This window comes from Oryza sativa, chromosome 2, assembly GCF_034140825.1.
Source record: "Oryza sativa Japonica Group chromosome 2, ASM3414082v1".
Taxonomy (NCBI): Eukaryota; Viridiplantae; Streptophyta; class Magnoliopsida; order Poales; family Poaceae; genus Oryza; species Oryza sativa.
In genome coordinates this window covers 5,226,597-5,349,525 of record NC_089036.1, presented here as the reverse complement: position 1 = coordinate 5,349,525, position 122,929 = coordinate 5,226,597, and the positions used below count along the sequence as shown (strand labels likewise).

General features: G+C 40.9%; 13 protein-coding genes and 3 non-coding genes across 29 annotated transcripts; 9 read left to right on the top strand and 7 right to left on the bottom strand.

Annotated features, from left to right (window-relative positions):
• The first annotated feature begins 1,942 nt into the window (after positions 1 to 1,942).
• On the top strand, positions 1,943 to 7,026 carry LOC4328607 (dnaJ protein P58IPK homolog A-like). Of its 5 annotated transcripts, none has more exons than XM_066306995.1 (10): positions 1,943 to 2,260; positions 2,618 to 2,721; positions 2,823 to 3,310; positions 3,614 to 3,815; positions 3,909 to 4,069; positions 4,199 to 4,292; positions 4,370 to 4,582; positions 5,068 to 5,148; positions 6,036 to 6,254; positions 6,578 to 7,013. In XM_066306995.1, the coding sequence occupies exons 3-10, from the start codon at positions 3,084 to 3,086 to the stop codon at positions 6,782 to 6,784; spliced, it is 1,404 nt and encodes a 467-aa protein (XP_066163092.1). In that variant the 5' UTR covers positions 1,943 to 2,260; positions 2,618 to 2,721; positions 2,823 to 3,083; the 3' UTR covers positions 6,785 to 7,013. The 5 variants fall into 5 exon arrangements, 4 of the variants coding, with proteins under 4 accessions (XP_066163092.1, XP_066163091.1, NP_001396312.1 ...); XM_066306994.1 differs by having other exon boundaries at positions 2,615 to 2,721; NR_176833.1 differs by having other exon boundaries at positions 1,944 to 2,260; positions 3,145 to 3,310; positions 3,609 to 3,815; positions 6,578 to 7,026.
• Positions 7,027 to 10,648: 3,622 nt separating this feature from the next.
• On the top strand, positions 10,649 to 14,344 carry LOC4328606 (uncharacterized). Of its 2 annotated transcripts, none has more exons than XM_015771451.3 (6): positions 10,649 to 10,967; positions 11,709 to 12,156; positions 12,500 to 12,584; positions 12,686 to 12,855; positions 13,289 to 13,602; positions 13,969 to 14,344. In XM_015771451.3, the coding sequence occupies exons 2-6, from the start codon at positions 11,781 to 11,783 to the stop codon at positions 14,122 to 14,124; spliced, it is 1,101 nt and encodes a 366-aa protein (XP_015626937.1). In that variant the 5' UTR covers positions 10,649 to 10,967; positions 11,709 to 11,780; the 3' UTR covers positions 14,125 to 14,344. The 2 variants fall into 2 exon arrangements, with proteins under 2 accessions (XP_015626937.1, XP_066163901.1); XM_066307804.1 differs by having other exon boundaries at positions 11,243 to 12,156.
• Positions 14,345 to 14,523: 179 nt separating this feature from the next.
• On the bottom strand, positions 14,524 to 25,114 carry LOC4328605 (transcription factor TGAL9-like). 3 transcript variants are annotated; one of them, XM_015771449.3, is made up of 9 exons: positions 24,603 to 25,114; positions 23,705 to 23,808; positions 22,596 to 22,831; positions 22,321 to 22,473; positions 21,808 to 21,888; positions 21,644 to 21,698; positions 20,891 to 21,189; positions 16,893 to 17,153; positions 14,524 to 15,046 (listed from the first exon to the last, which is right to left on the bottom strand). In XM_015771449.3, exons 1-9 carry the CDS (start codon positions 24,728 to 24,730, stop codon positions 14,849 to 14,851), a joined length of 1,515 nt encoding a protein of 504 aa, XP_015626935.1. In that variant the 5' UTR covers positions 24,731 to 25,114; the 3' UTR covers positions 14,524 to 14,848. The 3 variants fall into 3 exon arrangements, with proteins under 3 accessions (XP_015626935.1, XP_066163900.1, XP_015626936.1); XM_066307803.1 differs by having other exon boundaries at positions 16,897 to 17,153; XM_015771450.3 differs by having other exon boundaries at positions 23,705 to 23,805; positions 24,603 to 25,010.
• Positions 25,115 to 32,500: 7,386 nt separating this feature from the next.
• On the top strand, positions 32,501 to 41,233 carry LOC4328604 (uncharacterized). 2 transcript variants are annotated; one of them, XR_010739665.1, is made up of 9 exons: positions 32,501 to 33,116; positions 34,182 to 34,322; positions 35,021 to 35,410; positions 36,070 to 36,174; positions 36,723 to 36,894; positions 38,050 to 38,253; positions 38,596 to 38,688; positions 39,171 to 39,282; positions 40,850 to 41,233. XR_010739665.1 is itself a non-coding variant. In XM_026023262.2 (9 exons), exons 1-9 carry the CDS (start codon positions 32,607 to 32,609, stop codon positions 40,891 to 40,893), a joined length of 1,740 nt encoding a protein of 579 aa, XP_025879047.1. In that variant the 5' UTR covers positions 32,501 to 32,606; the 3' UTR covers positions 40,894 to 41,233. The 2 variants fall into 2 exon arrangements, 1 of the variants encoding a protein (XP_025879047.1); XM_026023262.2 differs by having other exon boundaries at positions 36,723 to 36,863.
• Positions 41,234 to 55,996: 14,763 nt separating this feature from the next.
• Positions 55,997 to 62,143, top strand: LOC4328603 (lipoxygenase 2.3, chloroplastic). The gene is made up of 6 exons (XM_015771289.3): positions 55,997 to 56,747; positions 56,843 to 57,108; positions 57,205 to 57,442; positions 57,884 to 58,261; positions 58,647 to 58,732; positions 60,499 to 62,143. Exons 1-6 carry the CDS (start codon positions 56,369 to 56,371, stop codon positions 61,930 to 61,932), a joined length of 2,781 nt encoding a protein of 926 aa, XP_015626775.1. The 5' UTR covers positions 55,997 to 56,368; the 3' UTR covers positions 61,933 to 62,143.
• Positions 61,361 to 69,041, bottom strand: LOC4328602 (protein STRUBBELIG-RECEPTOR FAMILY 8). Of its 2 annotated transcripts, XM_015771292.3 has the most exons (17): positions 68,569 to 69,041; positions 67,981 to 68,128; positions 67,806 to 67,877; positions 67,632 to 67,697; positions 67,461 to 67,532; positions 67,291 to 67,362; positions 66,698 to 66,769; positions 66,549 to 66,614; positions 66,404 to 66,469; positions 65,924 to 66,294; positions 65,439 to 65,692; positions 64,738 to 65,009; positions 64,421 to 64,562; positions 63,582 to 63,721; positions 63,358 to 63,514; positions 62,930 to 63,098; positions 61,361 to 62,847 (listed from the first exon to the last, which is right to left on the bottom strand). In XM_015771292.3, exons 1-17 carry the CDS (start codon positions 68,660 to 68,662, stop codon positions 62,807 to 62,809), a joined length of 2,274 nt encoding a protein of 757 aa, XP_015626778.1. In that variant the 5' UTR covers positions 68,663 to 69,041; the 3' UTR covers positions 61,361 to 62,806. The 2 variants fall into 2 exon arrangements, with proteins under 2 accessions (XP_015626778.1, XP_015626776.1); XM_015771290.3 differs by having other exon boundaries at positions 61,361 to 63,098.
• Positions 69,042 to 71,268: 2,227 nt separating this feature from the next.
• Positions 71,269 to 79,077, top strand: LOC4328601 (leucine-rich repeat receptor protein kinase MSL1-like). Its single transcript, NM_001409382.1, has 3 exons — positions 71,269 to 72,688; positions 74,212 to 74,318; positions 75,008 to 79,077. Exons 2-3 carry the CDS (start codon positions 74,307 to 74,309, stop codon positions 78,944 to 78,946), a joined length of 3,951 nt encoding a protein of 1,316 aa, NP_001396311.1. The 5' UTR covers positions 71,269 to 72,688; positions 74,212 to 74,306; the 3' UTR covers positions 78,947 to 79,077.
• Positions 79,078 to 81,301: 2,224 nt separating this feature from the next.
• LOC4328600 (non-structural maintenance of chromosomes element 4 homolog A) lies at positions 81,302 to 84,815 on the top strand. Of its 3 annotated transcripts, none has more exons than NM_001409380.1 (7): positions 81,302 to 81,617; positions 81,715 to 81,795; positions 82,480 to 82,720; positions 82,827 to 82,923; positions 83,394 to 83,610; positions 83,713 to 83,804; positions 84,189 to 84,815. In NM_001409380.1, exons 1-7 carry the CDS (start codon positions 81,512 to 81,514, stop codon positions 84,435 to 84,437), a joined length of 1,083 nt encoding a protein of 360 aa, NP_001396309.1. In that variant the 5' UTR covers positions 81,302 to 81,511; the 3' UTR covers positions 84,438 to 84,815. The 3 variants fall into 3 exon arrangements, with proteins under 3 accessions (NP_001396309.1, XP_066163090.1, NP_001396310.1); XM_066306993.1 differs by having other exon boundaries at positions 82,485 to 82,720; positions 84,189 to 84,697; NM_001409381.1 differs by lacking the exon at positions 81,715 to 81,795.
• A 342-nt stretch (positions 84,816 to 85,157) lies between these two features.
• Positions 85,158 to 88,868, bottom strand: LOC4328599 (zinc finger CCCH domain-containing protein 14-like). 2 transcript variants are annotated; one of them, NM_001409377.1, is given in 3 exon segments: positions 85,158 to 86,112; positions 86,977 to 87,037; positions 87,620 to 88,868. In NM_001409377.1, coding segments are annotated over 3 exon segments (903 nt in total). In that variant the 5' UTR covers positions 87,690 to 88,868; the 3' UTR covers positions 85,158 to 85,340.
• On the bottom strand, positions 88,672 to 88,868 carry LOC112938049 (U2 spliceosomal RNA). Its single transcript, XR_003241098.1, has one exon. It is a non-coding gene; the product is annotated as a U2 spliceosomal RNA (small nuclear RNA).
• Positions 88,869 to 89,569: 701 nt separating this feature from the next.
• On the top strand, positions 89,570 to 96,194 carry LOC4328598 (citrate synthase 4, mitochondrial). Of its 2 annotated transcripts, none has more exons than XM_066306991.1 (20): positions 89,570 to 89,707; positions 90,075 to 90,152; positions 90,244 to 90,306; positions 90,450 to 90,491; positions 91,118 to 91,183; positions 91,273 to 91,338; positions 91,830 to 91,943; positions 92,053 to 92,116; positions 92,788 to 92,870; positions 93,085 to 93,134; positions 93,220 to 93,297; positions 93,397 to 93,525; positions 93,613 to 93,655; positions 94,394 to 94,480; positions 94,664 to 94,765; positions 95,026 to 95,133; positions 95,213 to 95,263; positions 95,370 to 95,443; positions 95,565 to 95,616; positions 95,737 to 96,194. In XM_066306991.1, exons 2-20 carry the CDS (start codon positions 90,102 to 90,104, stop codon positions 95,830 to 95,832), a joined length of 1,419 nt encoding a protein of 472 aa, XP_066163088.1. In that variant the 5' UTR covers positions 89,570 to 89,707; positions 90,075 to 90,101; the 3' UTR covers positions 95,833 to 96,194. The 2 variants fall into 2 exon arrangements, with proteins under 2 accessions (XP_066163088.1, NP_001396304.1); NM_001409375.1 differs by having other exon boundaries at positions 89,573 to 89,707; positions 90,072 to 90,152; positions 95,737 to 96,159.
• Positions 96,195 to 96,791: 597 nt separating this feature from the next.
• On the bottom strand, positions 96,792 to 100,747 carry LOC4328597 (SWI/SNF complex subunit SWI3B). The gene is made up of 6 exons (XM_015769831.3): positions 100,435 to 100,747; positions 99,947 to 100,356; positions 98,103 to 98,483; positions 97,652 to 97,784; positions 97,274 to 97,401; positions 96,792 to 97,182 (listed from the first exon to the last, which is right to left on the bottom strand). Exons 1-6 carry the CDS (start codon positions 100,715 to 100,717, stop codon positions 96,982 to 96,984), a joined length of 1,536 nt encoding a protein of 511 aa, XP_015625317.1. The 5' UTR covers positions 100,718 to 100,747; the 3' UTR covers positions 96,792 to 96,981.
• Positions 100,748 to 106,530: 5,783 nt separating this feature from the next.
• Positions 106,531 to 106,727, top strand: LOC112938037 (U2 spliceosomal RNA). The gene has a single exon (XR_003241086.1). It is a non-coding gene; the product is annotated as a U2 spliceosomal RNA (small nuclear RNA).
• Positions 106,728 to 107,605: 878 nt separating this feature from the next.
• Positions 107,606 to 110,165, bottom strand: LOC4328596 (mediator of RNA polymerase II transcription subunit 18). The gene is made up of 6 exons (XM_015769833.2): positions 109,973 to 110,165; positions 109,826 to 109,891; positions 108,562 to 108,661; positions 108,433 to 108,490; positions 107,998 to 108,354; positions 107,606 to 107,905 (listed from the first exon to the last, which is right to left on the bottom strand). The coding sequence occupies exons 2-6, from the start codon at positions 109,859 to 109,861 to the stop codon at positions 107,794 to 107,796; spliced, it is 663 nt and encodes a 220-aa protein (XP_015625319.1). The 5' UTR covers positions 109,862 to 109,891; positions 109,973 to 110,165; the 3' UTR covers positions 107,606 to 107,793.
• A 153-nt stretch (positions 110,166 to 110,318) lies between these two features.
• On the top strand, positions 110,319 to 118,650 carry LOC4328595 (brefeldin A-inhibited guanine nucleotide-exchange protein 1). Its single transcript, XM_015769830.3, has 12 exons — positions 110,319 to 111,431; positions 112,307 to 112,624; positions 112,826 to 113,162; positions 113,266 to 113,688; positions 113,767 to 114,059; positions 114,137 to 114,410; positions 114,773 to 115,275; positions 115,386 to 115,707; positions 116,103 to 116,451; positions 116,553 to 117,202; positions 117,392 to 118,169; positions 118,257 to 118,650. Exons 1-11 carry the CDS (start codon positions 110,446 to 110,448, stop codon positions 117,998 to 118,000), a joined length of 5,064 nt encoding a protein of 1,687 aa, XP_015625316.1. The 5' UTR covers positions 110,319 to 110,445; the 3' UTR covers positions 118,001 to 118,169; positions 118,257 to 118,650.
• A 1,936-nt stretch (positions 118,651 to 120,586) lies between these two features.
• Positions 120,587 to 121,367, bottom strand: LOC112937857 (uncharacterized). Its single transcript, XR_010739058.1, has 2 exons — positions 121,275 to 121,367; positions 120,587 to 121,189 (listed from the first exon to the last, which is right to left on the bottom strand). It is a non-coding gene; the product is annotated as an uncharacterized protein (transcript).
• Between the last annotated feature and the right edge of the window lie 1,562 nt (positions 121,368 to 122,929).

Genomic DNA, 122,929 nt, shown 5'->3' with positions numbered 1-122,929 from the left:
TCCCCGTGACACTAGCAGTGAGCGCCGCTTGCTTGCACGCCGGAGCTACCGCTCGTCGTCGGATTACGACGCCGGCATTGTCCCTGTCAAAATCGCAGCAACGGAAGCTGGCCGCGGCGAGGGGCGTGTGCACTTCACACAGGCATTTTTCTCCAAATTTTTTCTTCGAACTTCCAACTTTTCCATCACATCAAAACTTTCCTACACACATAAACTTCCAACTTTTCTATTACATCGTTCCAATTTCAACAAAACTTCCAATTTTGACGTAAACTAAACACACCCTCAGTCGTCGCTGATCATTTTGGTTGTGTTTCCCAACAAACCTCCGTCCCATAAAAAATCAGCCTAATACTAGATGTGATATATTCTAATACTATGAATCTATATATTCATCTGATTCATTGTAGTGTTCTAGATTTCTTTTTTTATGGAGGGAGTACAATTTGTAGAGTACCATTAATTTACAATATAGATTTAAAAATATGTATTATAAAATAATAGATTTAACACCATTTAAGGTAGTTTTCATGTTTGAAATATATATTTCATTTTATAAAATTGAAGCTAAATTTATAGTTTTGTGATACACATATTTCAATATGTACGTAGTTTTACAATAATTTGATCAAATGTAGTTTTATAAAATTTACTCATTAGGAGTCATTAGGAGGTTGTCACAAATAATCCCAAATCATGCAAAAGCCACCGAAAACCTTAGTTTAAGGTAATCTTTTATCATGTATCCAAGCTAATATACATAATTGCTACCAGAATGAATATTTTCCATTTAATGAAATTCTCAGTTTTGACTTTTTTAAATCCCTAGTGAAGGATCAATTATGGCTTAGATATAGTGAAATTGGCGAATTTAAAACTTTAACTACTTGCTAAACAAATGTACTCTACCATGGATATAAATAAATATATAAATATACTTTTTATAAAATATGTTATTCATCATTTGCTATTGGAAATATTCAACTTTTGATTTTATACGTGGTTGTATGTTAGAATTCAATTATTTTAAATATTAAAAAGTTCTAAGGATGCTTTATAAAATCTACTGTTAGAGTAGGTGGGGCAGTAAATTTACTGACACTACCATTAGTTTTTTTAAGAAATATATAGAAATGAGGTTCACATCCGCTACTGTAATGACACTACAATTACATAGAAATGTGATAAGCGGAAGCAAGTCTCATGTTTGGACCAATATAGTACTTTGTAAAAAAACGGATTCGTCACAAGTGAGCCTACAATAACACAAGCAGCAACTAGTAATAAGAAGCTAACCACAAAATTGTAGAGAGAAGGGGACAGGGAGAAGGCTAGCAGCCAATAAGAAGCTTGGCAGTGGCGAGAGGCGGGGAGAAGGGTGCATGTGTCGAGGACGATGCGACCACAATGTGGTGCAAGTGGAGTTGACCTCGAAGACGATGCGGCGGAACCGCACGTGCGCCTCTACGGACGAGAGGCGGAGCTCGGGGACACCTGAACACATCGGCTTTTGAGCAGCTCGACAGGGGGTGACTATGAGCTTGGGGGATAGGAGCTTGGACAGCGTGATGAGGTAGAAGCCTCATCACTCACGCGTGCAGGTGAAGACGACATTGCAGTTGTGGTTGGGACCCGCGCCGCACCCCCCCTGCGTGCGCAAGTCCATGATGTGAGCGCTCCCGGCCGTCGAGCTTTTCCTCGCCGACCGACACCCTTCTCCCCACCCATTGGCGGATGCCCAGGAGGTTTGGGTTGAGATGGGAGGAGGGGAGTGAAGTGGAAGAAGATTGCCGGTTAACTTGTGGGGTCCACGTGGGACTCAGCCACCACATCAACAAAACCGAAAAGCAATACTACCTTGGGATCAAAAGTGATCCGATCCGGTTTTACAGGATTAGAGGTTTCATGGCCTTTTAAACTCAACAAGAAGTTAGGGAACCTTAGATGAACTTTTTTGGGAGATGAAAAATTCCAGCCTCATGGGCCTGTGCATATGACCCATAGGCAGGCGACGACCTCCGCCTCCCCAATCCGTCCCGGCCGTCTCCTCGCCCGCCGGCCGCCGCCGATCTCCATCCTGCCAGCTGAGGTGGCGCCGGCGTCCTCCTGCTCCCGCCGCATTCGCTCACCGGTGAGCATCCTAATCCATCCCATCCGGCCTCGGCCTCGGCCTCGGATTTCGCCTCCTCGCCCGCCGCTTCCGCCGCGAGCAGAGGTGGCGCCCGGCGTCCTCCTGCTTCCACCGCATCGTCGCTCGCCGGTGAGCATCCTTCCCTACCCACACCTCATCAGCTATTCTGCGTTAAGCGTTATCCCTGGTTCAACCGAAACAGGGTTAGATCTGCCTCTGCTCAGTTCCACCTACTTTCAACTTGTTAATTTTGATTTTTGTTTTTAGCGGATGTAATTTGGTTACTGAATATCATCCACAAACCCTTAGAATAGTTGCATTAGAAAGAAAAATGTAAGCTCATATAATTTGTACTTATCCAAACTCAGTAACTCACATAAAAATTTCTTAAGAAGAGTAGTCACACACAATATCTTTTTATCAAGGTATATTCTTATAAGAAGTTTTCAACAAGATTTGCTTGAAAATTTGAGTCTAATTTAGCAGGCAGAACTAAGAGAGCATGGTGGCGATGGCGCGGTGGCCGTGGAGGGTGCTGCTGCCGCTGCTTCTCCTTCACTCCTCCCCCGTCTTCTTCGTCTTCGCTCAAGGTACTGCGACCCCCGTCTTCTCTCTCTTGTGGGGCGGCGCTTCCTCTTCGCCCCACCACCCCCAAATGGCAAATATTGGAAGTGAATCATCCATCATACAGATAAGATGAACGCGAGACTCGTCATCTCATTCGACCACCTCAGTGCTCTGCATCCATCTGCGATACCATTGGATCGTTTCTAACACAAGATATTTGGATCTAGAGCCAGCCTTGGATCCTATTAACTGCTCCATCATGGGTTCATCTCATGAAATTTAACGGAACCACTCCATCCTAAATTTTCTATTCAGCATATTAATTTCATGGATCAGCAATGTCCTAAGTTTCTTTTCATTCCAATCAGCACTACGTCTACACAAAATGGATGTTTCCTTTATGCTTCCTGGTAGACTAAGTATCCTTTTTCCCCTCATTTTTTCAGAAGGCCAAGATAATGATCCCTCTACTTTGTTCAAACGAGCCTTAGAAATGATGAACCTAAGGAAATATGATGGATCACTTGGTCTGCTAAATGCTGTGCTGGAGGTTGAACCAAATCACTCAGAAGCTTACAGGCAGCGTGCATCTGTGCTTCGTCACAAGTGCAGGTAAAAAAAAGTTGTATCCGTTACTTTAGATTATAATCCATTCATGTTTGATTCACATCTGTTCCTCAGTTCAAAGTTACTGACCAGAAAAATAATTACTTGCCACCGCCAGATAGCTAAACTCCCATTTTCTCTTGTCCTAAAAATGTCTAAACTTTATTATTAAAAAAACATCCATATCTGAAAGACTCCATTAAAGAACCGTTAAGCATATGTGCCTACTTATAACATTGTCAGTTTTACACGTATGTGTCACCTTTCCGTATCCCTTACTCGTTTCAATGTGTTTTTTCTGAAGTCTAGGTACAAGGAAGCGGAGGGTGACTATAGCAAATACCTGGAGCTAAAACCTGGGAGTTCTTCAGTGGAAAAGGAATTATCTCAACTGCTTCAGGCTCAAAATGCATTAGAGTCTGCTTATGGCCAGTTTGAGTCTCATGACTTCTCAAAAGTCCTGGATTACATCAACAAAATTGTGCTTGTTTTTTCTCCAGACTGCTTAAAGGTATATTTCAGAGGATAGTAGGAACCATGGACAGATAAATATTTCATCTAATTTTGTCTCAGTAAGCTGCAGTACTAAAAATGGATTTTTCAGGCGAAGCTTCTCAAGGCTAAAGCATTGCTAGCACTTAAAGACTACTCAACTGTTATCTCAGAAACAGGATTTATTCTGAAGGAAGATGAAGATAACCTGGATGCCTTGTTGCTTCGTGGCCGAGCATATTACTACCTTGCTGATCATGATGTTGCATCCAGGTAAAGCGTGTCTGGTATTTTAGGTTTGGACAAGTGCATGCTTGTTTGTGCCTGCACACACAAATGCAGTACTAGATAAATGTGCTAGCTTTAAATATTTGTACAGTGATGACAATATTAATTGTTTAGGCACTACCAGAAAGGCCTTCGTCTAGACCCTGAACATTCAGAACTGAAGAAAGCATATTTTGGGTTGAAAAATCTTGTGAAGAAGACTAAGAGTGTGAGTATGATTTCTTTGTATCAACAAATTAGGGGCTTACTGCATCATAGTAATAGGATCAAATGGTGTGCATGCAGGCTGAAGATAATGCTGCCAAGGGTAAGCTACGTGTGTCTGCTGAGGACTACAAGGCATCCCTAGCAATGGATCCAGATCATACTTCTTACAATGTACATCTTTATCTTGGGCTATGTAAGGTTCTGGTTAAACTCGGAAGAGGCAAGGAGGCTATAAGTAGCTGTACAGAAGCACTCAACATAGATGGAGAACTTGTTGATGCATTAACACAGGTGACATTACTTGCTTGGCATGCACAGAAATACACATTTTTCTAATTTAGAGTGGAAACCAAAGTTCTTATTATTCAATGTTGAAACTTCCGTGAAAAAAAGAAGGGAATTTCAGTCTGATTGCCCTGCAATTAATGTTGAATCTTGGACTCCTTCCGCACTCTGATGCCACATTATTGAGCAAGCTGCGAGCATGCAGACATGCAGTCGCATTAGCCTGTCCTTCTAATTCTGTATTTTAAACCACAAGACTTGGGAAATCTGCAACTGCTATTCAGAAACCACAAAAAATGTAATTCAGTATGCACAAATAATGTGTTTTGACTTTATGAGTGAATAAGTGATGCAAAAAAAAATAGTAATGTATATTTGTTTGGTAAACTAAGTTATGCACCAGACAATGCAATTGAATTAGTTGTTATAGCCAGATCTCGCTAGTCTCTTACTTCATCTGCTTGTTGTATGTTACCTTCTACTGGTTGCAGAGAGGTGAAGCTAAGCTTCTTACAGAAGACTGGGAAGGAGCGGTTCAGGATCTAAAAGAGGCTGCCCAGAAATCTCCCCAGGCAAGTTTTATGTGGACCTATCTCCTTTTTCCCCTACCCTCCTAGGCAAATGTTAGGGATAAGTGTGCTCATATATCAGCATATCTTCTTTTTTTGTCCTTTGAAAACACACATATTGCTATTTGAGTTCCCATCAAATAATCTGCTTATGTGGCTACGCAGTGTGCTGATCTCATTTCCTTTTAGATTTGGGAACACAATATTTTTAGTGTAATTGTGCTGCAATCAAATTATCGTGAAACATAGTTCCAAATGGATGAAACATCTAGTTTTAGTCAATTGGATAGACAATATGCAGAAACAATTATTTGTTTTTTACGGTAGTCATCTGATGATACTTTTACTTCCCCATGATGTATTTCTATTTGGTGCCCTTCTGCCAGCAATCTTTGTTATCCGCTTTTTGCAGCGTGGGTTCGTAGGTTGCATATGTTTCTCTAGCACCTATGCATGCAGTGGATGAGTTGATAAAACTAGATTTGCACATTACTATTGTTAGTACTACTAATAATAAAGTGGGCCACCGAAGAGGAACTTTATGCCAATGTATTTATGAATAAGCAACAGGATCTCAGGATTTTAAACTAGTGGAAAAGGTGAGGGCGGTCAGAATTTCGAACATGGGTGAGCCCCGCTTGACGGCTGCCCCTTACAGCACAGTTCTCAAATAATATTGATAGTTACATAAATTGCTTCTCAGCTATATTACAAATAGGAAGTTAACTTGTTGCTTCCCTGTTTCTTTAACCTCAGGAATTGAATCCAAAGGTCATGTGCTTTTAATGGAATGCTTTATTAGATTTATCTATCAAACAGACTTGGTCTCTGCCCTTTTTCTGTATTTTTTTGGTACAAATGTAACAGTGGTTTGCACTGTTCATGCTCAGGACATGGGAATCCGAGAAGCACTAATGAGAGCTGAAAAGCAGCTTAAGTTAAGCAAAAGAAAAGATTGGTATAAGATCCTTGGCATTTCAAAGACGGCATCAGCTGCAGAGATTAAGCGTGCCTACAAGAAGTTGGCACTGCAGTGGCATCCAGATAAAAATGTAGATAAGCGAGAAGAAGCAGAAAACATGTTTCGAGAAATTGCTGCAGCTTATGAGGTATAAATAAACAAAATTGAACTGTACTAAGTATTTAATGTTCTATGAGATGACATTTTCTATTAATATGGTTAATTTAAAATACTCTCATGCATTCCAAGTTTCTAGCCCTGGTGTTGTACTATGAATAAGAACTAGCTGAAGTGCATTTCATCCACAAAATATATCATGCTAGACACTGCATGTGTCCGAGACAAAAAGTGTCCCAATAACATAAATTCTGGTCACCCATATTTAGCTATAGGCATGCTTGTTTCGAATCAGATCGACATGCTGCAGATGCCACGCGTGTCTTTTAACAATGCGCAATCGGCAATTTGCAGGTTCTTGGGGACGAAGATAAACGTGTAAGATACGACCGAGGAGAGGATCTTGATGAGATGAATATGGGAGGAGGAGGAGGTGGTGGTTTCAATCCTTTTGGGGGAGGTGGCCAGCAATACACATTCCATTACGATGGTGGATTCCATGGAGGAGGAGGATTCCCCGGGGGCGGCTTTCCTGGAGGCTTTCAGTTCAACTTTGGATAGAAAGTTTACTGCCTGTGGAGTTGGTGTTTGTATGTTTGTTTGTTTGTTTTAGGAACGCTGATAAGCTTAACAACAGGTATTGATTGTAGGCAGTCAAGCCGATCGATCGAGATGAGCATCGTATACAAGTGTTGTTTTAAGCACCATCAAATTTTCCTCAAGTTGTATCCTTCCTTGGGATTTTCTGACGCATATGATCCAATTGAAATAAACTTAGCCTTACAGTGGAGCTAGCTGTTTCACTTTCACTAGCCAAGGATTTGCGCCGAAACCATAAAAACCGAAGGTCCATTCCATGTATTGTGATCGGAGTCGGCACGTAACAGAAAAACTAACCAAAAAAAATAACTTAAATCCTCTGAAGAAACATTTGAACCACTCGCTGGATCGTCTAGCCATCAGTCAACCATGAGCGTGATGTCCAACAATCTCCATGTTAACTGTAACATCTGACTATCTATATATCTACATGTTGTACTGTAACATGTGACTATCTATCTACACCGATCAATCTGATGATCGCTTACTTTCTCTATTTTATATTGTACTAGCAAAATACCCGTGCTTCGCTACGGTGTATTAAAACTAAAAATATTTGATTTTAACCGAAGTTATTTTCACACTGCTTTGGTACTTTTGCTCGCTAGAAAAAGTCTCAAATGATAGAAAGAAATATAGTTCCGAGGAAAGGGAGATAAAAAAACAAAGCCGGTTTGATTTCCACCTTTATACGGTGCGAGTCAACATGGACTCTGAAGATATGGGTAGATCTACGGGGTGGCTCAGCAGCACGGTCGACCAGCGAATAAGCGAGCAAACTCAGACCAATCGACGGCCGATCGATGACCGTAGCACGGTAGGTAGCAGCCGCATCTGGCCGTCCGCTTCCCTTCCGCGACAACAATGACCGTGACTCTACGCTATTATTATTTCAATATTTCTTATTTTTAATTCTAGCCTTCGTCAAATTTCTACTTCACAAAATTAAACTTCTTTTCTTCGGCTGAGGGACCTAGAACAGACTTTTTCCCAGCCTAGCTGGTACTTTTCTTCGGCCGAGGGACCTAGAATAGACTTTTTCCCGGCCTGCCGGTCAGCCCACGGCATATTATGCGCACGTGCGGGCACTCCCTCCTCCCCAAGCCGCAACCTGGACCTGGGCTGGGGAAGCTGCCCAGCACGCGCCTCTACTTGGGCCGGTTTCGATCCAGCCAGTGCCGGCCGTTCGATCTTAGGGTTTCTATCGAATAGCCGGCCGCCGACGTCGGAGGGACAAAAGCCCATCCCTCCCAGCCGTCGGCGAAAACCCAAGCCTCTCGCCAGAACTGGAGCGGACGGCGAAAAGCAGCGGCGCCGGTGCATGCCTCCTCGCCGGTGCGCACACTCGCCCAAGGGTGAGGGCGCCACCTTTGAGCAGCCCTGCCCCGGCGCCGTCCCCGTCGTCTCTCTCTCATCTTCCGCGCGGCGTCATCGACGGCCGGAGGCGGTGGACTTCCCTTGCGCGTCGGCAACGACCGGCGGCGGGTGGGCTACCCGCGCACGTGGGTGACGACCGGCGGTGGCGAAGGACTTCCCGCGTGGCGTCGGCGACGGCTGGCGTTGAGGTTTTCCGTTCGTCATTTTTTAATTTTTGGAGCTTTTCTTCAGGGATCCAAGACCCCCTTTTTCCTACAGACAAAAAATCACCGGATGGATGAAACAGATTGTGATGAAAGGAAAATTATGAATATTTTAATTAGTTAAGATAAGATTACAGCCGGTGTTTTTTTTTGTTTTTTTCCAGATTTTTTTTTGTGTCGTACGAATCGGACTTTTTGAGCCTGTTTTTTTTTCCGCCGTTCTCTTCTTTTTACGGTGCGTTTTCTTTTTTTTTTTCTGCCTGGTTTTTTTCGCTCTTTATAAATTACGGACGATGGAAACATTTTAGATTTTTTAAGTAGTATAAGTAGAAGTAGATTAGCAAATATACCCATGCGTTGCAACGGGTTAACTAAAATTTAAAGATTTGCATTGGTTTTAGGAGTTTGAGGGGACAAATAAAGGGAGCTAAAGCGAACTTATTCCGTGTGGAGCGTACACGCGGCCTATGTGGTGGCCCAATAGTGTGGTCGGCCTGGGAACAATTTGGGGACAACTTGAGGGATCTAAAGTGAAATTTTTTCACGCGGAGCGTACATGCGGCCCAATAGTGTGGGCGGCCTGGGAGTGGCACCCGACCCGACGTGGGAGAAGCAGTAGCCGTCCGATCTGATGGACGGTCCTGATTGATCCCAATCTATATAAAAACTCATAAGTCTAAACCCTAATCCTAAAATCATTTCCATTCTCCCCCTCTCTCTCAGCCGCTACTCCCCTCCCCTCCCGTCCCCCACCAGCGCCGCCGCTCCCTCTCCCCCTCACCGGTGGCGCCGCTCCATCTCCCCCTCTTCCTCCTGTCTCGCCGGCGCGGCGACAGGGAAGGCACCCTGCCGGTTCCCCTCGGCCACTCCATCCCCCTTCCTCCACAACGACGGGGAGAGGATCCACCGCTCCTGCCGGTTCCCCTCGGTCACTCTCTCCCCCTTCCTCCACGGCGATGGGAAGGGGATCCACCGCTCCTATCGGTTCCTCTCGGTCACCCCCTCTCCCTTCCTCCACGACGACGGGGATCAGCGACGGGGAGGGGAACCACCGCCTCGGCCACTCCCTCCCCCCTTCCTCCACCTGCTCCACTGGCGGCGCTCTCCCTACTGGCGTGGAGCCAGCGGCCCTCCGCCCCTTCTCGCCTCCCTCTCGCGCCAGATCCAGCGGTGGCGGCGTCGGTGGCTCCCTCCGCCCCCTCTCGCCTCCCTCCCACGGCAGATCTAGCGGCGGTGGCAATCTGCTCGACCACATCGCCGTCGTGGCACTCATCAGCACCTCCGCGGTGGCCATGTCCGAGGCGCGCCTCACGTCCACGCTCAACTCGCTGGCATCGGTGGTTGGCATCGCCATCATCGCCTTCGTGCTGGCCGCGGGGTTTTCCACTTCGACACCAGCAACCTCGCGTCGCCCTTCTTCCCCTCGGTGCTGCGGGCGTGTTCTGTGCGGCCTAATCCGTACTCCCGTCGCCGTCAAGGTCGCCGAGGGGAGGGGAGGGGAGGTTGCCATTGTTGTCCATGAGGTCGAGGTCACCGTTGTCGCCGAGGAGAAATATAGGAAAAAGTGAAGAAAGTGCTACGAAATAGAAGAATTCGCAGTCACGATGGTATATTGTAGAAGGCGTGCGGATTAGGTGGTAAAACATATAAGGCATGCGTATTGGATGGTATATTATCTAAATTCTCCATTATATATATATATATATATATATATATATATATATATATATATAGTGGAATGACAAATGGCCCTACACATATTTATTTTAATTCTAATGCCACATAAGCGCCACATCACAGCCACGTGGAACAAAGACCGGGTCAATATAGCCATGTAGGCGCCACGTCAGCGGAACTGTCTTCCAAAACCACCGAAGAAGTCAAATTGCACTAGTTTCAACAGTTGAGGGTCGAGATATCCGGTATTATGGTTTGGGGATACGAATTAGATTCAGCCTCCAGTTAAGGAAGCCAAAGTGAACTTATTCCTTGGGAAAATGAAAAAAAAAAGAACTCAGCCCAAGTTGGTTTGCAGCCCGGCCCAAAGCAAAACCAAACCAGACCTTCCTCCTTTCCGTGGGCCGCAGGTGGGCCCCACCTTATCCCCTCGCGCCTCGTGCCTCGTGCCCCGCTCCGCTCTACTCACTGAAGAGCGGGCCCCACCTGCCCCGCCTCAGAGCAGCATCCGGATCCGGATCTGGAAACCCGCTTCCCAAATCCGGCGCCCGTACGCCCGCCCGCCACTACCGCCGCGGTGCCCACCGCTTCGCTTCTCTCCCCTCCTCTCCAATGGCGGAACCCCCAATCACAGCCCACTCCTCCTCCTCCTCCCGCCGCGTCCCCACCGCAGGCGACTCCCCCACCCTCTGACCCCACCTCCCGCCTCCCCGCCGCCCCGCGACCGCCGCGGATCGATCGAGGGGATTCTTGCCACCTGGGATCTCTCCTCCCCTCCCCTCCCCCGATTCTTGGTCTCGCGCGTCTGTCTGCCCCCCCGTGGTGGATTCTTGTCTGGCTCCCGGCAAAAGGAACGGCGTCTCGCCGCGGGCCGCGGATTCGACCAGGTGCGGTGCTGGAACCGGCGCCCCGTGTGTCCCAGATGTTAATTCTTTTTGTTTTTATTGTTCTATATACAGTGGTTGATTTCTGAACCGATCCGTTGTTCGCTTGGTTGGGGGAGGACAGAGAGTTTGTTTGCGGAGATAGTTTTCGAATTGCGTGGTGAAATATAAAATTTAGACTAGTTTGGCTTATCTTGGCACCTCCGCACCTGCATTGCGCCGTTGAGATGTAACGTTGTTGATGAGCTCAATTGGTCGGGTTGTTTTTTTTTCCCCAGATCTGGATGGTTAGGTTCTTCACCTGGCTAACAAGAAAGATGTTGCTTTTAGCTGCCCTGGAATTGTTGGTACTTTCTGCGGGTGCATCTATCTGATGAAATTGAGCTGCATTGTTCTGGGGAGTGTTTGCTTCTGCTCATTGCCTCATAGGGCACACAATGACACCAAGGAGTTATAGAATTACCGTCTCCTGGAAATCCTTAGTTTACCATCCTGTTATGATTTTGCTCAAATTTAGCCATCTTATCATTGGTTATGCGTCGTGGAATTCCAAGTTGTACTGTCCTATTTTACTTTTGTCAAATGTAGTTATCCATCATATGTTATGCACAACATATGCTCAAAGAAGCATTTTTACTGGCTAGGTTAGCTTAACACATGCTGATCAGTATTTTTCCTTTACAGTTCAATGCACCTCAACCCTCAACTTGTTGACTAGCTTCTGTGCTAAACTTTGTGTTGCAGGCATCTCAGTGTCCACGGCTGTAATTTATAACCAAGCCTAAGAAACTTACATTATTCTAGCATTCATTGGATATGGTATCGGTGAATCTTGGGCTAGTACATTATGTACTGGACCACATATATGGTACCGTCCTTCATCGCACCAAATTAGGAACGCCATTTTTCTCGAAAGGATGGGGAGGCACCAAACTTGATTTGTTAGAGAAGATGGTGAAACAGTTATTCCCTGAAGCACGTTGCCAGAACTGGCCACCAACTGCCGTGCAACCCATGTGGAAAACGGTTTGGGAGACAAAGAGTTCTTGTCTGCGAGAGGGTGTTTTCAGGACTACATGCGATCCACGGCTAATTGAAGCATTGCCTCCTGAGAGTCACAATGCAAGAGTTGCTTTTCTTACACCTAAGTCAGTTTCACCTGAGAAGATGGCCTGTGTGATTCATCTGGCAGGTACAACAGTTTAATCCTATTTATTTGTTCTATACTTTGATGTACCATGCATCTACATGTTTTTTTCTATATAAGAGACTATTTTCAAGCCTTTAGATATTGATGTTTGTACACTAGCTGAATGTTGTTTATTTCATCCCATCGGACAGAAATAAAAGTTGACTAGATTTGATGTTTCAACTTTCCATATTGAGTGATCTGCTTTCTGGTTCTAAATATTATATTTCATATCATGCCATGTTATTAACTGATGAGTTGCAAAAATGTTCTTTGTCCAGCTGTTGAAATTTGATCTGGGCTTCTAATACAATGGGTCAAGTTAAACTTTTATCTAATATTACAGGCACTGGTGATCACTCGTTTGAGAGAAGACTTCGACTTGGTGGACCTCTTTTGAAGGACAACATTGCAACTATGGTTCTTGAGAGGTGAGGCTTGTATAGAATGCCAGAATGGTTGTCTTACGCCACCTTTGATACCAAAGCTTTTTTCCTAACCCGCAAGATCTGATTTCTCAAATGAATTCCAGCCCTTATTATGGACAACGGCGACCAAGCATGCAGCATGGGTCAAAGCTTCAGTGTGTGAGTGACTTGCTACTATTAGGAAAAGCTACTATTGATGAAGCTCGCAGCCTTCTGTACTGGTTGCAGAATGAGGCTGGTTATGGCAAGATGGGCATATGCGGGCTCAGCATGGGTATGTAATTCTAAAGTTTTCATCTATAATTGAATAATGTGAATGCTTTAAGTCTTAAGCAACCTGCAGCATCCCATTTATCAAACTCACCCCCATTTTCGTGGCAACTTCGTTTCAAGATTCCTTTACAAGTATTGATGTGATACATTTTTCCCTAAGACTGGTAACTGAGATGATTTTTCTCAAGGAAATATCTTTTATTTCACCTCAAGTACTTTGGCCCCTTCTATTAATTTCTCTCTTGCGGAAGCGCTCCTTTTTCTATTTATTTGGATTGCTTATTGACACGGAAAAAAATGCTATATGATAGATAATGAGGTTAACTCTGGCATGGCTTTTTTTGGGAAAAAACTTTATCTTGACAGTAGTTAAGTACCATCTACATATGAAAATTGCTGTTATTTCTTACAAGCGTCTCATGCTAATTACATAGGTGGTGTACATGCTGCAATGGTTGGATCCTTGCACCCAACACCAATTGCTACGCTGCCATTTCTTGCTCCGCATTCTGCTGTGGTGCCTTTCTGTGACGGGCTCTACAGGCATGCCACAGCTTGGGATGCATTGAGGAAAGATGCAGCAACATTGGCCCAAGACGTAACTTCTTTGACAGAAGACATGGCCCAGAAATCAGGAATCACTATTGAGCAAGTAAGAGAGAGGTTGCGATCAGTGCTGTCTTTGACTGACGTCACTCGATTTCCAGTGCCAAAGAACCCACAGGCTGTCATTTTTGTTGGTGCAACGGTTAGTGTCAATGTTCTATCATCATTTCTCAAACATGATTTACCCTTCCTGTGTCTTATATATTTCAGCCTAGCACGTAAATTTCTTGATAAGAGTAACTCATTATCACCTTCCAGTACTAGTGCATTCTGGTTTCCTACTATTACTCATATCTTATTTTTGCATTCATTCAAAATAGATTTATTGCCTGCGTCATTTGCAGCAACACATCATCTTAGTTGCTCCTTTCCAATAATTACCCACGCCTCTCTGTAGTACTGTTGTCATCTGCTTAATTCTGTACTTTCAGATATCAATATGCTTTTTTCGTTATCATATAATATTTAATGGAGCTTGGTCTGAAGCAAATGTTCTCTTTATTTTCAGGATGACGGCTACATCCCCAAACATTCGATAATGGAGCTCCAAAAGGCATGGCCAGGTTCAGAGGTCCGGTGGGTAACCGGAGGGCACGTATCGTCGTTTTTCCTCCACAACGACGCGTTTCGCAAGGCCATTGTTGATGCTCTTGATAGACTATAACAGCAGAGGAAACTCATCTTTGTGATGGCATTTCTTGGTGTGCTTGTTGTGAAACTCATAGGCATGCCACATGACAAGATCACATTTTTATGAGTGGGGGAGCCTAGAAATACCACATTCTGTCTGTAACTCAATATATGTGTTTTCCCAAAGATTGGGAAGATGCATGAGTGTAACATTGACATTCGTTACCTGTTAACTAAGCCCCCCATTGTTAATCTGTCCCAAATTTCACCTACTACTAACCTTGCAACTGAAGTAATTTGCAGTTGAGACAAGAAAGGAAGAAGATGACAGTGCGGCATACCTAAACTCTCTAGTCTCTATTCTGTGTCTGAAGTCTGAACTCTGAAGCAAAGTCAGTCAAACCATATGCCACAAGACAAAAACATTACAGTGTCATCATCAATCTCAGCACTTATTTTCATACTGACTAGTAATTATCATCAGCAGCTACTAGTATACAGCTTAGTTTCTGTTTCTTATACATTATATGCACAATTACAGCATGCTGCTACCCTCCTAATTTAAAAATGAAATCATCTGATCTTGTCAAAGAAGCAAATTAAGGCCTGATCGATTGATCATCTCTCTATGCACTGTAGTATTCTGAAACTTTTGAAACTAATCTGTTCCTGTCTGTCTGTCTGTATGTAAAACTGCAGTGGTGTAGCAGTGTAGATGCTGGGCCATTGGATCTCCAGGGCCAGTGGATGGATGTGGTCTAATTTCTAGGGTTGATGGATGGCGGAGGCGGAGGAGGGGCGGGTTGGTCGGGGTGGCGCGGGCGCGAGAGCCAGAGGGAGGTGAGGGCGCGGAGGCGGTGGGAGTGGTCGGCGATGGCGAGGAAGCACCGCGCCGACTGCCTCGCCGTCAGTATCTGCGGCAGCTTGTACAGCGTCTGCAGCCTCAGCGCGTCCGCCTGGATCATACGCATGTACGTCATCAGTTCATCAGTCAGTAGAGTACTCGTGCATTATATTTAAAGTTGTATAAGAGCCTCGTCGGTTGGCCTAATAATAAATCCAAGCAAAAGCAGAAGCTAAAATTTAAATTTTTAAACTTGATTTTAAGATATTTTCACTGTGATTTCATTTTAGTGCTTTTAAATCGCTGCGAACAAATATATAAAAGTTTGGGTGAATACCCAATATGATCCTTGAACTTTCGCTTAAGGATCAATTTAGTCCCTGTCATTTCGTATTGTCCAAACAAGTACCTTAAGTTCATTGTGTGATTCAATATAGTCCTTTAACCCTCTAAATATGCCATGTGTACATGTCACATCATCTATGCATGCAAATTCAATATTTAAATGTCCTTTACACCCTTATGTTTTCATAGGAAATAAAGGAAAACTATTGAGAAAACACACAAAAAAAAAGCTTTTGACCATTGGCAAAAATATGTAGCATTGATAGATAAAAAAAATTAACATTTTTCTTTGTTTTATGATTGCTTCTTCTTGTTTTTCTTTTCTTTATTTGATAGAAAATTGAAGGTTAAAATGGACATTTAAATGTTATCTTACATGCACGAATGACGTGGCATGTCCACGTGGTGTTTTAAGTGGCTCTAAGGACTATATTAAGCCGCATGATAATTTTTAGGGTCTTGGTTGGACATTATAAAACATGAAGGACTAATTCGACTCATGAACAAAAATTGAAGGACTGAACTGGCTATTCACCCTAAAAGTTTTAACTATAAATTATTTTTTATTCCCTAATAAGCCGTTTTGGTTTATTAGAGAGTATGAGCAACCAATGAGGTTCTAACAAGTATTTTATTTTGTTAGGACAAAAGTTTGAGCAACAATCATCCTATTAGTGTGAATTTTTATAACACAAAATGAATGTTATTAGATCCATATTAAAAGAGTCACTCGCCATTATGTTTCTTTATCATACAAATAGTATATATATACGGAGTTATTCAAGTAATTACTATTTCCATCCTAAAATAAAATATAAATATTGGATAGAACACATCTTAATAATACAAATTTGAACAAATGTTTGACTAGTTTCGTAGTGATAGAATATGCCCTTTTCAGTTCTAGTTTGTTATATTTTAAGACGGTGGTCGTTGTATTAGTTAAACTTGTGTGGTAACGAAACTAAATGCCTTTTGCAAGTTTAGTTAATTAGAGATCTAGCTGTTAATAAGAAAAAGATTATCCAATTTCAGGTTTTATTTCAATCACTGTAATTAATTAATTATTAACCAATTGCCTGGCTCTAGCTAGCTAGGTGCTAGCTAAGTATGGGCTCTTGTTGAAGGGAACAGAACAAATTAAAATGCCCAGCTAGCCAATACCATTGATCATTAGTGGATAGGGTTTCTTAGTTATAGGATTAAAAGGAGACAGTACAACAGCTATAGCTAGCTGGCTAGATAATCAATTAGCCTAAGCAGCCACACAGTTTTGTACAATCCACCACTTAATCCAGAGCCAACTAACCAACCTAATGCAGCCATCAACTGAATTAAAAACAAAAATCAACTACAATTAGCAAGCCGATCGAATCACGTGTGGTAACTACTTAGCTCCCTCCCTTTCAAAATATATGGCACTGTTGATTTTTCGTTCAAATTCGTCTTATTAAAAAATTAGTATAAATATATAAAAGTATAAGTAAAGATTATATTTTATTTGAAATAAAACAAGTCATAATATTTTTTTTGAATATGACTAATTGTCAAACGATGTAAAAAAGTTAACGGCGTTATACATTTTTGAATGGATGGAGTAATTAACAACGTACCTGCCTGACGAAGGCTTCGAGGGAGGAGAGATTGGAGATGGCAAGGGAGAGGTGAGCCATGGCGACGTCGGAGTATGCGGTGGCACCGGTGCCGGGAGGGAAGAGCAGGAGTGAGTCCGAGGAGACGGCATCGGAGAGGGCGTGGTGGGTGGCGTGGAGGTCGCGGTCAAGTGCCTCCTCCCTCTCCCTCGCCGACTGCTGCACACCGTACACACCCGCCGCCTGTTGCTCCGTCAATGGCTCCGCGTGCCGCGCCATCATCTAGTAGCAACATAATCATTTTATTTCAATTAGTTTTCGACAATAATAATGAAGAATATTTATAGTTATGTAATCATATTATATATAGGTTCGCAAGATAATCAAATATAACTATTCGAGTTCATGTAGTATCACTTAATAATATTATATTAGTATGATAGAGTCGTGGATGCATGACTATGACTATGAGTATTAATACTCACAAATATTGCTATGAGTGTATTAATTAGTATAGAGATCAGAAGTTATACTTACTTTATATAAAAATAATATCATATCGGTAATGGGACGACACGTAAAAATAATATCTTAGAAATACCATATTGATGATGGAACACGCAAAGAAAATTAGAGTACCTAATTAACAAGGGTATATCTAATTACTAACTAGTTAGCTACTTTTTATGAGATATATATGATAGTACTACTATAATATAATGTAGCTAGCTAGCTTTTTATGAGATTTGCAAGTATTAGATAGTAGCTAGGACTCTGTCCATCTAGAAGAATTAGCTTGCTAAAGTATGTATACACATCCTCTCTACATGCATTATTGGTAAATTAGCCATCCCCATCTACATCGTTGATCACTCTTATCTAACTTGCCTCCTTCACCAACTCTCCGTTGTACATTACTGCACACTACTTTCTTCCAACACAGAAAATAACAACCACATATTAGTAGCCATCAAAGACTTCCAAGAGCCTAACTGTTCCATCAACTGGGACCTCTCACCTACTTAAATCAATATTTTAAGATAGATAGCTAGCTAACCCATCATACATCTTTCTTTCTAGTTGGAGTACCTAATATATGTGTCTGGACTCTGGTGTACTATGGAATACTGTCTAACAAGCTTCTTTCCAATTACTTTTTTTATTTTTTGCAATTATGCATGAATGGAAATCTATGTATGTATAGGGCTACTACACACACTACTAAAACTTAAATATATACTCCATATATATATATATATATATATATATATATATATATATATATATATACTTATACATTTAGAGCACTAACAGATCCATAAATATTGCACGTATATATAGGGTATTTCAGGTATTTTATTAAATATATGTAAAGCTATTAATTGTACTCCCTCCGGTTTTAAATTAATTGAAGTTTTGGACAGGATCTCACATACTTAGAAATGGTTAGTTAGGGTGCATATTCATGTTTTATCCATATTAAATACATTAGGATGGCACATCTAACAAGCACATCCTCTTAACCTAGTGGCTGGCTGCTAGTCCCAAAGCATCTTTTTACTGTCTTGTGCCGGAGTTGATGCATGCATGCAGCCATACATGGGTAAATCAGTTTAAATTAATCACATGGAAGCTAAAACGCCAAGTTTTATCATCCAAAAGGTCTAAGCTCCAAACGTCAACTAATTTGAAACCGGAGGGAGTACATGTTTAGGGCGTGTTTGGTTGCCTGCATCCATGTATAGTGAGCAGCGTGTTTGGTTGTGCACTGGCTGATATAAGCAAATATTATATGTATATGCATGCATGCACGAGGACGAACGAAGTAACCGAAGGCACGCATGGAATGATGGAAGAAACGTGCTGCAAACAAACATGCATGTATATGTTGCTGTGCATCTCGGAGGAAGAATGATGACATTTTTTAGTCAAAATATACTAAAAACGTACGTAACAAAAAAGAAAAAAAATATCGGGAGGAGCAGGTAGCTAGTTAGCTAGCTATATACTCCCTCCGTTTCGAAATGTTTGGCGCCGTTGACTTTTTAGCATATGTTTGACCGTTCGTCTTATTCAAAAAATTTAAGTAATTATTAATTCTTTTCATATCATTTAATTCATTGTTAAATATATTTTTATGTAGGCATATAATTTTACATATTTTACAAAAGTTTTTGAATAAGACGAATGATCAAACATATGCTAAAAAGTCAACGGTGTCAAACATTTTGAAACGGAGGGAGTAGTAGGTTAATTGGTGAACTCAAGCTTATGGAAACCTGAGCTCATGCAATATATGAGTAATATACAGTTATGTCGATCTAGTTAATTAATACTCCATCTGAAACAGATGCAGTATATTAACCTAGTATACTAGCTAGCTAATATACTGCTACTTCTGTCGCTCTAGTATATTAAACAGATCTGGTTGTAAGACGTTTTGATTTTGGTCAAAGTCAAACTACTTCAAATTTAACTAAGTTTATGCATAAATATAGTAATATATATAATATCAATTTAGTTTCATTAAATCAATAATTGAATATATTTTTCATAATAAATTTGTGTTGAGTTAAAAATATTATTTTTTTTCTACAAACTTAGTCAAACTTGAAGCTAGCATGTATTTTCTTGGTTCACCTTCCTCTGTCTCTCGGTCCATATTCTACATACCCATATTGGAACATAGACAATGGGTTTTATTTTTTTATTTTTAACGTAAACCGAATTTTATCATATTAACATATTTAATTTGTATATAGTGATGAATGACACCATATAGTCTATATATGTTGCTATTTTCTTTAAAAATTATTACCATATATTTTGATGCCATCCTCCCCTTCATTAGCTATTACATTGTATAAACCCATCTCTCTTTATTTTTAAGTTTTTATGTATTATATATGTAGAGCGCGGCATGCGCAGCTAGCCAAATACGTACTCCAACATGTCCAATAACTAAACGCGTTTCACAAAATTATCTGACTATATCATGTCTATCATATATTGTAGACGCCCTTAAACCCTAAAAATCCAATATAATCTAGCTAGTATCTCAAAATCTAAAGGGTGCCTATACTACAACACATCTTTTATAATTTACCTCTGCTTTCAGAAGGATGACGTGCTAATTTATCCAGTTAAAAATGAAGAAATCCTAACTCATCAATATATGCAAAAAAAAAGTATATTGCAATTCAAAACATCGAGATTATGGGTCTGTTCAGATTATAGCCAAAATAAACCTTACCAAGTTTTGGCAATGCTAAAATTTTGGTAAGATGGCAATATTGCCAAAATTTTGGCAGGATTTTTTATGTATTGATCAAATTTGGCAACACACTAAACGTGGATATTTTTTTAGCAACTTTGCGAAAAAAATGGTATGGTTGAAAATGACATCAAAATGAAAGGCCCTATATTAGTGGATTATTTGTTATGAAAACTCTTTCATATAGTTATACTCCCTCTATCACATAATACAAGGGATTTTGCCCTTTCTAATTGTCTCACAAAGATTTTTGTGTACTACTGTCAGTCACATCCATCAACTTCAATTCAAATTTCTACCTATTTTGACCCTCAACTATCCCCTCACCCAAACCAAATCTCATTTAATAGGGGTATTTTAGTCTTCTCTCGCTATTCTTAATCTTATAAAAAGGGAATAGTCCCTTATATATATATTATTATGGGACAGAGGGAGTATTTATAATAATTTTCATAAACATTAATTTGATTTGAAAAGGTAATGATAAATCATATCAACATCTAAAACGTCAAGTAAAAATATCACTGCCAGTTCAGATCCGTTTGGGTGGGTAAAACCATGGTGAACTGGCATTAGTACTATCTCTCTATATATATCACCATTGGTTTACACTAAACCGTCAGTGATAAGTCATCAGTGATGATATTTTGTGGTAGTGAATCCTTAATATATAATATATAAAGCCGGCTTTAAATAATTATCTATAAATTGATTATATAAGATATTCAATTAATTATGTGCTAACCTTGATGAGCTCGGATGGGCGGAAGCCACCAATCCAGAGGAAGCAGCGCTCGGCGGCGGGCAGCCACGTCCCGGAGACGAGGTGGAAGACGTCGGCGCTGGCCACGGCGGCCTTGAGCTCCACCAGCACGCCGTGGTGCGCCACCGCCGCGTCCACCAGCTGCCGTAGCTGCGCCTCCGCCGCCGCCGCCGCCACGCCGCCGTGCTGCGGCTGCTCCTCCACCGCCGCCCGCATGTGAGCCATCATCCTCTCGTGGCTCTCCACCCACCGCGCGTACTCGCCGTCGAACCACGCCGCCTCTGCATGATGACGATGACGATGACGACGACGATGATGATTAGTCTCCCTTACACATTATAATATGTTCTTTTTTTTCTCTTAATCCTTTAAGTCTAGATTCACTAACATTCATATGAATTTGAAGTTTTGAACACATATATAAAATACATACGTGGATCTATGTATAAATCTATTTAAAACCCAACGTAAATAATGTGAAACAGAGGAAGCATTCATTAAAAATTTTAGTTGTTTCCATTATGTATTTTAAAAATTAAGAGTTGTGTGTTTTTGCACATGGACATCTGCATTCATTCCTGACATATTTGATCTAATGATGAATTAATTAACGAGTAAACAAATTAATTAGAGAATTTGTTGGTGATTATGTGGTTTTGAGTATTATATGGATTTAATTATAATAATTAATTAGGGTTGGTTTGATCGTATGCATGCATATATGATTATATATACCTGGGCTTTGTCCTCCAATGCCGGCAGAAAAAGCTCCACCACCCAAAATTGCACCCTATGTTGATACGTGCGTTAGACATGCATCATGAAACAAATCAATCAATTAATTAGTTTACTGAAAACATCGTATAGTTCAGGAGCATTTGCATGTATATATGCTGTACCTGAGTTCTTGATCTTTGCACCAACTCCTGTTCCAGCTGGGACAGTCTGATCCTGCTTGTCTCCAGATTTTGAATGTAAGCCTATATACACATTGATCCATATACGAGACACAATTTAAAAAAAAAAGCATAGTTAATTAAGTGTCATGAGAAACGTAATTTTCAGATAGACGTAGCCAGTAATGTTGCACATCTATATTCCATTTTAGGTGGTAAGTAATTCTCCGTACCCCCACACTCACATGCATGCAAACTCATTTGTTTAATTTTGACTTTATTTTATATCCGACATGACACATGTTAGTTATTTTAATTTTGACTTAAATTTGGAGTAAGAACGTCGTAACTGCACAAGTCTATACTCCTGTGCTGTCGTAAAGTAGGGTGAAATGGCAGTGCGGTTAATTAAACAACAGGTAATTAATTAATCTCGATTTACAGCTACCCTACCAGCCAGGTAGAGCAAGAGTAATTAACTATAATTAACTGCAACTTAATTAATTAACAAATTACCTTCTTCCTTAGCCTGCTTTTCCTGGCTGCCTCCCTGTTCTGTGCAAGCCTCCGCAGCGTCTTGGCGTCCGGCGTCTTGGGGCCCTCGTGCTCCGACGCCGCCGCCGACGATGCGCCGCCGTGATGCTTCCCGCCGCCGCCGCCGCCTTCTTTCTGATCGGCCGATCGAGACGACCACACACACACACAAACTCATGCGTGAGCTTGAGCCACTCAGAATGTCGTAGATCAGCTGAAGACGAAGATGATGAGATCATCGGAGCTAATTAAGTTACCTTGACGACGGCAGCCTTGCCGTCCTTCCCGGAGGCCGACGGCTGATCGGCCGGATTATTCAGCCTCGACGGCTGGCCGCCGGCCGCCGCCGCCGCCGGCGGCCGCTTGGAAGAGCCGGCGGCGATGGCGAGGGCGTTATTGGACGGCGCCGAGTTGATAGCCGCCATGGATGATGATCCCTTGGGAGAAGGCTCGCCGGCGTGCATTGGCTGTGAAGGGAAGATGTTGAGGGTTTCTGCATCCATGTAGAGATCAGTAAAGTAGCAATTCAGAATAATACTGAGAAACATATGTCCAAAAATATATGCATGTTGATGAACTAAATTGTCCAAATTAACTATATGTAATGCATGGCATTAATTAATATATTAACACATATATCAAATGGTGTAACAGCATGTCAACATGCATGTGGTTGTAAGTTCTGTTGTTTCACACTTATGGTCCTAATGTAAATTAAAAGTATGAAAAAGTGAACAAAAGGGAGAGAATATATATGTGTGTGTTCATGTTTGATGTCCTAGATATGTAAATAGCTAGCTAGCTAGCAGTAGTATATATACATATATATGCAAATCGTTGTTGCAAATGTCTCTGGATGATTAAGGTTAAAAATGCATATATCTAGCTTGCTTTAGCATTACATATATGTGTATATACGATAATCATCCTAGCAAGAACGACACACATCTCCAGGTGTTTGTTATACGTCACTCTCTCCTCCCCATCTAGAGAAAATTTTGGGAAAATGACATGTCAGTGAGTAAAGCTTTGAGGCGATCAAATAGAAGGAAAAAAGAAGATGGATCACCATCGCTGCCTGCTCATCGATCTCTATAGATAGCTAATACTCCATATCTGTCGTCGAAAAATTCGATAATGACCATATATATTCACTTGTCAAAATCGAGGTAGCTAGATGAGATGCTTGCCGGCCTGCTTGCTATATATCTGATGAAATTAATTAATTAATATGACCAAAGAAAGATTATTCTCCCTCTGCATCCTTGTCGATCACATCTTTTTTCGGAGAAGAATATAATGCATAATTTGTGAAAAGTCTGAAGATTTGGTGACAGTAATAAGTGCATATATATATGTGGCTTACGAGGTTGTTCTTGAATTGCTGCTGATGCTTGATCCTGGCTGTTGAGGTAGAGGAAGATGTGATCCAATTCTGCCATGTCGTATCCTCCCCCAGGATCCTTTCTGCTGCACTTGCACAAATTAATACAAATGGAGAAATCATCACAAAATTATATTATCATCTGATCTGACAGTAGCTATAGCTGTAGTAGTTGCTAAATTATTCTGCATATTTTAAGGTTTTGGTAAGAGAAGCTAAGCTTCCTGCTCCAAGAAAGGGGATAAAATAAAAAAAGGAATTTTTGGAATATACGTTGTTTGCTAAACAAATCCAGTATTAGAAAATGTAAAAATCCTTAGAAGATATCAAAATTAAGGAAATGAATGAAAAGCCTCGGCACCAGCTAGTAGAATTAGTTGCACCCATCGCTTTATTAAATTTGGAGCAAACAATAAGTACACCCACTTCGAATACCACTCTTCAAATTAATTAAGAGATGCTTAAATATACACCAAATAAAACCCTTAATAACCAGGATAAAGTTACTTATCTTGCGCAAACATGCACCATTAGTAATCAACCCATTCATGCATCATACAAATTAAAACATGAAAAACAATTCTGTAATCTTGAAAGTTCAAAAAAGCACTCCATAATCTCGAAAGAAAAGTAAAAGAGACAACAAATTAAACTGCCAAGAAAGACAGCATCAAGAGAGAGAGAGAGAGAGAGAGAGAGAGAGAGAGAGAGAGAGAGAGAATTGTGGAGTTAATTAAAGCTCCAGTTCTGATGATAAGACAAAAAAGGGGATCAAGAAGCTAAACATTGAGCAAGGTGCTTCAAATTTGTTCTGATAAAACAAGATCGAATTAGGGAGGAAAAAAAAAGGCACAAGTCGTATAGGAGTTAGGGTTTTTACATGATGTTGTTGCCATGGATGGAGGAGGAGGTCGCAGAAGCTTGCATCATCATCCCGGCCGTGACTGAGCAAGAAGCCGCCTGCTGATCATGTGGCTGCAGCTGCTGCTGCCATGGCCTATCCCCCATGCAAACACACTGATCCCCAGTAGCAAATAAACTATCTCTTTCTTCTCCTTGATGATGATCACCTCAGCTAGCAATTAAATCGATCCTATCACCAAATCAGCTCCTCAAGTACTTCACATCTGATCTCATCACCTCTAGACTCGATCGATATGATATCGATTGATTTTGCGAGGAATTTATCGGTAGACGACGCGTGTCGATCGATCGCGCCGCAATCCCTCCTCCTCTTCTTCTTCTTCCTCCAAGCTAGGTAGACATAGCTTCTAATTCTCCTTAGCTTCTTCTGACCGGAAGCTAGCTAGCTATAGGTAGCAAAAGTATTAGGACTTGTAGTAGCTAGCTTAGTTGAGGTGGAGTGCTTGTACAAGAAATATAAGGGGAGTGGTTACAAGGCCATGGAAAAAGCTAGGCAATAATTAGACTTTTTTTATAAAGGTCGAATACGATATGTGATTGGATCGGGGTTGATCGGTCTCTGCGACTGGTTTTGGAGCGCGGTTTTATATTGATTTTTGTTAATTAATTGGTGTTTGATCTTTACGTGTTTCATCATTGGTCCAAGTCAATTTGAAGAAAAAAAAAGAAGGTTATCTAGTGCTTGTATTGTTGTTGGGTATTTTGGGTTCAGAAGAAATTAAGTATTATCACTGTTTCTTCTTGTTAATTAATTTTGCTCAACTTGTTGTGTTTTGGCAGGATTTAGGTTGGGAATTAATTGGGTCCTGCAAGAAAACAAAGTATGGTTTGGACTAGCCGCTAATATATACTAGTATATATTTTTTAAGCAAATTAATTAAGGCATATGCTTTGCCTTTGTGTATATTGATAGAGCAGGGGAGATGCAAATATATATATATAGTTGATTATCAATTGGATTGTGTAAACATATATTTATGTTGCTGTATATATAGCACATACTATTACAAATTAAAAGTACACGGTATGAACATATATAATTTCAAATTCCCTACCGTGTACTTTTGTAATGGTTCGATGGCAATAATAGTTAAGAAACATCAGTGTCTTAATCCAACCACAATGTCCACCCTTTTCAGGAGCCAATAGCCACTCAAAAGAGAAAACAATTAAAGGATGTGTTATTACAAGATAAACATAATTAATAGGGTTTCCTCCCTTGGATACAAAAGAAGGGGGCCCTGGAGACACCACAGTTGGTTGATCCTTCCAAAATGTCAATTAATTAGTAAGACACATGATTAAATTCCAGATACCCATGAAGCACTATGTCCGGTCTGTTGTATATATGTTCAGCATCCAAATATGCAAAATTTGGGTTTGATTCTTCTCTGGCCAGCAACAGACCTGGCATGCATTGTTGGCTACACCTTTCTCTTCCAATGAGCACATTATTATACAGGTAAAGGTCAAAGCTAAAATACATGCCAATGAGTTGACCTCTAATGATGCATTGCATTTAGCTACTATCTAGCATTAGTACACATGATCGACCCTTGTATATATGCATGCATGCAATCCAATTTCAGTATATAATATATTCTTATACCAAACCTAAACAACTAATTAAATTAAGAGAAGATAGCAACTAATACTTGATGAAACCAGCCAACAAAAGCACCTTATTTCTCTTGTTTAATTTGTTTCATATAGCGTGCATATATATATTTTTATATCTCTGTTACTGCCAGTTCAATTAATCTCGTTCTGCTCTGCATGTGTGTATATATATCTCCCTTAGGATTATTTAATAAGAAACTCATATATATATATGAATATATCACACACACAATTAACCAGAAATATTAGGTTGCCAGAACACACACAATTGGTATATATAAATTAAGAGATACACAGGTAAGTACATTAGTGTATTAATTAGGATCCGTGATTAATTATATATAATCTGTACACTTACTTTGTTAAAAAATAATTATGTCTATAGTATATATTAATTATCTGTCCGTACGTGCAGGAGTATATGGTTCAAACTGTACTGCCTGCTTGTGTCGTCAGATATGGACGACTCCTTTGCGTTTGCATACATCATACAATGCTGAATGCCTGAATGCAACACTAGATAAACTGTGCGTGTACACGTACGTACATGTACATACACTATACGTACCTAATACACGTACTTAGACGCCGGTAGCTGACGTGTCAATTCATCTCTTATGTGGGCTCCACAGAATTGATGGCAATGGCGTCGTACGATTTTCTTGTACAGCTTATCTATAGCTGAGGATCGATGGACCTCTCGATGGTGATGAATTGAGTGATCATCAATGGAGGCTTTCAATCCGAGTTTGAAGCTGATCTCTACTATTATAAAAATTAAAGATGTTTTTTTATTAGTACTTTAGTACGTCATCCGTATATGAGTTGGTTTTTAAATTCGTTCGTTTTTGGAAATACATGTACTTATTTGAGTCGACTTTTAAGTTAGTTCACTTTTGCAAATACAAAAGCAGTCATATAAGAAATCTCTTTTAAAAAAAACTGGCATATATACTAACTCGAAACGATTAGACTCCTAACCATAGCTCATAATTTTTAAAAAGAAAATACATCCAAATGAAATTGCCACAGTGAATTTCACCTTATCTAAACCATATAGTAGTAATAAGGTTAGAATAGACTTCACTAGTTGCAACGCACGAACAATTTTTCTAGTGAAGATAAAAATTAAATTGATGTATGTAAAACAAGAAAAATCATTAACACATGATTGATTAAGTTTTAATTATTATAAACTTGACAAATGGATATATTTGATATTTTAAAACAACTTTTGTATAGAAAGTTTTTACGCGAAACACACCGTTTAGTAGTTTGAAAAGCGTACTAAAGGAAACCGAGGTAAAATATCTTAATCTTAGAAAAGAAATGGATCGCACGTGATGTCATGCTGACGTATTGGTTTTCTCGTCCACGGCTGTCATGTCATGTCATTTACTTTTGCTTAGTCGCCGGCCATTATATTTATAAATCACCTGCCGATCGAGAGATCACTTAATTTGCCTGCCTAGCTAATCACATAACCTAACTAAACGACTCCACCCAACCCATGGAGACGTGTGCATTTGTGCAACATTGCACAATCAACCTACCCTTGAGTTGGATAGATAGATATATTAAATTACAAATGATACTATATCTTTTTGTCATGTGTGATATTAAATTTTGTTAAGAGTATTTTGCTGAAAAAGTTCTTGAGTGTTACTCGGTTTGTACGAATGTAAATATGGGAAAATCAGAAGAAGTTTTCCTTTTGTACAAGTTGTAAAAAGAACACATAGAAAAAATTTGATCAAACCTCTTGAAAAATTCTTTCGAATAGAAGTGTGCGTGTTCATTTCTATTTCTCTATCTTTTCTATTTCTATATGTTGAAATTCCTCCAAACCGAATAAATCCTACTGTCTACGATATTATAGTTTTAGGCCTTCTTTGGAATGAATAATTTTCTAAGAATTTTCTTATGAATTAAACTAATTCCTGTAAAGATTTTATAAGAAAATCCTACATTCCGAGCAGCCAGCCCTTATTTTTAGATTTTGTTTGGCATAATTAAGCTCCTATCTTTATTATACTTTGAAAATAAATTAGTTATGATAATATGTTTTTTGTGCTGAACTATCTTTCGACTAACTAGCAATCAATTTAATACAAATTGTTGTCGCGTCTGAAAGGGAGAGTGGATCATAACAATTAACATAATGTCGTGACAGTGCATACGGAGGATCAATCTATCCCCTCCTTAATTAAAAAAAACATGGATGAACAGAAGAATATACAAACTGCTTGTTGAACTATGATATAAGTTGTCACTTCAAATGTGTACATATATCGGATTCTCTTAGAAGATAAGGAAATGTCATTTTCATCCATCTTTTACATTGTCAATCACTTTGTTTTTTTCTCCGGTCAGTCCATGCATTCGAGCATGTGTTCCGCGCGTGTACGCTTGCGTGGGTGGATTGGTTCATGAAACTAACCGGCAGGATTAAGAATTTAAGATTGCCCAATTGACATGTTGGTTATTATAATTATTAACCCAAGTTGCTTGTATTTCTTCTTCTTCCTCCTCCAAAATTCTTCCTAATTTATTTGTTTCAAAGGTATCGGGTCAGACTTCGAAACCAATTAACAGAAGGGATTATGAGATAGTTGTGCATGCATTCATTATCCATGTAATTCGTCCATTCTCAAATAGATGATGTTTTAGTATACATATAATCGAATGTCGAAATCCTAACCCATCATTAGTAAATGGAAAAAAATATACAACGATTATTTGATGTGTGAAATAGAATTAGAGAATTTATTATCAAAAAACTTTAACGTAGCTGTATTTTTTTAAAATATTTCTATGGGTTATATGAATGTGTGAGACAGTATTATTGATATCTTGAATGTTTTATGAAAAAAGAAAGAAGATGTTGTAAGAACAATCTGGGTTAATGGAAAAAGTCAGAGAAGAAGAAAGTGGTGGTGGTTTCAGATTACAGTTGAATGAGATGCTGTCGGCCAGGTCGGCTACAACAAACAGGCAAAGCCAAATAACCTTGTAACACAAAATGAAAACAAGAAGATACAAAAGGTCAGGGAGAACATATCTTGACCTTCTTGGGGTCACTACAAAGATGATGCTAATTAAAGTCAACTCTACAATAATAAACAGGAACAATATATGGTCTCTGCATTTCACATGGATGCATGCTAAATTGTGTCTAATTGTTTAATTATTGGATTGGAAAACCCATGTTATGATTCTGAAGGAATTGCCTTGTTTTCCATGGATTTTCTGTGTTCTGATAAGTTATTCCAATTCAGTGTATATATAACGATCACGTACGAGTCGATTTCAGAAAACAGCAAATGCAATAACGACATTATTGACCTATGTATAAGAGCTCTAAAAAAGATGTCCTAAATAAAATTGACCAATAGGAGCCAATCTGAATTGAAGTGATCGATGTCGATTAATTAACCGTGGGAATTTCCTTCACAAGCACGGAAAATTCAGTTTTGTCCTAATTAGGGTCAAGTCTTGGATCCTGAAAAATGAAAAGAACTTGACCATTACAAAAGCAACTGTTTCCAACCACAAATGGAGTCTCTTGTAATAAAGCGACGGCTTAATTTGTTCTTTTAGAAATTAGAATCTTCTACTCGGTCGATCTAAGAAAATGAATATATATTTCCTGCATGCTCCTTGAAACCGTGACAGGAAAATGTAATTTTAAGTTAATTACTGACAAAATTATTGAACATAATTAATTTCAAAATGTTCTGAAATTTTCGGTTCTCTTTTCCCATCATGCCGTTTCTCATCAGCTAGCGAGCGTGGGTTTTGGAGTTGGGAAACGGCCCACGGGCCAGCGACGATCAGGCATCAGCTCTATGGGCCTCAGTTCGGTCCAAAATTAGGCCTGTTTTTCAACTTTTTTTTTTCGGACTGCTAGAAATTTCAACAATAGGTTGTCCAAATGCGGCCTTCCAGTGTAACTAAGGGCTTGTTCATACCCAATTTTGGTATTGACACCTTTGGCCATTGTCAACTTTTTAGGCTGAGTTAGTTTGTCCTACGCATAACTTATTAGCACATGATTAATAAAATATTAGCTAGTTTTTTTAAAAACAATAGATTAGTATGATTTTTTAAAGCAACTTTCGTATTTTTTTTAAAAAAAGATCGTTTAGTTATTTAAAAAGCATGTACGCGCAAAACGAGGAAGATGAGTTGAGAAATGTAACAACAAACACAACCTTAGCAGTCGGTTGAGCAATAGTAATTCCCAGCTCTTCCCCAAAAAAAAAAAACACAACCTTAGCAAAGTTTGATAGTGTTCGTATGAAAGGAAATTATCTGAACTAACAAAATTTGGAAAGGTAATAATGCTAAGAGTAGCTTAGTTTGCTACCTAATCAAACATTGGTACTGCTAAATTTTGAGAGTTAAAAATCCGCGACAAAATGAACTGCCAAACAAAATAATAAATAGCTAATTTCGATGCAATTAAAATAAATCAGAATATTTTCGATGCCACAAAATTGTAACTGGAAACTTTTATATTTCTACAAAAAGTATAAACTACTCCTTTGCTTGTCTTTTGGCTTATTACCCGTAGCCAGAATTTAAATTTAAATATTTAATTTTCAAACTGATTTTGATAATTATTTTATCATGGTTTATTTTTACAATCATATGACTATAAAAAATTTATCAATAAATTATTACCAGTTTTGATCGATAAATGATAGATTAAACCATTTGTTTCCTCATATAAAAAACACAGTTTAGGACATACTCAATAGTAGAGCCTAGTATGATCTCTTAAATTATTTAGAGATAATATCTTTACAATATAATAGTTGAGACGACGAAAACTCAAATTTTGTTTATTGTTGTTCTTTCTTGTTTTTTCTCACCCTCATGTAATCATGTTTTCTTTCTGTAAGTGCTAAGAATCAATATTGTGCTGTTGTTAACTATATCAACGATATTTTGTTTATTTTTTTTCACAAATATTTCTAATTAGCAAGGTTAATAGCTTATGATTTAATACGGGTTGTACACTTGTACATGGCCTTACATGTGCCATATTTTGGCCAACAACCAACGTTGGATTGCTAGAGCTATCAACTCTTCTTGCCATGTCTGAAACTACAAAACCCATTTATCCTATCTTACTATAAAGTTATCCCCCACTAACTCCTTAAGCTTAACATGCAAAGATGCCACATCATCATCTACTAATCCACTAATTAACAAGATGTCACATCATCATCCACTAACAATCATCACATTTAAACATCATGCAAACATGCTATATATTTATAGTTTTTATAATTTAAGAGCTTTTCAAATACAAACATGTTAAATTATCATTCAACACAATTCACATAATGTTTCAATGTATATTTTTATTATGTTTTATGATATCCTATATACTTATATAGTTCATCCTCACTTAGTTAGTGCTTAAATGATTAATCTATGGTCCAAATTATCTTTCTCCTTTTTTCCTCTAATTAAGTCATATCACATCAATTATTTTTAGCCTTTAGATGATTAATTTACGGTCCAAACTATCTCCCTACTTTTCTTCTTTCATAAAGTCATACCACCTTACTTTTTACGTTTGAATAACCATTCTACATACTATTTAAATTTAAATTATCATAAACCACATTAATTTACTTAATCTGATGTTATCTAGTTATTTTACACGTTATTTTTTTTGTTATCATATTAAATTCCCGCAGCAATGCGCGGGGTTTCACCTAGTTATTACTATGGGCATATTTGGTGCAGCTCCAGATATAGCAACATCTCTCTTGGATCTTAAGCCTAACCAAACAATTTCAGTTTCATCTAAATTGGAGTGGAGCTGGCTAGAGCGCTCTCACAAAATGAACTAGGCTAAATAATCTGCAAATAAAACTTTTATATACGTGTTCTTAACGATCTAAAAAGCAAGGTTGAAAAATAAACTTCGATGAGAAAACCTCAAAATCAACTCCAAATTTAACGTTGAAAATTCAAAATTTGGCTAATAAGCATAAGCATAAGTGAAAAGATGAAACTGCTAAAAGGGTGGAGCTAGATTTATACTGCCCCACAACTTTATACTAGACCCAATTCATGAAGTTAAATTTAGAATTTAAAGCTCTAACAAACGAGTCGTTTGGTTCTATACCAAACAAAATTCCCACTATAATGGAAAACAATTTTAATATAATCTAATAAATAAAAGAAAAGAAAAGAAAAATCACCCGCTCCCCTGCGATCCCTTCTCGCCATTTCCGCGGCGCCACCGCACTCCGCCACTCTCCCCCTCCTCTCCTCCTCCTCCCAGATCTCCTCCTCCTCCTCCTCCTCGCCGCCGGCGATGGCCGACGACCCCCTCGACCCGCCGCCGGAGCCGCAGCCGCAGACGCTGCCGGCGGTAGCAGCCGCGTCCCCGTCCCCGTCCCCCCCGCCGCTCCTTCTCCGCCCCCGCCGCGAGGCCTTCGAGCACGGCCTCCTCCCCATCCCCAAGCTCATCTTCCCCGAGGGCACGCTCGCGCACACCCTCGCCCAGGTCAAGGACAAGCTCGCCTCCGCCGCGGATGGAGGAGGCCGCGTGGCCGCGGCGGCGCTCGCGGAGGCGCTGCAGATCCCGCACGAGCAGGCGGCGCTCGCGCTCGCCACGCTCGCCGCGGTGCTCCCCGCGGACGACCCCGCGCTGGACTCCGGCGGCGGGGGCAGGGCCGACCTCCGCGACGTGCTGCTCTTCCTCTACATCCAGTCGTACAAGCGCCTCGTGCCCCGCGCGCACAAGGACTCGCCCGCCGTCACCGACGTCTGGCCCTCCACCTCCGCCTTCGACGGCTACCTCTCCGCGCTCTCCCCGATCCAGGTCAGGGATCTAGGCCTCCCCCCCGTTGCTTTATAATTAGAATTTGGGTGCTCCCATGATTCCTCTGCAGCAGAGAACACCTTGGATGTGTGATTGCTTAGCCTTAATCATGTGCCCAATTGAGCTTAGAACATCGCCGTCGATTTAAACAAGGCGGCTGTTGTGCCACCTTATATCCTTCATGTTGCAGCTGATGCTGCCGTTTATCTGCTGTCACAACAAAAATTGATATGTGATGTAACTCACTCGAGCTATAAGAAATGCTCCACAGTAAAAAGTCGTGCAGCTCTAGATATATAGTGCAAAGGAAGATCCTAGCTGCTGATACTTATTGGATGCTATGGATGGTACCGTATGCTGGGGTCACTTCTTGACTTCAATTTAAGGTTATCTTTTTTATTGGTGGCCGTCAGAAATGAATGGTTGGTTGCATCAAATTACGTATGATGGTTGGACTTGTATGCTAACAGTAAACTCAGAAGCACACAGACTTTGCCATAATTGAGCGACCAGTCATTGTTGTGACCATTTTGTTATAGATTCAGTCAATTGTATGTTTGCTTAATTCTTTCGATTTGATCTGGAACCATGCAAACCTGGTAATTTCACTATAGGCACAATATTTTACTTCCACTCTTTTAGCTCAAATTTCAAAATTTGGAGACTATGGTGCATTCAAATATGACTTACAAAATTCCCAGCTGCTAAACCTCTGTTTCGTCTATCAGCAATATTTTTAAACTGAAATCCTATGCCCTGTGCCTTTTCTGGTTTGGGTGGTAACAGTGGCTACAGAGGGTTAGTATTCATGCCTTTTTGTATAAAGTTTTTGTAAAATCAAGATTTCTCCTACTTATTCAATTTCTCGTATTTAAAGCTTTTACGCTACCAACCTCAGTTACATGTTAAAATTGTTCTAGGTGTTACATTTAGGGTCAATCCCAATTTCCCTTCCCCAAACCAACAGATCAAGCAAAAGACATAAAAACACCTTCTGTTCCTTTTGCTAATATGAGTCGTATGGTACCTCCTTCACTTACTCTTTATATTTATATTATTTCGCAGCTTGTACGCAGTAATAGCCGTCGATTCATGCCTTCTCAAGCTGATGAGGAAATTCACCAGCTATCTTATCTGCAAAAGCATATGGCCAATATTCTTACTCTGTTGGCCGATTCTGTTGAGGGCGAAGGTGATGATTCTCTGGTACGCAGCCTTTTCTTTCTTTTAAGTTTGCCGAGCTTGTTGCTATTTGTGATATCCACTTGATTACTCTTCTGTTTGACAATTTGTATCTTGTTTTCTTAGTAGAGTGAAGCTTTATGTGGGAAAAGAGTGACAGAATAATGCATAGCATGTTCTGATAATGGAGTTTATTTGTTTTTCTATATCTCAAAACACTAGAATCGACCCGTAAAAGTACATCTCCGTGTTGGATGCCTGGAACTCCAGGGCCGTGATCCTGTAAAATTATATGCAAACCTACCTCTCAGACAAGTATACCTCTAAATATATTGTGATGTATGAGTATGCTTTTGGTCAATTAGGTGTTAACTTCACTCAGAAGGTGCCCTGCAAAAAAAGAAAAAAAACGAAGACCACCCATCAGTAGATGTTTTGAGATAGCAGATTCTTTTTTAAAAACTAATATATAGACAAGCAAATATAAAGGTAGCATATATTTGACCCAGTTAGATATATCTGGCCCAAGTAAGAACTCATCTTTTTGTTAAATTTAGGATACATGTCACATTGTCACCTTACATTTGAGGGCATTTTCTGAAGGCAATTGCCTTTGTGCGTCCTATTTAGGTTTTTATTCCTTAGGATTCTTTGTGGTTGGGCTTTGGTAGACCATTACACTTCAGAATGTAAAATAACTGTATTTCACAATTTTTGTGCAGGTATTGACCATGGAGACATTTGAACACCTTGGATTTCTACTGAAGTTCTCAGAAGGAACACCCTTAAGCCAGGCAGCCACTTTTTTTGCAAATTCTGATCCTGACATGCCTGCTGCCCCTGTACCTGCTGCCCAGGTTCATGATTGGATCTCACAGAATATATCTGCTTCACTGGAATTCTCTACCGAGAAGTCCATATCAAAGGAAGTTAGCCAGCAGGTTACTTCCGATATAGACGTCACAATGGCTGATGCCAATGCTAGTAATGCAAGGAACAGCACACCGACTGGTACAAATCCTGCATACTACAGAAACACAACATTTGTGGAAGGCTTCTCCAAAACTTCTGTTGTCAAGCACGCGTCTGATGTCAAAGGACATTCAGTGAAGGTATGGATCATAGCTGCTTACCATAAACTATTTTTGGATGCTGAAAAGACTACAAAGATATGTCACTTTTCACATTTCTACATGTTTGCATTGTCCACTAAATCCCCCGGGGGGGGGGGGGGGGGTTAATGTTGATAAAAAGAACCATTTATGCGAATCTAGTTTAAAACAGTTTCAAGTGTTTTCATATGCTTACATATCTTGAATGTAATAATTTATTCTAGTGCTACTCTTAGTACAATAAAGAATATGTTTTAATCTCTGGATTTCCAGTGGAGTATTAGTTTGAAAGGGAAAAACATTGTTAGCCACATCTGGGTGATTAAGGAGATGATGGCTTAAACTGGCATTATTTGGGCCAGGATATGTAAAATGTTAAAACCGAAGCGAAAAATTTAGATAGCTATATTTTGGGACGCGGGGAAATAGGCTGCTAAGTAGAATTGGGATGAGAAAACAAATATGACAACTGTTCTCATGATGAAAATTTTTTGCAGACTCCAGCTTCTAGCTGTTTGTGTCAGTATTATGTTTTACTCTATTTCAAGAAATTCCCACTTCTGTGTTGTATTGTGACGTAGCTGCTTTGTGTATTTAATTTTGTGATCATGGAGGTGGGACTCCACATTTTTGGTTTTCTTAACAAACAGCTTTTGTAGGTTTTAAATTGCCATGAGTCTGTTATCTACATATTGGCACCATTGAAGTACGCAACTGTGTATGGATGTTCTGATGCTACTGTTGTTCTTGGTGCTATTGGTAAGGTATGGATGCCAATCGGTATATCTTTACACCCTCCTTTCCCATTGTTGCAGAATATTGATTAATATATTCCTCATATTTTTCTAAGCAATTTAAAGAGAAAAACCCTTGTATACACATCAGTTGCCACCAGACTATTTTAGCTGCACCGGATCTGTTTGAGACTTCAATTGTGTATGCCTTGGTATCACCTGAATGGTACATGAGTGCTGAGTATTTTGTCCAAATAGAAGAGGAGGTGATGATAATAATAACAATAGACAGTGAAAGATGTCACACATTGTTGTGTGAACCAAAAACTGACATGCTAGTTGCTACTCTTTTACAGTCTTTTCCTGGAAAATTCCTATCAAATAGATTTAATCATGCGTTGAGTTGGACTGTTAAACATAATATAAGATAGGCTGTACATTAACAAAGAATAAAGGGCCCCAAGTGGAAAATAAGAAACACTTTTTTATTGTCACTTCAAATTTGCTGTTATTACCTCTGTTCTGCTAAAGTGCTAAGTACATTTGACAATTATACTTTATATGTTTTGTGTTGTCAGGTTGTTAAGGTGGAGCATTGTGAAAGAGTTCATATTATTGCAGCTGCTAAATGGATTTGTATTGCTAACTGTCGTGAGTGCATATTCTACCTGGGAGTAAATCACCAACCTCTTATTGTGGGGGACAACCATAAATTACAAGTGAGTGTCCCTTTTAATAGTGTAATTGAAGGTACACACTTGTTGCTATGAAAAGTTACTGCCAAGTGATTAATCAAACTTTATTATATAGATGATTGTACACCCTCAATAATATATTCATATCTACATGACTATCTATATGTTTACCGATTGTTAAAATAATTTATTTGTGGAGATCATAATAAAGTCAATGCTATACACCCTACCAAATCAAGAAGAGATAACTCTCAAAGAATTATTTGTTTAATGATCTTAACTATAAGGTTCACCTTCACACTTTAGAGCAAGTTTAATAGTAGAGCTAACTACTAGCTATAAGCCCATTTAAAAATAATATTAGAGGTAACATGTATAGTATATTAGCTATAAGGTTGCCTCAAATTTTCTTCCCTATCTTTCTCTCACCTATGCAATTAATGCATTTACCTTGGAGCATGTGTAAAGCTAGCTCTTGCATAAAAGCTAACACCCATCATTTTTCTTGTTCTTTCTCCTCCACATAGCCTTATAGTTGGCTTAGAGTCCACTATGGAGCAAGTTTAGTTAGTAGGCTATAACTCAACTGTAAGCTTATGTGGAGGAGAGATAACAAGAAAAATGAGTGTTATGCAAGAGATAGCTATACACATGCTCCAAGATGAATGCATTAATTGCATAAATGAGAGTAAGGTGGTGTTTGAATCTCCTGAAGATGAAGATGAAGATAACGATTAAGTGTTTTACGCAAAATGAGGTGGTAATAATGTGTGATTAATTGAGTTTTAATTATTACAAATTTGAAAAATGGATTAATCTGATTTTGTAGAGCAACTTTCATATAGAAAATTTTTGCACGAAACGCACCGTTTAGTAGTTTGAAAAGCATGCCACAAGTATCCAAAATTTCATCCAACTCTTGTTGGAGAAACGAACGCAGCCTAAGAGAGAGGAGATGAAAAATTTAGCCAACCTTATAGCTAATCTATTATACATGTTAACTCTAATGTGGGTTTATAACTAGCAGTTAGCTCTACTATTAAACTTGCTCTAAACTTATTCTTACATAGTTTTTAGGTTGTTGGGTTACAGCTGGAAGAAAGTATGAAGTTTGTCCAATGCTGAACTTATTGATGTGCTATTAATAACATACTGTGCTTTGATTTTAACCTTTTACTATAGTCAAATTTCTCCTTTTCTGTACCAACAGGTTGCTCCATTTAATACCTACTACCCACAATTGGGTGAACATCTGGCAAAAGTTGGTGTGGATCCTGCAATCAATAAATGGGACCAGCCTTTTGTGTTGGGAGTTGTTGATCCGCACGATTCATTATCCCATCCCGCGGGGGTTTCTGATGTTCAGGCTGAATCTGCAGCTCGTCTAGATCCTGATCTATTCACAAACTTTATGGTACATCATGTATATTTTGGGCCTTCTGCTTTGCTAAACTTCATGAATATAGGAAGACAGATAGACGAATTTATTCAATCTGCACCATATTATTTTCTGCTGGCTGTCTTGATGGGATTGGTGCATAACATGGCATACATTAAAACTCATTCATTCATCTTGCTTGCATTGTCCATCTTATCCACTGCACTTGAATAGAGAGGCCATTTTGCAAACACATGCTAGTAGTGGTGGTAGGGAGCTGCTACTTTGTTAAAGTAGGAGCTGGTGTTTTTCTTTTATAATACAGCTAACTTTTTTTTTCTAGTACAGTGTTGTATCATGACTGTTTTCCTCCTGCAGATTCCTAGTTGGTTTGGGACTGAAGTGCAAGAACCTACAAAATGCTGTCCTTTTCCATTGCCTGAAATTTATTGTGCATCCCAGAGCAAAAAGGTATGGTGCATTGTTAAATTCATCAAAGCTTGGTCTTCAGGTGCTCTTGCTCTGACTTGATTAATTCTAATTATGTCCCCTACTGTTCTTAAAAAAAACTCTTTAAAGGTCATTGTTCAGACTTCGGACTACCTGCATGTGCATTGCTAATTTGTCTATACTTGCGCTGGTGCCTACTTTAGAATGAACCCTCGAATTTTTTCCCACTCCATGACTTTGTGGGCTTGTGGCTTTATGTACAAATTGAACAATACCATTGAAATAATTGGTGCTTCGATATTCTTCCACAATTCGCATGTCTAAATTGTAGTAGCTTAGTGTGTACGAATCTAGCTGCATTAGGGATGCTGGAGTTATGGAGCACAAGATCTGGTTATTATTTGTGAAGTAGGAGAAAAATTTGTCCTGTTGTTTTTACCACTGACATTTGCCTCATTTAGATTTTTCTAATTCAACTCTGTGTTTACACCATTCATATTCAGCTTGCTGCACTGGAAGATATTAGGAGGACTATTCGGGAGCTGCAAATTGATGACAATAGGAAGAAGGAATTGACAAATGCCCTCCATGCACAGTTCAAAGATTGGTTATATGGTAAGTTTTCATCTGTACATTCAGTTGCTAATGCATTCATATCTCCTTTATGCTTGTTTTAGTGCCATTTGCCTATGATGGTTTTGCCTAAGTCATTAGAATTGCACCTTGCTTTCTGAAATTTAGTCTCTTCAAAGAAACAGTGTCAAGAATCAAATTGTTTGCTTTGACCATACAAACAAATTTGCATGAATGGAGCGCTCAGTAATGAGTAATTACTGCTCAGCATGAGGATTCTTATGTACTGTTGGGTAGCTACAATCAAATGTGCACACTAATACAGTACAAACCTGTCACAAGAATATATGATTGGGTCAACCTAGTAGCTTCAATAAGTGTTTTTTTTCCAATATAGGTGTAGTATAGAGTATGACGGCCATACATAATGAACTTGAACCATTATTCTGGGCTTCCAATTCCACATGATTCTGAATCCGTTTTATTCAGCATGTCAGCTGGAGTATTAAGTACAACATACCTACATCTATACTACTTTAAAAGCCTCTTGTGGTGGTGGTGAGTGGTGAAACTGCCACCACCCACCACCACTGCCACGTGGGGCCAATGAGCCACGTGAGGGAAAACTGGAACCGACATCTTGCTTGCTCGCATTCACTCTACCTGGCCACGGCCCTGGAACTCAGAAGTTGGAACGGCGCTTGGTACTTCTCAAAGACCACGTGCTTGATCTGACGGGGCAGCCAAGCATGCTACTGCAGTTGTCGTCCAATGCTTGAATCTTTCTGCCATAGTCAGCTTTGTAACAGCAGACCACTTTTGTTGGTCGCGTTGGTTGCTGCCACTCAAAGAGCACCGCAGTGCCCGGGTGACTGGTTTTCAGTCCCGAGCTTCGCTCCCCAGAGGATGGGATGTAGATCGTGCTAGAGCCTAGAGGAGGTGGCTGGCGCCGCAGTGCAGCTGTGTTTGCTCACCAGAGGAGGAACTGTAAGGGAACAAGAGGAAGTCGGTTCTGGAGATGGCTAGGGGCGGTACGATGGCTATTGAGGATAGAGGAGAGGAGAGTGGAATGATGGTGCTGGAGGTGAAGGGAGGAAAGAGGCGCGGCCATGCGGTGCTGGCTAACTCAGTTGGGGGAGTTGGCGATGGAGGAGAGGGTGTCTGCGGCTGGGGGAGTTTCTGGGGAGAGTTGTTGAGATAGCTAGTGTTAGCAGATTGTAGATGGGCTGGGCCTTTCCCAGTGGAGTACGGCGGTCTGGCAGGTTGTCTGGTAATGTGGTATACCCGTGCTGTATTGATGGAAACGAATAGGAGATGTTAATTAGATGGAAAATCTACATCGATATGGCAACAGTATTCAGTGCTTCTGGCAAGCTCACCAGGCTAAAATGGTTTTCTAATTAGATAATTTTGGACTTCAAAATGTATGTGAAACTTTTTTTAGGATCCCATTGCAACATACCGGCAATCACCTACGTATGTGAAACTAATTCTTTGAGTTTCGTTCTACTTTATCTTTTTCATGCACATCATTGCTGATGGTATATATGGCTTGCTCAATTTTGGTGAGCTCTGGGTTCCCCTAAATCACATTTTGTTAATTTTTCAGCTTCAGGCAACATCCGCCAGCTCTACTGCCTGCAAGGCGACTGAACATGCGATCATCTGCTTTCATAAAATGGACCTGTTTACTCAAAATATTCGACCGTGTCGGTTGAAGCTGACCTTACTCCCAGGTGCGAACCAATAATGTAAAAAAAACATGTACTTCATCCTATTTCTGCAAAGTAGTTTGATGTATTTCTCCAATTCTTTTCCCATTTGCTGTGGCGTCAGTCGTTGGGATGTCATCTTTCTTTTCATTTTCTGGTGATTACACATTTTTGGCCCTTCCATAAATAACACGGATAAGCCAGTGTAATAGGGATTAATTAATTAATTAATTATGAACCAACTTTGGAGAAATGACCTATATAAACACTTGATTTCCCCACGTGGTGGTCCACATATCAAATCATTAGCATTCGGTTTCCTATCATTTCCCTTGTTGGTATCTTAATTATGTCTCGTTCCAAATGGGAAATGATTTTCTTTCCAATTGAAATATGAACTGTATATAGCCCGATAAGTGGGATTTGCGGTGCCGTTGGGTCACATATAATGCAGATGCATGATTGAGTCTCTACTGTACTATGCGTGGCTGCGTGCAGCCTTTGGACCAGGATCCAAGCTACAGTCCCTACAGGAGAAGTCCAGACAGCATTCATTCATGTTTATGTGCTCCTAAATATAAATGGATTTTTGTTGGATGGGACGTATCATAGGGCTGCGAATCTAGATGGGAAATATTTTCAGATTTATAATACTAGAATACGTTTTATCTATTCCAAAATCTATTATATTAGGTCGGAGGGAGTATATTTGTATGAGCAGCAGGTATAAATGGACGTTTCCGGTTTGGTGATCTGCATGCACAAACACATGCAGCTAGCGCCCACCGACGAGGATTACATGTATACGACCTCCGGTCCTAAATGGTACACATTCTAAGGACCTGTTTTATTATTTCTTGTTTTCAAACTGTTAAATGTTGCATTATTTAAAAAAAATTATATATATAAGTTGTTTTAAGAAAACCAAATAAATTCAGTTTTCAAATTTATAATAATTAATACTTAATTAATCATGTGCTAAGGAGGTTTCTCGTTTTGCGTGCCAGAATTGTGGAGATCGAACGGGGCCTAATACTATGGGTGTGTTTAGTTCACGCCAAAATTGGAAGTTTGGTTGAAATTGGAACGATGTGATGGAAAAGTTGAAAGTTTATGTGTAGGAAAGTTTTGATGTGATGGAAAAGATGGAAGTTTGAAGAAAAAGTTTGGATCTAAACAAGGGCTATGAATCAGACAGATTGTTTAAGATATGTCATATTCGATTATAGGTTGTTATATTTTAACATGGATGAATCAGACAGACTATTCAGGATGTGTCACTACTGAAGAAATGATCTTTGTTGGGTCACGCAAAAATCATATTATTCCCGGTTTGAGTAAGAACCAGGACTAAAAATATCTTTAGTCCCGATTTAAAAATCCACAGGTACTAAAGATAAATCTTTAGTCCCGGTTGTTTATACCAACCGGGACCCAAGCTCTAAAAACCGTGAAAACTCCTGAGCCGCGCGCGCTGTGCCTCTCGTCCTTATCCCATCCTCCTCTCCTCCTCCCCTCTCATTTTCTCTCTACCTCCCCCTTTCTTCCCCCTCCTCACTCCTCCTCCGACGGCGACGGCGGCCAGGAGGTGGCGGCCGGGTGGTGGTAGCTGGGTGCCTGGGCGGCAGATCCGGCCGGGAGGTGGCAGAGGTCAGGAGGAGGTGGCCGGGCGGCGCCAACATCAGGCAGCCGCGACCGGGAGGCAGTGGCTGGGTGGTTTTGTGATTTTTTTTTTAGATTTAGGGATGATTTTGTGAATGACTTGGGGATTGTGGATGATTTTTTTGGATGGGCAATTGTAGATGATTTGTTGTGCATAATTTGTGAGGATTTGAGGGTGACAATAAATGGAAGCAGAAAGAAACAATGAACCAATTTTTCCAAAAAAAAAAAACTAACCAACCAGGACTAAAGATGGTAGCGCCAGCCACGTGGTGTTACCATCTTTAGACCCGGTTGGTATTATCAATCGTAACTAAAGATTTATCTTTTCTCCCAGTTATTTTAACTGGGACTAAAATGGGTATCTTTAGTTTTAAATTGGACGTCTCGGTTTGCAATCCGGGACTATAAGGGGCTATAAACCGGAAGTAAAAAGACTTTCCCTATTAGTACGTACATTCTGATCCTACACATCTTATCTGACCATACATGGTTCTACAGGCAAATTGATCAGCCTCCCTCGTGATGCACGGTCAGGTCGATCGTATGCACGTACAAAGCCTTAAACATGTACCAGCTAGCTATAGGCGCGTTGTGGGGCATGCAGCATATCAATGCAATGATGCAGCATGGCAAAGGGCTTATGCATGCATATTCGATCTTTGGCGATCGATATGACTAATTACGTGGATAAGGCGTGTACATACACGTCCTTAAGCGTCTTCTAATTTTAACACACGCTTAAATTATGGTTTGGCGAATGGTCAAGTGTGTCAAATCTCTACGGTCCTGTTTCCAAGATACGAAGATTAATTAGCCTGTGACGGTGAATCAATAACGTGCTAGCGATGATCTAAAGACACGTAGGCTTACCTACCTTCTAAGGGCATGTTCAATGATAGAGACGTGTATGGTTTTTTAAACAACTATGAAGGTGGCCCACGCGATACGCGGGCATCCATGCTATCATAATAGAAATTATATTTTATAAGGGCAAACTATAGGTCGGGCATATCTGAAAACCATTGACTTAGAAGATAGATCAAGGTCATATGACATTTGAATTTACTTTTGGACTAAGTGAGTAAATATGATGTATACGCGTTCGCGAAAAGTAAATATTATGTACACCATTTAAACACATACTATATAATATTGCTACAAGTAAAAATTGCGATAGCAAGGACTTAAAATTATTGTGATCGAATCGTCTCATGAAGATGCACGATTTAGTGACAACCAAATTAGGATAGATTAACGGTTGGATTGTTTTTCCCTTCGTAGAAGTTCAAAATTTTCATATTCTTTTCCAAAGTTTTAAAGAATTTTTGTTAGGACACAAATCATTTGCAGAATTGCTTTGTTGGGTAGTGCAAAATATCAGCAATTGTTTGAAGCTTTTCTTTTTTTTTCTTTTTCGCATGTTTGATTGTTTTCTTCGAAACGATATTTGTTTGAAATAAGAGCAAAATTATATAAATTTAATTGGTATGTATAGTGTTTATCGGATCACCATATCACCTTAGCTGCCTCAGGTACGATGCTTCATCACACGTGCAGAAGGCAAACATACACATGTGCGTGGTCTTTAGAAGTTTCATTTTACTTTTATAAAAGATAGATATGGCATGCTTGTTAATAGGTCCTTAATAGGTCTAATTAATAGATCCATCAGTTTAAGTGAAAACCGATATCAAAATATTTTGTTAAAAATAGTATAAAATAGTGGGTTGAGTAATTAATGTAAAATATTAGTTAACATAGATCATAAATGGGCAATTTACTGGTAGAGAATATTATTGCGTAACATTTATATTAAACAACATGTTTTTAAAATTTTCATATAAAATAATGATTTGATATAATAGATGCATCGGTTTAAGTAAAAAAAATATTATATTGTTAATATAAATGGTAAAATAATATAGTTTTATAAAAATTATTTTCAAACATTTGTGAATCTAATTTAGACATATATATATGATGATATATATAATCTATGTTTATAAAGTTATAATTTCTTCAAATTTATTACCACTACTAATAATTACAATTTCGTCTATACATGTAGAAGAGAAAGAAGAAGAAGGAAGCAAATGTAATTTTTAATGACATAATTTATATTTTTATGTTTTTCCACTTTATCTTTTTAAATGTGTGTTGCAGTTGTATATGTATTTTCAGCTTTTTTACAAGTTGTAAGTACGTACCTTTCTCGTCGGTGCGCTGAGAGAGATTAGGAGAGAGATTATAAATAGGATTTAATCTAATGGTCGGAGATAACAGATCCATCAATTTAATTAAAAATTGATGGCTAGATATTGTAGTTTTTTTTCTCACATTTTCTAGATTTTTTTCTAATTTATTAGAGTATATTTTAAGTTTAATACGAATTTTGATTTTGTATCTCATCTAACCTAGAAGGGAAAAAAAGGAAAGAACAAAGAGGAGGGTAGGTACATATGTACGTGCACGTCCATGGAGTGATAGAGGACTTTGGGTGACGCTAATGGGCGATCGATCGCCTGGAGCGATCAACCTCCATCCCCTCGTATAAGGTCCTCTCCCCTTTCCTCCTCCCCTTCTTCTCTTCCTACTACAACATAATTTTTTTAAAAAAATAAAAAAACAAAATTAAAAAAATTTATGTATAGAAATACTATATATAAAAAATATTTGAATTTAAATTCAAATTTGAAACGGGTATGTAAACTTTTGACTTATAAACTTTGGGTCTATAAACTTTAGGTGTATAAAGTTTAGATGTATAGAAATACTATATATAAAAAATATTTGAATTCAAATTCAAATTTGAATCGGATATATAAACTTTTGACTTATAAACTTTAGGTCTCTAAATTTTAGGTGTATAAACTTTAGATATGTAAACTTGAGGTGTACAAACTTTAGGTGCAAAAATTTACTAAAATAGAAAAGTAATGCGGTGCCAAAAAAAATCACGTGGAGAAGGGGGTGATCGAGCCTGGCGAGCGATCGCGCATTAGGAATTTTGGAGGACTTTTTCTACAAGTGATTCTTTTTCCAGATGAGCGTAATTTCAAAATCTTAAGATAGATCTATGTTAGCTAGAAATAAGGGAGAAGGGAAGAGTTGGGGGTGGCTAGAGGGAGGGAGTACGTGCTGGCTACCGGAATTTTGTATTTTAGATAGATCTAATGGTTAAAATTAATGGTTCACCGATTTAATGAAAATAAATTTTTATAATTTATTATAACTCCATATAACAATTTAGGAGTGTTTTTAGAGCATTTACATTGTACATGCCCTTAGGAGTCTCACGTGGCGGCTTGAGAGAGTTTGTAGGAAGTTTAGATGTTAGGTGCTCTCTAATATAGGCCATTCATTTTCTTTAAAATCCATGCAAATTTTATAAGTAGGGTGACGTATATATACAAGATATTCTTTTTGGCTTTTTTTTGTCAGTACTATGTATTCGTGTGTACGCGGGATTTTTTTTGGGAGGAATTATTTTTTAATAGATGTGATCTGATGCTATAAAATAACTGGTTCACCAATTTAAGTGATAATCGAAGGTCGGAATTTCTAGAATCTCCTATTATAATTACATAATTTTAATACGAAGATGAATGATCAAATATACACTCACTCAAACAATGTCAATAGCATAAAAAAGCAGGGTTTTAAATCTCCTGCTATAGCTGTTTGAAAAGGGTTTTAGCTATTTGCTCTCATGTATAATTTAGCCGCTATAGCTCTATTTAACCCACTATAGCTGCCGCTATATCTGTTTAAGAAGCTAACCGCTAAATGTATTAGCCCGCTATTTAAAACATCCTAAAAAATAGAGGTTGTAGGGTAAAAAAGGGGTAAATGGGGAGAGTGAAAGAAAGGAGGGCACATACCTTACCTGGGTACAAACGGGATGAAGCAGGTGTACGTACACACGGTGAGATGAGAGGGAGGGACTAACTCTTCTTTTAATCTAATCTAAATCTAAAATAAAATAATAGACCCACCAATTTATATCTCACATTGTAAAAATATTTTTATTCATCAGTGAATAATGGAGTAAGTACGTACACAGGATGATTCTTTTTGGCTTTTTTAGGTGAATAGTGCTATATATTTATACGTACATGGTTTGGAAGGTATTATTTTTTTATAGATCTAATCTAATGTATAAAATAACTTGTCCATCTAATTTAACGTGAAAATCGAGGATTGAATGTTTTATTTTATTCTCAAAATTTTTTAATACTAAGATGCATATAAATATACGCTCAAAAATATCAACGGCATAAAAATGAGATGATATAAATACTCCTATATTGTAAAGTATTTCAGACAAAATTAAATAAAAAAGTTTGGGGGGAGTTAAAAAAAAGGTGGGGCACGTTCAAGTATGTTACATGCGTGCCATTGGGAGGGAGGCGTACGTACGCGCTCGTCAGATGAGGGGTGGACTAATTAACTTTTTCTTTAATCTAAGCTAATCTAATGGTCTAAAATAATGGACCCACCTATTTAAGTGAAAATCGAGGGCTAGATATTTCTAATATATTAGAATACTACGTGGCGATCTAAGAGTATTTTTAGGAGTCCCACATGGCGGCTTGAGAGCGTTTGTAGAAAGTTTAATGGACCTTTAGTATATAATAGATACAGATTATTTAGAGACGTGTCTTTACAATAGTTGAGACGATAAAGGCTCTAATAATTAACTCAAAAAATATTTCTTTTGTTAATATTATTTTTATTTTTTTATCCTCATGCAACCATATTTCCATATTATAGTGATTAATAGTTGTTGTTAAGCCGTTGTTATGCATAACAACAATGTTTTATCTTTACTCTTTCTCTTTCTTCCATGTCAACAAGTATTCCTAATTAGCAATGCTAAGAGACCACTATTGACAACCATTGTACATGCCCTAATCCCTATTTTATTTTCTGGATTATGTAGCTTAGCTACCGAGTGACAGAATATCTGAACCTGGACTATTTAGAAGAGAGTTGAAGATAGTAATCGTTGTAGCTAATATAAACTCTTCCAAATAGTGCTAAGTCTGACAAAAATTAAATTACTAAAAGTATATATGCATAAAGTTCAAAAAAAGTATAGCTGCATATATACACTACTTAAAAATAACTTTTGCACCGCTTTCTTCACATGCGGACCTGTATATAAAAAGATTTAGGAGGTGTCCAATAATGGCCCAGCTACAAAAATTTATTTTCACAGCCAGATCTCTTAAGAGGTTTGCATGCGAATTTTGGTACCCAGTTGGCTCCCACTCCTTTTCTCTCCTCCTTGCGTTAAATCATTTCTTCTCCCTACTTATCCCTCTTCTCCTCAGTCCTCTCGCCCTCTTCTCCTCGACCGCTAGATCCGGTGATGGTGAAGGGGTGGGTAGGGGAGGCTATGGATCGGACGCGTCGAATTTGTCGTAGCGGGGAGTGTGACGGTGGCTAGGGTGGTCACGACGACAACAGCAGCCTTAAGGGCGGTGAATTCGTCAATCGTGGCCCCGATCAGGGTGGATCCAGTGGCTATGGCGACTGAGGGGCAGATCCACCAGCGATCTTGCCCCTCCATCGCTTTTCCCCCTACCTAGTAAATATGACTTTGTAAACGTGGCAGAGTTTCATGTGAGAAGGACACTTTTCCATGCCGGATTGAAATACTTTTTTTTGGCGGTTAGGCCAACTCACAAGGAAATGTTCATATATATACCTTAGCATTATAAGGAAAACCCTAAAGAAAGTAAGTATATAACATTGGCGGTCAATTTTAACCGCATTATCGAGTAATGTTGGCTGTTTTATTTTGGCCCCAAGAAAATTAATTGGCTGCCTGCTTAATCAAATTATACGCTGCGGATGCTCTGATCCCTTCATGATTCCACAAATGCTGGTGACTAGCCACACCCTTCTTAAAAATTAATGGCATTGACCCATCACGGGACAGCTTATATATCATCGATGGGCATATGGACATATGGGTGGACAAAAGCTCAAATTAAGCTCGTGGCTTTGATCGGCTTGAACTCGTTTCGTAACGAGTTAAGCTGAGCTAGACTTTTAGCTCGTGAGTTATAATGAGCTAGCTCACGAGTTGCTTGTTAGTAAAAGAGATAACAATATATATCTTTATATATTCCATGCTTCTTAATTAGTACGTAGTCTTTAATTTACATTCAAACTTTTGTATTTGTTGAGCCTTTTCTTAGTCAGCTTTTAGACTATATATATTAATACGTGATAAATTGGTAAGTTTGAAATTATAAAAGTGATATATAAATGTGTTAACGAGTTTAACAATTTAGCTCGCGAGCTGAGTTGAGCTAGACTTTTAACTTGTTAAGGTTAGCGAGCTGAGTGAACTGACTTGTGACTTGTAAAGATAACGAGTTCAAACGAACCTGAGCTGGCTTATTATGCAGCCCTAGATGAGCATCTTCGGATGCAGCCACAAGAGGGAATATATCATCAGGATTTTCAGTAAAAGAAAAGGAGAGAGAGATCATCAGGATTACAAGGTAGTCCAATCGGCCCCTCTACTACTTCAACAGCTGTCGTTGTAAATTGGTCTATTGCATGTCTACGTACACATATATACAAGCAATGCATTTTTTTTAAAAAAAACACATACAAGAAGTACTTCATTAGTATATAGGTGGTCACAATCCATATCCTCTAGAATGGGATCGATGTATAGCACTTCACCACACAAATTCTTTCTATATGTTCCACATGACTATATGAGGCTCTAGTAGGAGAAGGTAGCTAGGATGTAAGCCATACATATATAGCTTAATTAAGGTTGTACACTACTCCTGCCTGATTGCTGCTGTATTATTGGCTAGCAACATACTGATGCTTTGCAAGCACATCAGCTACAACTAAAAAATTAATTTTGAGTAAATTTCATAAAACTACATATATTTTGATCAAATTATCACAAAACTATATATTTAAGGTTATATATCATAAAATTACAGATTTAAAATTAAATTTATCATAAAACTACAAATCTAATATGGAGTATTGCAAAACTACAGATTTAATAAGAAAGTTATCACAAAACTACAGGTTTCAGAGTTTAGATCCTTAGCACTAGTGTTATGTTTGAGTTATAAACATGTAAGTTTTGTAATTAAATTGTCACTAAACCTGTAGTTTTATGATAACTTTATTACTAAATATGTAGTTTTACGAGTACTGTGAAAAATTTAGTGTTAAATCTGTAGTTTTGTGATAATTTGATTAAAGTATCTGTTGTTTTATAAAATTTACTCTTTAATTTTAGAGACGATTTTAAGTTTTTCATCATATAAGTATATTTTAGCGTTGTCTTTTAAATCATCAAGAATACATATAATTTTTACTGATAAGTTATTTTTGTTAATTGTTTTATTTATTTATTTTTAATCGGTGAGGCACATATATATTAGTCAGTATCACTAGCACATATTAGAAGACAACAGAACAGCACGCAAAATCTATAGAAAAGTTTGCAACAGTATGTATGATCTGTCAAGAGTCGCTGTGATGACAGCGAAATTTTTGTATAGGCATCTCCCGGTTGATGGAAGAATCCATGCACAGCATTTTCAGAGATACATGTGCCCTCACACGAACGGCTGCAACGGCTTCAGCATGATTAGGCCTAGCCAATAATCAAAACGTACTGTGGCTTCTTGAATATTTAATTTAGAACTTTATTCGAGGGTTTTTTTTAATTTCTTCGTCATTTCCATTGCTTGGCTCTCTTTTCATGATTGTTGAGAAGATAAATTTTTTTTAAAAAAACTCCCCTGAAATTATATCTAAAAATAAAATTTTAGAATACAAATCGCTTTAAATTATACTACAAAGGTGAAATAAGCTTGCAGGCCTATCGTTGAAAAAAAAAACTTGACTAGAGAATATTGGATGATAAATTACGCTTAGTCTGGTTACTTCCAAGGCTACAAGGTCAAGCCACTAAAGAATATTGAATGATAAACAACACCCAATCTCTAGTAGTCTCGGACATGGAATGCAATTTTTTTTACAAGAATGTCCCTCTTTTCCATCTCAAAATATAAGACATTACTATCTTTTAGAAAAATTATTATTTATAACATTTGTCTAATAATTAAAGTCATATGTTATAACTAGATTTGTATTTAGAAGTACCTATATGACGTTAATTTTCTTTTTAAAAAAATATATTTAGAAAAAATATTGTCAAAGTATAATGTTGCATTGTAAACCGTGTAAACAGTTAATAATGTCTTATATATTGGTAGGAGCTATATGAGAAAAAGTTTAACTCATAGTATATATATATATATATATGAATGAAAATCTTTTTTCACATTTCAAACAGGCCGATTCATTGTCGACCTCAAAAGTGAAAGCATATATGGACATATCAACAACAGTACTATAGTCACTTCAAGAAAGTGCGAGGAGGCCAATACGTACGGGAGCATGACAGTACAACATGTATACTTCACATCTTTTCCTCATTTGAGATCTCTCTGATGTTATTTGAGAGGAATATTTTTGTATACGGCTTATTATTAATTCGCAGCCACATGTTTGGCAGCACATGCTATATATTAGATGTTGTATTATCCTGCAAGCTAGGACTGCATGCTGTGAACCGCAAAGCCGTTCATTGGTTGCACACTTGTATATAAGCCTACAGTTTGCTACTAGTATACATGATATCCAAATCATACTAGTTTATTAATGTGAAATCTGAATTATTTTATATCTATTCAATTTACCACCGCGCTTATTTATTAATTTGAACATGTTTACTCATTTTTTAAAAAAACCGAATGAATTACAAAGACATACACGTAGTGAGGCACCGTTGTTGGTGGCTCTGTATGAAGAAAAAATGATTCTTCTAAAATACCTCTTTGCCTTGTCGCTTGTGTTATGCTATATCGGACCTCTTCTTTCCATTGCCTTCTCTCTTCATCCTTCGCAGAACTAGAATTTTCTTAATTCTAGAGTTGAGCTACCGTAGTTCGCATAATTTTATCTTTATTCTCTCTCTTTTTGAAGAAAAAGGAAAAACTTACATATCCTTGCACACCAGCACTCCAATCTCTATGGTTTTCCTTTCTCGATTAATTATAGCTTTTAACACAAGGTTGCAATATGACGATGTTAGCGGTATTACACGTATGTTAAATTTTAACTTGATGAGATAAATTGGACCTGCAAATGCTTTTTTTTTTCCAAATTTTGATGGAAACACTCACAGACACATACAACCAAAGCTTCCTTTCCTGATTTGTCCGGTGTGCAAGGTAGCATATAACCTGTTGCTGTTTAAGGGTCCCTGTAACGTGTACGTAGCTAGCTAAACTCCGGGTAACAATTTTGTCCTCATTTATTGCATTTGATGTGATTACAGCTTAGACTGACTGACCGGTCAGTAGATTATAGAAATCGGGCAGCCGTACTAATTCAGACTACTATTAGTGAGCAGTAACAATAATCCAACTCAATCGAACTTGAGGCATCACCATTCATGATGCATGTACTTTAATTAAACACTGTTAGTAGTTAGCTAAACGCCGGCTAAGTACAGTTTTGTCCTGATTTACTGTACCTGCTGATGAGATGCTTGAGCTCATGCAAGACAGCTAGAAACATCACCAGTGCACGTGAAAACCAAAAGGTATGTGGGACGTCCTGTGGTAAATAAAATTTAATTAACCCAGCACAGGAAAAGCAGGAGAGTTTTATTCTTCGGTGATAGCCAATCTCTCCAAAAAAAAGTATTTGTTGGGTCCTGTGGTTAATAAAATTTAATCCGTTCTTTCTGTACTATTACAGAAACGCTACTTATTTGCATTTTTAATATATGATGCCGTTGATTTTTGACATATGTTCAATCATTTATCTTAGAAAAAAAGTACGAATTACCCCCCGAACTATCGAGGTCGACCGAATTACACCCCCAAACTCGAAAATCAGACATTCTACACCCTCAACTATTGAAACCGGACAAATAACCCCCCCGACTCAATCCGGAGTGGTTTTGGGTCTACGTGACAGGCCAGTCAGCAATTTTTCTTAAAAAAAATCAATGGGCCCCACCTATCAGTTCTCAACCCACCCCCCCCCCCCTCTCTCTCTTCTCACCAGCACGGCGGCGGCCACGCGAGGGCGGGAGCAGGCGGCGCTGCCGGTGACGGAGGGCGGCGGGCGGCTGAGACAGAGGCGGAGCTCGTCGCGCAGGTTGCCGTGCAAGTTGAGGCGGCGGAGGAGCACGAGTGAGCCGAGTACGGACGGCACGTACCCGGACAGGTTTTTCCCGGCGATCTTTCAATAAGTAAAGCCAAAAAAGATCATATCAAAGTACGACAAGTCATGGAATTTAAATGGAAGACAAGGAGAGAAGACGATTCGATTTTATTTTTCAACCAGTTATCTTTCACTTTAAAATTTTAAAACCCAAGATGCAGCGCTAAGAGTGGTTTTAGTGGTGTTTTTTTACCACTTTACTAACCATCATGCTATTATATGCCATGCATCATGGTGGCTAATATATATAGGAAACTGTATCCACGTTTCGCACTGTTATTTCCATCATTTCCTCGCGCTAAAGTGATAAGATAGGGAGATGCGGGGAGGAAAGGGAACAAAGTGTATGATATGATGTGTCCAGTGTTAGCTATTTAATACACCCTCCATTCTAAATTGATCTACATATAGTTTTTTTAAGATTATTACTAAATGATATACATATTTATGTTCATTCATTAAGTCTATTTGTTATTTGTGCATTGGAGTAAATAGACATTAATGCATGCATCCATGCACACAAATATTTATAACCCACATGCAATATCTTGATTTGCTATTGGCTAGGAAATAGTGGGGATGGTGCATGCATCGAGTTTGTTGCTAAAGTAAATATAGTATGAGAGAGTTATTAGTTTTTTTGGTTTTAGTGTATCTATGAAATATGTACATCAATTTGGAATGGAGGGAGTAGTTAATTATAGTGGCGGAAAATAGTGTTATATACTATGAATCTTAAACGGAGATTTATGAGCCCTATTTTTTCACATAAATGAAAATATTAACATGTTCCATTTATAACCGCGGAACAACGTACATTATTATTACACAAAGATTAATTGAAGATAAGTATTATTCATACATATACAAATATCTGTGACGCAATCTATAGGATGTGATATACACCTACGAATATAAGTACGTGAATTTTTTTAAAAAAAAAGAATCTTGGAGTAAATTATTAACGTGATATAGCTAGTTTAATTTGTGATAGGGAATTAAGGATACATAGTCATGTCACCTTCGTCATATATATTAATTATTCACTCTCGATCGATTGCCAAGTAATTATATTATTAACACGCATGTGGTAAACGGTATACCCACATACAGTGACATGGCTAGTCTGATAGAGAAGGATGTACAGTCAAGTCACCTTCATTGTCGATTTTGCCAAGTAGAGTAATTTTTTTAACGCATGGTAAAATGGTAGCTTAGACGTAGACACATGTACAGTGATAGCTAGTCTGATAGAGAAGGATATGTACAGTCTTGTCACCTTCAGATTTGGCATTGGCCATTTTGCCATACACTTGTACGTGCCGATTCACACGCTTGTCGATCTGTGACTGTAGTAGTGTGGCAAGTCTCGGTCTCTCTGGCAATGACCCTGCTTCAATTCATACTCCACTGGTAATTTTACATCTATATATATCCAGCCGTTTATTGAGATAGAGACGTGTAACGGGGAGAGCAGGCCGGTCTAATCCATATATGCATATTTGTGTGAACGATATATAGGCACGAATTTACAAAAAAATATCGGGTATTCTGACTTTTAATTTCTAATGTTTGTTTTTAGAGTAAACTTTATAAAACGATGATTTGACCAAACTATCACAAAACAAATATGCGTTTTTTTTAACCAAAACTACATATTTAGTGTCAAATTTATCACATATCTGCATATTTAAGGCATCTACAGATTATGAGGATATTAAGAACTATACATTTTATAGTTTATATCCATAGCAGAAGTTTAGTTTGTGATAAAACTGATGTTAAATCTATGTGATTTTCTAATACAAATCTATTATTTTGTAAATGAAAATTATGTTAAATCCATAATTTTTGTGATACAAATTTTTAAATATATAGTTTTGTGATATACAAAGTTGAAATTAATTTAATCTTGTTTTTAATGCAAAAATTTATAAATACTAAAAAAGATTACGTATTACAAAAGTTTTTTTTTTGCTTCATACGCATTAGTTTTTTCTTATTTCAACCATTTTAAAAGAAATTAGTGATCAACGTCGACGCAATATTAGCAATATTGTTTAAGGAAGGGAGTACTTTTTTTTGTATATTGTTGGAATTTTATGTTCCCTAGCTTGTGTCCTGTTCATCACGATAGCTACGTATATATATGTGGAATCATCCTGACTCCTGTGGACGAAAAGGTGGGTCGCGAGAAGTACGTTCATGGTAATATCGTATGTATGGAACGACGTTTTACCTTGCGTGAAGTACGTCTTCTGACTACACTTTACACCATTCTTTCATGAAAGAATTATTTTTTTTTTCAAATTCATCCTGAGAAGTTTTTTTTTTCCGGATGGAGTACGTTTTAACTTTGCTTGCGTAGTACCTATAGTAGATATTTCGGTTTTTGATTTTTTTTTTCTCTCCCTTGTCCAGGCAGTTGCGTTTTGTAATTGAAATATTTTTTTTCTAATATATCAACGTGTAATCTTTTTACGCGTTCGTGAAAATATACAAAGAGTCGTTTTTTTTTCCATACGTAGGACATATCCGATATATGTATTGGTACGATAATTAATACTGCCCAGGCAAAGAAAATCGACTCAAAATATTGTACAAACCATGAAGTGTTATTTTTTGCGGATGATAGCACGGTAGCGTAATCAATATGTAGCACTTGGAGATTCTCTAATGCAAATGGGCTAAAGATCTAGGGAATGTCATTTACTCTCGGCACAGTGGAAAAATGTAACCCACTTCCAATTCAACCATTTAGTTTTCCATATACCATAATTCATAACGCCTAACAAAATATGATAGCAAGGAAAGGGATGTCATGTCCTCTTATTTTTACGTGTGAAGAAATTTGATAAGATAGACCAATAGATTATGTACCACTACATAAACATAGAAGTTTAAAATCGACCTATACAAGTTAAAAACAAATAACAAAGATCAAATTTGAACTTGGATGTAGTGTACGTAGTCAGTGCTCTAAATATGGAAGTTTGGAGTGATATACCAAGAATTGATACATCTTGTTCGATTTTTAATTAGTTTTATGGCTATTCGGAAATGTCATGAAGGAGGAAAAACCGTATATATGTGCTAAATCGGGGATGAGCACACACTTGCTTGTCTTCCTACAGTGTGAAATAGCTGTAGCAAATAATCTTGTGAGAGGCCACTGCTAGCTCTAGCTTAGCTGCTCTATGGCACAGGAGAACATATAGGAGATGTAACAGCAAGTGCACAGGGAGGGAAAGAGAGAGAGATGAGTGATTGGCAATACACGCACGTGTCCCAATCCCTCGATCAATCAAGCTAGCCTAGCCTAGCTATATATTAACTAGGGCGCCACACCACAGACGCCGGAGATCAGAACGAATCATATCGTTCAACGAGCGTCCGGCCGGCGGGCGACGCGCTGTCGAGCAAGAGCGCCGCCGCCCGATCAATCGCTCGCCACCATGATTCACCCCAACCAGCCGCTGGCGCTGTCCGCGGCGAAGAACGCGAGCACCGTCGTCGTCGGCTCGCCGCTCCTCGCGGCGTCGCCGGCCTCCTCCCCCGCGGCGGCGTGCTGTAGCAGCCAGCTGCAGCAGCGGCGAGCCGCCGGGCCCGGGAGGAGGGGCGCCGGTAGGCTCGCGGCGCCGAGGTGCAGCACCATCGAGCAGGCCGCCGGCGTGTCGTCGGCCGTGACGGTGGACAGGACGCTGACGGTGACCGCCACGGTGACCGTGCAGCCGCCCATCGGCGTCGTCTACGCCGCCCGCGGCATCGACGACCTCACCGACCTCATCGGCAAGACGCTCCTCCTCGAGCTCGTCAGCTCCGAGCTCGACCCAAGTGAGCAGCACAACATATCCATGGCTTAGCCGAAGCTCCATGGATGCATGGACAAACACATGTAGTAGTAATTAACACCATGTCTATGCATGCAGGGACGGGGAAGGAGAAGGAGACGGTGAGCGCGTTCGCGCACAGGACGATGAAGCAGGACACGTACGAGGCGGAGTTCGCCGTGCCGGCGACGTTCGGGCCGGTGGGCGCCGTGCTGGTGGAGAACGAGCACCACCGCGAGATGTTCGTCAAGGAGATCTGCCTCGTCACCGGCGCCGACGACTCCTCCGCCGTCACCTTCGACTGCAACTCCTGGGTCCACTCCAAGTTCGACAACCCCGACCGCCGCATCTTCTTCACCGTCAAGGTACTACAAACATCGATCGATCTCACCATCACACCATCCATGAACACTTGGAAGCATCATATCAACGACGTCTAGCGCGGCCATGGATCGATGCAGTCGTACCTGCCGGCGCAGACGCCCAAGGGGATCGAGGCGCTGAGGAAGAAGGAGCTGGAGACGCTGCGCGGCGACGGCACCGGCGAGCGCAAGTTCTTCGACCGCGTCTACGACTACGACGTCTACAACGACCTCGGCGACCCCGACTTCAAGATCGAGCACCTCCGCCCCGTCCTCGGCGGCGACGAACACCCCTACCCTCGCCGCTGCCGCACCGGCCGCCCCCACACCGAGATCGGTAACCCCACCTCACCTCCCAGAAATTTTACATCATTTTCACATCAAATTAATCACCTATTCCCTCCGTTTCAGGTTATAAAACATTTTAACTTTTGTCAAAGTCAAACTATTTTAAGTTTGACTAAGTTTATAGACAAATATAATAATATTTATAATATTAAATTAGTTTCATCAAATCAATAATTAAATATATTTTCATAATAAATTTGTCTTAGGTTAAAAATATTACTACTTTTCTCTACAAATTTGGTCAAAGTTAAAACAGTTTGACTTTGACCAAAATCAAAACGCCTTATAACTTAAAACGAAGGGAGTAATAATGATCGAAGACAAACCTAGGACAGCTTAGACCTGAGCCTATGTTTATCTCCATAATCATGCTCAAAAAATTTCTGGCTCAGCCACTGCTAATGGATTAAATGTATATGTAATTAATTAGATCCGCGGACGGAGAAGAGGAGGGGGCCGGTGTACGTGCCTCGGGACGAGCAGTTCTCGGACGTGAAGGGGATGACGTTCAGCGCGACGACGCTGAGGTCGGGGCTGCACGCGATGCTGCCGGCGCTGGAGCCGCTGCTGGCGAACCAGGAGCTGAGGTTCCCGCACTTCCCGGCCATCGACGGCCTCTACAGCGTCGGCATCCCGCTGCCGGCGCAGCTCGCCGCCGCCGGCGCCGCCACTGCCACGGCCGGCGGCGCCGCGGCCTCCTCCTCCACCTCCACCAACATCGTCGGCGGCGTCATCCCCCGCCTCGTCCGCATGATCGAGGACACCACCGACCACGTCCTCCGCTTCGACGTCCCCGAGATGTTCGAGCGTACGTGATAATTAATTAATTACGTGCCATGATTAAAGGCTAATCGGTAGTACTAATTAGTACTCCCTCCGAATGTATTTTAATGTATAACCGTCGCTGACTTTTTAACTAATATTTAAACATTCGTTTTATTCAAACTTTTTTATAAATATGAAAAAATTTATGTCATGCTTAAAGAATATTTGATGATTAATTAAGTCACAATAAAATAAATGATAATTATATAATTTTTTTAATAAGACAACTGGTTAAATATTGAAAAAAACTTAACGACGACATATATTAAAATATAAATATCGAGGTAGTAACATGTTGATTAAGCTATCGAGGTAGTAACATGTTGATTAAGCAATGGATCAATTGGATTTGGCTTTGCATTGCGCAGGAGATAGGTTCTCGTGGTTCAGAGACGAGGAGTTCGCGAGGCAGGTGCTGGCTGGCGTCAACCCCATCTGCATCCAGCTCCTAACGGTAGCACCGCCATTCCCAACCACATACACTATTCACCTGAGGACGACGTCACTTTTCGATGACGTCATCCCCCAAAAAGAATGAATTTTCGCTCGTCCCGTCCTGGTCATCCTTTAATGTGTAGTGGCGAACCCAGAATTTTTATACTAATAAATATTTCAAAAAATATACATATGTTGATGTCTTTAGGAGAGAAAAGATATATAGCAGTAGAAAAATAAACAAGGGGTACAGTGGCAGATGGAAAATTTTTTACAATGGGTATTAAAAATTATGTAGTATTTAAAAAACATGTTAGAGACTTTATATGACAAAAAAATGAAACAGTACAATATTTGGGTAAAAGCTGGGTGGCTGAGACTAGGAATCGAACCCAAGATCCATAATGGGTATATTAAAAATCACGTACTCCAGTATTTAAAAACATGTTAGTGTCTTTAGCAGAAAAAGGATTCAATAATAAAAAGAAAATATGCATCCTATATGTTAGCATCATACTCCCTTCCTCAATTTATGGCATGAAGTTATACCCATCTTAAACTCTCAACTGAGTTTTTTGCTGATGTGGTTTTGAAATTTAAAAATATATATATAACTAACAAGTTGTAAATGATACAAACAATTCTTTTAATTAAAAATAATCATATATTAACCATACGGTAAAATTTTAATGTTTATATAATCATAAAAGTAGCCCATGAATTAAATGCACAGGTTTCCTAAAATTTATATGCAGAAACTTTTATAATACATACTATTTTATATTAAAAACAATTGAATTCGAATCTAAATTAAAATCTGGCATAAACTTTTGGTGTAAAAATTTTAGGGGTATAAACTTTAGTTATATAAACTTAACAAAAAAATAAAAATCGCGTGACAAAAAAGAAAGTGTGGCCGTTCACAGTGTGCAAACATTAGCCCTTTTCGCTAGATAATTTCCCTCTCAATATTTAGCTAAAAGGTTTTAATGGCTTTAAATAAATGACACTATTGCTTTTTCTAATTTCTAGGACTATTTGTCATTTGTTAGCATCATATTCCCTTCTTCCTCAATTTATGGCATGAAGTTATACCCATCTTAAACTCTCAACTTAGTATTATGTTGATGTAGTTTAGAATTTAAAAATGTATATATAACTAACAAGCTGTAAATGATACAAAAAATATTTTAATTGAAAAATAGCCATATATTAACCATATGGTAAAAATTTAGTATTTATATAATCATAAAAATAGCCCATGCAATGCATAGGTTTTAAAATTTATATGTAGAAACTTTTAATACATACTCATTTTATATATTAAAAAAACATTTGAATTCGAATCCAAATTAAAATCGGACATAAACTTTTGTGGTAAAAATTTTAGGTGTATAAACTTTAGTTATATAATTAAACTTAGCAGAAAATAAAGTGTGGCCGCTCGCAGTGCGCAAACATTAGCCCTTTCGCTAGATAATTTCCCTCTCAATATTTAGCTAAAAAGTTTTAAATGGCTTTAAATAAATGGCGCCATTATTGGCTTTTCTAGTTTGTATGACTATTTTTCATTTGTAGAAATATTTGTGCAAATAGACAAACATACGAGTCGTAAAGTATTATTGATGACAAATCTAGTGGTATCCCTTTTTTTCTATTTTGCTTAACATTGAACGAATGTCTGTTTTTAAAAGTTTTGAGGAAAAAAGTCTCAAATGGTGTGAGTAGCAACTAAGGAAAACCGAACTCACCAATTAATTAATGGCGATCGATCGACGTGTGCAGGAGTTTCCCATCGTGAGCAAGCTGGACCCGGAGGTGTACGGGCCACCGGAGTCGGCGCTGACGAAGGAGTTGCTGGAGAGCCAGATCGTGGAGTCGGTGACGGTGGAGGAGGCGATGGCGCAGCGGCGGCTCTTCATCCTGGACTACCACGACGTGTTCCTCCCCTACGTGCACCGCGTCCGCGAGCGGCCGGAGACGACGCTCTACGGCTCCCGCACGGTGTTCTTCCTCACCGGCGCCGGCACGCTGTCGCCGCTCGCCATCGAGCTGGCGCGGCCGCAGTCGCCAACGAGGCCGCAGTGGAGGCGCGCCTTCGTCCACGGGCCCGACGCCACGGCGTCGTGGCTGTGGAAGCTCGCCAAGGCGCACGTCCTCTCCCACGACACCGGCTACCACCAGCTCGTCAGCCACTGGCTCCGCACCCACTGCTGCGTCGAGCCGTACATCATCGCCGCCAACCGGCAGCTCAGCCGGATGCACCCGGTGCACCGCCTCCTCCACCCACACTTCCGCTACACCATGGAGATCAATGCCCTGGCCAGGGAGAGCCTCATCAATGCCGACGGCATCATCGAGGAGTCCTTCTGGCCCGGGAGGTACGCCATGGAGCTCAGCTCCGTCGCCTACGCCGCCACGTGGCGCTTCGACGCCGAGGCCCTGCCCGAGGACCTGGTGCGCCGCGGGCTCGCCGTTCGACAGGAGGACGGCGAGCTCGAGCTCACCATCAAGGACTACCCGTACGCCAACGACGGGCTGCTGGTCTGGAACTCCATCAAGCAGTGGGCGTCGGATTACATCGACTTCTACTACAAGTCCGACGAGGAGGTCGCCTGCGACGAGGAGGTGCGGGCGTGGTGGGAGGAGGTGCGCACCAAGGGGCACGCCGACAAGAAGGACGAGCCGTGGTGGCCGGCGGTGGACACCCGGGACGGGCTCATCGGCGTCTTGACCACCATCATGTGGGTGACCTCCGGCCACCACGCCGCCGTCAACTTCGGGCAGTACCACTACGGCGGCTACTTCCCGAACCGGCCGACGGTGATGAGGAAGAAAATGCCGGTGGAGGAGAACAAGGAGGAGGAGATGAAGAAGTTCATGGAGATGCCGGAGCACGTGCTGCTGGACACCATGCCGTCCAAGATGCAGGCCATCACGATCATGGCGACGCTGGACATCCTGTCGTCGCACTCCCCCGACGAGGAGTACATGGGGGAGCACGCCGAGCCGGCGTGGCTGGCGGAGCCGAGGGTCAAGGCGGCGTTCGAGAGGTTCGCAGGGAGGATGAAGGAGATCGAGGGCATCGTCGACGAGCGGAACAACGACCCGGAGCTCAGGAACAGGTGCGGCGCCGGCATCGTGCCGTACGAGCTGCTCAAGCCGTTCTCCACGCCCGGGGTCACCGGGAGGGGCATCCCAAACAGCATCTCCATCTGAGTTTCGCTAGCTAAGATAGCTAGCTGCATTTGGGACAAGATTGGAGATGGTTAAGATTTGTACACTAAGATCATGTACCAACACTAATAGCTCCCGTGTATGCCTGCCTGCCACGGGAGAGGCATTTGCTAGTGTGTTTGAGTTACTAGAATGCCACAAATTAGTAAAGAGGTTATTGAACTAAAGCTCAGTTCGCTGAGTTTTCTAGAAATTGGCAGTATGTCATGCGGACGGATGGGATCTGCTGGATTCAGCACATATCATCCAAGAAAAATTACTCACAGCAGAACAGGCATGTCATGCATGTGACTGAATCGAGCAGCATTGTGAGTTGATCAGGACCAGCATGGCATCGTGTTTATAGTTCATTGGTCACTGGCTAACGAACATCGTTACCCCCGGGGTTCCAGACAACGAACTATACAGCTAAGCTGAGACACTGCCAGGATGCGTATCTTTTTAGAATGCAAGACGGTTAGGAAAGATAAGGGTATTGGAGCCGACCACAAAGGCACAAAGTGATTAGTCAGGGGAAGATAAGGCTGGACCTGCCTGTTAGAGTTCACTAGAAAGAGCATTCCGAGCAGCATCTCCATGCTCACGCCGGCTCATTTGAGTCCAAACTTGTGGAGTTAAACGGTTCCTAATACATCTAGCCACGCGTGACTTGGATGTAAAAGAGTCCACTTCGCTCGGTTCTCTGAGGTCAAGTGATCAACCATGAAAAATTTCAAGTCTTGTGCAGTCCACTTAGCACAGCAGCTTTGGGTTTCTCCGTTTGAAACTGACAGGGTGTGCAGAAAGTGATGCGGCGCTTGAAATACTTGAGTACCGCTCCTCGAGTACAGAAATTGGGGGGGTGGAGGGAAGGGCTTTATCTCTGGGAGATGCAGCCTCCGGTTGCACTTTGACTTACTAAATTAGAGCAATGAAAATAAGGCTTCGAAATGAAGAATATAAGAACAAAAATGGAAGTGTGTGTTATCGAGTGAGGTACCTGTAAAGGATGGCTCGAAATACGGTCTGGTTGTTTTGAAAGAGGGTTCCTGAGCATCAACCTCCAAGTGTTGTGTCGTCGTGCTGGTCTTTTGAAGACCTGTCGACTGGACAAGCTTCAGTAGTTTGTCTGTTATGACTGTCATTGGCGGACGGAGCTCTGGTGATTTCTGCATTGAAGGAAGAAATACAGCCAGTAATGATCACAAATATAGGGTGCTGAAATTCATTCGATGAATTCATAAATCATTAGGACCGCAGTAATTAGACATTTTTCAGCTATAATCCCCTTCAATTCCCATTTAGGAGCAGAGTCTAAGCATTAAGGAGTAGTGCATGCGGTGTTTCAATTTGCAGCTTGGCTTCTATCCTCAAGGTAGCATAGTTCAACTAAGTAATGTGTACCAGAAAAAGGTAACGGACAGTTACCTTGATGCAGAGTAAGATGATGTTGCCTAACGTAGAGATAGCTTGAGGTGGCATAGATGCATGTATTCTTGGATCAGTTATTCTTTCCAAAGAATCAAGGTTATGGAGATGAGGAGATGCCCAATCAACTAGAAACTGCTCATTCTGCCTTCTTGAACTGAAGAGGAAAAAGAACTTCATTAGAGAACCAGACTACAGCTGTACAAGATTAAGTGAGCATATACCTGTCAAAGGCCTTCTGCCCAGTCAAAAGCACGAGCAAAATCACACCGAAACTGTAAATGTCAGCCTTGATGCTATCTGTTGCTGGGTCAGTAAGCTCAGGTGCAACATAGCCTTTACCACTGTTGAGAGCTTCTGAGTCCTGTTTTTTCAGGTGAGGAACTGTTAACGGTCAACGGATTATACAGAAGATATATCATTGACTTTGAAAAACACCAGTATCCCCTTAATATGTGTGTGATTTTTCTACCCACTTCTGAAGGGACCACGGTTGATCCTAGTAGGGACACACACATATACATCTTTCAAATATTTCAAGGGAGAGTAGCTTGTTTTGATATAACACTATAATGTATAGGAGTCTATCCAGCGACCTACCTTTGATTTTGGTTGAGATGCAACTGTAAGCAATCGTGACAAAATTCCAAAAGTATGGGTCTAAACTGGCTTATTATTAATTTAGTCTTTCTTCCTTTTGGAAAATAGTTCAAGAGCTATAGCGTTCACCAAAGGACATAAGCACCAGCCCGGTGCCTTGGTCTTAGGACTTGAACCCAAGCAGATGGGGAGGTTAAACAGCCTCACCATCAACAGGACAAACCCTTTTCCCTAAAAAGCTAACTTTATGGATCGTTTTTTCTCAATGCATCCTTCTCTGTCTAAACTTAAAATTCCTTATCGTTAAGTATGCAGTAAGAACTCCAAGAGATTGGCAATCCATGACAACAATTAGATCCTAGAATTGTTCAAGTAAAACATTAACTATATCACCATCACTAATGATTATGTACAGAAGTAAGAACACTATCCAATATAACATGGAAAACTAGTGAGCACTGACCGTTCTTATGGCACTGACAAATTGGCTTAGCCTGGCTAATCCACAGTGGCTGAGGTAGGGCATGAGCTGAGCATCGAGCAAAATATTTGTCGCTTTAATATTTCCATGAACAACTGGAGGAGAGCACGTCGAATGCATGAATCTGCATAAGCTTCAAAATTTCAGGAAAGCTTCCAGTATATGTCTAAAAATTGACATCAGTTCAGCAGAACAATTTACAGAAAGCCATTAACACTATGAGGATGTGTATACCCTGCAGTACAAAACAAACAGCTAGATGATTTGGTAGGAATCTAAGTCCACAAAAATGTACTTACTCCAAAGCATAGGCAACTCCAAGAGCAATCTTCATCCGAGCTTTCCATGACAAAGCCCTGGACCTTGTGGCTGCTGAAAACAAAATATCATCAAGAGAGCCATTTTCTGCATATTCATATAGAAGTGCACAGTGCCCAAACTCGACACAGTAGCCCACAAGCGCAGAGATATTGGGGTGCTTCAAATTGGACATTTTCCCAAGCATGTCTATGAGCTCATCTTGTTCCGATAATGACAGATCTACCATGTTGATCTTCTTGATAGCCAGGAGCTGCATGTACGAGGATAAATACATGTTATACATATAAAACACAGATGTAAAATAATCTGTAGAAAAAATATGCGCCTTTACTATTTAGCAAATGATAAATTTGATAAATCACATATTTTTTTCTAATATTGATTTCGGGAAGTTGCAATGAGACTAGGAATTGCATCCTCCTCGTGCATTGAATTTTAAAGCTTATCGAGAGATCAAGAGAAAAAAAATGTCAACGATGCAAGACAAGTTTTATTGCCGATAAGAAAAGGAAAACGGCCAGTTGATGAACAAAAAGTAGTAGTAAATAAACTTAATACACCAACTAAAGGAAAATTCAGTATTAGGACACTGAAACACGTAGTAGAAATTAGATTCGAGAGCTTGTTCTAAAGTAACAAACCAATAGTATTTTCCAACAGGGTACTAACAATATGATACCTGGCCACCAGGAAAATCACCTCTGTAAACTTGGCCAGTGAAACCTTCACCAATAAAGCATTCTTTACTGAAGTTCCTGGTAGCTGCTAAGATGTCAACAGCTTGAAACTGTTTTGCAGTTAGAAAGTTTTTGGATGTCTTGGCCCAAACTTTTGTTTTCATAGCTCTTTCAGGCTTAATGACGTCACTAGAGGAAGCCTCACAGTCATTCATAAGAGAATTCCAAGAGTACAAGACCTCATTTGCTTTAGGGACTGTAAAATGATATGTATGAATTTCAGTGATATGAAAGAATGTAAGTCTATCCAATAATGCAACATGCAGGAATGGAGAACAAGTATATATATACATGATTGGATATTACATACAGATCCTAACATAAGGATGAATATTAAGTGATGAACAAGAATATATAGAATATGTCTAGCCATCAACTACAATTGCATAAGCCGGTTATGCTTAAACTAATAAAGTTCCAGTGCTACCTTTTTCCACATTGGCAGGTGGAGATTTGGCATTGTTAGCGGTGCTCTTAGGACTGTATGTGCAGCTTTTCAGAACCAAGCCAACAATGAGGAGCACAAAAGCTGTACCAGTAACAGTAGCTATTGCAGCAGCTGTCACTCGAGAGTGTGACTTCCTGTGCTGATTATGGTTGTACATAGAAGAATGGCTTAAGGAAGGCTTCAAAGGTTCGGGCTTGTGTTTCAAATTTTCCTTAACTGCTGGTGGAGGTGGGGACATAGGTGGTGGAGGTGAAGATGGAGGTGGATGTGGAGTTGGTGGTGAATGAGCACTCCTGGTAAATGAGGGAGATGCACGTTTGAAACCTGGTTGAAACTGGTTCCCATCAATCCTGGAATGTTAGATTAGCCACTTATTTCAACTAGATATGAAGTCAAGGCAACATGTATGCATAAATATCCTACGGAAAGAAACGTGGGTTATTAAGCAGAACCGAATACCTCAACTCAGGAATGGACTCAAAAGTTCCTGGCACATAACCACTGAAGCTATTGTTTTCAATGTTGCTGCAACCAGTTGATAATTGTCAGGAAGGATGAGAATAAACAAATATAGAGAAGGATAAAATACAGTTGAATTTCTTACAGGGATGATAATGGAAGGTCTGCCAACAAAATAACAGATCCTGTGAACTCATTATGCTGTAAATAACTGTAAAACCAAAACAAAATGAACCTTTTATATTCTAGCATATTTTTGTGCATGAAATCGTTAAGAACGCACATCATTCTTACAGGTGATGAAGGTTCTTCAATGAGCTAAACGACGTTGGCAAGTCACCACTGAAAGAGTTGAATGATAAATCCCTGAAGTTGAATACGAACAAAAATGAGGTACAGACTACAGTGGGTGAAAGATCGAATTACTCGAAGATATATAGCTAAATTTGCATGGAGAATTATAGTAGAATTGCAAGAAGGTCCAAAGGAACTACTCTAGCATCAAAGTGTGTGCCCATATTAACAGGTCAAATGAGCTTGAGCCTTGAAGATTGTTTTTTAAGAAACCATAAAGCAAATAAATGCAAAAATAGAAACAAACAGACTGTAAAAACTTATGTATCAAATGATCCATGTGATTTATGTGAGTGCAACGAAACATGCATTTTTGTGGGGTGGCTAAGAAAACATGCAGTTATTCACAATAATGGAGGGGGAAATCTAGGAAACACAAATGTATGCAGTTAAGCATGGCTGAAGCTTCTCTTGTACATGCAAATATTAAATAATGTTTGGGCTGCAAGAATTCGCATGTCGTTGCAGGCTACAGTGCAAGAAATAATTCATTTATTCAAGAGGATAAAGAAATTAGAATCTGGGAGCACTACATTGTTCCTAAGCTTTCCATGTTGACAAAAACATCACCAATTATTCCAGAGAGCTTATTGTGGCTGAGGTTCCTGCAGCAAAGATTAATTACAGGCCAGTTATTTGATTCTGCAACCAGAGTTCACTATAGAAAATTAGGAAGTGCTCCAATTGCCAAAAATGCACTCACAGATATTTCAGAGTGTGCAACCATGGTAGTGACGGTGGTATACTCCCCTCAAACTGGTTGGCTGCGAAATTTCTACAGGAGCACAACATATGGCGATTATGTCAACCATAGTTCATATTTGATATTTAACCCAGCCAAAAGGGGGATAACCGAAATACAAAGAGAACATACAGGTATTCCACACTTGGGGGCAAATTGCGCGGGATTTCACCAGCAATGTTATTGAAGCTCACATCCCTACGGTCGTCATGATTCAGCGAAGCAAAGAAATTAAAGACTGGACTAAGAACAGCAGAATCATGATATGCTAACAGATTATCACAAACTTTCTGGTCAAAAGCTCACAGTATTTTCAGAGAGTAAAACTTGAGCAGCTCCAGACCAAGCCACCCGCCAACTCCTAGCCCACTAATATTTCTGTGTACGAGTGAAAGAAGAGCAAAATATTCAACTCAGTTAATAATCCCTGCAAAGTTGCAGGTGAAACTGATCAGGAAGTTAAGAATAACTGAAGAATTACAAAGCGACAATGGACGAATCCCTGCAAAGGACTCCATGCCATGGCCGTTGTTCACCACCGCGGCCACAGGGGTCACCGCCCTGAGATGTCCACCCAGAAAGCTGCCATGGAGAATCCAATGTTCGATATAATTCCCAAAGCCCTAAAGCTGTAGAACAACCAGAAACAACAGAAAATTAAACATAAGGCAGCGAAGTCATACACAAACATGAAGACGGCATGACACGCAGGAATTGAACAAAGGTAACTACGATACGGTCACAATAGCATGCACACTCTTGTTGTGGCACACAATCACATACATCGATGTGGACAGGATCAGATCAGAACCAACACGAACACTAATACCAAATGGGAGCAAGCATAGATATTCATCATGAGACTGTGCAAACTACTGCACACGCACTGGGCAAACTCATGCTCGCGCAATCACCGAATCACGAGTACGCGTGCGGCGTGCGCGCGATGGCTAGCTGCGCCGTCAAACCAGCACAGACCCAGCCCTCGCAAGCAAGCGCGCGAGCTCGGAGTAGAGGCATCAAACGGTAACTGCTCGATCGCTACAGATTAGGGGTTGAGTAGACTCACCATCGGAGGGGTCGGTGAACCCTGATACGGGGGCGAACGCGGCGCACAGCACCGCCGCGGCGAGGAGGAGGCGAGGCAGCGCCGCCGCCGCCATTCCGATGCCTCCGCGGCTCAGCGCGCCCCCTCCCCCCCAAAATCCAGCGCCGCCGCCGATCGCCACGAAATCCAGACCAAATCGAGCGATCCGCGCACGAAATCGCCGACGACGCCAACCGGAACGTTCTCGAACTTTCCCAAAACCCCCCGCGCTCGCGCGCTTGCTCCCGACGCCGCCGCTCCCCCAGATCCGCGCGCCCCCGGCCGTCTCCCGATCGGGCCGAGCAATCCGCCCGCGAATTGGAGGAACCCACCGGTTGGGGGGGAGGATCGAATCTCCCCGAGCGGCCGGCCGGAGAAGCCACGGGGATTCGCGAGGAGGGTTTAGGGTTTTTCAAAAGTTTGGGAGGATTCTCGCTTTGGGAGGGAAGAAGCATGGGGTGGGGAGGAGGAGAGGGCGGTCACGTGAGGGGCGCGTGAGAGGCCGTTACGGCGGCGGGAAATGGAGGAGAGAACGAGGAACTATTTTGGGGAGCAGCAAAATTCTTCCGGAATCAAAAACATCTCTATCTGAATAATTTGGTTTCTCGTTCAGATTTCGAAAAACAGAAGTTACAAAATCTAGAAAATCAACGAAAAGTAAAAGGCTTGTTTTTCCTCGTTTAGATTCTCACAATATGATGAATTGCCACCAGCTACTTTTAGAATCTAAAAATTTCTTCCATCAGAAAAAAAAATGAATCTAAAAATTTCCTAAACGAATTATGAGAGGTTTGTTATAGGAACTTCCGGCTGTTACAGAAACTTCGGCTGTGTTCTGCCCATAAGCTTTCAACTCATCATCCTCCCTCGTTTATCGTGTGCATGTTTTTTAAATTGTTAAACGGTGTGTGTTTTATAAAATGTTTTTATAAAAAAGTTGTTTTTAAAGATCATGTTAATCTAATTTTTTTAGTTTTGTATAGCTTTTTTTTTGCGGGGATAGTTTTGTATAGCTAGTACTTAATAAATCCTAAGTTAACCTATTGTCTCATGTATACTTTGTATCAAATTATCAATTGTTGTTTAGTCTAATATATGTTATAACTAGGATAAAGAAAATGTAATTGGAGTTCACATTTGCCATGTGCTTGTGAAATTTGTTTATTTAAGGTGCTTGCAAAATCATATTTATCAATGTACGTCAAACATTCGAGCCATGAATACTAGTTGTGTCCAAATAAAGGGCAGATAATTGATGTCATGGCATGGAAGGTTATTGGCGGTTTTATGTCGCGACACATTGTGGATATGCTGCACTATTAACAGATGATTATACGCTTCGACATATAGAAAAAGGATAAATATAAAACCAATGATGCCATGTGTTTGTCTTTTCTAATTGAATATTATTGGACAATTAATGAGAAAGGCGTGTCCGAGATATAAGGGTAACCACAATATTTATTTACCAACTTGATAGTAACGTGGGTCTCAATATCCGACAATAGTTGTTATTAGCAGGTTTCATAATGTTTAGTGCTGAAGTGGTAATTAAGATGGGGTTCACATTTAATGCTACTTGAGAAGATTGTTATGCATACACGAGCAAATAGTATATTTTAATGGTTTATTGCTAGTAGTAAGCATACTACTCGGTTATAACTACCATCTCTACCACAATGTATCTTACCAGGTAAGAAGCTAGCATTAATTGCTTATTACCCATTTTATCCTCATATTGTGGTTACTCTAACAACACCAAATGGTTTTGTCCAAGAATAAATCTACAGTGCGTGGCTTTACTATATATACTTTACCTTTACCAATCTATATCATCATGGTAACTCACCTTTTATCCAAGCTGCTAGGGATATCAAAAGCATCAGCAAAGATGCGATAGGGTGCATAGGTGTTGATTCTAGGATTACGGGTCTGCTTATTTTCACTCGGCTATATATTTATCGAAGCTAATGGTTATGAGGTTAAAGTGACGGCATTAGCGAGACGCGACACGTGGCAACGATAATCTGTATTTAGTAAAATTGGGTGTCGGTATGGATTGTCTTTTTGACAATATTATTATCCGGTGCTTTCTTTAAAGGTGGAGTCATCTAATATTAGAACTTTGCAGTGGAGTGAAAAAACCATTTCTGGATTTTCTACTTTATTCTTAGGGGCAATTGTATTCTTGCCCCTACTTTCATTTGCAATTGTGATTTTACCCTTACTTTTTAAACTTTGTGATTTTGCCCTCACTTTTTGACGTTGAATGGTCTGTTTGCCCCTGGTTTAAACGTCTGTTAGGTGGACTCAGATTAAATGAGTTTAAGAAAATAAGAAATTGACTTGCAAAATGTAAAAAGACATCTCTATCCCAAACCTTTCAACCTAAGCCACTGCTGACTCCTCCGTCCCCGATTCCTAACCCTCGCGAGCGGTGGCGGCACACGCGGGCAAGCGAGAGCGAGGAGCGCGCGGTCGTCGCGGAGGAGCGCGGGGTGAAGCAGGCTGGGCCGGCGCCAAATGGCGATGTCAAGCTGAGCTAGCCCGTCGCCGTCCGCCGTGGTGGTCACTGGGCTCGTCGGCATCGGCCTCGGCTATAGTACCCGAACCGCTGCACAGCAGATGATCGAGTACATACGTACTGTTGCATATGCGTAGCTAGCTAGGCTGCCTTGCCACCATTAGCATGGCCGCGAGGAGCTCGCCTGAGGCATGATGGTGACAAGGAGGAGAAGAACAGCAAGGAGAGGAGGAGAGGAACATTTGAGTTTTATTGTCTTTTACTTTTTCTTCTTTGTCACTCCCCCTTTAGTTTTTATTTTTCTTACTGCCTTGGACTATTGGTTGGTTCCTAAACTGGACAGGACCAACAAAGCTATTCTGTTGTTGAAAGAAAGAGATGAGAGTAGTGTTTCTTGTTTGCATATTCATAAATCCCTTGACTGTTAAAATGATTAAACATGCAGGGCAAGTTCATACGTCAGGCATTGAGGCATTGAATTCATACCTCAGTCCATAGTGTTTCTTAATTAATAAATCCCTTGATTTTTTTTAAACATATGCTGGAGAATCGCATTTCTTGTGTAGTTACAAAGTTGGATTTCGTTGTTAAAATAATTAAGCATGCAGGGCAAGTTCATACCTCCGTTTTCTACTGTAATCGTGAAACACAGCCAAAACACAAAGTCCTCACAAGCCAAATCTGCAAGGGCATAGATGTCCTTTTACCTGTCAGTTAACACCATTAAAGTCCTCCTGACGGAACAGGGGCATACCTGAGCTTCAGTTCAAAATAGTGAGGGTAAAATCACAAAGTTAAAAATACAAGGGTAAAATCACAATTGCAGTTGTAAATAGGGACAAGAACACAATTACCTCTTATTCTTATGATTGTATCGGGTCGACATGCTCCACCCAATGGAGGTAAGTAAGGAAAGTAAGCTCCCTCCAGTTATAATGCCCTGCAAATTTAGCAACATATTAGTGCTATTGTTAAGATGTACCAAAAATAAAATACAACCATTTGTGGGCAAGAGAAAACAGATAACATTAGCAGAGCAAAAAATGGCATCCCATTTCACTGCAGTAAAAAAAAAAACAGAGAGAAACGGAATAGCAGAGGCTACTACAGGGCACCGCACAGTGCAGCGGCCAGCAGTGCAGTACACCACTGCAGAGTGCAGACGAAGGCAAGCGTGGCTGCAACCGCAAGCAGCAAAAGCAAAACCCCGGAAGCTTCCCCCAAAATCTCTCTCTCCCTCTCCCCACTATAAATCCTCCCCTCTCGTCGATCGCCATGGCTCCCATGCTCTCGATCGCCTCCCGCTCGCCCTCGCCGGCGTTGATTGCACCTCACGCCTCCGCCCGCGCCACCGGTCTTCGTGCTCCGTTCGCCGGCAACCGCATTGTGGGGTGGGGGTGGGGGGATCAAACCAAATCAGGTACGGATCGTAATCGCGCATCGATCTGTGTCGTCCTGTTCCTGCGCGTCCGCTCCGGCGAGCCCACGCAGGCGCCGCGGGATCCCCCTGCTGCGGTAGGCGGCGGCGGCTGCTACGTCCGGCTGCCGGCGCCGCCGCGAGACCGGGACGCGGTTTTGGTAAGCACGATCCATTTCTTTCTCCCCCGAATTCCGACCCGCTCGTTTGGTTGATTGGTTTCGATTCGGTCGTGCGGCCTCGGGTCACGTACATTTACTTCTACTACGAGCAAGCCTAATAATACAGCCGACTTGTTGGTTATAAGGTTCTGTGTAGCATTCTCTCAGCCTACCCATATAATAGTTAGCTCCTTACAATTAATACAGGGCTCACATGTCTCTCTCGTAGAGTTTCTTGGTTCCTGTGTCTAAGCCGGCTGTAAGTTTATAGCCCGCTTCTCCTCTCTCTCCTCTCTTTTCTCCTCCACCTCAATATTTAACCGGCTTATAGTCTACTATTATACTTGCTCTACTACGACCATAGCAGTACAAGCGTGCAGTTTTGGAGTTTATTAAACTTTAAAGTTGGAGTAGTTGTACTACTATCCGAAACGTAATTAGTAAGCGCAAGTCAATTCTACTATCGGACAAGTAATTACGTTTCGGTTAGTAGTTTTTTAATATATCTCTCGTTTAATGCGAGTAGCGGCTTATAAGACAAAGACATGTGTACAAGCGGCGATAAATAACTATAGACTATAGAGTATGGACCTTATATTTCTACTAGCTAAATAATCATGCTTTTATACGGATTAAAACAAATTAAGGTTTTTGGGACAATTTCATTCTAGATGAAATAAGATAGAATCATATGTAGAAGGATTATTTTATAACATTAAAGCATGTAGAGTAATTGGAAGAAAACATGATGGGGTAGTCGGTAAATAAAAAAAAACTTGGTGAGGTGGCAACATTGCTCTCTTTTATAAGGAGTATAGATTCTTAGCGGCCCAAAACTAAAGTTAAAAATGGAAAATTACGAAAACCTTAAATTAATTATATATCTCATGGGATTTAAATTTGGTTGCTGCTTATAAGCCAACGAGGGTCTAGGAACCGATAAAATTTGTAAAACCAAAGGGCGATAAATAAATCTCAGGGATACGAACACATATGCTTCAGCCAGTGCCCGGTGGATAGAAAGGCTATACATAGGAAAGGGAAAAGAGACTTGCAAAAATACTATTGTTCTAGTAGAAAGTTTCATGTTGGTAATTAATTTAACTTTTTTTTTGATCAAAGGGCCTTAACCCTCCATTTCCATTAAAAGAAATGTCACAGTTTACAGCAGAAAAAAAAAACAGACTTAATTTAACATTTGTCTCAGTTCTTCAGCAATTGAAAGTTGTTTCGTCTGGAGTTGGGATAATTTTACTAGTTTTACAAAGGATTATTCTGTGGGACTTGAATATATTAACTTGCGGTTTTGAGTTTGTGCCGTGTGATGTCGATTGAAGTGTGGATTGGTCCTTTCTTTCTTGAATATGTTGCCATCTGCTTTTGAAATGTTGGCACTCTTGACAAATTGACAAAGAAAATATTAGGCTTGTTTGCTAATCATTTCTTATTTTCTTGTAGTTGTATGTAGTCGACGGTTCCAGAAAACTGAGTAGCTGACAGGTGCTGCCTTTTTCTTGTTGCAGGATTTATTTCTCAAAGACTACCATTTCAGATTACTGAAGTTGGGCGATCTGCATAACTAGCACGGTGCCACGGTTTTTGAGAAGAAGAACGAGCAATGGTTCGACAGGTACCTGGTTTAAGTTCTTTCTTTCAGCTGTTTGCCTGGACACTTCATTGCATTGGGTCGATGTTCTGGGCTGTCAAGAACTCTGCTGCCTGAACAATGATGTTTTTTTTGTTTATCTAGTTAGTTTGCATGTGAAAATATCATTAGTTTATTCATATTTATATTGAATTTTTATTAGACATATTTACTGCATTTCTTTAGCTTTGCTATTACATTTACTTCATTTGTTGAGCAGATATGCATAAGCTAGATTCTTCTATCTAAAAATATGTATAAGCTGGACAGCCCCCAAATACATAGCCTTGAGTAGAAAACAATACTATATCTCAAAATATAAGATTCATAGTATCAGCTATGCCTATACCATACACATCAAATTCACTGTATCATAAAAAACGAGATTTGGAGGGAGAGGCGTTCCTCCAACAATTAAATAAGAAATTGTGAGCGTGTTGGGGATTGAACACGGGATTTTGGGGTTAAAACCACACATCCCTTGCGCTGCATTATCAAGTGCATCTCAAATTCACTGTATCATAGTCTACCTGTAATTGCTGAGCATTTGCAAATTAGAACCTTGAACATAAGTCAAGTGTTATAATTCTTTCCTTCAGCTGTTGGTATTGTTATTGATTTTGTTACCTGAATAACGATGCCTTTCATTGTAACTCTCCCTTTCCTTTTTCCAGTATCACGTTTGCTTGTTCACTCTACTTCTCTGCTTCATCCCTATCACTGCTTTGGCGGAATCCGATATCAAGAATTTATTTGCTCTGAGGAAAGCAATCGCTGTTGGAAAAGGCTTCCTCCACAACTGGTTTGAGCTAGAAACTCCTCCATGCAACTGGTCAGGTATATCATGCGTGGGGCTTACTGTTGTGGCCATAGACCTGTCATCTACGCCACTCTACGTCGATTTTCCATCACAGATCATTGCATTCCAGTCACTCGTTCGGCTCAATGTAAGCGGGTGCGGGTTTTCCGGTGAGCTTCCAGAAGCCATGGTGAATCTGCAGCATCTCCAGCACCTAGATTTGAGTGATAATCAGCTTGGTGGCCCTCTACCTGCCTCATTATTTGACTTGAAGATGCTGAAAGTTATGGTGCTTGACAACAACATGTTCTCTGGACAACTAAGCCCTGCCATTGCTCACCTTCAGCAGCTCACCGTGCTATCCATATCCACGAATTCCTTCTCTGGAGGCCTCCCTCCAGAGCTAGGCAGTCTGAAGAACCTGGAGTACCTCGACATTCACACAAATGCATTTAGTGGATCAATACCGGCATCTTTCAGTAATCTATCTCGGCTCTTGTACCTTGATGCAAACAATAACAATCTCACCGGATCAATATTCCCGGGAATAAGAGCGTTAGTCAACCTTGTCAAGCTCGATTTATCGTCAAATGGTTTGGTGGGGGCAATCCCCAAGGAGCTTTGTCAACTGAAAAATCTGCAAAGTTTAATCCTATCAGACAATGAGTTAACTGGAAGCATCCCAGAAGAGATTGGTAATCTGAAGCAGCTTGAAGTACTCAATCTCCTCAAATGCAATCTCATGGACACCGTCCCTTTGTCGATCGGCAATCTCGAAATCTTGGAAGGGCTTTATATATCATTCAACAGCTTCAGTGGTGAGCTTCCAGCATCTGTTGGTGAGCTACGCAATCTGAGGCAGCTGATGGCGAAGAGTGCAGGGTTCACTGGGAGCATACCGAAAGAACTCGGCAATTGCAAGAAGCTTACTACTCTAGTTCTGTCCGGCAATAACTTCACTGGCACTATACCTGAAGAACTTGCAGATTTAGTTGCCGTTGTCTTGTTTGATGTGGAAGGAAACAGACTCTCAGGCCACATTCCTGATTGGATTCAGAACTGGAGTAATGTTTCATCTATATCGCTTGCGCAGAACATGTTCGACGGACCTCTACCGGGTCTTCCATTACATCTGGTTAGTTTCTCTGCAGAATCCAACCGGCTGTCAGGATCTATCCCTGCCAAGATATGTCAAGGCACCTTTCTGCAGATACTTAGATTGAATGATAACAATCTGACCGGGAGTATCGATGAGACATTTAAGGGATGCAAGAACCTTACTGAGCTAAGCTTGCTAGATAACCATCTCCACGGAGAGATACCAGAATACTTAGCTTTGCTACCACTGGTGTCACTTGATTTGTCACATAACAATTTCACAGGGATGATCCCTGACAGGTTATGGGAATCATCAACCATCTTGGACATCTCTCTCAGTGATAACCAGCTAACTGGCATGATCACAGAGAGCATTGGTAAGCTCTTGAGCTTGCAATCGTTGAGCATCGACAGAAACTACTTGCAAGGACCTCTCCCTCGATCGATCGGCGCTCTAAGGAATCTGACAGCACTGTCTCTCAGTGGCAACATGCTATCTGAGGACATTCCAATACAGCTCTTCAACTGCAGAAACCTTGTCACATTGGACTTGAGCTGTAACAATCTGACAGGGCACATCCCCAAGGCCATATCTCACTTGACAAAGCTCAACACCTTGGTCCTGTCCCGGAATCGGCTGTCAGGCGCTATCCCTTCTGAGCTATGCGTGGCTTTCTCGCGCGAGTCCCATTCTGAATTGGAGTACGTGCAACACATTGGATTGATTGATCTGTCGCGGAACAGATTGACTGGTCACATCCCGAGAGCAATCAACAATTGTTCTATACTGGTAGAGCTACACCTGCAAGACAACTTGTTAAGTGGCACTATACCTGTGGAACTTGCTGAGCTGAGAAACATAACAACCATTGATCTATCTTCCAATGCATTGGTTGGACCTGTCCTTCCATGGCCTGTACCATTGGCAAGCCTCCAAGGCCTTCTTCTGTCTAACAACAGACTCAGTGGCTCCATTCCTTCTGGCATTGGCAACATTCTTCCCCAGATCACAATGCTGGACTTATCGGGTAACGCGCTTACCGGCACTCTTCCATTGGATCTACTCTGCAAAGAGAGCCTAAACCACCTGGATGTCAGTGACAACAACATCTCTGGACAAATCCCATTTTCCTGTCATGAGGACAAAGAATCCCCAATCCCACTGATCTTCTTCAATGCAAGCAGCAACCATTTCTCAGGGAGCCTGGATGAATCGATCTCCAACTTCACAAAGCTGACCTATCTTGATCTCCACAACAACAGCCTCACTGGAAGATTGCCATCAGCAATAGCAAGGGTCACTTCTTTGTACTATCTTGACCTATCAAGCAATGATTTCAGTGGCACCATCCCTTGTGGTATCTGCGGTATGTTTGGCCTGACCTTCGCAAACTTCTCCGGTAACCGCGACGGTGGCACTTTCACCTTGGCAGATTGTGCTGCTGAAGAAGGCGGGGTTTGCGCCGCTAACCGTGTCGATCGAAAGATGCCGGATCATCCGTTCCATGTACTGGAAGCAACCATTTGTTGCATTGCAACGGCCATTGTCATTGTGCTGGTGGTGATCCTGGTGGTTTATCTGAGACGACGGAGGAAGATGTTGAGAAGGAGGCAGTTTGTCCTTGTCCCTGCCGGTGACAACGCCATGGCTGACCATGAGACAACCTTGAGTAACAATCTTTTGGGGAGGAGGAGGATGAAGAAGAGGGAGCCACCGAGCATCAACCTCGCGACGTTCGAGCACGCGCCTGTGAGGGTCACCGTGGACGAGATCATGAGAGCCACCGGGAATTTCGACGGGATGCACGTCGTCGGCGACGGCGGCTTCGGCACCGTGTACAGGGCGGAGCTCCCCGGCGGCCGGAGGGTCGCCGTCAAGAGGCTCCACGGCGTCGGCCGCCGGTTCCAGGGCGGCGAACGCGAGTTCCGCGCCGAGATGGAGACCGTCGGCAAGGTGAGGCACCCCAACCTCGTCCCCCTCCTCGGCTACTGCGCCGCCGGCGACGAGCGGTTCCTCGTCTACGAGTACATGGAGCACGGCAGCCTGGAGGACCGGCTGCGCGGCGGCGGCGGCGCGGCGCTCGGGTGGCCGGAGCGGCTCACGATCTGCGGCGGCGCCGCCCGCGGGCTCGCGTTCCTGCACCACGGCTTCGTGCCGCACGTCATCCACCGCGACGTCAAGTCCAGCAACGTCCTCCTAGGCGAGGGCCTCCAGCCGCGGGTGTCCGACTTCGGCCTCGCGCGGATCATCAGCGCGTGCGAGACCCACGTCAGCACCGTCCTCGCCGGCACGCTCGGCTACATCCCGCCGGAGTACGCGCTGGCGATGCGGTGCACCGCCAAGGGCGACGTGTACAGCTTCGGCGTCGTCATGCTGGAGCTGCTCACGGGGCGGCCGCCGACGTGGTCGTCGGCGGAGGTGACGGCGGAGGGTGACGACGAGCGCGGCGGCGGCGGGAGCCTCGTCGGGTGGGTGCGGTGGATGGCGGCGCGCGGGCGTGGCGGCGAGGTGTTCGACGCTTGCCTGCCGGTGTCCGGCGCGGAGCGGGAGCAGATGGCGCGGGTGCTCGACGTCGCCCGCGACTGCACCGCCGACGAGCCGTGGAGGAGGCCGACCATGGCGGAGGTGGCCAGGAGGGTGGGGGCGATCGAGGCGATGGAGTACGGGCCTCTGGTGGTGGCAGTGTCCAGTGGCGAGCCGCCGGCGATGCCATGATCTTGCTGCTGCTATACTGTATACTGTAGTGCATCATGCTCCTTTTTGTGAATTAAGGTGTTTTGATCTCATCTTATATGCGGACACAGAGATGCAGCAGAAACTCAATTTTTTAACAAGTTCATACCTCACAGGCATTTCATCAAACACCTGTTATGCGTGCAACCAACCCGCTCATTATAACCTCATCTTTTTTTTTAATGCTTATCCTTATAAGTTAATATTTAAAATTTTCAACCTTAAATTTGAATTTCATTTTAGGTTTTTTCATCGATGTTTACATCAGTTGCACTTGCAGCACAACCAAACAATTTGGCGGTGTTTCATGCAAAACAAGGTGATAATATTAATTGAGTTTTAGTTATTACAAACTTAAAAAATGGATTAATCTAATATTTTAGAACAACTCTTATATAGAAAGTTTTCGTACGAAACGCACCGTTTAGCAGTTTGAAAATTGTGCCACGAGTATTTAAATTTTCATCCACTTGTTATAGAATAAACTAACGGGACCAAATGTAATTCCATCCATCCCACCTGCGGTTTCTCCCATCTACAAGGGCTAACCTTCTGAGCGCGCTCCATCTCTCTCTCTCATAACAGACAACTTTCATTATCCAGATTGGAAACCAAGCCCAACAGCACAAACACAAAGTCTTAATACTCCGTACAAGAACAAGAACATAACACGACTTCATTGGGAATAAGCGAAACGACATATTTGTAAACGAAAAATAATTTACGAATAAAACTTTCATATATGTGATCTTAGCGATATAAAAGCAAAGACTGAAAAATAAACTTCGTTGAAATAACCCAAAATCAAATCTAAATTTAAGGTTGAAAAATTAAATTTAGGCTGATAAACATAAGCATAAGCGAAAATATGAGACCGCACGAACCTTCTACCTTCTCTTGACAGTCTTTTATCATGCTATAATGCACCACATGTACCCCTTATGCCAAAATTAGCTCTAAAATTATATTTAGTGATTTAAAGTTTGAATGCCACTGACAAGCCAACAAGTAAACTACAGAGCAAATTAATATGGTGCAATCTGTCATCTTCCAATGTTGACATCCTCTTGCTTGGCTAGTAACCACGTTTTAGGGCTTGGTCCGGAGAGCTTAAAATTATGGGAAGCAGCTAGTTGGTAGCTTCTGAGAATCTACAAAACTTGGGTTTTCCAACTTATGACTTATAGTTCATTTTCTAAATTTTACAATTACAACTTTTCAAAATCTAAACCAAAAGCTAGACTGCTTGGGGAGCTTCTGATTATAGAAGAAGCTGCAGCAGCTTGAAATTGCCTCCACCTTGACAGCTCGGTTCTGCTAAAAGACCGCTCCTGCAATCGAACCAATAAAAAACCGGTGAACATGCCAGTTTTTCCTTGAACCAGTGGCGGGTATTTAAGTATCGAACCGGTTTTTATTTTTCCTATGGCATTATGACAGGATGAATTTATTATGTTACCACATCACATTTATTTTTTTTAATGTTATGACCATGTAATAATAAATATAATGGTTTATTTATGCATATTTTCACCAATTTGTGATGGTTATATATTAAAAATAATACAAATTAAATGTAATATTAATAAATAAAAAACCAGCGGTCGAACCGTTGACCCGGTGGTTCGTCCGGTGAACCAATGGCTAGAGCGGATCGACCCTCGGACCGGTTTTTTTACTATGCCTCAAACATGTTCTTAGAAACCAAAGAAACACTACTTGTATACAATGACAATCCCTCGATTCCGATGTATAGCTGGACAATAACGACTCTTTTTATTCACCATGGTTTGGAACGAAAACTTTGGTTCGAACCAAAGCATCTCGGAATATAATTCCGTTTTTTTATGTTCCGAAATCCGAATGGGACCGAATCACCGCGAGTTCTGACGCAACTGATAAGTGATAACCAACCAACCAACCAACCAAATGTTTGAACCAAAATCGGGAAGCCCGGCAAAATCCTCCCAAATTCGGCAAATTCCCAGACCTCGTGCCCTACCTCAAAATAGCGAGCGGGAATCAAAACCACACCTGAATTCTCAAACCACAACACACACACACAAACAGTTGGTCCATAGCCCTATACTCACTGACATGTGGACCCCACTTAAATAAACCCCACGAGCCCACTGAAGTACTGAACCAGACGCGTAGGAGTACTCTCAAACACAACCCGCACGCCCGTCGTCCCGCTCACTGACATACGGGCCCCACGAAGCTCTAGAAAAAAAATCCCTAGCCACCGACCTCCACTCCACCTTCCCCACAGCCACTGACAAGCTGGCCCCACCCAAAAGCGAAATTAATCTCCCCCGAGCCGCAAGGATTCTCCTCGGGAAGGCAGGGGCTTTCAAATCCGCGCCTCCCCTCTCCTCCTCCGCCGGCTGCTTCCCCCCCACGAAATTTCGCCCAAAATTTTCCCTCTCGCGCTCGCGCTCGCTTCGCCGATCGGGGCTCGAGTCGAGGCCGCCGGGGCGAGCGCGTTGGGGATTCGGAGATCTGGGGGGAGGGGATTAGGGTTTGGGAGCGCCAGGTCGGTCCCCGATGGCGGAGGGCAGCAGCGGCGGCGGCGGGAGGCAGCAGCAGCAGGGGGTTGCGGAGCGGCGGCTGCTCCGGTCGCGGTACCTCGCCGTGAAGAATCTCATCAGCGGTAGGGGGCTCGCCGTGGGGGTGGGGTTTGGTTTGGTTTTGGGTGTGCGGGGGTGTGTGATTTGAGCTGTTTGTGCTGTGTGTTTTGTCCGCCGCAGATGAGAAGGATGACATGGCGAGGGCGGGCTCCGACACGTTCGCCGCCATCATCACGCAGGTGGACTGCCTGCACGAGCTCGGTATACGAAATCCTCCCCCCCTTTCGCCTTTGCTAAACCGTGTGTTTTTCTGCAGTTTGATGTGGTTATCCTTGCCTTGGACTCGCTGTTTCCGATTTGTATTGCATTTGAGTCACAGATTAGAAAGACATCGTGATATTTGAACCTTATGCTTAGGCTGTTAGTACTAGCTGCTGAAGTGGCTGCTGGAGCACTTGTTGCAGGTTCAGAAAAAAGAAGAAGGCATATTAGCAAGTTGTTCATCTGCATTGTATGTGTAGTGAATCTCAGCAGGATCTCAAAACATTGGTTGGTCTTCAGATAACTGATATAGCATTATTGCGAACTACTTCTGGTTTATTCTACTGTTGACATTTTACTTCAAATTGCTACTCGAACATCAGAGCATCAGCATGATTGCATTTAGTTTCGTTGGTTGTTCTCCCATGCTAATGTTGATGTAATTACTCAGTTCCTATCTTCTACAAGACCAATGCTTTGTAATTTGCCTGCATGATTGCATTTCTTGGCAAAACTTGGTGTTTATTGCCATGTTAATATTAGAAGTTCAGAACTCACTGTCGCATTCCAAAATTAGTACTAGTACTTCGAATAGCTGCTTATGATATATTTTACTGGTTTGGATCATTTAAGCATAAGTGCTATATGAAGTACACAAAATGATGGCATCCTTCTACAATGCAGTGCAGAGGCCTAGGGAGCAAATAGCTGATGCAGAAACTCTGTTGGACATTGCAAACACTTTGGTAACATCCGTTAGGTCTCAGTCAAGTGAAGGAATCACTCCCTCTGATTTCGTAACAGCCATGCTGAAGAAATTTGGGCAATCAGGGGGCCTTGATTCTGAGGCTGCCTCATTGCGCTGGGGGGATGTTGGGCTTTCTGTGTCCCATGTCTTCAGGGCTGCACCTGGATGCTGCACTATGTAATGAAGCTCTCTTCCGTCTTTATATATGCGCATCATTTCTTGCTTTCTATAATTCTATCCGCCTGGCAAATGACTTAAACAACTCAAATCTGAATCTTTACAGGCTTGGACCCATGAATACAGAAGTAAAACAACGGAAGGCTGTGGTTGCCAATAGAAAACGGACTGCGAGGCCAACGGAAAATGCTCGTCCTGAACAGGTAGCCAACTAGGCAACTAGCCATATGCTATTCTATATTACAAAGGGTATGATAGATACCAACAAAACCATAATAGCCATCTGTGCATTTCTTTCATCATGGTATTCATTTTTTCCCTCCATTAGTCTCTGAGGTAGTTAACAGGTCTGGTGCTATTGTTCATGCCATAACAGGTCTGGTGCTATTGTTCATGTCATTAGCTGGAACTTAACATATCTATCTTACTGATTCCATTTTGTAATTGTATTGCTTACATGTTCAAAACCATAGAACGTTTCTTTAAAGGAACATCTGGAACAGAAACATTTATATTCCTTGTCCACTATCAAGTTTCTTGTCCGTGCATCTGGCAGACTGATCTTTTTTACGGCAATTTATTTTGTTTATACCTGGATGCAATCACTGGGCTTGTATACTGTTCCATGGCTTACTCTGAATAGCACATTGATATGATGCTACCTTGTATGCAGCTTGCTGAATCTTTGGAGGGAGTAAAGACAGACACTGATAGGAATGTGTCTGTCATATTTGATATCCTGAGGAGGAATAAAAGGGCAAGGCTGGAGAACATTGTTTTGAACAGGCGTTCTTTTGCCCAAACTGTTGAGAACGTTTTTGCACTGTCCTTCCTAGTTAAAGATGGCAGGGTGGCAATAAACATAGATGACAACGGGCATCATATAGTCTGTAAGACCCTTTTCCGCTGCCCTCATTTGTTTCCTTAAATGATATGACAAGATGCCGCTTCTTTAGTGACATGTCTAAGATAATTCTATTGGTCCTATGCAGATCCTAGAAATGCTCCTGCTGCTAGTGCGATAGCCTCAGGAGAAGTCTCCTACAGCCATTTTGTTTTCAGATTTGATTTCAAAGACTGGAAGGTATGTTAGTAGTTCTTTTTGTTGATAAACCTTCAGATTTTTGACTTTGATTAATCAACTTCAACTGTAGAACTGTACAAAATTCAACTTCAAGATCTGATATATAGAATTATTCTTAAGTTTTACCACCCCATTTTGGGATACTGGTTTTCTCAGGAGTGAGTGCCCTTTGTCTTCATTTATCTGATACCAATCCATTTTGTTGCTGTACATTAGGCCTAAGCTAGAGCTTAAGCTAGGAAGAAAAATCCTTGTGTTGATTTTTGTTTTGGCCAGCTCCTCTATAAAATGACAATTTTTTTCGCACGCCTTTTCTCTTTTTATTTACAGTTCTGGGCATCAACTAATCTACAATTGGCCCTCTTTTTTGTCATCCATTTCCAGCTTATGCAAGAAGTCGTTCCGGACGGGGAAGAACTGATGCCACACAGGAACCCCGAGAACATCCCCTGCGCCGAAGATCATGACCAGGCTGATCCACCGGAGCTATGCGCGCAAAGAACACCTATCAGGAAGCTCACCCGGAACCGGGGCCTGGTGATGCAGCAGGACCAGATGGTGGTCGCGGAGACGCCCGAGGAGAAGCAGCCAACCTCCAAGCGGAGGCGCCTCTTCAGAGACCAACAATCTTGAAGCGAAACCCCCCCTGCCCTGCTCGTCGGCTGCTGTAGTTTTTAGCACTTTAGCGTGTGCGCCTACCTGCTCTCGTGTTGTATGTAGAGGGAGAGATCTATTATAAGTTATAATAGCCCGCTGTGGTTTTGCCTAGTGTCTGTACAACAGTCGGGCGACATAGCTCATCTCGTGCTAGCTCGTGTAACAGCTTAGATGTAACTAATGTTCTTCTTTTAACTCTATTAGAATTTAGATCAGGCAGCTTCGATTTTTCCAAAGATCGGTGGAATTGTACTCTTGTAGTGTGACGAAAGATCGCTAGAATTTGCTCCTTAGAGGAATGTAGCACCAGTGGCTGCTGCAATCCTTCCGAGGTTTTACAAGGAGCACCAGTGGATACAGCAATCTTTCTGGAGTGCTTTGATTGCCAGGTACGCAAGTTAGCCTTGACCCATAATTCTGAGCTACGACTAAAAAGATTATCTAACCAACATGGTAATAGTTTCACATTGAGGTAGAAAAATGAAAGTGAAGACACATTGGGGTAGAAAAATGAAAGTGAAAACACATCGAGGTACGAGGTAGCAGTTTAGCAACAGGAAGCGCAGACAGCAGATCATCCTTGTTTGGGTAGTTCCAACAATCAACGAGACTGCTCACTTTGCCAGAGAAACAGTCACAGTAGCATTAATTTTATGAAAAGCATAGTAATCATCAACCACAGTAGGCTTTAACATCGCAGGAGAAAAGGGATAACATAATCACATAACCAGGCGTACGAGAAATAGCTCAAAAATAAAATGCAATAAAGAATCCAGAGGTAAAACAAGACAGCACATAAGCCTAAACGGTCAGAAAATTCAGCATCAGCCCTCAAAGTTTCGAGTTACAATGACTAATCGCTACAAACCACAATGGATCTCAAGCAGCAGCTGATTTCCGAAGCTCATTTTCACCATGGGCAAAATGGCACCTGTCGCCAAAAGTGCACGACCCTTTGGTGAAGTTCTCGCACAGCTTGGTCTTGAAGTTGCTTCCGGGGCCTCCCCCGCGGTGGGATCCTCCCACAGGTTTCTTGCCTTGTGGAGGGGCACCGCCACCGATGCTGACAATCAGCTCCCTCACCATTGCACTAGCGTTCTTGATCTGATCAAATGTGCCCTCAAGCTCAATGTTTTTCAAGTTGGTGTCTGATTCATGATCACGGATGGCCAGCTTGGCCCCTGTGACTCTGGATATCTGCTTTGTGTTAACCCCACCCCTCCCGATTATGCCACCTGCAAGAGATGCATCAACACTGATCTTGGCTGTGGCCGAAGCGCCAAAGCTTGCTGGAGTGGACATGGCAGGGCTAGGCATTGGTGGAGGTGCAAAGTGACCAGTGGGCCTTGGTCCCATTGGGGGAGGCATTGAGCTATCCATCAACATAGGCTTGCCGAGCTCCCTCTCACCGTGCGCAAAGTGGCACTTATCCCCCCATTTGCATCCCTCTGCAGTGTTATACTTGTTGCACAGGCGAGTCTTAACAGTGGGTGTTGGTGGCCCATCAGGAACAGCATTTCCCATTGGCATTCTTCCTGGAGGCGGCGCAATAGCTGGACCACCAAGATTGGTCATCTTTGCAACAGCTTGGTAGCCACCAGGGAAGTGGTGGAGGAAGTGGCAACCCTCACCAAAGGGGCAACCAGAGGTACTGCACAATAAGAATATCATGAGTGCAAGCAAAAAGATGCTGCAAATAATGTCCTAATTGAAGAACTACACCAAAAGATTTCATTGTAAATGCAACTGATGTTTACTTGGAAGATTCTAATATGTGAACTTTAATAGGTCAACATCTCATAAACAATGATTGGAAATGATATTAACAAGTGAAGAACAAATGTTAAGATGCAGTATGGACTGGAGGAGATTTCTGGAACCACCACCACATTTAAAAACAACATGGCAGTAAACTACATTCTAAATGTTGAGCTTGACAATGGGTGCTAATAAGAGATGTAGACCATATGCACAAATTTTGGTAATGACTCATAACATCATAAGCTTGATAGAAAATAATTTCAGGAGCAACTATTTACGGAAGTATAGATTCAAACCATACAGTAGTAAAATTTATCCCTGCATGTAGCAAATGTTAGGATAAATATTATATGTTACAAAGGACATAAGTGGCAGGATTTCAAAATGTGAGTTCAGTTGCAGTTCCCAAGTCATGTATTCAATCTTCTTTTCTCAATTTGAGCAGATGAAGCTGCATCATGATATTACTGACAGGTTGTTCATCTGACAAGGAGTTACATATCCTTAATTCCTTATACTGTTGCATCTTTCACAGGTTCAAAGTGATTTCGCGCAACTGTGCGCATTCCAATTTTACTCCAGTGAGTGTTTCTTAAGCTTGGATTAGGTACAACCTGTATCACAATCTTTACTTGATTCATGTGTTAGCAACAATACAATTCTTTTAGGAAAAAAAACAGAAGCAAAATTTTAATGAAATAACCATGCATAATAAATGTTACCAGGTGGAGTTCATTTTAAGTTGGATTATAACCTGAAAAATTTGGTGCATGGCTTCGATTTGCTTCCTACACCGGTTTGAAATGACTCCGATTCTGTTGCATCAAATTAATTATGCGTTCCAAGTTAATAGTTGTTGATTTGCTAATCTTTGGTACACAAGAGAACATTAATACTCCTTTTAACTACTTTTACGTTCCTACTGCAAAAACAGTGCAAAAATACCGCATTAATTGAAGCAGCTACTACACTCTTTATCAACTACCCACAGCTTCCCTCCAAGTTTTTAAAACCCATAATTAATTCAAAGTACGCCTTGAAATGAAGAACACGGAGCAACGAGACCACCAGATCTGGTTTAAGCAGACCAACCAATCTGAAAAAGAAAAACACATGCCAACTCGGCGAATCTTGGAAGAAAAACTACAAAAACATTAGCTCGCCTTTACGAAACGAGAGTCACATCCGCTCTTAGTCTCTCTCTCTCTCTCTCTCTTTCCAAACCTACAAACCCTAGCAGAATAAGCAGCAAAAGGGCACGAATCGGGGAGGCTCCTCGATCTAACTACGCAGCGAGGAAACCAAATCTCGCCGCGGCGGGAGAGAGGGGGATGCGATTCGGGAAGACGAGAGCAAAGGTCGGGCACGGGAAAGGGGAGGAGAGGGTTGCGACTCACCTCGCGCGCGCTTCCCGCCGGCGCCGTTCGCACCGTCGGGCTTGCCCCTCTTGCGGCCGCCGACTTCCATCTCTCGGCTCCCCCACACCCGCGCCCGCGCTCGCGCTCGCGCACGCCGCCTCGGAGCTCGGCTAGGGTTTCCGGCTCGTCGCGGCGGCGGCGGCGGGTAGAAGGCGGAAGGGATTGGGTGGGCGAGAGGAGGTGAGAGATGTGGAGTTTGGAAGAGAGTGGTGTGATGTGTTGGGCCGCGCGATGTGGAGTGGAGTGGTGTGGTGGGCTTTGTGCCTTCGTGGCTGGATCAAAGCATCGCCAACTCACTGTTCTTGGAAAAAGAATATAAATGAACTGCACCCCAATCTTGCAAATTGAAATAAAAATCATTTTCTCGGATTTAAGGTCCCATTCGTTTCCAATGAAATTATTTGAGTGAATAATAAGAAGTTAGGGCACAAATAATAAAAACATATATTAATATGTGATTAGTTAAGTTTTAGTTATTTTAATATTGCAATATAAATTTATTTGATATTTTAAAATAATTTTTATATAAAAGATTTTTTTTTATAAAACACACCTTTTTACAGTTTAAAAAAATTGCTAACAAAACCGGAACAGAATATTACCCCCTCCGTATCCTATGTATCCAGGTTCATTGCTAGAATTGAATTCTTTGTAGGACAGCAGTAATCAGATTTATTGTTAGAATTATTTTTTTTTAGGACAGAGTATTAATCATCAATAGAAGTGAACTGAGCCTGATAACTTCCCAGTGCAATCGAAAATCAATTTCTGGGTTTTTTTCTTGACAACGTTCCACTTATTGCCCTATACTGCATAATAATTTTGCAACAAAATGTCAAATAACTTAAAAAATACTCCACGTTAAACACCTTTTTATTTTGCAACAAAATAATATCCCACGTATGGTCAATTAACCTCGTAAATCGAAAATCTAGGGTTTAAGTCTAATGAAAGATAACAATCGGCCTGTCGAAAAGTCTGATGGGCCAAGCGTAACAAACGGCCCTTTAAAAATTTAATTGATGCTTTGGTTGGGGTGCACCAGGCCCGGGCAGCAGTGCAACGACTGGGCGACGCGCGAGGGCCCCAGTGGCTAGCCACTGTGGTGGGCCCTCCCTCACAAAAAATAAATTTAACATCGAAGTGGGCACATGGCCCACATATCAGATATTAAACTGATAAGAACAGATACTACACTTGATCTTAGCCAAAAGGCCGAGAAAGGTATGAGTTGCTCTCCTGCTCTGGGCCTCCTCTTATACACGCTCCTCCGCCCCGCCTCGCTCAGAATCCGCGAGGTGGTACTAACATTGAGAACGAAACCGTATCAGCTCCTCCCTCTCTCCTGCTGCGTTGTTTGGTTGGGCCCGCGTCTCTTGGTGGGCCGCGCAGAAATGGGCTTTTCATAGCCCAAATCACTCTGGATTTTACTTATCTTTATTTTATTTTATAAGTAGTTTCATGTTTGCATTTTTAAGCGTGGCGTGATCCGTGTTCTGTTCTTCTTGCGGAGCAAGCCTGCATTCCAATTTTTGCCTGGGCCATCCAAAATTCAGCAATTTATTTATCTGTTTCTACTTTTGCACCTGCTGAAAATTAAAACTATTTTTAACAAGCTAATTATTGACCAATGACGTGGCTGAACAGTCACAGGCCTTCTTCCTCCCCGAAGAGACACCAACCACGCGATGATAATAATATATTTTATATATTTTATTTTAGTCATGGTCGTATCTAATTTGTCTTCCTGTTTGCAATTTGCAATGAGGTGTCAACTACCTCATTCTAGAAGCAATTTGAACCCAAACCTTTTGGAATCAATTTGACCAAATTTTACTATCTTTATTGACCAAAGTGTAAAACGGAGAATTTTTGAGGGGGCTAAGTGCGAAAAGTGCAGGAAAAAAATGGGCGATTTTTTTTTTATTTATAGGCGAGGAACAATCGCTCGCTCGGTCGCCTTCCCCTTCTTCCTCCTCTCCGGGAGCGCTTTGAACAATCGCTCTCTCTCTCTCTCCCTCCCCGATTCGATTCAATTCGCGACGCCTCCGTGAAATTCTCCAAAGCGTAAGTGCATTTCATCTCTCCCGGTTGCGATCCTGTTCGCCGTAGGCTGTAGGATTCCTGGGCGGGTGGTTGTGTAGATGGATTTTTTTATGTGGAATTTCGGTGGGTTTTTTTTCTATTGGATTTTGGTTTTCTACGCGGGGGATTACGAATTGTGGATCCGTTGTAGTTTCGAGAGATTTAATTTGCTTTTTTTAATTATTATTTTTTTCGGTTTGGGAGGAATTGTTTGGAATCGATGTGGCGATCTGTTCCTCCGCGCGTGCGCGTGGTGGTGTTTAATTATTTTTTTGCGGGATTTTGGTTGATTTTGGGATGTATTATGTTCTGACGAAATCGTTTACTTCGTTGTTTGTTTGCGCAGCAGCTTGCCCTGTAGCCGCGTGCTCCGGCCATGGCGTTCTTCAGGGGCCTGACCGCGGTGTCGAGGCTTCGATCCCGCGTGGTGAGCCATCCAACATCTTGCATGCCTATTTTCTGGCGATGCGTTTGCATTTATGTGCGCTGAAAAATTGTTCGTTGCTTTGTGTTGTCAGGCACAGGAGGCCACCACGCTTGGTGGTGTGCGATGGCTGCAGATGCAGAGCGCATCTGATCTTGTAAGTCAATTAGTTTTTGTTCGTTCGTGCTAAATGTGTGGTTGAAACTACCAGTTACTATGTGCCATCTGTGGCTAGGCTCGAAAGTGGGGAATGTGCTCTGAAAAAAGATGTTTGATTGTGTTTCTAAATATTATATGCAGGATCTCAAGTCCCAGCTGCAGGAATTGATTCCTGAACAACAGGTTTGTTACTTTCTAGCACGTCTAATAATTCACACAAAGTTGGAAAGTATATGGCATCCAGTTCTTTATCTACCCTTTTTGCTTTACTGCTTTAGCCTGTAGTGATATCATCTTCTTGCTTCATGCGATATTGTGTGAGGGCATGCTTGCAACTTCCAAATGTTGTGGATTATCTCTTTTTTGTAAAAGCTGTGCTGGCGCATGGAAGCAAATGCTGCATGAACATTGCATTACACCATTGTTTCAGCACCTTCAGAAACCGCTCATCACAAAATGTGTATATTTTGAGCAGCCACTAGCTTTGTGTTTTCTGCACTATTGAAAATGCATTACAAGATTGGCATATCAGGTTATTGTTTTCTTCACAAGTTTAGTTTTGCACCAAGCAGTAATCACAATATTCAGAATCTGTATCAGAGAAGACCATAATTGCAGCTAGTTGCATGCTCCTATCATTATGAGGAAGTCATCATGGTTGATATAAAATAACTTCACCATTTCACTGTTTACCTAAAATCCATATATGAGTTGCATGCCCTGTGCTTTGTCTCAACCATCCAAGAGTGCCAAATTCCTGTCAAATACCAGGAAAGAAAAGCTCAACTCACTTTACCATTCTGTTACAGGACCGCTTAAAGAAACTTAAATCGGAGCATGGAAAGGTCCAACTTGGAAATATAACAGTCGATATGGTATGCTTTTGGTATTGATTATTTATGGATTGTTTCTCAAGGGTGTCCTTTATTGATTGGTCTAAAATCTTAAATGGTGTTTATCCAAGGTCCTTGGTGGGATGAGAGGGATGACTGGAATGCTTTGGGAAACATCATTGCTTGACCCGGATGAGGTATGCTTGTAAACTATAATGCTACGATACCATAATGGCATAATATAGAAGCAAATTTGGATATTTTGTCTATGTATATCTTGAAATTGGAATGTGCAAAAGTTGGAAAATAAAATAGATGAATGATGAATCACCATATTTTCATGATCTCCAAGCAAGTGTACTAACAGTTGAGCATGATCCGTTCAGTGCACAGTAGGAATGACACAATGATTGCTCATATTTGTCAATCTGAATCAAGTTCTGTAATCAACTTTAGCACATTGATTTAAAAGAGGTACAGGGACTAAATAGTCTAGATTTCTATAGTCATTATGTAGGAATGTGCTTCATTACAAGAGTTTGATGCTTTTATGATTTATTTTTTAGGATGGCGGCTTTTCTGCAGATTTTAAGTTAGATTTTTAGCTTAGTTTGACTTTGTGAAATTTAAACGTGCATCACTCTATATCTTGCTGTTGGATGTAAGTCTGTACCTCTTTCCTATCCAGGGTATTCGTTTTAGGGGTCTCTCGATTCCAGAGTGCCAGAAAGTGCTGCCGACAGCAGTTAAAGATGGGGAGCCTTTGCCTGAGGGTCTACTTTGGCTTCTTTTGACCGGAAAGGTTTGGCTTCTTTTGTTTAACTGTTTTTCTTGTAAACTTGGTTTTCCTGTTCTTATTTTTGTCGGCATTTAGCTGCTAGTGTGGACTGATAGGTATTTGTTTGTTTCAGGTGCCAACCAAAGAGCAAGTTGATGCTCTATCAAAGGAATTGGCTAGTCGTTCGAGTGTTCCAGGTCTGCAATTGTCTCTTCTGGTTTATTGCATTATTGTTTGCTCAATTAGTAAAAAAACCTAGATGAGTTTTATGTCATTATCTTATTTCCCTTTTCTTAGAAGATAAAAAATATAGTCACGGATACATACAGAGATTATGGAGTTTTTGTTCCTACGAAGCTTTATTCTGCAAGTACCATAAACACACCAAGTTTCTTGTATAATGTTCCCCCAGATGGTTCTTTAGTTAGTCAATTTGAAAATAAATTGAAGCTACTGCATTATGAATTTCTGATAGTAATCTGAGCTTTTAAGGTTAAACTCTTCAATTGCCTGAAAATATGAAATGTTGTTAACTTAAGCCTATATTCTTAAGTGTATTTGATTTATTATTATTTTTTTTTGCTGGGCAAGTGTAGTTGAAATTTGAAAGGCAACTGTAGAAAGTTTTTTTTTTGGGACTGTTCCATGATGTTCTCTATTGACTTCAGTTTTCTTAATCCTGCCTTTGATAATGATATAGCTCATTTAAGTATTCATCTGTGATAAGTTGATTTGAGTTTTTGTATACTCAATCATTGGAAAAATATGTCTCAGGGCTGCATTACAAATTTGTGCTTCTGTAAACATACGGCATGTTACCCACTTACCTACTTGGCACTTATTCGATTGACTTATGATACGGATGCAGGTCATGTGTATGAGGCAATCGATGCTCTTCCTGTAACTGCTCATCCGATGACCCAGTTTACCACAGGAGTGATGGCACTTCAGGTAAACCTTGTAGCATATATCACTCATCTGAAATAAATACATATTCTGTTGCCACTTATTTGAAGGTATATTTATTTTGGAGATGGTGCATGTAAAAAAGACAATCATTTAAAAAAAATCCATTGATAAAACCCTCTTATTTTGCTGTTTGTAATTCTTTCTAGGTCTCCACACTTAATTAATTTGCCTTTTCTATTTTAATTCTTATTTGCAGGTGGAGAGTGAGTTTCAAAAAGCCTATGACAAAGGAATGTCAAAATCAAAGTATGCTTGGGATTTATACTGCCTCCAAAATTGCATTAGTTGTTGAATGGATTTTCCATGTACTGACCTGGTGCTATTTTAATAGGTTCTGGGAGCCTACCTATGAAGATTGCTTAAATTTGATAGCTCGCCTTCCAGCAGTGGCTTCATATGTTTACCGGAGGTAGCTTTTTATCAATTCATTCACCATCTTTACTTACCAGGCAATCTGTAAAAATTTTCAACTGCAATAGCAATAATGCCGTTTTCTGGTTCTCTGAAGGATATTCAAGGGAGGGAAAACTATAGCAGCTGATAATGCACTGGATTATGCAGCAAATTTTTCACACATGCTTGGGTTTGATGATCCCAAAATGCTTGAGTTGATGCGACTATATATAACAATCCACACGTAATTCATTCCATCCTTGTTTTAGTTTCTATTTATTTCTAAAAGACTTGGTTTGATTTCTTTTTCCTTTCACCTGTGTTCTTCCAGTGATCATGAAGGTGGAAACGTCAGTGCTCATACTGGACATCTGGTAATTTTTGTATTTCTGGTTTCAATGCAGTTTTTTTCTTGTTAGCATTGCCACTATTGTTGTAAACCTGCCAATGGATCATTTCTGGCTGCTACATCATCCTTGTGCCTTTTTACATATGTTACACTTTTGGCATGCACTATTGCACTGGATGCCACTTTAAGCCTTTGATTTGCTTTGCTGTTATTACTATGTATCGGAGATATATTAATAAGCACTGATAAACCAAACTAGCCATTTTAAGGAATATGAACTAGGAACAAAACTAAAACTTAAACTGCTTTTAGCTGAGTTCTTCATTACTTTAACTGTTATCTTGAAGGATCATCTGCTTAGTACTCATGGAGTCATTAGTCTTACATTTTATTGTCTAATAGCATCAAAGCTATGACTGAAAATATGTATCTATTTCTGCTAGATAGCTATTGTATGTCTAGGAAAATCCTGGTGTATCAGTATGGCCTTTTAATGCATTAGGAAAGGTAATATAATTGGTTGCGCTGTGATCCTTGATCCAGTTAGCTGAATCTCTATCTTCAAGGTAGAAGTGGTAATGATAGTACAAGGTAGCCTCTTAATTTGCCGCAGAAAACCTTGCAATCCGTTATCTTTAGGATTTATCACTTATGATCTATGACTTATTTTCTTTTGCTGGCAATTGCCTCTCTCTCTCTCTCTCTCATGACTCATCTATGGGCACTGACCTCTTCATTCCGTGCTCATGATATTCAATTACAGGTTGGAAGTGCTCTGTCAGACCCTTATCTTTCTTTTGCAGCTGCACTGAATGGTTTAGCTGGACCGTTGCACGGCCTGGCTAATCAGGTATGCTCAGTTTGTTGTACTGGATCTTCTCTGCCACATCCTGCTAAACAAGGATTCACTGCATTGCATACTCAAAATATGTCGCAGATTATCTTTGGAAGAAGGAACATAATGTTCCTTCCATTTTTAAATTGATATTTTAGTGTGTGTGTGTGAACTAACCATAGTTCACATCCAATGCAGGAAGTGTTGTTGTGGATCAAATCTGTAATAGGTGAGACTGGTAGTGACGTTACAACTGATCAACTCAAAGAGTATGTGTGGAAGACACTAAAAAGTGGAAAGGTAGCTTATCTCCGTGTTATATTTCTATTTGATGAGGAAGTGCATATCATCATGTTTTAACTGAAATGAAAACTCAACTTTCTGAGAGTTCATTGCTAAGCAGTGGTTCTAAGTTTGTTATGTTATATTGGATCTGTTTTCTTTAGCTACTTATATTATACAAACAAATGATTTCTAATGATCTGGAATAAACATTCTCTTTTTGTTGAACTCTAACTGAAAAATTCACAGATAGTATGCCATGACACATTCATTCGTAGGTTGTTCCTGGCTTTGGTCATGGAGTTCTACGTAAGACCGATCCACGGTATACATGTCAGAGGGAGTTTGCTTTGAAGTACTTGCCTGAGGATCCACTTTTCCAACTGGTTAGTCTAAATTCTAGCTGCATGGCTCTCTTCAGTCCCACTGTCTCAATAGGATTTATATCGACCTATCCTCTTTCAGGTCTCCAAGTTGTATGAAGTTGTGCCTCCTATCCTCACTGAGCTTGGCAAGGTAATGCTACTAGATTGATCAATAATTATTGCTCCTTTAATTACGGCTCCTTCAGTTTACTTCCATCTCATTGGCTAAGAAATAAGAACATCCTTCACATTTTCAGGTCAAAAACCCATGGCCTAATGTTGATGCTCACAGCGGAGTTCTACTGAACCACTTTGGATTATCTGAAGCTCGGTATGTTTATCTGTATTGGTTAAACAATCTAATGCCATGTCTAATTTAATCTTGAACTTATGATAGAGTAGCAAATCTAACTTTAGAACGAGTACTTAAGAAAACTTCTCTAACTGCGCAGGTATTACACTGTTCTTTTCGGAGTTTCAAGGAGCATTGGAATAGGATCTCAGGTATCTCTCACTTTCCACTTTCTACCTCATTTCTTTGGATCTTCTCTGCATTTTGTACTACAATGCAGAGGATCCTTCTTCATTCTATCAACCAATTCTTTCACATTATCTGTGTCGCAGCTCATTTGGGACCGTGCTCTTGGCCTGCCGCTCGAAAGACCGAAGAGTGTCACCATGGAGTGGCTGGAGAACCACTGCAAGAAGGTTGCTGCTTGAAGCTACACACGCCTACACGGCTGCGTTTTTTTTTTTTTTTTTTTACTCTTTGAGCATCTTTGATGCTAATAACTGAGCATAAACTCGAAAGAGTTAGCCGCATTTTACCCTTTTTTCCCCCGGGCCAATAAACAAGAGGAAGATGCTCTCAGCTGGTAGGATTTTGTAACCGTCGTCAGTTGGTATGCTCAAAGTTTATCTGCCATTGGGCAACAATGTGATTAGTTTTATTTTGCTTAGAGCTTTTTTTTTGTTCGTTGCTGAACAACTTTTTCGAGCATTTTAAGTTTGCTCGAGTTAATATACCAATTGCTGGTTACGGTACATATAACCTACTCTTCAAGGATTTTTTTTTTGTTGAATTTACAAGTGCAATTCATTTTCTTTCACCAGTCTTCTGCTGGTGCTGGTTCATCTCCACCTACCAGCATTTGGAAATCTTAATGGTGCCTACGCTTTGTGTCAGACAAGTTTATTAAGACCTTGTTTAGATGGGACTAAAACTTTTAAGTCCCCATCACATCGAATGTTTAAACACTAATTATAAATATTAAATGTAGACTATTAATAAAACCCATCCATAATCTTAGACTAATTCGCGAGACGAATCTATTGAGCCTAATTAATCCATGATTAGCCTATGTGATGCTACAGTAAACATTCTCTAATTATGGATTAATTAGGCTTTAAAAATTTGTCTCGCAAATTAGTTTTCATTTATATAATTAGTTTTGTAAGTAGTCTATATTTAATACTCTAAATTAGTGTCTAAATACATAGACTAAAGTTAAGTCCCTGGATCCAAACACCACCTAAGGGTATTGCAACGATTTGTATGTATTGCTGCTACAGTAAAGCATGAGGCTTGATTTGTACTATATCCAATGCTGACCCTTCAATGCTTCTAGTACAAAGCTAGAAATAATAACACATACTGTATAATAGTACGTCATTCGAACTCAACAAGAACACACCATTTCATTAGCTGGACTGCAAAGAGTTTAATCAAACACCATTCATACAATCATACTACAGCTAATCACAGTTTTTGAATATTCTACTACCTAAAGCTGTCAAAAAGTCGGGCTACATCACAGGATTGCATTGTATCATACTAATGCCATGTCAATTGACGAAGCTCGGCTAGAATCAACTTATGCTGATAACGGGCTTCGGTTTCTCATCGTCCTTGCTCTCTGTGGTGACAGCCGGGGGCCTGCGTTGGTGCTGCACAACAGCTAGCTGATCAGAAAAGAGCAATTCCTTCAAGCAGTGGAGTTGCTTCCTCTCTTTCTCCATCAGCAGCTCCTTCTGCTCGAAACGACGTATTTTATCCTGGATTTCCTTCATCTGAAAATAATTTTAAACAGGAGATATCAAGAAGTCAATATAAGCCTCGAAATTCAATGTGGTTATCTCAGGAATTTTCGTGGCGCCCTACCTGAACACCCACTATGTCAGATAAAGACTGCTCTATAGCCTTCCGTTCCTTTTCAAGTTGTACTTGTGCGTTGGCAGACGCCTCTTTGAGCAAATCATTGGCTGAAAGACCATTTGTGCAAGAAGATTCTGTACAAGACACTAATTTAGTGAAAAGATCTTTTCAAAATATTGCAGGTATTTGCACATCATTTTCTCTCGCGCATTATTTGCACCCTGAAGCTGTTACAACACTCACTAATCATTGATATCTGAACAGTTATGTGCACACCAGCATATGTTTTGCCAATAATACAAGTATACAACAATCAATGTGATGGAATCACAGAAGCAGTCTAAGTAAGTGCCAAGCACATGTATTAGAGAGCAGAGCTGGTACCTTCTTCCTTGCTGATGTTGATAGAAGAATCAGTCTCGCTGGCACTTATATCAACCTGGGACTGTGCAGAAATAGCTGCTTGCCCTGCAGCTACAGCAACATCTGAACCAACAATGGCTGACAAGAACGCAACCTGGGAAAACAATGCTATTAGTCAGTTTGCCGCATCAATTGTTACCCATATTCAAAAACCTGCTACATAAGAAAAGCACATAGCAACTATTGACTTGAATATAGGATTAACTGTGATGTTCCAGCCGAAGTGACATTCTTAGATAATAGATGTCACGTCTCTCAGTTAGAATTTACAAATATAGTTTTCTTGGCAACTATGGTTGCAAGCTTGCACGTTGCAGTCTTTGTTCCAAGTATAAGCTACAAGTGTATCGCATAATCAAGAAGTCAAGATATAACAACAATTAACTTCAAATGGATAATTACTGATACAGACCTGGGCCATGATTGGATTGCTAGCATCAGCCAGTGGCGTGAGGCGTAGTCGTTTTGAGATATGTGATCCAGATTCTTCATTGAGATCACAATCATTCCCAAACTGAATTTTGTCCTCCTTGGGTCCCATGAACTGTTCCCCAAAAGGTAATCGGGTGAATCTAGCAATGCAGTCCTTTTCTGATCGACTACCAACATGATGAGAAACCTTTTTCCAGTCTTCCCCATAATGCAGGACGGCCTCAAGAAGGTGAAGAGTTTCTTTATCTGTCCAATCTGATTTTGCGTCCTCAGTAATTTCAATTCGCTTGAAGTCTGCCGAAGTAAGACCTGGCCGGTAATTGGCACGGACATAGCATCTAGCACAGAGGCTTATATCTGCCTGGTCATAAGCAGAATTTAAGGAGTTTAGTAGTGTTTCCAATTAAAAGATACAAGGAATTAATGAGACTTTCAAAATACACCAGGATGATATATGACGACAGTATCTCAACTGACGTATAAAGTTTGCGTGACTAGCAATGAACTTCCCAGACTTAAAAGTGTCACTAAGTTATTATAATCGTTTGCAAATACTTTTCTTAATGGTAATTGGTAAAACACGACTGCAAAGAGTATACTTGTTCAAAATGAGTTACTGGCCACCTCCTTAACAAGCAATGGACAAATGAGCTGTCGTGCACGCTTTTGTGAGAGACTGGCGCTTGCATGCTAGATCACCGCAGCAAGCAGCAAAGTTGTGCTTGATTGTCCTTGGCCACAAGAAAGAAGGCAAAGAGATAAGTTGGTTGCTAGTATTATCTAACATGCTCTGTTAGGCAGTCAATCCATATAGTTGGAATTTATTGCCTCTGGTAAACTTTGCTAGGAAGGTGCCTAAGAAAATACCAAACAAAATAACAAAGGTTGCAAGAACACGGATACCCAGAACTGCCTTTCACAGGGAACAAGACTATTGTTGGTTTCAAGAACAACTGCTCAGAGCCGCAGATATCCCCTTTTCTCAATACCCAAACCACATCATGGAGTTTCAACAAAACATAGGTAAAGCCAAATGGACTGTTGTTCCGGTAAGAAGGGCAAGCTCTGAACTGAATAAGTGCAATCTGGAAATATTTGCACTCTTACTGTCTAATTGAAACCATGAGTTTTACAAACCTAAAGACCTCAATTTGTGTAGAAATTTGCAGCACACATGTTTGATTACCCTCTCAATTTATAATTTCATAAGAAACTAAACACAATAGTTACCAAAACAAAGTATATATCAGACTATTTGTCAACAACTTTGTCTGCTCATCTGTCCTGCCCTTCCTACGGGACATGCCAAAACTAGCTAAACCAAATCATTGCAGCCGAAAACATCTCCACACCCACCAAATATATTTGTTTACAAATGCGTAAACTCATAACTGCAAAAGAAGAGACCCTTTGTTCCATTCCATAAGAAACTAAACATCTGAATATTTACAACACTGCGCAGTAGGTGGGAGGCTTGGATGCTCCCACCACCCAAGTTCAAATACTCTTAAGCTTAACTTTGGTGTTTCTTTCTTTTCTACTAATTAGATACCAAGGTTTTTGCTGCTTCTTTCTTTTCTACTAATTAGATACCAAGTTCTGCCTTGGTATCCTCTTTTTTTTTTCCATTCGAAAAAATATTTACCACTTCCCGTATCAACAGCCAAGCGCTGTCATAGCTTATCAGAAATAATTCGTGAAAAACAGCTAAGATAATTCTACAGTGGTAAACGATGCATACACATTGACAAACTTGTAATACAACTGTACACAGCACTGCATAAATAACTCATCCGCAAATCAAAACAAGAGCAAATCACTCACCTTCTCACAAGAGAAATAAGCAAGCCCGCACACGGTGCGGCACCCGGTGCAAAGCTTACTGGGCATTGTTGCCCCAATCGGCAAAGAGGACTGCGATAACGCTGCCTCCTCTTTCTTATCTCTCCCCTGCTTCGCTCCCGACGGCGAAGCTCCATAGTTTATCAGCCCCCATTCCTCAAGGAAGTCGAACACGCGACGCACGGAGCCGACATCTCCGACGAGCCCACGCCTGGCCTCGGTGAGCGTCAGCCGCCGCCCCGGCCGCGCCCGGAACCTCCTCACGAGGGTGTCACGGTAGTACTTGTAAGCCTCCGGGCCCCTGGACCCGGACGCCGCCGCCGCCTCCCCTTCGAAGAACTCCGGCATGAGGCGGCGCTCGGTCTCGTGGATGGAGTCGTAGGAGAACCACGCTGGCGAAGAGGGAAGCTAGGGTTTCAGGTCTCAGTTCAGCCTCGTCACAACAAGGTGGGGGCGATGGAGGGGGTTACCTGAATAGCTCGGGATGGTGATGGTGCAGGGCGACTCCTCGGCCGCGGCGGCGGCGGCGGCGGCGGCAGGGGCGGGGGCGGCGGCGGAGGCGGCTGAGGAAGCCGAGGTGGATGGCGGCGGAGGGGCCTCCGTCTTGACGGTGCCTGCCGTCGAGGGGGGCTGGGAGAACGGCGCCCCCGAGGACGGCGGCTGCGGCGGAGCGAGAGGCATGGAGTTCGCCGTCGCCGTAGTCGCCGCCGCCGCCGCCTCGGCCGCCGGCGCTGGCATCGACGGCGTGGCCATGAGAGCTCGAGACAGCCGCGTCTCGTGTTCGTCTTGGGCTTCACCCGCAGTGGAGCCTATCAAGCCGCGGCCCACCAAGAGGATTGGGCCCAACCGACCAACGCGGCAGAGAGCGGGAGGGCGGTTTCGTGGTCTCGGTTTAGTACCACCTCGCCGATTCTGAGCGGGAGGAGGCGGGGAGCGGGTATAAGAAGACGACCGGGGGCTGAGATAAGATTAATGTATGTTCTGATCTTATTCTTGAATAAGTTCAGAACATACTGGAATAAGTTCACTTTGAGTCCCTCAACTTTATATCGAGTTTAATATCGGATATGTGGGCCATGTTCGCATGGCCTGCTTCTGTATCCAAATATTTTTTTATGGGGAAAGGCCCATTAGTGGTTCTGCCACTAGGGCCCTTGCGCGTTGCCGAGGTGTTGCACTGCTGCCCGGGCCGGCGCACCCCAACCAAAACTCAGTTCCAATGTTTGTAATTACTAGAAAATTCCAATGTTTGTAATTACTAGAAAAAATACGGTGAAGTTTATTTTAATCTTATTGTTATTAAGATGAAATTTAACATGGTTAACTGAGTATATGGTTTAGTTAAGATGAAATTTAACGTGGGATACTATATAGAGAGAATTACACTTTGGACCAATTTTTATTACCTTGCTTACATATTGGACCGGGTATAGGTAAATATTTTCACTTAGGGCTAGATTTTGTTACCAAATTTTGCATTTGAGGCTATTGGTCCACATGTCAGTAACCAACACATCATCTTCTTCCTGAGCAGTCTTCCAGGCTTTATTCCGTGCATGTCTCCAGTGAGCTTATTTCGTCCTCACACAGACAAGCTCCTCTTCCCCAATCTCTAGCCACCTCGAACTGCACTCCGCTACTTGACAAGCCTGAGCACATAGGCTTTGAACTACCAAAAATTTGAACTCATGGTTTGATGTCAGGAGCATGGAGAAAGAGACGGGGCTGGAGTTTGAGGCGATGGAGAATATAAGGGATTGACGGAGCTCGAGTTAAAGGTGGTGGAGTTGGACTGTTGGAGCTCGAGCTCAAGCAGCAGAGGAGGTATAGCTCGAGCTTTGAGGCAGAAAAAGAGTTGAAGCTCGAGTTGGGAATAATGGAGGAGGCAAAGCTTGATATTGGGGAGCATGGAGATCGAAACCTGCGAGGAGACCTTATTCTTTCTTTTTTTCCAAGCATCAGCAAGAAGAGCTTTGTATGTATGGGCATGGCAAAGCTTGAGCTCGACCTGCCTTGCTCTGACTCAGTGGTTCACAGTGGCTCTTGGAGGAGAGACGCAGGAGAGAGAAGCTAGAGGTTGAAAGTAAAATACCCCCTCCTTCCCTAAATATTTGACGCCGTTGATTTTTTTAAATATGTTTAACCGTTCGTCTTATCCAAAAACTTTTGTGGAATGTGTAAAACTATATATATACATAAAAGTATATTTAACAATAAATCAAATGATAGGAAAATAATTAATAATTACTTAAATTTTTTGAATAAGACGAACGGTCAAACATATTTAAAAAAGTCAATGGCGTCAAACATTTTGGGATAGAGGGAATATTTTGCAAAGATATCTAGCCCAAAGTAAAAAAATGGATGTTTAACCCTTGTCCAACTTGTAACTTTGGTAAATGCAATTCACTCAATATATATATATTTAAAAAAACATGAGCTGCAGTTAGGTGTCCGATCGTCTTAAGTTAACATGCGAGTTTTTTTAAACATATTTCTTATATGATTCCTTTGGTATTATCAAAAGTGAACGATCTTAAAACTGACTCAAATATGGATATCTATTTCCAAAAGCAAACGAACGTAAAAACCGACTCATATATGGATGACGTACCAAAATACCGGTAAAAACATTTTAGTTTTTATAATAGTAGAGATAAAGAGTAGCAATAATGCCCGTGCTTTGCCATGGGATAAAAAAGAATTATAGATAAAAGCGTTGCCATGTGTACTTTTCTTTAAAAACTGAACAAAATGAAATCTTTGATTGAACTCAGCAATGATTATGCAAGACAAATGATAACTATATGTATGTGTTATCTATGGCAACATATCATATACACACAGGTCCTCACGTGTACACACGTGCACACCAACTAAAAAATATCACCAAAAAATCTAGAAAAAATCATACACATACTTTCAATTGTATTACACCTAGGGTTAAAATCTTAACGTCAAATTCATTATATTTTAGCCGTAACAAAAAAAACAAAAAATCTAACCGTTTTAAGGTTGCAATTTTGTCAGAATTTTATCTTTTTTGTTATTCTCTATGTAGAATAAATTTGAAGATGCGACTTTGCACGTAAATGTAATACTATTGAAAGTACATGTATGAATTTTCCTAGAATTTTTTTTGATAATTTTTAATTGGTGTATACGGTGTGTACACGCGAGGGCTTGTGTGCATAGGATACGCTCCCGTTATCTATAACATATCAAAAGAAAACAATTAACCTCCGTGTGCTTTCATTATGTCCATGAATGCCAAATTGTCTAGCTAAGATTTTGTAATTTACAAAAGGCATTTAAATTTAAATTGACAAATAGAATCTGGACTCCACCTCACCACTACCCCTCCCCCCCTCCCCCAAAAAAAAAATCTACAGGTCATCTAAGGCTGAGTTGAACTACAACTTCAAACAATTTTCTCGATTTCCTTCAGCACAACTGCTAAGGGCACCTACAAAAGTAGAGACCGGTATGATCTCTACGTTAATTAGATGCTATCATGTTACAATAGTTAAGATAATACGGTCTCTAATCATTAATGTACCAAAATACTTTCTTACTAGTTATCTTTTCTTTATTAGACTCAATGCAACGAAAAATTTCCTAATAAATGCTAAGAGTCGACTCTATGCCGTTGTCATGCGTAGCAACCATCTTTCTATTTCCTTCTTCCTCTCTCTTCCACGTCACTAAATATGTTTGCATGACAATAAAGAGAGACCGCTAATAAAAACTATTGTATATGCCTTAAGGGCAGTCCCAACCCTCCACCTAGGATGGTGTCTATGGCATTAACTACATTGCCATGTAGGACTTTTAGCTTATGTGGCACTATATTAATTAAGAGAGAGAGTAAAGAGAGAAAGAAACTGGGTCTCATGCAAGACATAGCTTCAACATGAGAACCTATGCACTAGACACTATCAAGTTTTGTATTGGGAGAGAATAGTGTCTTCATAATAGATGAAGAATGAATATGATTGGTAGAGAAGAGAGATGATGTATTTATTAATGGCCCACTTTAAGAAACCATAGGTTGTAGAGTGTAGTTTCTATTGTGATGTGGCACCATAGACACTGCTTACGGATACTATGGGTTGGGACTACCCTAAACGGTGGTTTTGTGGACGAGCCAACCAGTTGCTGCTAAGTTGCAATTTGGAGTTGTCAGCCTAAGAACCACTCCTTGCCAATGGAAAGGAGACTTGTCTACCGGTGCACAACGAATTCATAAAAGGGTCATCGTCGGGAAAGCCTACTAAATTATGAACGCTCAACCTCACCAAAAATAGGATCTGTATGAGGAAGAAAAATAAGATCACATGGCTCATTTTCAACTTCACAAAGTCATTTTTCATCAATAAGCAGTTATGACTAACTGAATAAAAAAACTAAAGCTCCAAGTTATTTATCTAGCTCATTTTGTACCTGAGTTTGTTTTAGTTCTTTTAGCTCTATTGTTATAGCATAAGAAGAGCAGCCCTCAGGATTCTATTTACAATAGAAAGTATTAAAGAACAGTGCATTGTTTCAGCATTTTAGATTAACTGGCAGTACCTCTTTATTCTCCACGGCTCCTGATCTTTCATTTAGCAAAACTATATGATATATTTGGTTCGGAAAGCTTCAGAAATATAACAATTGTTAAGACTGATAAGTTGGTTCAACCCGGCAAATATTTAACACAATGGGTGCTATGAGAATCTGAGTTGCTGTCCCTATATAAAGTTTTATATTACATCCTAATGCTCTCACCTAGTTCTGCAAATACTTTAACCTGCATGTAATTGGTAATCAAACAGAAAACAATCCAAGGCAAAAAGGAGGATAATCTTTGTACCATACAATTTTCCAGATCACAAGTTCTACCTATGAAACCAAGAATATTCAGAAACACCATCGTATATCATACTCCTACATGAATGCAGCTTCTGTTTCGAACATTACAAGCTCCGCTGAAATTGGCTGTTGTTCTGAGTCCAGATGACTGTGAAAAGACACAGAGGATTCAATACAAAGAGCAAAGAGCATTTTCATGAACAACCGTCAACCCTCTCCAACGAGCTCCTCATGCACATACAAATTCAAGACCTCAGCGTCGATGGAAGTAGGCGGCGGCACCTCGATCGCACTGTGGCTCCGTTTGAGAAGAAGATTGCGTCGGCTCGCGTCAGCGGCCGTTGCCGAGGCCGCGAGAGGAGGGCGATGCGGTTGCATGAGGGATCTGTACTTATGGATACAGCTGCATGTATTCTCTCAGCCAAGTCAAACTCAGTATGTATGAGAGATGCGTGCCAGGCTAGGAGGACATGAGCAACCAAACACACTCTTTCTGATTCTCTTGCGATAACAACAACGATCGAACGAACGATAGCGTGTGTTCTTGTGCACGCCAAATCACACAACGTGTTCCCGAATCGGCCATGGAGAGGATGGACGAAACAATCGGTGAGTACGGAATTGTCTTCAAATTTTATAATTGGTAACTGATATATCGTAGTTTAGTTACAATGTAATTACATTTCGATTATACTATAGTTATAGTTACAATGCCCTTTTTTTAGATATTTTATTTTTAGGTTCACTAATAAATTAGGTCAATGGATTGATTGACTTAGGTTGTATGAAACAGATAAAGTGGTTTACAATTATTTGATATGTCATCAGATAATTCAATTGAGATATCAGAAATTTTTTGAATTGGTTTGTTCGTTTCCTTTTGCAGAAAATCTGCTAAAGATAAAGATAAAGATAAATATTAATTGTTTCACGTAAAATGAGGTAGTAATAACGTGTGATTAATTGAGTTTTAATTATTACAAACTTGAAAAATGGATTAATATGATATTTTAGAACAACTTTCACATATAAAGTTTTCGCACAAATATCCCGTTTAGCAATTTGAAAAGCATAGCCACCAGTATATATTTTTGTTGGAGAAAAGAACATGGTATATACTTTTGTCGGCTATGCATTGCATTGCATTCTGATTTCTGACATGGAGATGATAATTGCCTGGCTTATAAACTGTCATAACTGATATGCACTTCATTAGATCAAATTCTGTAAGTATAGTTGATATGTCTTTTCATGCACACTCCAATTGAACAAACTGAATTCCCTAATCCACGAGATGCTAACAAGTAACCACATATATATATGAGACGTAAGAAAAAGTAAAGAAAAACTACGAGATCCCAACGTTGTCAGTTGTCACGTCAGGCTCACGAGAAGCTCCGGCTTTTATTTTCTGACCCTTATGAAAACTAAAGCAAAGCCGTGACCGCCGGCATGGAGTCCGCCGTCGCCGGCAACGACGGCGCCGCGATCTGGGTTCGAGGCGGCCGCGTCTCGTGCTCCAACAAGGCCGATGCTGAGAGTAGAGGCCCATCTAATACATTGGCCCACCCAGAAGGCTTCGGCCCAACATGCCACGGAGCAGAGAGCAAGAACAGCTTCGTCTCTTCGGTTTAGTACCACCTCGCGGATTCTGAGGGGAGGGAAGGAGGAGGAGCGGGTATAAGAGGAGGGCCTGGGTAACAATGCAACTCATACCTTTCTCGGCCTTTTGGCTAAGATCAAGTGTAGTATCTGTTCTTATCAGTTTAATATCTGATATGTGGGCCATGTGCCCACTTCGATATTAAATTTATTTTTTGTGGGGGAGGGCCTATCACAGTGGCTTGCCACTGGGGCCCTCGCGCGTCGCCCAGGCGTTGCACTGCTGCCCGGGCCTGGCGCACCCCAACCAAAGCATCAATTAAATTTTTACCATACAATCCGAAGCTGCAGTTTCAGTGAAAGCCTTTTGAAGTATATTGATCCATATAAAAAACATATTTTCAACATCTGAATTTCCAATGCTGTATGATGAGCAAATACATTAGGAGTTAGATTATATTTGTTGTTCAGATCGGTTAACTCACATGAGATTCATCTCTCGAGATTATATTTTTTATATGATGCTCAACTTTCTTCCAAAAGATTGAGAGTTGAGACTCCATGATTATTAACTGAAATTCTAGCTAAACAGAATGTTGGTATTATCATTCACAGTGTAGGTCCAGCTATGTACACTCGATGCTTTCCATATCATAAATCACCAGGCAAATGAGGAATAGGGATCCCAAAGAAATCTGAGGAAGAAGATGCATGTAAACTGTAAAGGAGCTGGAGCTGGAAGAGCAGGAGGAGATGGCACTTCATCCTGCACTGAGCATCAGGATGAGTTGATCTCGTCAAGTTGTCAGCAACCTAGCTCTCTCCCCTCCTCTCTAGTTACTCCGGCTTTGTTTCGTTTTGCAGCAACTTTTAGGAAGATCAGTTGTCATTGAGATACTTTGTTGACTATGCAAGTAATGCATGCAGTGTATTCTGATTTCTGGTAACTTGACTGCTAGACTTACATAATAACTAGAGAAAATAGTTTGATGCACACTAATTAACTAGAGAAAAACTACTGGGCAATTGAACGTCCCAAACCATGAGATCCTTACCACGTATGTGACCTAAATTAAAGTAAACAAAGCTACCATCAAATATATTGTCAGGATCATGACAAACTCCAGCTATCAGTCTACCACCAATATCGTCAAGCTTTCCCAGCATTCAGTTTCCACTCTTCAGTAAAAGCAAGCAATGATCAGTGTTCATTTACCAGTCTCCAAAGCAAGGTAGGCAGCATTTAGCATGTCATTACAAGAAAAACCATGGTGCTACTGACTAAAAGTTACAGAACTAAAGATGGCAACAATGTTTTAAGTGGGATGGTCAATGGAGATCATCATGGCATTGCAGCCAACACATATGACCGATCACAACGTTTTACCACCACCACCACCACCACTTGACATGAGTGAGGCGGCAGCAGCGCCTGCAGTCGGGACGATTCCAGTCGAATTGCCTGGTTTAGAGAGATGCAGAAGCCTGCAGTGTGTTTTGCAGTCAAAAGTGAGAAAATTCGTTTATGCCAGTCTAGTAATAATCTTGAGATAGCTAAGGAACACTTAGTTACTTACGGTGCTAGATATTCACAGAACGAAGTGACGGCTGAAACGACATCGTTGTAATTGTCAGCAGCAGCAGGGGCCGTGATTTCCACTAGCTGTATTGCAGGAGTGATTGGCACAGCTTCGTTGGTAGCATGGAGTTTTGTCATCTTGCTAACAGAGGTAACGGTCACAGTTATCTGGGCACCTCGGTGGAAACGAAATGCAAATCCTCCCTTCAGAACTTCATGATCTAACTTGTACCCTATACCGTAGAAGTAACGCAATACATTGTTGCTGGCTTTGCTCTCTACAATTGACCGCACAAGGACTGAGATTTGCTCTGCACCAGCACCTCTCATGGCACCTCCAACATGTCTTATGGTCCTACATGAATACTACTGGATTCAGAATATCATCAAATATCACAAAAATGTAAATTTTAGCAGCTGAAAGAAAAGTTACCAGGATGGCGTGGACTGAGCTAAGTCACACAATAAACGAACCTCTGATGGGACAACTCCTGTATGATTGGAAGATGTATATGAGTAACAATGGCATATGATCAGAATAATGAAAAAGTTGCAAACTGACCTAGATTTGGCCCACTTTTAAGACAGAGCTCATGCACTCTGACACGTTCTTTTGGGACACCAGAGAGGCCCTGGAGAAGAACCTCAAGAGCATCAACATGCTGCATAACAAGAAGATCAACCAAAAGTTACACTGATGTCAAAGCAATGAAAACTAAAAAAGGTTAAATGGTGTTCTAAGCACAAGACATTGACATGTGTATATAAATTAATCCCTTTATTGTAAAATTACAAACCATATAAGTGATATGATTCCTCCAATTGTATATAAAATAGAACCATATCAACATATTGAAAAGAGAATCAAAAAAAGTCTGCAAGTGGCAGAAGTAGTGCCCTCAGAGTGGAGAAACATGGTTGACCATATAGTGGTCAGCATGATCAACTGTATACTTTTTTTTTATTATCCTGAAGGGAAGTGTTGATATGCTGACAAGAGGAAGCTATAAGAGACTAACAAAAGGTCATATAGAGACAATGGATCGACGACAAAGTCTTAATGCTGGCATGAATTATTATTCTCTATTCCCTGATGTGTTTCGTTCAAGAAAAAAGAAATTCTCTATGGACATAAAGTTCCAATACTACTTCATGCTATATGGAGTGAAAAAATAACTTTGTTCCTAAGTAGGACTATTGAGATGTAATTTGACATTGGGGCTATGCAGTTGATAGATTTGCTACCTGGGATAGCTTAAGTGTTACCTTTCAAAAGGTTTTATCACAATTACATTTACAGAGGTCTGTTTTCAGGCAATTGACACCTCCAACAACAAAAATGCTATCTTAAATCAAGTGATAGAAAGTTCATTTAGTAAACGTCGAAATTCTACATTCCAACTCCTTTGGATAAGGTTACTACAAAGCGAAAGGCCAAATAACCTTATGCCAAAAATTAAATAAAATTCAGAATTCTAGATACAACATACAAGTAAGGAGCGCAAATGTCAGATCAGCAAACTTGACTAGTACCGATTTCCCAGAAAGGCCTACCATCATACAAAAATCAAGAATCCATGAAGAACATCACATCTACCATCACTCCGGCTTATGTTACGGGCCATGTATGATTTTCCGGGTAAAAGTTCAAATTGGTCATGTTTTACAGCATAAACAGACAAATCAGTTTCATATGAACAAAAATGCATCGTTGCATAGCTACAGATCACTCATTCTCGGAAGAAACTACCGTTCACTTCAACAACCGCTCACACAGTCACCACTCATACAAGTCTACTGGCGAAGTGAGAAAGAAGAACAATAACCTGGGTCTCGATGATCCCCTGCACCACGCACTCCATCAACCCCACCGCTTCTCGCTACCACAATCCCTGCAAGAGAGACAAACCCTGAAACCACGCTGCGGAATTTCGTCGAACAGCTACCTCGCAGCAACAAAAATTCACCCCCACCTTTAACCTAACAGCAATAATCCGCGGCGCGGCGGGGGCTGAGGCGTCGGGAAGTGAGCCGATCCGAGGCGCAAGAGCTCCCCCCACCTCGCAAACCCCGCGTCCCCGAACACTCCCCTCTCCGCCACTGACCGCTCGCCGTCCTCCGCCGCCTCCTCCTCCTGCAGCGATGGAGACGAGAAGAAAGAATTCCGAGAAACCGAGGGGGGTAAAGTGATAAAATGCCTCACCCCCGCGCGAAGGGTCGCGGCGTTTTTGCATCTAGGCCCCTGGAAGAATCTGAAATTTCAGTCATACCCTTCCTCTGACTTCTCCTCTTCCTCTTCCTCCCCCACGCGCTCGTCTCGTCTTCCTCTCGAATTCCCATTTTCTTCCACCTCCTCCTCGTCTCGAGGTCTCAGATCCAATGGCCGCGACGGCGACGGCGACGACCACCGCGTAGAGCGCGTGAGAGTCTGCGTGGACGGCTAACTATGGCCTCGCCGGCGGGGGCAATCGGCGGCGCGTCGCCGTCGGGGCGGGTGCTGGGCCCTGCGCTGGACCGGATCATCAAGAACGCGGCGTGGCGGAAGCACTCGGGCCTCGTGGCGGCCGCCAAGGCGGCGCTCGACCTGCTCTCCTCGTCGGCGTACGCGTCGGCGTCGGCGCCGTCGCCGCCGTCGCTGCTGCTCGGGTTGCCGGCGGCCGCCGCGGACGCGTGCATCCACGCGCTCCTCCTCGCGCTCGAGTCGGCGTCCCCCAAGGTCGCCGACCCGGCGCTCGACTGCGTCGCCAAGTTGCTCTACCACCGCCTCCTCGTCGGTGATCTCGGCGGTGGCGGCGGCGACGACGACTCCCCGTCCTCCAAGCTGCTCGCCGCCGTGCTCTCCTGCGGCGCGCTCGCCGACGACGCCATGGAGCTCTCCACCCTCCGCGTCCTCGTGGCCGCCGCGCGGTGCCCCTCCGTCGCCATCCGCGGGGAAGGGCTCGGCCAGATGCTCAAGACCTGCTACAACATATACCTCAGTAGCAGCAGCGGCGCCAACCAGCTCTGCGCTAAGCTGGCGCTGGCGCAGGTGCTGGTGATCGTGTTCGCGCGCGTGGAGGTGGACTCCATGGATGTGCGCGTGCGCACGGTGTCGATCACCGACATGATGGACATGTCTGACCGCAACCTGAATGACTCCAGCATTGTCCATGCGGCGCAGAGCTTCATAAACGAGACGATGGAGGGAAGCGATGTCCCTGAGCCGGGGTCCCCGGTTGAGCCGGCCGAGACGGATGGGAAGGAGGATGTTGTCATGAGCAAGATCAGGGAGGATGGGTTGACACTGTTCAAGAACCTGTGCAAGCTGTCCATGAAGTTCTCGACGCCGGATAATCCCGAAGATCAGGTCCTGCTGCGCGGGAAGGTGTTGTCTCTTGAGTTGCTCAAGATGGTTATCGACAATGCTGGGGCATTCTGGAGAACGAATGAAAAGTATGATATGATACTCATTATTGTCTTACTTCTGTGCATTTTAACAGCTCAACTTGCTGTGTTGCCTATCTATATAAATATTGTTGTTGCAGTGATTTAGAAGAATGCAGATGGCTTAAATGACTAAGGGAAGGAAGGCATAAAATGTTCAGTATAGTAATTGATATGGAGGCTTCATGTTTGCCTAGTAGTAACTCAGAAATTATGGATACACATTTTTCTGATACTAATACATTATTTTCACAATCCAGGCACGCTTTACTATTATCTGCTTGGATGTGTCAACATTTTGGCTATATTTTTTTAATGTATTATGATGGATGAAAATTTTTCTAGGGAAAAAAGTGCAGAGTTTAATCTATGGTGGTAGATACATGTTTACGTGACCTACTATTCTGTATTTGAATTGCCATTGGTTCTTTTAAAATGTTTCAAATGATGTCCTGATGATAATCTGCATTTGTATGTTGTTCTCTTAATTTGTTTAAGTCTCTTCACTAACTAAAAAAAGAAAATAATTAATGAGCTAACAATACACTGGAAAGGGAATAAAAACATGAAGTGTTGATTTATGAGCTCCAGATGTAACATGATGGCCAGGAGAGGGCACAAGCATCACGATATTTTATTTATAACATTAGGAGTGACTGAACTTTATTCCGTTCTTTTTTTCCTTCAAAATATGCTCATCCATCTAATTTGCTATGCTGAAAAATATGATTATTGTTCACCAAGCTTCCTGCAAGTATACGGTTACAATTTAAAACCTTTTATGTTTAGGGTATTCCATAAAGAGCATTCTGTTTACTCTGACTCCAATGGGTAATAAAACTCTTATACTGAAGTGTTCTTTTCTCTTTTTTTTTTCAATGCAGGTACCTTGGAGCAATCAAGCAGTATCTTTGTTTGTCCTTGTTGAAGAACAGTGCCTTGTCAGCAATGAGTATTTACCAACTGTTATGCTCCATATTTTTGGGTTTGCTGTCAAGATTTAGATCTGGGCTGAAAGAGGAAATTGGAATATTTTTTCCCATGCTTGTTCTGAGGGTTCTTGAGAATGTCCATCAACCTAGCTTTCTGCAGAAAATGACTGTACTAAACCTTTTGGAGAAGATCTGTAAAGACTCCCAGGTTATTATTGATGTCTTTGTGAACTATGATTGTGATGTTGATGCACCAAATATCTTTGAAAGGTATGTAGTTTTGTTCTTGATGAATGGCAACCTTAAGTTTTGTTGTCACAGATTATTAGCAGCAGGTATGCATCTATTTAGTGGCCTGTAAGTGCTGCATGAGAATCGATGCATTGAACTGATTACAGTTCTGCAAAAATTAAGTTCACTCTCTCTTCATCATAGTTAAAACAACCCTTTAATTCCAACAGATCTTTGCAGGATTGTCAATGGGCTTTTAAAGACTGCTCTAGGGGTTCCTCCTGGATCTGCAACAACATTAACCCCTGCACAAGACCAGACATTTCGGATTGAGTCAGTCAAGTGTCTTGCAACCATAATAAAATCAATGGGTTCATGGATGGACCAACAGCTGAAAATTGGTGAATTTTCACCCAAACCTTCTGAAATATCTTTAAATTCGATAGACATTCCTAACATCCTTGTTGGAGAAGATGGGGGTGCTGTTGATTATGAACTGCAAACAGACTCTGGTAACCCAGACCTATCTGACGCTTCCTCACTTGAGCAGCGTCGTACTTATAAAATAGAACTTCAGGTATGTTAATATTTGCATGCTTTCTATTTAAATTAACTCCAATGTTAGACATTTTATAAAGGGTTAACATTTGGTTTACTGAACTGCAAAATTCCTTCTGCAGAAAGGAATTTCCTTGTTTAACAGGAAGCCTTCCAAGGGTATTGATTTTCTCATTAAAAGCAAGAAAATAGGTCATTCCCCAGAAGATGTTGCTTCTTTCTTGAGAGATACTGCTGGTTTAAACGCAACAATGATCGGGGACTATTTGGGTGAAAGAGATGAATTCCCTATCAAAGTAATGCATGCATATGCAGATGCACTGAACTTCGAAGGTATGGACTTTGGTGAAGCCATTAGGTATTACTTGCGAGGTTTCAGGTTGCCTGGAGAAGCGCAAAAAATTGATCGAATCATGGAAAAGTTTGCTGAACGATACTGCAAATGCAATCCAAATTCTTTTACCAGTGCAGATACTGCATATGTTCTTGCTTATTCTGTAATTATGCTCAATACCGATGCTCATAATACGATGGTCAAAGATAAGGTTAGCTATATCACTGATCCCCTCTGTTATATGTCAATAACAGAAGTTTTGATCATTAAATGGATTTTCGTTACGCAGATGTCGAAGTCTGATTTCATTCGCAATAACCGAGGAATTGATGATGGGAAGGATTTGCCTGAACATTATCTGAGTACATTGTATGATCAAATTGTCAAAAATGAGATAAAAATGAGTGCTGATTCGTCAGTTCCACAAAGCAAGCAGCCTAGTAGTGTAATTAAGCTCTTAGGCTTGGATAACATTATCAACCTTGTCAACTGGAAACAGGCTGAAGACAAGGCACTTGGAGCAAACGACTTACTCATTAAGAACATACAGGAGAAATTCAAAGCAAAGAGTGGGAAATCAGAGTAAGAGAGAGTTACTCATAGACAAATAACTTGCGTCAGCTAACACTTTATAATAATTAAAGCTCTTGTATTCGCAGATCTATATTTCATGTTATTACTGATTCTACCATTTTAAGATTCATGATGGAGGTTTGTTGGGCCCCTATGATGGCTGCATTCAGTGTGACACTTGACCAAAGTGATGATAAGGCTGCCACATCACAGTGTTTGCAAGGATTCAGATCTGCAGTGCATGTAACCGCTGTAATGTGTATGCAGACACAGCGAGATGCCTTTGTGACATCTGTTGCCAAATTCACTTACCTCCATTGTGCTGCGGACATGAAACAAAAGAATGTGGATGCTGTGAAGGTAGGAACTTAGAAAAGCCAAACTTGGTTCTCTTTTGTTTTCTTGAAATAAAAAATGATTCTCATGATTTAAATGCAAATGCACACATACTATTGCATTTTCCTATTGATATTATGTAGACAAAATTCCCAAGCTTATATGGTCCCTTGGTCTATTTATGGTGAGGACACTTAGATGGCTTCACAGTACATTAGAGCTTGAACTATTCAAAGCATTTACACTTGTACTGGATTAAAATACTTGATTCTATTTTTTGTCAAAACCATATCGACTAATATATATATCTATATTTGTTAGACATAGTCCTATTCGTCAATATTAGAACAAGTAATGATGTGTGTTTTCTTAATGTCTTTTTACAGGCTATAATATCCATCGCAATTGAAGATGGTGACTATTTGCAGGATTCCTGGGAGCATGTACTAACATGTCTTTCACGGTTTGAGCATCTACATCTCCTTGGAGAGGGGGCACCTACTGATGCTTCATTTTTGACAGTGCCTCTGGTTGAGTCAGAAGATAAAACACAGAAGTCAAGTAGCACTACAGCTTCGAAGCGAACTAATGCTCTTCAGAATCCAGCTGTAATGGCTGCCGTCAGAGGGGGTTCTTACGACAGCACAACAGCTAAAAATAATGCCTCACCATTGGTTACTCCTGAACAGATAAATAGCTTCATATCAAACATAAATTTGTTAGACCAGATTGGCATTTTTGAATTAAATCATATATTTGCTCATAGCCAGAGATTAAATAGTGATGCCATTGTTGCTTTTGTGAAAGCTCTTTGTAAAGTTTCGATGACAGAGTTGCACTCACCTACAGAACCTCGCATCTTCTGCCTAACAAAGATTGTGGAGATTGCGTAAGTCTTTAGCAAAATCTAGTCCAAGAACATAGTTCTAGCAAATGTCATAGCAAGCAGCTACTATATTAATTTATACCTGGATCTAACTCAAAGTTTTGTTTGTGCAGGCATTACAATATGAACCGCATACGTCTGGTGTGGTCTCATATTTGGAAAGTTTTATCAGACTTCTTTGTGTCTGTGGGATCGTCAGAAAATCTCTCAGTTGCAATATTTGTTATGGACTCTTTGAGGCAACTAGCGATGAAGTTTCTGGAAAGAGAGGAACTGGCAAATTACAATTTTCAGAATGAATTCCTGCGACCTTTTGCAGTTGTTATGCAGAAGAGCAATGCTTCGGAAGTACGGGAACTTGTCGTTCGTTGCATCTCCCAAATGGTTTTGAGTCGTGTTAACAATATAAAATCCGGATGGAAAAGTGTTTTTACGGTATGTATGGTGTTCTATGGTTAATTTTAATTTTTCATAATTCCCTGGGCACAATTGGGAACTACTCTCTCCGGGTTGATAATATTAGTCGTTTTGAATAGGGCAAAGTCAAACTTTAAAATCTTTGACTATAAATAATTTCTAAAATATTTATCTTAAAAATATGGAAACCATATGTGTAGATTAGTCTTAAAAAGTACTTCAGTAAAATCATATATTTGTTGATATTCCTATATATATTATAATAGAAAATAGTTGCCAAAGTTACTTTTTGGAGACCGTGCACTTGTCCAAAACGACAAGTATTATCAATCCGGAGGGAGTGGTTCTGAAGAAATAACTAGAGGAACATCCCTGCATTGCCACTCAATTTATAATATTTTATCTTAATACAGGTTTTTACTGCTGCTGCTGCTGATGATCGAAAAAGTATTGTGCTGTTGGCATTTGAAACCATGGAAAAGATTGTTCGGGACTATTTTCCATACATAACTGAGACTGAAACCACAACATTTACTGATTGTGTTAAATGTCTTATTACATTCACGAGCAGTAAATTTAGCAGTGATGCCAGTCTCAATGCTATTGCATTTCTTCGGTTCTGTGCTGTTAAACTTGCCGAGGAAGGATTTGTTTGTCATGAAAAGGATACAGATCACCAGTCAAATAACTTAGATGTTTCTGATGGGAATGCCACTCTGCACAAGGACGATCATGTTTATTTCTGGGTTCCTCTGCTTGCCGGTGAGTTATTTTTTCTGTCACAAAACTAGATTGGTCTTTCTGCGTTAGTCGATTTTGAAGTGCTTTGCGCTTGTAACATAGTTATTGCTTTATGCCTTCAGGTCTAGCTAGGTTGACAACTGACACAAGACCAACAATCAGAAAAGGTGCAGTAGAGGTACTCTTTGACATTTTGAAGGATCATGGGCACCTCTTCTCGCAGTCCTTTTGGAGAAATATCTTTGAATCTGTTGTTTATCCTCTATTTAGCACTGGTAGCTCTACACCAAATGGGCACATTAATCTAACTGAGGATGACTCTTGGAATTCTGAAACTAAAACAGTAGCAGTCAAGTGTTTAGTGGATTTGTACATTACCTTTTTTGATGAGATGCGGACAGAACTTTCTAGAGTTACTTCTGTTGTCACAAACTTTATCAGAAGTCCTTATAAACAGTCTGCTAGCACAGGTTTATCTGTTTTTCAGCGTTTAACAGAAGGACTTGAAAGCAGACTCTCCAAGGAGGAATGGAAAGAGATCTTGTTATGTTTTAAAGACTCAGCAATGCAAACATTTGTCGTGTTTGACAAGATAGTTAGGATGATGCAAGATATAGAAATTCCAGATAGAAATGAATCTTATCCTGAAGTTGAACGATATTCAGATAATGACATATACAATGATGATGAAGAGGAAGCTAATATGGAAACAACATCATACGCTATTATTAAATTGAAGAATCATATGGCGCAGCAGCTCTTAGTTGTTCAGGTACTTACAGTTTTTGTTACTTCTGTCAATAATTCCCTTATGTAACATGCCCTATATTTAATTTAATACTATACTTTCCTTTGGCCATCCAACTAAAACAGTAATATAACAAATAAAAAATAGTCTTCCCACATGTTCTACATGCCAACAATTGTTCTAAGATCAAACTCACCACTGGTTTCTTTTCAGGGCATAGTTAAATTGTATGAGACACACAGGTGGTCTTTTTATGCTGAGCATATGGGAATAATTTTAGAGACACTATCAGCCATTGCGTCACATGCAAGTGAAGTGAGCTCCGAATCTACCTTGCTCATGAAATTCCATAAAGCATGTTCCCTTTTGGAGGTGTCTGAGCCAGCAGTCATTCATTTCGAGAATGAGTCTTACCAGAGCTATCTCAAACTTCTGCAAGCTTTGGTTCATGACCACCCATCAATCTCAGAAGATATGAAAATTGAGTCACATATTATGCTTGTTTCTGAGAAAATACTACGGAAGTATCTCAAATGTGCAGGGCGTGAACGATCTAACGATTCATCTGGTAGAGATCCAGCATTACGCTGGAAACTGCCTTTGGGCACTGCTAAGAAGGAGGAACTGTCTGCTAGAACTTCATTGGTCCTTCATGTGATGCAGTTATTGGGTGGCCTAGAGAGGGACTGCTTTAGGAGAAACCTGCCCCTGTTTTTCCCCTTATTAACTAACCTCATTCGCTGTGAGCATAGCTCTGGAGAAGTTCAGCTTGCACTGTATGATATATTCCAGTCATCGATAGGCCCTATAATATCAACATAGTATATATATCATTTGTTCAGCGGTTGTACAATTTTTCCATTCCAATTTCATAAGGTATAGCTTATTGATAGTGGTTACATGAGAATATAAGATAAGAAAAAGGTACCAGCTTGGCACTGCTGTAAATGACTGGCAGTTGGAACCTGCGCCTTCAGAATTCTGTTTGAAGGTGAAATCTTTTTTCTGGTTCTTCACAACTTAATATGTTGAAACTTTCAACTAAAATGTGGGATTAATCGTACACCATTTGTTGCAGCATCATTTAACATCGACCCAGGTGCCTGGAGATGGTCTTTTGAGGCTCATTTGACATTCTTTTTCTAACATACATTTCAATTCGATGGGGGTTCAGACTTCAGAGGCAACTGAATATTGGAAGTTAGAACAAGTCTTTCTGACTTCCAGGTCTGCTGAGGTTTTACAAAGAAATGGTTTGCTCACGAATGACAAAAATTTTGGCATGTAGCATTTTGTCCTTTGTATTACTTGTCTTTTGTATAGTATTTTCTTCAGAAAAGAGACTTTAAAGTCGTCCATCAAGTTGTTCTTTTTTTCCGCTTTAAATTTATATACTCGAATTGCAGGCAACATGTATTTGTCATTCTTAGTGGAAATGGATCAATAAATGAAAGTTGATTGGTAACAGATAACTCTTTGTTTTACAGACCAGTGTGGAAATAATCTGTTGGTTTATTTCCCTTTGTCAGGAAAGGATAACATATTATTTTTAGTTTAGACAAGGATAACGTATTGCCTAGCATTACTAAGTTACTTATCATTTATAGGCCCCATTGAAGCATGATCATCCCTACCCCTAGTGGTAGTTGAACTATTTTCTACTACATTCGTTCCAAAATACAAAAAAATTTAGGGTTATACACGGAAATTGCTCAGACTCATGAACTTTGCGAGCTAAATCTCAAATACTAATTCGTAAGCTTGCATATGTATGCAAATTTCTACTGATATCCTAGTAGACTAGCACTGGATTTTTCATAATTCGGTCCTCTTGAGAAACTTATTTCGCAAATAGACTGCTAGAAAAACTTATCCCAGAAACGGTCATTTTTAGGGCGCTGAGTCATTGGCGCCGTGGTCCAATGGCACAGCGTAATCATCTCTGCCGTCGTCCCCATGCCACTATGGAGGGTCGGCGCTAGGGATGGCAACGGGTCAGGTCAGGCACGGGTAGAGCAAAACCATGCTTGACCCCATGCCCGTCTTGCCCGTCCAAATCCTACCCACTAGGGTTAGCGGGCAAAACTCTGTGCCCATACCCATGCTTGATGGGCACGGGTATGTCCGGCGGGTACCCAATGAATCTCACGTAAATAATAACTCTAAAGATATATAATTTAACAAAGAGAAATAAAATTAACAATTTACCAAATTATCAGTTATCAACAATAATTTGAATTACATTACAACTTATTATTAGTTAGTATCACAAATGAACCAAGAGAAAGGGGTATAAGAATTAAGAGATAAGTCAAAATTAGCTAATACATATGTATCAGGTCGGGCGTGGGTTACCCACACGTAAAAAATGAAACCCAGCCGTTACCCACGATATCTTCGGGTCTCGGGTGGGCGTGCCCATAGATAAAAAATCGACGCCCGTACCCATTGGGTCGGGTATCCACAGATACCCGAACCCATGGGCAAAATTGCCATCCCTAGTCGGCGCTGACGTGGCAGGGGAAGCGCGCCAATGTCTCTGCCCCCCCACCCCCCACCCCCACCCCCCTTTTTTTTCCTTTCCTCTCTACTGTAGAAGAGAGATGTGCAACTTTTTTTTTCTTTCCTTCCCCGTTAGACCACGGTGCCAATGACTCTGGTGCTCAAAAAGGACCATTTCTAGAATAAGTTTTTTTAAAGGTCTATTTATGAAATAAGTTTTTTAGAAGGACCAAATTATGAAAAATCCAGTAGACTAGCAGGTATCCAAATGATAAAACAATATGAGGTGTATCAAATATTCTTCTTATCCCTCATTATTTGTTAATGCCAATAAAATTACAACTTCTTAAAGTAAATTTTATATAACCTCAGAAATTATGGTCCTAGATACACGGTGACGTACAATCTGAGCTCGAGCCTGATCAAGCTTTAGCTGAGCTGAGCTCAAATCCATCCCAATTGAGTTTCGAGGTTGAAATGCTCAAACTTGTGCCAAGTTCGAGCCTAAATAATTGGGGTTTGCCTAAGCTCGGCTCGTTGACATCCCTAGTTTGAGGGATGTAGTATATGTACCGCCCATCACCACAAAAATAAGGAGTGGGTTCCTCATAGCCAATCAAGAATCACCCATGATATAATAACAACAATGGTCAATGCTGATAAACATGTATCATGTATGTCACTAGAAGCCATCATCCTCTACTTTTTGTTTTGTACCATGCAAGGGCCCAACCACTCTTTTGTCAAACTAATCTTTGATACCTTCGAAGTCACAATCCATGACAAAAACATCACCTAATTCCTAAGTTGAAAATCACCGCCTAACCATGCATCAACACGCAATTTTCAAGACCCCCAAGAAATTGACATCTATCTTTCTTTCCAACATGGCCAGTAGGCCATCACTACCAGCAAACATAATTATATTACTATGTAATTTTATTCATCAAAATTAACATCATTTTTGTACATTCTTGATGGAAAGCATTACGCAACAAAAGCTAGCAAAACTGAGATATACAGATTAATTTAAGCTACTGCACATCACAGGATGAGTGAACTTCGTAACTTAATTGATCCACTAATTTTTTGCGAACGCGCAAAAGGATTGCACGTCAATATTAGTTGATCCACTAATTAATCGATGAAAATTCACTAGCAAGCTGATGCTGTAGTAGGCTGCAGGTATGATCTCTTGATGAACTCCAAGCAGTCGGCAATGGCCTCCGCCTGGAAAGAGCTCTCGCCGCCGGCCTCCGCCGGCGCCGCCAGCCGCCGGCGCCGGCAGTCCTGGCTCAGCCGCTGTGCCCTCATCACGGTGGTCGCCGCCGCCGCCGCCGTCGCCGGCGACCACCTCCTCGGGCAGCAATTGAGCTCCTCCAGGCACCGGAGCAGCAGCCCGACGACGCCGAACAGCCTCACCCGCAGCCGGAGCACCGAGCCCAGCCGGACATGCCGCACCCGCCGTCCCCGGCGGCCGGTCGCCGGCCGGCAGCTGATGCTGATCACCTGATGTGTCATTACGCAAGAAGAAGAAGATGATGATGGAGAAGAAGAAGAAGAAGCTACACTCTCTTTTTCAGTTTTCACTGACCTGAAACTGAAACTGAACTGAAAATGTGCAGAAGATAGCTAGCTGTGGTCTACTGCTTGGCCATGGATGGCCTCTTATATAGCAGCAAAGCTGCAACCTGTCACTCTGAAGTTATTTTTTTGTGAAAAAAATATATTAAAATTATGTGATCTAGAGGTAGTACACAAGTACACAACACACTTGGTGTGGGCCCAAGCTGGCAGCCATTGTGCTTCTTTAATACATTATCACCTGGAGAAACCACTTGTCAGTTGTCATGCTGTGTAGGATGGATTTCTCTCTCTTTTTTTTCTCTCTTCTCATGGCCTTACCTGCCCTTTGCAATGTTTTTTCTTAGTTGAATATATAGACATATAGTTGATGTCCTTCACTAGTAATATAGTATGGCTACTTCTGCCCTCTGAAGATTTGGACATTCAGGTTTTGTGGATGGAGTTGTCTATCAGACGATGTTAAATCTGCGTGCCCCTAATGGTTTCGCGCATTGTTAATTCGACAAAATGGAGATTACAATAGTGAGGATTAAGAGCTCAACAATATGATTTTGCTCAGATGTTTACCAACCTTGTACTTGTGAGTTGGGAATTCTGAATATTTTTGTGCCTTTGTTTTGTGAGGTTGAGACTTTGTCTGATCACTCTCAGCCTCACACCTCTGTTGCATCACTATCCTTCTGGAAATTGAATCTGAAAAATGGCAACTATTGCTATGTGATTTCGTCATGTCCTGCACTTTATGCTGGCAATGGGGACCTTGATGAGACATGAACAAAATTTAAGCATTTTTAGTTCCATGGCAAACATGTTTTCGCCATGTCGGCAAAACAAGGTTGTAACTAAAATACGTGATCTTGGGCCCACTTGCATGACAGTTTTCAATCACGTTTTGGTGTTTGTGACCTGATGGGATTAATATTTAAAAAAAAACAGTGTGAATTATTTGGAGAATCTATTTCATTTATGATTATTTATTTGAAACAAAATACTTTTAGGATTATTCAATTCCAAGTTTAGTTTGTTTGTATGTCGATTCAGGAAAAGAAAAAAAAACCATAGCTCCACTAAAATTTAGCAAATGATCAGATCACCACTAACATGAGCATATGCAACCAAATTAAGAACTTCTTATTGCTTTTTGATAATACCGAAGGTCACCGCAATCCACATCGAGGAGTTATAGTCAAACCAGAGTACAAGATTACAACATTCAAACTCTCAAAGCAAAGCCTAATAAGGCTCTGCTTCTTGTCTAAGCTTTAGAGGTTTAAAGCTTATTTTGGCAAAATGTCGCATCGTTCAAACAAGTCAGTAAAAGAAATGCAGCATTGCACCATATGAATACTGCTTAACAAAGGCTGCTTAAAAGGGAAGTTGTGCAGCGGATTTTTCCATTAGCAGTTCAGCTTCCCTGTTAAAAAAAAAAGTGTGATTAAAAAAAAACTGACAAAGAAACAGAACCTGTGGTAACATAATAAGTTAAAGTATTCTTACTGCGTGGGGTTTCTGCGTGTTGCTTTCCTAAGCTTTAGGATAGATGGTTTTGAACTCTTTGGCACTTGGGGAGCTGGTTCCCTAAAATTAACGAAAAAGGAAGGTATATTGAAAGTCGTGCTCCCTCCGTTTCAAACTATTAGTAATTTTAATTTTGGTCAAAGT

Bases quoted from the DNA above. Each gene is read 5' to 3' on its own strand.
- LOC4328607 (NM_001409383.1), top strand. From the start codon at position 2,634: ATGGTGGCGATGGCGCGGTGGCCGTGGAGGGTGCTGCTGCCGCTGCTT. The intron at 3,816-3,908 runs GTATATTTCAGA...TGGATTTTTCAG, and splicing joins TTTCTCCAGACTGCTTAAAG to GCGAAGCTTCTCAAGGCTAA. The intron at 4,293-4,369 runs GTGAGTATGATT...GTGTGCATGCAG, and splicing joins TTGTGAAGAAGACTAAGAGT to GCTGAAGATAATGCTGCCAA.
- LOC4328606 (XM_015771451.3), top strand. From the start codon at position 11,781: ATGGTATCGGTGAATCTTGGGCTAGTACATTATGTACTGGACCACATA. The intron at 12,157-12,499 runs GTACAACAGTTT...CTAATATTACAG, and splicing joins CTGTGTGATTCATCTGGCAG to GCACTGGTGATCACTCGTTT. The intron at 12,856-13,288 runs GTATGTAATTCT...CTAATTACATAG, and splicing joins CATATGCGGGCTCAGCATGG to GTGGTGTACATGCTGCAATG.
- LOC4328605 (XM_015771449.3), bottom strand. From the start codon at position 24,730: ATGGGGGATAGGCCATGGCAGCAGCAGCTGCAGCCACATGATCAGCAG. The intron at 23,809-24,602 runs GTAAAAACCCTA...GTGCAAGTGCAG, and splicing joins ATCCATGGCAACAACATCAT to CAGAAAGGATCCTGGGGGAG. The intron at 21,190-21,643 runs GTATATATAATC...GTCATCATGCAG, and splicing joins CATTGGAGGACAAAGCCCAG to AGGCGGCGTGGTTCGACGGC.
- LOC4328604 (XM_026023262.2), top strand. From the start codon at position 32,607: ATGGCCGACGACCCCCTCGACCCGCCGCCGGAGCCGCAGCCGCAGACG. The intron at 33,117-34,181 runs GTCAGGGATCTA...ATTATTTCGCAG, and splicing joins CCGCGCTCTCCCCGATCCAG to CTTGTACGCAGTAATAGCCG. The intron at 36,175-36,722 runs GTATGGATGCCA...TTGTGTTGTCAG, and splicing joins TTCTTGGTGCTATTGGTAAG to GTTGTTAAGGTGGAGCATTG.
- LOC4328603 (XM_015771289.3), top strand. From the start codon at position 56,369: ATGATTCACCCCAACCAGCCGCTGGCGCTGTCCGCGGCGAAGAACGCG. The intron at 56,748-56,842 runs GTGAGCAGCACA...CTATGCATGCAG, and splicing joins CAGCTCCGAGCTCGACCCAA to GGACGGGGAAGGAGAAGGAG. The intron at 58,262-58,646 runs GTACGTGATAAT...TGCATTGCGCAG, and splicing joins CGTCCCCGAGATGTTCGAGC to GAGATAGGTTCTCGTGGTTC.
- LOC4328602 (XM_015771290.3), bottom strand. From the start codon at position 68,662: ATGGCGGCGGCGGCGCTGCCTCGCCTCCTCCTCGCCGCGGCGGTGCTG. The intron at 67,363-67,460 runs GTGAGTGCATTT...TCTTTGCTGCAG, and splicing joins TTGCACACTCTGAAATATCT to GAACCTCAGCCACAATAAGC. The intron at 66,295-66,403 runs GTATTCGGTTCT...CTAACATTCCAG, and splicing joins GAGTCCATTCCTGAGTTGAG to GATTGATGGGAACCAGTTTC.
- LOC4328600 (NM_001409380.1), top strand. From the start codon at position 81,512: ATGGCGGAGGGCAGCAGCGGCGGCGGCGGGAGGCAGCAGCAGCAGGGG. The intron at 83,611-83,712 runs GTAAGACCCTTT...GGTCCTATGCAG, and splicing joins CAACGGGCATCATATAGTCT to ATCCTAGAAATGCTCCTGCT. The intron at 83,805-84,188 runs GTATGTTAGTAG...ATCCATTTCCAG, and splicing joins TTGATTTCAAAGACTGGAAG to CTTATGCAAGAAGTCGTTCC.
- LOC4328598 (XM_066306991.1), top strand. From the start codon at position 90,102: ATGGCGTTCTTCAGGGGCCTGACCGCGGTGTCGAGGCTTCGATCCCGC. The intron at 93,135-93,219 runs GTATGCTTGGGA...CTATTTTAATAG, and splicing joins AAAGGAATGTCAAAATCAAA to GTTCTGGGAGCCTACCTATG. The intron at 93,656-94,393 runs GTAATTTTTGTA...ATTCAATTACAG, and splicing joins GTGCTCATACTGGACATCTG to GTTGGAAGTGCTCTGTCAGA.
- LOC4328597 (XM_015769831.3), bottom strand. From the start codon at position 100,717: ATGGCCACGCCGTCGATGCCAGCGCCGGCGGCCGAGGCGGCGGCGGCG. The intron at 98,484-99,946 runs GTGAGTGATTTG...GCTTATGACCAG, and splicing joins CTTATTTCTCTTGTGAGAAG to GCAGATATAAGCCTCTGTGC. The intron at 97,183-97,273 runs GTAGGGCGCCAC...AATTATTTTCAG, and splicing joins CTGACATAGTGGGTGTTCAG to ATGAAGGAAATCCAGGATAA.
- LOC4328596 (XM_015769833.2), bottom strand. From the start codon at position 109,861: ATGGAGTGCGTGGTGCAGGGGATCATCGAGACCCAG. The intron at 108,355-108,432 runs GTAACTTTTCTT...GTATTCATGTAG, and splicing joins GCTCAGTCCACGCCATCCTG to GACCATAAGACATGTTGGAG. The intron at 107,906-107,997 runs GTAAGTAACTAA...AACACACTGCAG, and splicing joins TTCTGTGAATATCTAGCACC to GCTTCTGCATCTCTCTAAAC.
- LOC4328595 (XM_015769830.3), top strand. From the start codon at position 110,446: ATGGCCTCGCCGGCGGGGGCAATCGGCGGCGCGTCGCCGTCGGGGCGG. The intron at 113,689-113,766 runs GTTAGCTATATC...TTCGTTACGCAG, and splicing joins ATACGATGGTCAAAGATAAG to ATGTCGAAGTCTGATTTCAT. The intron at 114,411-114,772 runs GTAGGAACTTAG...GTCTTTTTACAG, and splicing joins AGAATGTGGATGCTGTGAAG to GCTATAATATCCATCGCAAT.